The sequence below is a fragment of the Dendrobates tinctorius genome, unplaced genomic scaffold (assembly GCF_039654945.1).
Source record: "Dendrobates tinctorius isolate UK_male_01 unplaced genomic scaffold, ASM3965494v1 ptg000098l, whole genome shotgun sequence".
NCBI lineage: Eukaryota > Metazoa > Chordata > Amphibia > Anura > Dendrobatidae > Dendrobates > Dendrobates tinctorius.
Genome location: NW_027361766.1, coordinates 13880417 through 14024595, shown reverse-complemented (window position 1 = coordinate 14024595; position 144179 = coordinate 13880417). Strand labels below are relative to the sequence as shown.

The 144179-nt window shown below is 44.5% G+C and overlaps 1 long non-coding RNA gene across 10 annotated transcripts; it reads right to left on the bottom strand.

Moving 5' to 3' along the window:
- Positions 1-32750: 32750 nt before the first annotated feature.
- LOC141099184 (uncharacterized) lies at positions 32751-104704 on the bottom strand. 10 transcript variants are annotated; one of them, XR_012234429.1, is made up of 6 exons: positions 104381-104494; positions 81897-81948; positions 79306-79411; positions 61845-62028; positions 35827-35892; positions 32751-33724 (listed from the first exon to the last, which is right to left on the bottom strand). It is a non-coding gene; the product is annotated as an uncharacterized lncRNA (long non-coding RNA). The 10 variants fall into 10 exon arrangements; XR_012234431.1 differs by lacking the exon at positions 104381-104494 and adding an exon at positions 95916-96080; XR_012234433.1 differs by lacking the exon at positions 79306-79411 and having other exon boundaries at positions 104488-104704.
- Between the last annotated feature and the right edge of the window lie 39475 nt (positions 104705-144179).

The window sequence follows — 144179 nt, the reverse complement described above, 5'->3', positions numbered from 1 at the left end:
TTTTAAATTGGTGAACGGACCCTCACCCCTCATATTGAGGTCAACATTCCACTGATGGAAAAGAAATTGTACGTCTTGTAAAAGTTCCACTGGTATCCCCAATTCCAGAGAGGCCTTTTGGCCTTCCTTCACATAGTGTTTTTGCAATCTTAGTTTACATGCATATAAATGGAGGTCTTTGATTGTCTCAAAGACATCAAGATCGGATGTTGTAACAAAAGAAAGTCCTTTGCTCAAGACACACATTTCTCCCTCTGTCAGTGGTCGTTATGAGAGGTTGATCACCTGTGACACTCTGGTGCATTGTGGGAATTCTGTCGGCTTCTGAGGGGGTAATTGAGTTCTAAAAAATCTTTTTGTGGGGATCTCTTATTGGTACTTCTACCACTTCCTCGCCCCCCTATTCCCGTACCTTTTCCCCTGACATGTCTGGACCTGGTGTCTGTGTCAGAAAATTCTGCTTCAGAGGACGAAATGTCCGTTTCCAAGGTCCTAGGGTTAATGCCTACCGATATAGAGTACTCCTTATTATCTCTGAACTCTTGTAAGTCTCTATTATATAGCTTGCGTTTCCGATCCTTCAAATGGAACTGAAATCTCTCTAAGCTATTTTGGAGACTTGTTTCTTTAATGTCATGGTTTGGACAGGGTTCTTGCCCTGCACTTTCAGGGTTAAGTGCATGTGGCTTCTTTCTGGATCTGGGAGGGGTACTTATACTCACTGTCAGCTATACTTTTGCCCTTGGCTTACTTTAAGTGACCCCTGTGTGTATGTGACTCGTGCAGTGTGCATGCTTCTGTGTTTGATATTTTGGCTTCTGACACAGCCTGTCCCCATTGTGCGCTTGCCTGCTGATTTGGTACTGTGTGTCTTTTCTCCTGGTTTCTGACTTTTGCTACGTCTCTGGCTATTCTTCTGTCTACACCCCTGGTACTTCTGCTCAGGGCTGCCACTAGGAATTTCGGGGCCCTATACTGGCATAATTTTCGGGGCCCCCTTGAGATTCCGCCCAGGCTCCACCCAGCCCCGCCTCCACCTCTCGAACTGTCTACAGTCCCTCACCTATCACACATTAACAGTTCCCATCACCAGATCACATATATAACCGGCAGCTTTGCTTTGGCCAAAAGATTTTTTTAAGCCTCCACCATAACAGGGTAGACACTTTTGGCCAGGCCCTACTCTACTGTAACCTATTAAATATTTGTTAAGATATGCAATACAATTTAGGTATATTTTTATTTATTTTTCAATTTTTAAAATGACCAATAATATCACATACAAGGAACAAATACCACTGCACCATGACCAGACCACATATTACCACCACAAAGTGACCAAATAATAGCACATACAAGGGACAAATACCACCGCACCATGCCCATACCACATATTACCACCACATGGTGACTGAATACTACAATACTGATCATTAATAAAAAACATAATACTATCACCATAAGTGGCATTATACACAGGGGATCTTTACTTAGTATGCAGTATCTGTGTACAGGTAATATAGTGATCAATGACATTATACACAGGAGTTCTGTATATAATGTACAGGTAACACAGTGATCACTGGTGACATTATACACAGGACCTCAGTATATAGTATACAGTATATAGTGTCAGTGTATAAGTAACACACTAACTCACCAGTGCTGTCTCTCGGTGAAGTCCTTCATCCTTGCTTGTCATCTTTCATCCAGCACAGATCGCCATTACGTCTTCCAGCCAGAGGCTCGTCTCTGCAGGAAATAACAAAGTTATCTAGAGCTCCGCTTGCAGAACACATTACTTATTTTTTCCCAACTTCTACATTACACCACATGAAGAAGAAAAGGCGACATAGTGTCGCTCTGCACAGTAACAGGACCGCCCCCCCATTTAAAACAGTATACTCAAAAATTAAATACATCAAAGCAGTAATAATATCCCTTAATTAGCCCCTGTGGTAATAATATCCCCCATCCTGACCCCCGTGTGTCTAATTCCTGGCTTCAGCCATATATTCTCCCATCCAACCCTCATGAGTATCCATTCTGTCCCATACGATCTCCCCATCCTGCCCCATCTGTCTCCATCGTTTCCATCCTGCCCCATGATCCTGTGCGATCTGTCTCCAACCCTGCCCCATCTGTCTCCAATCATGCCCCGTATCTCCATTCTGCCTCGTGTCTCCAATCATGCGCCATGTCTCGCATTCTGCCCCATGTCTCACATTCTGCCCCCTCCTGTGTTTTACTGTCACATTCTGCCCCCTCCTGTGTCTCACTGTCACATTCTGCCCCCATGTCCTGCATTCTGCCCCAGCGTCCAGCATTCTGCCCCAGTGTCCAGCATTCTGCCCCCATGTCTTGCATTCTGCCCCAGTGTCCAGCATTTGTCGGACAAATGAGGAATATGGTGTTTTTTATTTTACATTTTTTTAAATAAATGGGTAAAGCAGGGTGGAGTGTTTTATTTCAAACAAAGGACTTTATTCTGCCTGTGTTTTTATTACATTAAGACTAAGGGGCTAGCAATGGGGGCGTCTTACAGACACCTACCCATTACTAACCTGTGGGTTTAATGTCAGTTGACAATGCAAAGCTGACTTCAACCCAACTATTATAACCCCACTTACCACCGCATCAGGGCAAGTTGGAAGAGCGAAGTTAAGCACCAGAATTAATGCACCTAATGGATGCGTCATTTCTGCAGCAGCTGGGAGCTAATGTTCTTAGTCTGGGAGGGGGCCAATATTAATGGCCCTTTCCTAGGCTATAATTATCAGCTTTGAGCTGTCTGTTTAGCCTTTGCTAGTTATTGAATATATGGAGGACCCCATGTCCTGTTTTTGGGAGGTATCCCCTATAATAACCAGTAAAGGCTAAGGAAACAGCTGTGAGCTGATATTAATAGTCAGGGAACCTTTATTGATGTTGAACAGTTCCCGGAATATTAACATCAGCCCCAGCCTTCGGCTTTTCTTCAGCTGGTTATGAAAATTACGGCCGACCCAAGGCTGTTTTTTCATTTATTTTTATATTTTTCAATAAATACATTGTACAGTAAAATACACATGCACTGACTACACTATATCACACTGATATCATTACTGTAATGCACAGGTGCCAGCTAACTTTCTACTCTCATAAGAGTCGCTGATGAGAGTAGTATTACTCTCATCAGCCAATGCCTGACTAGTGGTAACCTTTATTACTGCATGCCACAGCTGCTGGACTGACTTACACGCTGTCATCTACTTTACAGCATGGGAACCACAGTGCTGTGATCTGCGGTAACTTGTTATTTTACCGCAGGTCAGAGACGCTGTTTCTCATGCTGTCACACAGATGACAGTGTGGGAAATGCCAGATGTTCTGGCTTCCCATTTATTTGAATGGTGTCTGAGTTAGGGCACTGTTCTGGTACCCGAACCAATTTTTTAAAAAAAAGTTTAGACGAACCTGCAGGATCAGAACATCTACGGGTTCGACCATTACTAATAGTAATTACATCTGGCTTCAACATTCTATCATAGGCAAAAGTTAATGAAGACTCCATCATTTGGGAATTAATCAATATGCTAAGATGCTAAGCAAAGGAGCAATACAGTAAGAAAAGGGAGGGAAGATTGAACTATAAGAACTTGAGCAATTAAGAAAAAGAATTAATTCAGGTAACCTCTAACAATAAGGTCTTTCATAATTGAAACATTTCAATTCTAATATAAAGACCAATGAAGTGTGCATGAGTTAATGGACAGAGACATAAATCATTACAGTGCCAGCACAAGATGACTTTTGCAACAGTAAATACAGTGAACATGTTTCTTTTTGATGTGCTACAATGACTTTCAGAAAATTCTAAAAATTGCCTTTGAAATGTCTATCTCACAAACATCGATTGCTTCACAAACTGGATCAGAACAAAAAAATTCAGAGAATAATATATGTGATTGAAGACAGATTTTTCTAACATAATTAAATATATATATATATATATACAGTATATACAGTGGGGAAAAAAAGTATTTAGTCAGTCAGCAATAGTGCAAGTTCCACCACTTAAAAAGATGAGAGGCGTCTGTAATTTACATCATAGGTAGACCTCAACTATGGGAGACAAACTGAGAAAAAAAAATCCAGAAAATCACATTGTCTGTTTTTTTTTCATTTTATTTGCATATTATGGTGGAAAATAAGTATTTGGTCAGAAACAAAATTTCATCTCAATACTTTGTCCCGATGTGACTGCTTTACATGGCTCTGGTGATACACTGATAGGAGCTAATCGCTCCCACAGTGTATCACTGAGAGTTCACCAGAGTTTGTGCTCTCATTTATGGCACTACCGCTGTGTGAGAATTTTGTCATGCAGTGGTGCTACAAGTGAAAGCATGAACTCCGGTGACCTCTGACGGCGGCGCAGTGATGCACTGCAGGAGGATCATCTCCTGTTAGTGCATCACAGGAGCCATTTAGAGCAGTCACATCTCCTAATGTGACTGTTCTACAAGTGAGATCGTCATGGGACACTCATTATTAAAGGTAAGTATATGTTTGTTTATTTTTTTATTTTTGATGTAGGAGATCGAGGGCGTCGGGGATTAGGTGTTTGGTGAGCATGAATGTGTTTTTTTGTTTTACAGTTGAACACATTCGCCGGATGATGGGACAATGTCACGATGACCTGTCCTGTGTGATGCGACCTGCAGGCTTGTAACTGAAAATACATGACGCGGCATGTGATACTGTCCTGTGTGACATGGCCAGCAGCCGGTACTACTACAACAAGACACGGGGAAAGGGGAAACAGTTACAACAGTGGGCCCTGCGATAGGGAAAGGGGACGTGGAGACCTCCTGCACTGCCCTGAGTCAGTATCCCTAACGCTCCTAACGTTCCCTATGCTGGTTCCGCACCGGGCGCCAATCAGGAACACACCCTACACCTATCCCTTGCTAAGGAGCTGGGTGGCGAAGGCACTGGCCCCACCACTCTACTAATACACACTAAGGAAAAACACAAACAGGGAAACACCACTTAACTTTACTCTGTTGCACTTGCTCCTGGCAACAGAGTCCACCACCAGAATGCAGCTCTCCTCCTGAATAGTTGCCACCAAGCTCTGTCAGAGCGACAAGGAAATCCCCTCTGACTCCTTCCACACCAGGGCTAAGACAGTGCTGCAACGAACGCTCTCCAGCTCCTTTCTCCACCAAGGATGGTTGAAATGAACACTATCACCAACACTGATTGCAACACCTGTGACTCATTTATAGCAGAGCCAGAGCAATCACACCTGCATTATAATCATGTGCACTAACTAAAGAAACCAGAGTGCAATGATGCTCACCACCACCGGGGGGCAAATTTAGAACAAAAGACACCAAAGTGCAATAATCCTAATGGCCACCAGGGGAAAAAACCAAACTTAAGCACAGCTTAAGAAAAAAAAGGATACCTGTGCTTTTTATCAGTCCTGATCCACATGGATCATGACAGACTGCTACTGTTCCATCATCGGCTCATGCTGTCACTGTTATATGTGACAGCAGACATAGCCGGATGGGAGTAGAAGTCACATCAGACGATGCCTAGCTACACACACAGACACCCGTAGACAGACACATGCACAGACATCTGCAGACAGACTAACACACAGACACCTGCAGACAAACACAGACACCCGCAGACAGACAATCGCAGGCAGACACACACACAAACACCCACAGACAGACTCAGACACGTGCAGACAAACACCCACAGACAGACACGCATATATTCTCTGCTCAGTGCTCACACATGTACTCTCCGCTCACACACTCTTCCTCCTTCTTTTCTGCAGTGTTTTTGGCACGAAAATCCGCAGCTTATCATCAGCTAATCTGCTGACCTTTTTGCACCTGCAGTTTAGGCCTGTTTCACACTTCCGTTTTTGACCATCAGTCAAAATCCGCCGGTTTTTGAAAAAAAACGGATCCTCCATTTTTTTTGGCGGATCCGTTTTTTTCCCCATTGAGTTGCATTACCGGCGGATCTTGACGGATGGCCATCCGTTGGATCCGTTTTTTTGCGGATCCGCCAAATTTTTTGCATCCGCCGACATGCCTGGATGGACCCTGCAACGTTTTTTTTGCTGCAGGATCCGCATTTTACAGTGCGTATGCCCGGAGAAAGGAAGTCAGCCGGAAATTTAACCCTGAAATCCTTTCTGGCTCTCCTCTTCCCGGGCAGTGGCTCCTTTAAAATTCTTCATTCGGCGGATCCGTCAAAAAAACGGTCCGGTGGCATCCATTCACATCAGTTATCAGTGGATCCGCTTTCCGCCATTTTGGCGGATTTTAACTGACCCAAAAAATGGAAGTGTGAAACAGGCCTTAGCTGCGGATTTGATAGGCTCAATGTAAGTCAATAGGTGCAGAAATGCTGCAGATCCACAAAAAGAATTGACATGCTGCGGAAAATAAAATGCTGCGAATCAGTGTGGAATTTTCCACTGCATGTGCACACCAATTCTGGATTCTCTTTGATTAACATTGCTTGAGCTACCCTTTGCAGATTTGGTGCAAGTCCAAGTGGAAAAAACGCTGTGGGTCCGCAACAAAATCCACAGCGTGTACACATAGCCTTATAATGGTAATCTACCCAAAGCTACTCAATATTTTAAGATGTCCAGATAAAACTAAAAAATTTAAAAAACTGAAAAAATAAAAAACTGAAACTTCTTCATGTTCAGGGCCACTGTGGCAGTTTTAGGTACACAAGAAGATTGTTATAATGACAGGTTGTCTTTAATTTAGAGTTCGTAGGTATATTTTGTGCAATGTGCAAATTTAAATGGAGTACGGTAATTAAAAACTCAAAATGTGTGGGAATCTTTCTATTACAGATGATTCAATCAATCTGTAAATAATCAATTTTCAGTCTAATTTCCTGGAATTTGCAAGTCTCCACAAATTTGAACAGTTTGCTTTTTGAATTGCACAGATCAGCCCACTCAAATACATTTTCAAATCCACTTTACATACTGCTGAAGAGACACATAGTGGGCTAATGATGTCAGGTGCAGTGAGTCATGCTTTGCCATAATGTATTGCAGCTATCAAGTCACATGGTCTAGAGCAACAGATCAAGGCGGACTATCACAGCCAGTATAAAGGACGGCGGTTGGTAAAGCATTGCCATTTTATATTTTTATAGGGTAGTGATAGGAGGTCAGAGAACACAGCTCATTCGCATTCGGAGAGAAAAGGGCCCAAATTCTATTGTGCTGTACTTCTGCACTAGTGTTGAATCACAATGAAAATATGAGTGATAGTGAGTAGAGATAATAATAATAATAATAATAATAATAATAATAATAATAATAATAATAGTAATAATAATAATAATAATAATAATAATAATAATAATAATAATTTTATTTCTATAGCACCAACATATTTTACAGCATGTTACATTTCAGAGATGAGTGAAATTGTTTGGAAAACATTTGCCAATCTCAAATTCGGCATAAACATAGCACATTCGGATTTGTGTTCACTTTCACAAGCATTTTTACTCAAAGTCGGCAAACTTCGGTCCCAGCTAGGTAAATCCCCACATTTCTACTGTACTATCACTTTTGTTATTTCTTTGGCTAGGATAGTAGTGTTGTATGATGAGTGAGGGGGGATGGGGAGACGTGTTTGATGAGAAGAGGAGATGTGGAGAGGTTAGAAGAACATGTGGAGAGGAGAGAGGATCAGCACACGCTTTTTTTTCCCCTCAGCTTTATGTGTGTGGATTCTGGCAGTCAATCAGGGTGCAGAAACCATCCACGTCATGACACAAGATTTTCTGTGATTGGCTGCCAAAGTCACATGTCCCTGGCCATATAAATAGCGGCCATCTTGTTTTGCTGACGCCATTGTCTCAGTGTCACAGCACAGAGAGGTTGCTCCTGCGCTAGTGCTGCTGCTGAAAGCGAACTTGTCAGTTAAATAGATAGGATCCTGTCCTGTGTGAAATCAATTTTCCAGCATTGAACTAGATTGTGAAAAAACTGTGTGGCAGTCTCCGGAGGCCACATTTGCTATTCCAAATCATCTATGATAAAACTGTGTTTCAGTGGCAAATGAGAAGGCCAGAATTCCACTTAAAAATCGTTAGGGCTAATATTGGGGTGCAACCACAAGGCCCAAAAGCAAGGTCTTGGTGGAAGGGGGAATAGGCTTAATGTTCAACATGTACATGTGTTAGCTGTTAATGTTTATGAAAGCTCAACTGAACAAACACTGTCTCATCCTATCCAAAGACAACTGGCAACATCTGTTACTAAACAGGCTAGTCGACTCCCTTTCTTTGGCAGCCACACAGCGGTACGCCTTATAGATGAGGCTCAGAAAGATCATGTGCTACAATGGATGGCAAGCACTGCATCAAGTGGCCTCTCCTCCTCTTTCTTCACCTTAACATCACACACAGTACAATCCTCAGAGGTGGCAAAATAATCACTTTTGTTTCCTCCCGTTTCAAAAATTTTCAAACCCCCAACTGACTGTGGGTAACCAGAGATGGACTATTCTGCAGAGCTGTTCACACATTCTATTCCATGGACATCAGAGGCCTACTCCAAAGAATCACGGAATCCAGCAGAGGAAAGCATCTGCACCAATGCCCAAAATTTTCTCATGTTGGATTTGGGACCGGACGAAGTAGGGTCAGAGCAGAATCCAGACCCTCGTCACCAGATGTTAAACACCCAGGGTGGAGGTGATCCTGATGAGACTCAGTTAACAGAGACACACACAGACTGTACTGTGATGTCAGGGCAGGAGGAAGAGGAGGGTGACTCTCAGGGTGTGGAGCATGAGAACAGAGAGGTTGACGATGAGTTTTTAGATCCCATTTGGTGTGAACCCAGAGGTACACAGCTGAGTAGCTCAGCAGAAGAGGTGGAGGAGGAGGAAGATGAGGAGGTTATGTTGAGTCTTCCCTTTCAGATGAAGTGATGCAACAATGACAAGCACTGTATCCTCAGCCAAAACTCTGGCCCTGGACAGCACCAGTTACGAGTGTGCAGATTGCAGAGGTGGCAAGGGTTTCCTAGCCTGGGCCTTTTTTGAGACCACAAAGGATTATCCAACACATGTTATTTGCAAAAGAAAACTCAGTAGAGGCAACAATTGCAATAATTTGACAACTACATGCATGAAACAGCACATGCGCCATTAACATGCCTTAGAGTGGGAATTTCACTGCACTAAAATGCAGACTAGCGGGCTTCACCAACCACCAGCCGTCCCATCAAACCCATCTGCTGTTTCCTCCTCTGTCACCATGCCAAGTTTTCTCACACAGGTCTCCAGCCACAGAAACTACTCTTGTTTACCCCCTACAGTCGAGGTGAGTGAGAGCACATCAGCTGTTACAGAAGTGGACATGAGTGCTGCTTTTATGTCACTTAGTATAACACATGTTTCTCAATCCATCATAACATATCTACCTTCACGTCAATCACAGTCCAGCAGTTTGTCCTGTTCTCTGTACTCTACCCTCTCACAGCACAGCAGCCAGCCCTCGATCCCTCAGTTGTGGCCACATAAAAAAGTTTCCTCCTACACATGCCAAAGCTGAGAGCTTTAACTCCGCCATTTCCAATCTGTTGGCCACAGAAATGCAGCCTTTCTGCCTTGTGGACACAGACGGCTTTAGAAAGTTGATGGCTGTGACAGTCCCACAGTACCAGTGAACATTGGCCATTACTTCTCAAAGAAAGCTGTGCCTGTGCTACACCAGCATATCACTGATAACATCATCCACTACCTGAAAAAATCTGACTGCCAGAGTGCATTACACCACAGACACCTCGACGAGCAAATATGGGCAGGGGCATTACATCTCAGTGACTGTGCATTGGGTGATTCTAGTGGCTGTGGGGGCGGGCGGTCAAGGGGCTGTTCCACCAGTCTTTGAATCCCCAAGGCTTCCGTGAAAAATCTCTGTGTCTAACAGTTCCTCCACTGCTTCTGTCTCCTCCACTTCCTGTAGGACCTCCACCTGTGCCATCAACCTCTCCATTAATAGAACATGCATTCCAACAGTGCACATAGAATTCCCCCCACCTCTGTACTGTGCAGCCATGGCTCACCACAATCAGACAGTGTTCAAATTAATATGCCTTGGGGATCGCAGTCTCACAGCCCAAGAGTTGTGGACAGCTTTCCAGGCCAAGTTAGAGCAATGGCTGTCTCCACTGAACCTGGAGCTAGGGAGGGCCGTGTGCGATAACGGTGCAAATTTGGTGGTGGCTCTATGTCAGGGCAACCTCACACATGTGCTTTGCTTGGCTCACAACCACAACTTGGTGGTACAGCAATTTTTCCACCACTGTCCCAGTCTGGATGCACTGCTGCAGAAAGCACAGTCGCTGTGTGTTCACTTCCAACGATTATGCCTAGCAGGTCATCGACTTGCATCGACGCAAAGGTCTTTCAGCCTATCAGTTAACCATTTGCTTTCCAATGTTCCAACACAGTGAAATTCCAACATATCCTTTAATGAACCATTAAAAGGACATAACACACAAAAACATTACAAAAAAGTGCTCAAGTGAGCCAGTGTTCAATAAAAAAATCGTTTGGTCTCACCATTGGTATTAGATATAGCATTCCAGCATCAGAGCGTATCCTGCTGGAGAGACGATCCACTCATGGGGAGTCAAGACATGGGAAAAAACAGTATTAGTGTAAAGTATTTCCCTACACTCCCTGTCGTGCCCCAGCGTTACTCCTGTCCTAACAAGGACAGGCCCCAAGTGAATCCTGTAGTGGACACCCCCACTGATAAGGGGGAAAATGGACACAAGCTCCCTACGTGCTTCTACCCCAGTGGTGGGGATTCATCAGGGGAGTCAAATAGATATAAAGCAGTAGGAAAGGATATATAGAATTAGTGTTATCCGTCAAGTCCACAGGTCCTGCAGTGGCGAGGTGCCTAACAAACTATTGTGACTGTCCCTGTCACTACCAAGTGGAGTCTTGGTAGTGACAGGGACAGTCACACTAGTTTGCTAGGCACCTCGCCACTGCAGGGCCTGTGGACTTAACGCATAACACTAATTCTATATATCCTTTCCTAATGCTTTTTATTTGACTCCCCTAATGAATCCCCACTAGAGATGACCGACTTTGCCTTTTTTCGGGTCGAGTCGGGTTTCATGAAACCCGACTTTTGCAAAAGTCGGGTCGAACGCAATCGGCCGATTATCGTGAAAAGTCGAAGGCCGACTGAAACACGAAACCCAATGCAAGTCAATGGGGAAGAAAAGTCGGCAGTGAGTGGAGGACAGGAAACACACCTACAGTGCCCATTTTAATGCCAAAAACATCAATTCTTATTACTTAAGCTTGTCAACCTTAATTTACTTTATAATAATAGTTAGGCATTGAAAACTGTGGGTTATTTGGCTAAAGTTGTGGGGAGGTAGGGCTGGCTCCAGATTTTCGTGGGCCCAGGACCAAAGAGTGTCACTGGGCTCCTTTAACACATGCCACAATTCATGATCCTCTGTATCAACTGCAGAGAAATAGCGGTATAGTACAATGAAAAATACTTCACTTCTTACATCACATGACTGATATCCATTTTAAATTCTCCAATAGCTCCAAAAACGGACAGTATATTACTCCATACAGTATTATGGCCACCGCATAGTGCGCCATACAGAGTAATGAGGCCCGTATATTTCTTCATACAGAATCATTGGTCCCATATAATGTTCGATACAGTATATGATGAGTTCCACATAATGCTACAGTATATGTTGGTCCCCATGGATGAAGCTCCACTGTCTTATGGGCCCAAATAATGCTCCATATAAAATGGGCCCCATTTCTAATGCTCCAGTGTATAATGGGCCCTGTAAATACAGCTCCAGTGTCTGATGTCCCCCATTTGGAAAGCTCCAGCATATGATGGGCCTCACGGATGATGCTCTAGTGTACGATTGGTCCAAATAATGCTCCATATATAATCTGCACCATTTACAATGCTCCAGTGTATAATGGGCCCTGTAAATGCTGCTCCAGTGTCTGATGTCCACCTTTAGAATGCTCCAGTGTATGGTGGGTCCCATATATCATTCTCCAGAGTATAGTGCTCCCCAAAAATTGCTCCCAACCTTTAAAACAATAAATAAGTCTCCTCGCTAGGGAATCCCTGTACTCTGGACTCCTCGTCATCCCCATCTTCCATCTCTCTGCACTTTGACTGCTTAGGCAGAGGCTGAACAGACATGATGTCATCGCACTCTCTGACCAGAATGTCACTGTCAGGAAACACAGAAGATGTCACGGTGGTGGAACAGGGAGAGGTAAGTATTTCAACTTTTCAAGTGCTGTGATCCTGAGCAAGCAGGGGGGGCCCACTCGTTGGCGACGGCACTGGCACAGGGCCCCTCATAGTACGGCGGTAGACACTTTTGTGTACTATGAGGGGCCCTGTGCCAGTGCCATCGCCCATGAGTATGCCCCCCACCTACTCAAGGAACCTGCACTTTCATCTGCACCTTCCTCTTTGTCATTGTGTAAGGTGGTATAGTATGCGGGAAGGGGAACCTGAGTTTCATCAGGGTCAGATTCTGGCTGTGTAGACTGCGAGGGGAATGTAGTGGTCTGGGTCAAAGTACCAGCAGAATCATCTAGCAGTGGCTGGGCATCAGTGCACTTGTGGTGCCCACAGGAGTACAGTGGCATTACCTTCCTCCTAGGAAGTGTGATGTCATGGTTGGGAGCATCGAAGGATCTCTCTAGCAGTTAAACCAACACACAACACAGTTCCCACTCCAAGCCAGCAGGGAGAGCTCTGAACCTGACTGCTGAGGAGCTGCTCTCTGTGGTCGGGAGGAGGGAAGTTAGGGCAGTCTGTGAAGGGAAGGGGAAGTGTGTGGACGTGAGATGGGGAGCTGGAGGATGAGCAGAGTTAAGGCTCACTCCTAGCTGGAGCACATGGTATGGATTGCGGTCTCCGAGTTTGTAGGGACACTGACGGTCCTGCAGCAGAAACCGGAGGAAGTAGCAGCTGTAAATGCTCTGTTCCCAACTAAGGCTCGGAGGCCCCAGCAGCGACGTGTGTGAGCCAGAAGGAAAAGGCTACGGCTGCCTGCCATATGAGAAAGTTCCAAAAGAGAGTCAACAGGGGGAACTTCAGTGAACTCAGTACTGCGAGTACCTCAGATAAGCGCTAGAACAGAGGCCACACTACCTATCTGCAGAGAGAGAATTCCAAATTTGCTTCCAGGCTGACCAACTCTGTCTCCATCTGTACTCTGGGTCCTGGACGGCACTTACCAAGTACAGGTAAAGGAACTGCACGACTATGTCTGTCATCTTTCTCCTGCGCCTGGCGCATGACTCTGCTACATACTGCACTGCGCACCATCTACCAACTCTTTCATCTGCCCTGCGACTATGGCCCTACCTGTGCAGGGCTTCTTCATCTTAGCTGCACCACAACATCTGTCCCAGAGAAGCGACACTGCAGCGCTGGTCAATCTGATCAGAAACCACAGGTGGCGTCATGTATCATTCACCTATAAACGTTATTCACCCCTTTGCATGGACGCCCAGAGCCACGGACCGGGTCACCACCACCGTGACACATCCCTCTGAGACACCGGCCCGGTACCGGTTAACCCCACTGCCCTGGCTGCCGACCCGCACTCCATATCAGATTCATCTTGGACTGGGGAATTCACGATTTGACTTAATAACCCTGGCATGGTATGTGAGAAAGAGCTACATGGACTAATGTGAAGTGTGGCCTGCTGCATCATTCACTTTTGGTGGGGGTGAAGGACACAAGGAAAGGGGTTCTTCCTGACCAGGAGCCAGCACTTGACGACACAGTGCTTGCATTTTTTGAAACTTCAGAAGAGTAGGGCATATTAGCTGGAGTCTGTTTCGGCAATGTAAGCCAAAACCAGTTCCTGATGCTCCGGCTTTAAAAGCGGTTAACCTACTCCCAGAAAAGATAGCCTTCCAGGCCTTCCAGAGCCAGACCTTGACACAGGCTCAACTCCTCCTGCCTTAGCTGCTGTTGTGCTTTTGCCACTACCAGCAGATGCACCACCACCATCAGTACCAGCTGGCCCCCCAACGCCCATGTCCGCAGCCTCTTCCACCATACTTCCAAATTTTGGCGAAAATGTACCCAAAATAACCTCAGATATAAGGTACTGAATCAGAAGCGTACAGCTGTATACAATCAAAGGATAATTGTAAATCTCCGTATATATTTCATGAGTCACACAGAGACACTCACTGGCTCAGTATGGATTAGACAAGAATATAAAAAGTAGAAGAAGGGTACAGTATCATCAGATAGCAGGTATATGTAGTATAGTTTAAACATTCTAAATGTCCGTATATATTTCAGGAGGCAGACACAGACGCTCTCAGGCTCAGTATGGATTACAACACAATTTAATAAGCCGTAAAACAGTAATGGATCTGAAGCGTACAGCTTTATACAGTGTAGGGGTCATTGTCAATCTCAGTATTTATTTCCAGAGTCAGAAACAGACTCTCACTTTGTCAGTTTGGATTAGACCAGAATATAAAAAGTAGTAAATGGGTAATGTATCACAAGCGTAGAGCTGTATACAGTGTTGGGGTAATTTTTAAATCTACATATAAATTGCAGGAGTAACCCACAGACTCTAACACGCTCAGGATGGATCACACCACAATATAAAAAGAAAATCCGCAAGAAATAATCACACATGGGGGCCAATGTTCCAGGTGTCAATGATACACTTAGAGTGGTGGGTGGAGGAGGACTTTCTGGCAGAAAGGGTACAGTATCACCAGATACCAGGTATATATAGCATAGTTTAAACATTAAAAATGTACGTCTATATATCAGGAGTAGTGTTGAGTCACCCCGCTAGTGTTCGAGTTCGGTTCGGTTCGTCGAACAGGAGGCAAGTTCGTCGAATGTTCGTCGAACGTTCAACGAACACCGTCGAACCCCATTGAAAACAATGGCAGGCAAACACATACAAACACATAGAAAATACATACAAAACACCTTAAAAGGTGTCCCAAAGCAGACAAAATGCTCAGAAGACACAAATAACATATGAAAAAGGGCAACTACATGTAGAAAAGAGGTGGAGGAGTAAAAGGAGGAGGAGACACAGATATAGGCATGTCATGCCCTTATAAAGTCAAGAAAGGCTTGGAATAAAAATCTAGAATAAAAAAAAATTCTAAAATTCTAAAATCAAAGACGATCACATACCGTCGGACTTCCCACCATAAATTATGCCAACTGCCGATCGGGCGGCGTTATTCCCTTGACCCACCGAACAGCGTCCATGAAGGCAAAGTGGTTTCTGGGGGCAGTATGGTTGCAAAGCTGAACCCTAAAGGAATGTCCATAAGGGAACCACCAGGAGTGGAGCCTGTGGCTTAATTGGACTCCACACGGGCAACCTCAACCATGCCAGCCACGGGAAGGATGGACAGATTGCAAGCTTTCTCGATTCTATGGGTGGTGGTGCATGGCCGTTTTTAGTTGTGCTAGCAATTTGTCAGCTTAATTCCGTTAACGAACGAGACTCCGGCATGCCCCCGCGGTCCGCTTACTAGAGGGACACGCAAGGTTCTGGCACGCGATATCGAGCAATAACAGGTCTGTCATGCCCTTACATGTCCGGGGCTGCACACGCGCTACACTGAAAGGACCAGCGTGTGTCGCTTTCAGGTGCGGATAATCCGCTGAACCCCGTTAGTGATGGGGATCTGGGATTCCAATTATTCCCCGCGAACGAGGATTTCCCAGTAAGTGCAGGTCAACCGGAATTCTGGAATTAGGCCTAACCGGCATTCCAGAAAGAATGTGAAAAAATTAAGTGTCCAAACCACAGGTGCTGTAGCTTGCTTAACAGCTGGGCTCCTCTGCTGAGTAGCACACAGTTCTTACATAAACAGGTGGCATAGCTTGGTTCACGGGTGGGTAACTCTGCTGAGTAGCAGACAGTGCTTACATAAACAGGCGGCATAGCTAGGTTCACGGGTGGGCTCCTCTGCTGAGCAGTAGACACAGGTACTAGGCCCAAAGTATTCACAGGACTAAATGGAGTTAAAAAATGGTTCTTACATAAACAGGCGGCAAAGCTTGGTTCACGGGTGGGCTCCTCTGCTGAGTAGCAGACAGTGCTACAAGGCCCAAAAGGATTTTCTGGACAAGATGCGGTAAAAAAATATTAGAAACACACACGGTGTAGCTCCTTGACAGGTGTAATACACCGCACGCTACCAGACACCGCTATTATGCCATGAAACTGTCTTTTAACATTGAAAACCATTATTAATGTGAAAATAAAGTTACGCTTTAGGTGAACGAACCATTCTCGAACGGAACCTCGAACAGCCGAATTTTAAGCAAAGTGTTCGAGTTCGACGAATGGCTCGAACAAAACAGCTCGAATTTGAACTTGGCGAACAGTTCGACTCGAACACCGCTCATCTCTAATCAGGAGCCAGACTCAGACGGTCTCAGGCCCAGTATGGATTCGACAAGATTGTAGAAAGTTGACAAAGGGTACACTATCACCACATAACAGGTATATATAGCATAGTTTAAACATTAAAAATCTCTGTGTATATTTCCAGAGTCCAACAAAGACACTCACAGCCTCAGTATGGATTAGACAAGAATCTAAAAAGTAGAAAAAGGGTTATGTATTCGAAGCGTACACCAGTATACACTGTTGGGGTATTTTTCAAACTTCATATATATTTCAGTCTCAGTAAGACAGTCAAGACTCTCTGCAAGAGGAAACGAGATGGATAAAAATACAGACGGAAAGTCGAGTGATTGCAGAAATTTTGGAACTAATCACGGGAAAAACTCCCGGGAGGATTCTCAGAGGCAATGCTGACCCTCAATTACTTTGTCTGTGGAGACAGCGAAAACAGTTCTTTGTGAAGAAAGGGTTGCTGTATCGCAGTAACGTGGATCCCATCACCGTTACTCATCTCCATCAAATTGTGATCACAGGGAGAGATGTAGACATTGTCCTAACTGCCTATCATGATCTGTCAGGTAACTTTGGAGTGCAAAAGACAGAAGCCACAGGCTGTAGGCGATTTTATTGGATTGGCATGAGAGGACACATTTAAAAATGTGGGCAGGAATGTCACACATCTGTGAGTAGGAAAACTGTGATAGCTGATGATAAACCACCACTGCATCTCATTGTGAGTCGACGTCCATAACAAATGAAAGCCATTGATCATCTGAAGATAGAGCCCAGACGGACAGGGCATAGCTACATCTTAACCATCATCTATCAGTTAACCAAATTTGTAGAGGCAGTCCCAGTGAAGGATTTAACAGCCCAGACTACACAGCGGTGGAGCAGGGAGAGGTAAGTATTGCAAGTGCTGGGGCCCTGAGCAAGCAGGGGGGCCCACTCGTGGCGGCGGTACTGGCATAGGGCCTCTCATAGTACGCTGGTGTGTCTGACGGTGGGTGTGCACCCGCACCGTCAAAGACACTTGATTGTACTATGAGGGACCCTGTGCCAGTGCCGTCGCCCAAGAGTCAGCCCACCCACCTGTCCAGGGAAACGGCACTCGCACGGGTGCGTGCGCCAGGTGGTGACCCCGGCCCTGGGGGGGAGGCAGCCCAGTTAGGGAGGTTGAAAAAATGGCATATGTTGATGTTGGACATTCAGCAGCTGCAAATAAAGGAATTGGAGAAGTCCGAGGAAGAGGAGGACAAAAGCGAGCCATTTTCTGGCAACCTATGTGTTATCAGGGGAAGGTGGGACGAAATCCTTTGAAACCCATGCATGGTTCATTTTAATGAGGGTTAGATCATCAACATTTTGGGTCGGCAGACGGGTCCTTTTTTTCTGTCAGGATTGATACAGCAGCACTGACGAATCTTTCGGATAGCACACTAGCAGCAGGGCAAGCGAGCTCCTGTAAGGCATATTGTGCCAATTCAGGCCAGGTGTCCAGTTTACAGGCCCAATAGTCAAAGGGGAATGACCGATGAGGGAGAACATCGATATGGGAGGAGAAGTAGTTTTTAACCATAGTTGACAACTGCTGTCTCCTGTCACTTTCAATCGATGCAGTATTACCAGTCGTGTGAGCGGTACTTGAAAAATCAGTCCACAACATGGTCATGAAACCCCTGTCTCCAACGCCACTTTGGATGTGTGCACCACGAACACCTCTTCCATGTTGCCCCCTACGGCTCGTGGGAGAACCATCACCGCTGCTGTGTGCTGGGAATGCCTCAAACAAACAGTTTACAAGAGTTGCTTGTTTGTTAGCCAATATTAGCTCTAGGTTCTCCTGTGGCATGATGTTTTGGAATTTGCCTTTATAGCGTGGATCCAGGATGCTGGCCATCCAGTAGTCGTAATCTTTCATCAATTTGGCAATGCAGGGGTCCCTTTTTAGGATCTGCAAGGCATAATCACACATGTGGGCCAATGTTCCAGGTGTCAATGATGCACGGCGAGTGCTGGGTGGAGGAGCACTTTCTGGCAAATCCACATCCCTCCCGTCACACACAAACCCTGTAACTGAATTTGCCACGCCAACATTTTCTCTTGCCCCCTGAGAAGCATCCTCCTCCCCTAAGTAATCATCACCATCATCCTCCTCCTCCTCTTCCTCTTCTTCCTCCACCTCGTCCAGGAGAGTTCCCTGAGCAGACAATGGCTGACTGTCATCAAGGCTTCCCTCCTCCTCTTCCTCTTCCTCCTCGGCTGCCGACGCCTGCTCCTTAATGTGCGTCAAAGTTTGCATGAGCAGACGCATAAGTGGGATGCTCATGCTTATGATGGCGTCGTCTGTGCTTACCAGCCATATGCATTCCTCAAAACACTGAAGGACTTTACAGAGGTCTTTCAGCTTCGACCACTGCACACCCGATTGCTACATGTCTGCACCTTGTTGCAACGTCGATAATTAGGCGGTGCTTGGGAAGGTGGAGCAATCGCTGCAGCTTCTGCATATGACTGGAGTGTACGGGTGACCGGCGCATGTTCAAGCACAGTCTTCGCACCTTATGGAGCAGGGCTGTTAACTCTGGATAATTATTGAGGAAGCACTGCACCACCAGGTTCAAGGTGTGAGCCAGGCAAGGTATGTGTCTGAGTTTTGAAAGGGCTATGGCTGCCACAAAATTCCGTCCGTTATCACTAACAACCTTGCCTGCCTCAAGATGTAGACTTCCCAGCCATGACTCAGTTTGTCACTGCAAGTAGTTGGCCAGTACCTCCGCGACGTGTCTGTTGTCGCCCAAACACATCATCTTCAACACAGCCTGCTGACGCTTGCCACTAGCTGTTCGATAGTGGGACACCTCATGTGCAACACTGGCAGCTGTGGATGGAGTGCTCGTGCGACTGCACTCTGTGGACAAACTTTCGCTTCTGGAGGAGGGTCGAACGCCTACAGCCAACTGTTTCCTATACCATGGGCTAGGCAGCACTGTCCTACCGCCGCTGTCCCCTGTGGACCCTGTATCCACCACATTAACCCAGTGCACAGTGATGGACACGTAACGGCCCTGGCCATGCCTACTGGACCATGCATCTGTTGTGAGGTGCACCTTTCCACTCACTGATTGCTTGAGTGCATGGACAATGCGGTCTTTCACATGCAGGCGGAGGGCTGGGATGGCTTTTCGAGAAAGAAGTGCCGACTTGGGTAGGTCATAGCGTGGTACTGCATAGGCCATGAGCTCGCGGAAAGCTTCACTTTCAACCAATCGGTAGGGCATCATCTCTAACGAGATTAGTTTGGCAATGTGGGCGTTCAAACACAGTGAACGCTGATGAGAGGATGAGTACTTTCTTGTCCTACTCAGTGTCTCTGGTATGGTGAGCTTGACTTGAGCGCTGCATATGGTGGAACTAGGGGTGGACATGGCGGACTGAGAGAGGGTTGGTGATGGTGATGGTGTTGGTGGTCTTGCTGATGGCCTAGATTCAGTCTTTCGTAGCAATAACATTTGATTTCGGAATAAATTCTTGGACTTCTGTGCGCTAACAGATAAAATCACTAATCCAGTATTTTGGAGAAAGATTAATCCATTTATTTCCCAACGCGTTTTGAAATGTATACCATTTCTTCTTCAGGGAATGACATATATGATCAGACAGAACAGTCACGGATTATATAGAACAGAAGTTCAAAAAAAGATTCAAAAAACGGCGCCAAAAGGTCACATGTCATCTGATACAAATGTCAGAGTTCAAAATGTCATAGTTAAATTAGTGTATTAGTTAAATTTAAAATCATTAAAAACATATTGCTTTTATTATTTCATAGATAAAAGAAAGAAAAGAAAAAGAGAATTGGAAGATAAAAAAGAACAAAAAAGAACAAGGAGGGGAAGACCCGTGTAAAACGAACTCCTGACATCAAGAGATAAAGAAATAGGCACAGTGTCAGACCACTGAGCCAGGCTTGGTTATATCTAACTCGAAAAGAAAAAGAAAAAGGCTCCAAAAATTGTATTTTTGTATATATAAACGAATTTTAATTAAAAATGATCTTTCTGACAGTAAGATTCTTTCTTTTTATTAAAATTGTGTGTAAAAAATGTATATAAGAAATTTAAAATATAAAAAATGTATATGAGAGATATATAATTAAAACATCAGTACGATTAATTCAAAATCACCTGAGAGGGGAGGGATAATTTCATTCATAAATCCTTGGAGTGTTTGTAACAAAATGAACAGTTACAGAGAGCTCTCACTGCATTCAAAAAACAGGATCGCCTCCTGTGCTGTCTTAGAATAAAGATCAATCAGTAGATCGATCACACAAGGGGGAGACCTCAATTTCATCCGTGAATCCTCACGGTGTTTTATAGGGAAAAGAGCAGAGACACCGACTATGAAGAAATCATATAGCAGTAAATGAAGAGACCAGGATCGCATACCGCGATGTCCCAGTGCAAAAGGAGGAATTTGGAAGAAAAAGAGACTGTATGCCACCAATATAAAGAAATGGCATTATTTTCCTATTAAAATATATAATTATATGAGAGAAACATATGACAAATATAACATTACAGAAAAAAGTCACATAGATTCATTGATGACCTTTTCTTCATTTGGGACAATTCTGACAATAATGTTAATAATTTTATTCATGATATTAATAACAATAACTGGGGTTTATCATTTTCCGCAGTTTATGATCAGAATAGTATCAATTTTTTAGATATAACCATTTTTATTAGGGAAAATGCTATTTCAACAAAAACCTTTTTTAAAAATGTGGACATTAATAGTTATATTCCTTTTAATAGTGGACATTATGGCAAATGGCTAAGAAATATCCCAGAGAATCAGTTTAGGAGAATCAGAAAAAATTGTTCTAACTTTGAAGACTTTAAGGACCAAGCAAATATTCTAAAAAATAGGTTCATGGACAAAAAATACCCCAATAAACTAATTAATAGCGCCTATAATAGGTGTGTCAATATATCACAAGACACTCTTATTAATGGAGATAAAATAGCCAAACTAGATAATAAAAAATTTATGACTAATTTTACCACTCAATATTGTGCAGAACATATGAGAATACGCAAAATTTTATATGATAACTGGTATATACTTTTAAGCGATCCCATTTTACAAAAATTTTTACCTAATAATCCAGGAATAACCTTTAGAAGGGCACCAACCATTAAGGGATTGGTGGCCCCTAGTCGACAAAAAACTATATCTGCATTCCCTATTCATGCCACCTTAAAAGGGATTTATAAGTGTGGCAAGAAAAATTGTCTCTGTTGTAAGATTATTACACACAAAGAATAAACTATAAAATCATCTATCACTAATGAAATCTTTCCTATAAAAAACTACCTGAATTGCACTACGGATTTTGTAATATATCTAATTGAATGTGGATGTAAAAAACAATACGTTGGAAGGACAACCCAACCCCTACATCTAAGGGTTAATTCACATAGATACAATATTAAGAGGGGTTTCTTACAACACGGTCTGTCAAGACATTTTACTATTAAACATAATAAGGACCCGAGTGGACTAAAAATTAGTCCAATTGAACATATTCCTGCTGATAATCCTGACAGAATAGGACAATTGAATAGAAAAGAAGTATTTTGGATCTACAGGCTAAATACACTCAAGCCGTATGGATTAAACGAAATTACTGAGGTCTTTCTTTAAAATTTGATAATTTTAATGAATTTCATCTTTTTTAATTTTTAATTATGCAACCACATATTAATCCTAATGATTTTTATAATATTTTATATAATTAACCCCCTTTTTTGTATGCGACTTTCTATTTCTGTAGTGTTTTTTCATATGTGACTTTTTTCTGTAATGTTATATTTGTCATATGTTTCTCTCATATAATTATATATTTTAATAGGAAAATAATGCCATTTCTTTATATTGGTGGCATACAGTCTCTTTTTCTTCCTTCTTCCAAATTCCTCCTTTTGCACTGGGACATCGCGGTATGTGATCCTGGTCTCTTCATTTACTGCTATATGATTTCTTCATAGTCGGTGTCTCTGCTCTTTTCCCTATAAAACACCGTGAGGATTCACAGATGAAATTGAGGTCTCCCCCTTGTGTAATCGATCTACTGATTGATCTTTATTCTAAGACAGCACAGGAGGCGATCCTGTTTTTTGAATGCAGTGAGAGCTCTCTGTAACTGTTCATTTTGTTACAAACACTCCAAGGATTTATGAATGAAATTATCCCTCCCCTCTCAGGTGATTTTGAATTAATCGTACTGATTTTTTAATTATATATCTCTCATATACATTTTTTATATTTTAAATTTCTTATATACATTTTTTACACACAATTTTAATAAAAAGAAAGAATCTTACTGTCAGAAAGATCATTTTTAATTAAAATTCGTTTATATATACAAAAATACAATTTTTGGAGCCTTTTTCTTTTTCTTTTCGAGTTAGATATAACCAAGCCTGGCTCAGTGGTCTGACACTGTGCCTATTTCTTTATCTCTTGATGTCAGGAGTTCGTTTTACACGGGTCTTCCCCTCCTTGTTCTTTTTTGTTCTTTTTTATCTTCCAATTCTCTTTTTCTTTTCTTTCTTTTATCTATGAAATAATAAAAGCAATATGTTTTTAATGATTTTAAATTTAACTAATACACTAATTTAACTATGACATTTTGAACTCTGACATTTGTATCAGATGACATGTGACCTTTTGGCGCCGTTTTTTGAATCTTTTTTTGAACTTCTGTTCTATATAATCCGTGACTGTTCTGTCTGATCATATATGTCATCCCCTGAAGAAGAAATGGTATACATTTCGAAACGCGTTGGGAAATAAATGGATTAATCTTTCTCCAAAATACTGGATTAGTGATTTTATCTGTTAGCGCACAGAAGTCCAAGAATTTATTCCGAAATCAGATGTTGAAGCGGCCACAGAGTTGACCTTTGGACGTGCAGCAAGCAGATTACTGATCCTACATGCCTTAATCTCTCCTAAAAAGGGTGAGTAAAATTTAATTTACTTTTTCTACAATAACCCGGATAAGACCCTATTGCGCTTTTTCTGTTCCTTCAGCTATATCACGTAGCAATAACATTGTGATTCCCTGACTGCCTTGGCCTTGCGACGACACCTCAACATTTGCTGCTGGTGGTGTGCTAACCGGTGGGCTTTCAGTGGGGGAAGCGATGTAGAGTTGCTGACTACGTTTATTCGGAGCAGGTGCACATGTGGTGCGTGAGGTTTGGTAGTTCATCCAGGATTGCAAGTGCATGGTGGTTAAATGTCTAAGCATGCAACTGGTATTCAAATTTCTCAGATTTTTCCCTCGGCTAAAGGTCTTTGCGCACTTCTTACAGATAACCTTTGACTGATCATTAGGATTTTGTTCAAAAAAGTGCCACACTGCACTCTTCCTACTATGGAAAACACTTTGAGGCCTTGCACGCTGTGCTAATTTGACCGTCTGTCCAAGCTGTCCTGCAACTCTTTTGGATTTTGTATCATGTTTTTGGACTGCTGCGGGCCGGCCAGATAACAGCTGTTGCGATGTCGATGCCTGCTGCGGATCCTCCTCCTCCTCTTCTGAGCTATTGGCAGCGGCACCCTCTTCCTCCAATGGATGCCAATCTGGGTCAACAACTGGGTCATCCATCACCTCCTCTTCAATTTCATGTGCACCTTCCTCTGTGTCACCATATAAGGTGGTATAGTATGCGGGAAGGGGCACCTGAGTTTCATCAGGGTCAGATTCTGGCTCAGTACACTGCGAGGACAATGTAGTGCTCTGAGTGAATGTACCAGCAGAAAAATCTAGCAGTGGCTGTGCATCAGTGCACTCCATGTCAGATTCATCTTGGACTGGGGAATTCACGATTTGACATGATAACCCAGGCATGGTATGTGAAAAGAGCTCCATGGAGTAATGTGTAGTGTGGCCTGCCGCATCCTTCACTTTTGATAGGGGTGAAGGACACAAGGAAAGGTGTTGTTCCTGACCAGAAGCCTCCACTGACGACTCAGTGCTTTTATTTTTTGAAACTTCAGAAGAGGATGCGATAGAGCTTGAGGCTGTGTCAGCAATGTAAGCCAAAACTTGTTCCTGAAGCTCCGGCTTTAAAAGCGCTTTACCTACTCCCAGAAAAGGGAGCCTTCGAGGCCTTGTGGAGCCAGACGATGACACAGGCTCAACACCTCCTGCCTTAGGTGCTATTGTGCTTTTGCCACTACCAGCAGATGTACCACCACCACCATCAGTACCAGCTGGCAACCCCCGCCCACTTCCATGGCCTCTTCCACCATACTTCCTCATTTTTGGGAAAATGTACCCAAAATACCACCAGCTATATGGTACTGTAAAGCAAGGCACAAGGTGTATATAGTATTGGGGAGAATTTGAATCTCCCTAGAGATTTTAGGAGGCTGAACAATTATCTCAGGCCCACTATAGATTACACCTCAATATAACAGGCTGAAATAGGCTAGCGTATGACACGGTACATGGTGTATATAGTATTGGGGAGAATTTGAATCTCCCTAGAGATTTTAGGAGGCTGAACAATTATCTCAGGCCCACTATAGATTACACCTCAATTTAATAGGCTGAAATAGGCTGGCGTATGACAATGTACAAGGTGTATATAGTATTGGGGAGAATTTGAATATTCCTAGAGATTTTAGGAGGCTGACAATGATGCTCTCAGTCCAAGTATGGCAGCAGGCAGCCTAATAAGCAGGACTGCTGCACGCAAAAGTGTGGAAAAATGAACGCTTGGTAACTGTGCAGAAAAGAGGAAGAAAAGTATTTTTGCTTTTAAAAAAGCAGTTTGCACAGCAGTGTGCAAACAGCAATGCAGCTATCAGGGAGCCTTATAAGGCAGCCTAATAACCAACAGAACTGATGCACAAAAATATGTCCTCCCCTGTCCCTGTACACAAACAGTTGTGTTGTACAGTGAAAATCGCTACCAGCAGAAGCAGTTTTTTCTTCTTCTTCCCTGCCTAACACTCTCCCTTATTCAGAATCAGCAGCAGCTACCTCTCCCTGTGCTAAGATCGGCTGACGTAAGATGGCGGTCGGCGTGCATGCCCTTTTATAGCCCCTGTGACGCCACGCAAGCCAATCACTTGCATGCCCTTCTCAAAGATGGTGGTGACCGCTGCCCATGTTATCGCGTTGCCCACAGTGTGCGTCCTCCATCATTGGCTGAAAAAGGGCGCTGGAAGCATCATTTGAAGCACGACTTTGGCGCTCTAGTCACCGAACTCACGCTATGGTCGGGTTTCGTTTCATGAAACCCGACTTTAGCGAAAGTCGGCTACTTATGAATTTGACCGACCCGTTTCGCTCATCTCTTATCCCCACCATTGGGGAAGAAACGCGTAGAGAGCTTTTCTCCATTTTTCCCCTTATCAAGTGCGGGTCTCCACTACAGGATACACTTGGGGCTAGTCCTTGTTAGGACAGGAGTAATGCTGGGGCACGACAGGGAGTGTAGGGGAATACTTTACACTAACACTGTTTTTCCCATGTCTTGGCTCCCCATGAGTGGATCGTCTCTCCAGCAGGATACGCTCTGATGCTGGAATGCTATATCTAATACCAATGGTGAGACCAAACCATTTTTTATTGAGCACTGGTTCACATGAGCACTTTTTTGTAATGTTTTTGTGTTTTATGTCCTTTTAATGGTTCATTAAAGGTTATGCTTTAATTTACTTTATGTGGGATACTCTCCAGGCTGTGTGCAACATTTAACCCCTGAGGGGTTTTTTGGAATAGTGTTAAAAAGCTCACACTATAGCTGAGTGCGCAGTGAAATTCCACTCTGCACATGTTGCAGTGACTGTGGCAACAGTGATGAGCCCTGATGCTGTAAGTTCTTTTGCATAGCCTGAGCCAAAAGAGTCTGGATGTGGGACAAATAATGCTTGCGGAGTGGGCACAGATGAAGGACCTCTCCACCCTTTTGCACAGTTTTGAAATTGCTACTAAGATGGTTAGCGCTGATGATGCCATCATCATCATCAGCATCGCTATGCCAGTCAGCTACATGCTGGAGCACACTTTGAATAGTTTGCATAAGGAGATGGTGGACCCAGACGAAGAAGTGAATGTAGAGGAGGATGCAGAAGAGATAACAATATCTGAAATTTCTGGACTGTCGTCGCACAGGCAGGTGACATGGGTGTCATACAGTGATTGAGGGGGGCTCATGGCACCAGTCAAACTGTTAGTAAAGGTGTGGTAGCCAAGGAACAAATGGAGGAGGATGATGTGGTTTTCCCCAAGACAGCAATGAGGCACACAGTGTGCATCCCAATTCTAGGCATCCAACCCCGGGAACATCAAGGTGTCATCGCAAAAACATTAGCAGCAACAGTGTAAGTGGCATAAGAAATTTCTGTAAGTCATTTCACACATTGTTTAGACGAGCCAGTGCACCAGCAGAACAGAGTACAAGTATGACACCTTGTGAACGCTTGGAGAAGATGGTGTAGGAGTATCTGGAGTTCAATATAAATTCCATCGGGGGATTGGAACCTTTTGCATTTTAGTCTTCAAAAATGGAAGAGTGATCTAAGCTTGCCTGTCACTCCTTGGGGGCTTCAGCACTGCTGGTGATGTCCTGACAAACAGCGCATCCAGCTGTCACCTGAAAAGTGTAGACCACCTAACATTCACCAAAATGCCAAAATGAACACGTCATGGGTCTCCAATGAGTTTTGCACCCCATTTGCAAACTGCGCAGACTAGGCCATGGTGTCGTTTTTAGTGTCATGCATTGATCTCAGATTATTGCAGTTTGTGCCATCTTTGTGGTGTCTTCTATGCCTGCTGTTGCTAATGCTGCTGATGCTACAAACAATTTTTCAAAATGTGGAGACTCCAAGTTGGGTCTCCATCTGGTGGGTTGCCTGTAGTAGAAGGCGTGTCAGAGGCCTATTATATTGTCTCTACTCTGTGGAAATTGATGCCACTTTTGTGGTGTGTGACAATTATTTTTTGAAATGTGGAGACTCCAAGTTGGGTCTCCATCTGGTGGTTTGCCTGTGGTGGAAAGCTGGAAGGTATGTCAAAGGCCTATTATAATATATCTACACTGTGGAAATTGATGCCACTTTAGTGGTGTCTGACAATTATTTTTTTATTTTTTGAAATGTGGAGGCTCCAAGTCTCCATCTGATGGGTTGCCTGTGTAAGCAGGGATCCCAGAAAGACAGGACTGTACTTACTTTCAATCACCTGCCTGTGTTACTTTCCTTACATTTTTCCACCAATATTACTGTATGAAACTGATGTTTGTGCCAGACCCTGATTTCTCAGGCAAGGGACATGGCTGACTGCTTCTGTGTCATTATAAAAGGTTCTACTGTGGGTCAATTGATCAGTCAACTACCTATTTTGCTTTCCTTACATTTTTCCACTAATAGTACTGTATGAAACTGAGGTTTGTGCCATCTGAGTGTGGTTGGAATGAAAAAGAAATTGGGGGTGTTGCATGAGGTATCAGGTCTCCCAGCTGAGAAGGCTTAGACCACTTTCTTAACCACCAGGGTAAATTGACGCCACTTTTCATGGTGTCTGCGCATAATTTTAACTGTTTGGGAAGCTTTTTGTCACCTCTTAAGGTGTTGTGTATGTTTGACTTGGCCTCCCATTGAATTTAATAGGGTTCGGGTACATTCGTCAAACTGTTCAGTAAAAATGTTCATCAAACATCATGACAAATGGTATCCGTGACTCATGTGAGCTTCTAATGATGACCCAATACCAACCCGCTCTCCCAACACTTACCTCCTGTATCTTAGCTTCTTAACTGTTCCGGTGAGTACCTAAAATGGTTACCCTACTAAAATGGCCACCCCCTTTAATATGGCCCCCATACCCCCACCATAAACTCTGCCTATACCCATGACTCAACTCCTCCTCTCCTCATCCCACATTAATTAACCCCATAAGCACTCTCTATCTCATGCCAGTTCCCTGTATTCCCACGTCACCTCGTCATGTCGGCCTCCCTTGAGGGCCTTGGCTCAGTACGGCCTTTCTGGACATTTGGTGAACTGAATCAAACCCTGAAAAGTTTGCTCATATCAAGTTAGTAGATCAGTGGTTACCAGGGTATTCAGAGATCAGCGGTTCACAGTGGAGCACAGTTAGGTGCAGAACATGTATGACAGAGTTAAGGTACTGTCACACTAAGCGATATCGCTAGCAATATCGCTATAACTTGTGACGTTATAGCGATATTGCTAGCGATATCGCTGTGTCTGATACTCACCTACAACCCGCTCCCCCGCTGGTTAACCTACAACCCGCTCCCCCGCTGGTTTTCGCTGATCGCGCGAGAACAAGCTGGACTGTTTCTCGTCGTCAGCTTCCTGCGGCGCTTCCTGCTGTGACGATGAGTGACGCGTGGAGCCGAGTGGGAGGATGCAGGATCACCTGGTGTGACAGGTAAGTAGCGACCGCCATCCCCAGCGATGTCGCTAGTGAGATCTGACTGTGTGGCAGCTCACTAGCGACCACTTAGCGATGTACCAGCGATCCTGACCGTGTCATATCGCTGGTCGGGATCGCTGGTACATTGCTAAGTGTGACAGTACCTTTAGATTGCATCTCCAGATTCACTAAGTAGATTATAGGTATTTTTCTTGTCTCTTTCTCCATCTCTCCTTTTCAATTTCCAGTACTGATATCTACACTGATTTACTTGAAACAAATCAAGCTAAAAAACATTTGGCAAAAGCAGTAAATTCCAATTTCAAAAGATCCACTCATCTCTACTATTCAGGGCTCTCGCACATTAGCCAGATTGACGAGAAGCTAGAAAAAAGGATGACTTTTCATAGTAGTTTAATATACTAATACAGTTGCAGATTGTTTGTAATACTTATACATAAACAACGATGTTTGCAAGTGTGATTTACCAAATTAATTTGCACAAATTATCAGCCCATTTTTGATAGAGTAGAATTAAAACTGCTAAAAATTAGGACTTAACAAAGTATTTCACTTTGAGCCATGGGCAACTAGCCAGAAAAGCATAACTCTAGTTTTCTAAGAACAAGATATTTAATGTTCTATAGCTTGGGGCATAAGAAGAGAATAGAGACTGCATGTGTTTGTCCTACCACAGAGTCTAAGATGATTACGTAGGACAGAGGGGAGGAAAAGGACATATAACAGATTATCTGTCTCATGTTCACAATCATGCCTTGTTTAAAAGAAAATTATCCCCTCTAGCAAGACACATGAACCAGAATGCATTAATGTTTGTTGGCAGAGCATAAGTAGACTTGAGCCAAAAACTGTGAGTGTTTGCCTAAAAGGTCATTTTATTATAATTGTGTCTTATCATGCATCTTCCAGAAAGGCCCTTTGCCCCACTGGTGCTGCGTGCTACATCTCTCAGCTTATTAAATATTTGTAGCCATGATTTTAACTAGTAAATGTATATCTGATCTTAGCAATTATTCTATACATATAATTATAGTATTTATGTATATTTCTCCTGTCTTACAACTTCATTTTCACTAGTATTAGTAGCAGTATTATCAGATCTACTACAGTACTAGTCTTCATACAGTGTATAGGGTAAATCGCAGTATGAAAAATTATATTCTAAAACTCTTGATATATCAGTTACATCTTGCATTTACAGTTGTGGCCAAAAGTATTGACACCCCTGTAATTCTGACAGATAATACTCAGTTTCTTCCTGAAAATGATTGCAAACACAAATACTTTGGTATTATTATCTTCATTTAATTTGTCTTAAATGAAAAAACACAAAAGAGAATGAAGCAAAAAGCAAAACATTGATCATAGAATCATAGAATCATAGAATCGTAGAGTTGGAAGGGACCTCCTGGGCCATCTGGTCCAACCCCCTGCTCAAATCAGGATTCGCTAATTCATCCCAGTCAGATGTCTGTCCAGCCTCTGTTTGAAGACATCCATTGAAGGAGAACTCACCACTTCTCGTGGCAGCCTGTTCCACTCATTGATCACTCTGTCAAAAAGTTTTTTCTAATATCTAATCTGTGTCTCCTCCCATTCAGTTTCATCCCATTGCTTCTAGTCTTTCCTTGTGCAAATGAGAATAAAGTTGATCCTTCTACAATGTGACAGCCCTTTAGATATTTGTAGACAGCTATTAAGTCTCCTCTCAGTCTTCTCTTTTGCAAACTAAACAATCCCAAATCCTGCAACCTTTCCTCATAAGACAGGGTTTGCAGACCGGTCACCATTCTGGTTGCTCTTTTCTGAACTTGCTCCAGTTTGTTGATGTCTTTTTTAAAATGTGGTGCCCAAAACTGGACACAATATTCCAGATGAGGTCCGACCAAAGAGGAGTAGAGGGAAATAATGACTTCACGTGATCTAGACTGTATGCTTCTGTTAATACATCCTAGAATTGCATCATTTCACACAAAACTCCAAAAATGGGCCAGACAAAAGAATTGGCACCCTCAGCCTAATACTTGGTTGCACAACCTTTAGCCAAAATAACTGCGACCAACTGCTTCCGGAAACCATCAATGAGTTTCTTACAATGCTCTGCTGGAATTTTAGACCATTCTTCTTTGGCAAACTGCTCCAGGTCCCTGATATTTGAAGGGTGCCTTCTCCAAACTGCCATTTTTAGATCTCTCCACAGGTGTTCTATGGGATTCAGGTCTGGACTCATTGCTGGCCACCTTAGAAGTATCCAGTGCTTTCTCTCAAACCATTTTCTAGTGCTTTTTGAAGTGTGTTTTGGGTCATTGTCCTGCTGGAAGACCTATGACCTCTGAGGGAGACCCAGCATTCTCACACTGGGCCCTACATTATGCTGCAAAATTTGTTGGTAGTCTTCAGACTTCATAATGCCATGCACACAGTCAAGCAGTCCAGTACCAGATTCAGCAAAGCAACCCCAAAACATCAGGGAACCTCTGGCATGTTTGACTGTAGGGACCGTGTTCTTTTCTTTGAATGCCTCTTTTTTCCTCCTGTAAACTCTATGTTGATGCCTTTGCCCAAAAAGCTCTACTTTTGTCTCATCTGACCAGAGAACATTCTTCCAAAACGTTTTAGGCTTTTTCAGGTAAGTTTTGGCAAACTCCAGCCTGGCTTTTTTATGTCTCGGGGTAAGAAGTGGGGTCTTCCTGGGTCTCCTACCATACAGTCACTTTTCATTCAGAAGCCGACGGATAGTACGGGTTGACACTGTCGTACCTTCGGACTGCAGGGCAGCTTGAACTTGTTTGGATGTTAGTCGAGGTTCTTTAGCCAACATCCGCACAATCTTGCGTTGAAATCTCTTGTCAATTTTTCTTTTCTGTCCACATCTAGGGAGGTTAGCCACAGTGCCATGGGCTTTAAACTTCTTGATGACACTGCACACGGTAGACACAGGTCATTCAGGTCTTTGGAGATGGACTTGTAGCCTTGAGATTGCTCATGCTTCCTCACAATTTGGTTTCTCAAGTCCTCAGACAGTTCTTTGGTCTTCTTTCTTTTCTCCATGCTCAATGTGGTACACACAAGGACACAGGACAGAGGTTGAGTCAACTTTAATCCATGTCAACTGGCTGCAAGTATAATTTAGTTATTGCCAACACCTGTTAGGTGCCACAGGTAAGATACAGGTGCTTTCAATTACACAAATTAGAGAAGCATCACATGATTTTACGAACAGTGCCAATACTTTTGTCCACCCTCTTTTTTATGTTTGGTGTGGAATTACATCCAGTTTGGCTTTAGGACAATTCTTTTTGTGTTTTTTCATTTAAGAAAAATTAAATGAAGATAATAATACCAAAGAATTTGTGTTTGCAATAATTTTCAGGAAGAAACTGAGTATTATCTGACAGAATTGCAGGGGTGTCAATACTTTTGGCCACAATTGTATGTGCTTAAGTGTAGTTATTATAGATGGGAAAAAATGCAATAATGTAGGTTAATAAACTTTAACACATACTTGCACTTTCAAGTAACTTTTCAAAATTAGCTGTCATTTATGTTTAAATGAGGAATAACACTATCTCTGGCCATTACATGACTTGTGTCACACTTTTTTTTCATCAGTTTAATCTATACAACTTCTATCTTTATTTTTCAGGTATGAAAATATCTTGAAAAACCAACTGAGAATGGTGAAAGAAAATCCTGGTTGAAGCCGTGAATGTGAAATAAATATGAAAAGGATAAAATTGCTAGATAAAAATAGCCTTTATTAATAGAATCGCACAACAGAAGATATAAAATGAGTGCATAAAAAGGCAATTTAATACCGCTATAATAAATTGAGCAGATGTTTATACATTTATTTATTTATATCTGACCATGAAGAAAATAATAAAATAAATGGACCAAATAACGATGTGCTCTTTAATCGCATAAACCCAAATACCTAGGCCCAGTTTAAATTCTTATGTAATTTACCCAAGAGAAATTTTTTTGAAAAAATATATATAAAGTGCAAATTTGTGCCAAAGTAATTGCTGCAAAAATGTGCAAAATTGCAAATTGTGCAAAAGTACAAAATAAAACTCGGTGCTGCAGATAAGCAAACTCAGCTCAGCAGATACACAAACTGCAGCAGTGTAAAGAAAGTCCAAAAAAGATATATATGTGCAATGTGTAGTTCCGTGCACTTAAGATGTGCTAAAAAACCCCTGAACATGTGGACTAGAGGTTTAAAATATACAAGAAGAAAGTTGGAAATTAACTATTAATACTAAAACGAGCATATGTAGGGAATGGCGATGTAATATATAGTACTTAGAGTGCACATACATGAGGAGAATTGGAAATTAACTATTAATACTAAAATGGGCATATAAAGGGAATAACCATATGCAACAATATATGTATAAAAATTCTATACACATATATATATATGTATACAAAAAATATCCATAGATGAGTAAATAATACAATTATTGCACGAAAGGCACAAAAGATCAATTTAGTGCACAACAAGTTATATGTGAGCAATTATATATTATATAAGACATATACAAATATAAAAAACATGTTGAAGCTATGAAGGATATATATGGAAATATTATTTATTCAAAGGAGAATGGATCATCTTCTTCACCTTCAAAACCATATAAATTACGCTTTACATATGTGGAATGAAGATCCATGTATGTTCATGAAGATCAACAAGAATACGATAAGAGCTGGAAAAATAAAATAAACAAGTTTAAAATATACACTAAAATTGTAAAAAAGGGATAAAAGAAAGACTCTCATTGAGATCCAATGGGGACACAGAACGTAAAGTCCAAATCTATTGGGTCTCTAGTGGGCAAGTTTTTTACTGATATTGCCTCCCCTAATATTACTGCGTATCCGTATCCTATCGATTCCAGCTACCTTGAGCAATGTGGAATCGCAATTGTGATACAATTTGAAATGTTTGGGCAGTGTCTTAAGGGAGGAAATATCTTCAACATCTTGGGCTGCCTTAATGCCTAATACGTGCTCACGAACCATCACCTTGAGCTGGCGGGTGGTGAGACCCACATAGATGAGGGAACATGGGCACATGGCGTAATATATTACCGCAGTAGAGGAACAAGTAATATTGTCCTTGATCTGAAAATTGCAGGATTTATCAGAGTTGGTAAATTAACTGGTTTTGACGATATTAGGGCACGCTACACAAGATCCACAGGGTTTAGAACCTGTGGTTGGTGTTGATTGTAAAGAAAAAATGGAAGTTTTAACTGGTTCCCGTATGTAGTGACTTTTAACCAGTCTGTCGCCAAGGTTAGTTGACCGCCTAAACGTAATATTGGGATGGTCTCCAATGTACTTAGAAAGAATTGGATCTGATGTCAAGATTGGCCAGAATTTATTTAAATAAAATCTAACACACTCATGTTGGCCGCTGAATTGTGTTATAAAATGGACAACATCAACAGATTTAGATATATTCTTATCATAAAGTGCATTGTGACGTGACGTATGTTTGGCTCTATTAAAGGCTCTTTTAATCGAGCGCTGACTGTATCCTCGTTCAAGGAACCTATCCCTTAAAGAGACAGACTGCTTCAAAAAGTCAACTTCTGTGGAACATATACGTCTAAGACGTAAAAATTGCCCAATAGGGATTGAGCAAATCAAGGCTTGAGGGTGGGAAGATGATGCGTGGAGTAGGGAGTTCACTGCAGTTTGTTTCCTATAAAGGTCTGTTTGAAGGCATTCCTCAGAATCTCTCTTTACTCGCACATCCAGAAATTCGATGACCTCACCATGATGGTGATAGGTAAAGTGCATATTGATTGAGTTTGAATTTAAATTAGTAATAAATTCCGATAAGGCATCAACAGAATCTTGCCAAATAAAAAATACGTCATCTATATAACGTGTCCAAAATGGGACACGTTCCATGTGCTCAAAATCACCAGAAAAGAAGAGGTCCCTCTCCCATAGACCCAGGAGGCACCCAGGGCTGTTCCCTGGGTCTGCAGGAAGAAGGACCCCCTAAAAACAAAAAAATTATGTGTCAGTGCAAATTCTAATAAATGAATAAAAAAGATGATGAAAGCTCTGGAATAAGAGGAATGTTCTAAAAAATAATTTACTGCTGTGATGCCGTCAGAATGTCTAACATTAGTATAGAGAGACTCCACATCACAAGTGACTAACATGGAGTCTCTCTCAATATGCATGCCATCAATTTTTCTAAGGAAGTCACCAGTGTCTCTGGTGTGCGAGGGAAGAGATGTGACAAATGGCTGTAAAATAAAATCAATATATTTATTTACATTTTCAAGGAAGCTGCCTTTACCAGAAATGATTGGTCTACCAGGTGGTACTTCTGCATTTTTATGTATTTTAGGTAGCAGATATAGGGTGGGAATGGTGGGCTCTTGAATTTGAAGAGACAAAAAGAGTTCGTCTGTAATTATACCTTCGTCTCTTGCCTCACGTAAGAGTATTTTGAGTTCCAGATTATATTTAGACAACGGCTTGAAGGTCAATTTTTTATAACAATCTGGATTATTTAGCTGAAGATATGCTTCAGATTCATACATAGATTTAGGCCACACCACCACATTCCCACCCTTATGTGCTGGTTTAAATACAATATCTTGAAGGCCAGATAATCTCTTCAGGCTCATGCTTTCCTCATGACTTAAATTGTTCTCATTTGAATTCGGGGGGATGTTCTCCAACTCCTTGCTGACTGTTTTGACAAATGTGCCAATACTGGAACATGAGGATAGATGGGGAAATTTGGTCGAAGATTTTTTGATTATCTTAGGGACCTCACCTTCAATGGCGTCAGTGTGTTCTCTTGCCAATTGTTCTAGGTCGGCTAACACCTCCTGTTCCGCCTCTGTTGGGAAAGATAAAAATGTCTTCTCATCATGGAAAATACGCTTAAATAATAACTTTCTAGCGAACAGGTGTAAATCTTTAATCTCTGTAAAATGATAAAAAATTAGCAGTTGGGCAGAACATTAAGCCTCTACTCAAGATAATACTCTCCATAGATGAAAAAACATGTTCACTTTAGGTTAATTACCTTTAGTTGATTAGAATTTGATTCATGAGAAAAAGTTCTCTTGTTAGGAAGAAAGCGTAAATTTCTTTTCCTCTTTGAGGTGATCATGGAGGATACAGAGGTGGAAAAGGAGGCAATGGAAACATCACTAGATGGATTAGAAGCAACTGAAGCAGAACTTTCCTTAATAGGGTTATCAGTAGTGTTGAGCATTCCGATACCGCAAATATCGGGTATCGGCCGATATTCGCGGTATCGGAATTCCTATACCGAGTACCAATATTTTTACAATATCGAACACCGGAATCGGAAGTTCCCATAATGCTATCAGCGAGTTGTGTTAGCCAAGTTAACTAATGGCATGGCTGTGCTTGGCTGCTGAAATGATGTCATCATGATGCGTAGTCTGTGCGGGCCTGCCGGGGGTCTGTGCGGGCCTGCCGGGAGTCTGTGCGGGCCTGCCGGGGGTCTGTGTGGGCTGTTCCCGGGGGTCTGTGCGGGCCTGCCGGGGGTCTGTGCGGGCCTGCCAGGGGGTCTCAACGGGCCTGCCAGGGGTCTGTGCGGGCCTGCTGGGGGTTGTGTGTGTGTGCAGGCATCGTCCGATGGAACTACAAGTCCCATTGGGCTATGCCTGCTACAATGACAGTGATTGACACATTAGCCAATGATGGGACAGTAGTAGTCCCATCATCCGGCTAATGTGTTGAATGTAAAAAAAAAACAAACCATGCATACTACATACATACATACTACATACTACGTACATACTACATTCACACAACATACATACATACTACATAATACATACATACTACATATATACTACATTCATACAACATACATACATACTACATACTACATACATACAACATATATACTACATTCATACAACATACATACGTACTACATACATACTACATATATACTACATTCATACAGCATACATACATACTACATATATATTACATTCATACAACATACATATATGCATACTACATACATACTACATATATACTACATTCATACAGCATACATGCATGCTACATAATACATACATACTACATATATACTACATTCATACATACTACATACTACATACATACTACATATATACTGCATTCATACAATATACATACATACTACATACATACTACATATATACTACATTCATACTAAATACATACATACTACATACTAAATACATACTACATATATACTACATTCATACAACATTCATACATACTACACACATACTACATATATACTACATTCATACAGCATACATACATACATACTACATAATACATACATACTGCATTCATACAACATACATACATACATACTACATACTACATACATACTACATATATACTGCATTCATACAATATACATACATACTACATACATACTACATTCATACTAAATACATACATACTACATACTAAATACATACTACATTCATACAACATACATACATACATACTACACACATACTACATATATACTACATTCATACAACATACATACATACTAAATACTACATGCTACATACATACAACATACATACATACTATATGCTACATACAACATGCTACATACATACAACATACATACAACATACATACTGCATACATACTACATACAATACATTCATGCATTCATACAATACATACATATAGACATACAGTACATATAACATAGAGTACATACTCACCATCACTTGTCACTTTGATCCCTGAAGCCAGTGTCATCTCACTGTAAATAATATTAAAATAACAAACAACCAATATACTCCCTTATCCGCAGAAATCCACGAGTGTCCCACGATGATCTCCTGCAGTGCATCACTGAGAGGTTACTATAGTTCACTGGTCTCACTTCATGGCACAAGCAGCGTGGGAACTTTCTCACACAGCAATGCCAAAAGTGAGATTAGGGACTATTTTTTACAGTGGTGGAGGAATACAGTGCGGAAGGATACCTACCTCTCGTCATTGTATTCCTGGAGCCCCTAGAGAGCAATCACATCCGCTGATGTTGCTGTTCTCCACGGGAGATCGTCGTGGGACACTCGTGGATTTCTGCAGATCAGGGAGTATATTGCTTGTTTGTTATTTTAATACTTTTTACAGATGACACTGGCTTCGGGGATCAAAGTGACAAGTGATGTTGAGTATGTACTCTATGTTATATGTACTGTATGTCTATATGTATGTATTGTTTGAATGTATGATTGTATTCTATGTAGTATGTATGTAGTATGCATGTTGTATGTCTGTAGCATGTTTTATGCATGTTGCATGTCTGTAGTATGTATGTAGTATGTACTTTGTATGTATGTATGTTGTATGAATGTAGTATGTATGTATGTTGTATGAATGTAGTATATATGTAGTATGTATGCAGTGTGTATGTTTTATGAATGTAGTATATATGTATATATGTAGTATGTATGTATTATGTAGTATGTATGTATGTATGTTGTATGAATGTAGTATATATGTAGTATGTATGTAGTATGTATGTATATTGTATGAATGTAGTATATATGTAGTATGTATGTATTATGTAGTTTGTATGTATGTTGTATGAATGTAGTATTTATGTAGTATGTATGTATTATGTATGTATGTTGTATGAATGTAGTGTATATGAAGTATGTATGTAGTATGTGGTATGTATGTGTGTTGTATGAATGTAGTATATATGTAGCAGGCATGTAGTATGTGTGTATGTATGTATGTATGTTGTATGAATGTAGTATATATGAAGTATGTATGTCGTATGTATGTATGATGTATGTATGATGTATGTATGTAGTATGTATGGTTTTTTTTTTTTTGCATTCAATACATTAGCCGGATGATGGGACTACTACTGTCCCATCATTGGCTAATGTGTCAATCACTGTCATTGTAGCAGGCATAGCCTGATGGGACTTGTAGTCCCATCGGACAATGCCTGCACACACACACACACAACCCCCGGCAGGCCCGCACAGACCCCCGGCAGCCCGCACAGAACCCCGGCAGGCCCGCACAGACCCCCAGAAGCCCGCACAGACCTCCAGCAGGCCCGTATAAGCCCCCGGCAGGCTCGCACAGACCCCTGGCAACCCACACAGACCCCGCCCGCACACACAGACAAGCACAGTGTCCGCCCACGCACCGCCCACACTCTTCCCCCCTCCCGAACTGGATGTGCAAGTAAAGAACAGGTTTTTTTTAATTCCGATATTTGTGCCCCATTGACTTGCATGGGTTTCCGGTATCGGAATCGGCGATACCGATACTTTTTGGGTATCAGTCCGTTCCAATCCGATCCGATACTTCACGATGTCGGATGGTATCGCTCAACACTAGTTATCAGTAGTCTATCTCTTCCACCGGTAAATTTTTCTGGCAGATAAATCATTTTGATCTCTTATCAACTTATTGGTGTGCTTACGTTGAATATCTTTGACCAATGATTCCAAATCCTTAACAAGGGATTCATTTAAATGGTTAAACTGTTCCACAGATAAATTAGCCTTTGCCTTGCTAAACAAATAATCCAATTCTTTATCGATATTATTAATAAATTTGGCATTGAGACCAATCAAAAGCTCCATGAGTTTCCATGAAGCTTCATTACAAACTTTCTCCCAAATGGTCACAAACTCATCATCTTCAACTATGAAAGAAGGAGTCACCCGAACCCTCAAGCCTCTTGGTATAAGATGTTTCTGAACATAATTTTCTAGGAATGCTCTAGTCCACCAAATACAGGTACGTTTAAATAATAATTTTTTAATGGATTTTGAGAAAGAGTCTAAGGACAAACCAACAGTGCTTAGAGTTGTTGTACTCATGTTGCCAAACACATTATTCACTTGACCCTGCCAGGATAACTCTCTGGTCTTAAAATCCATCTCAGAAAGTAGATAAGCCTGTGCAGAACACAGAAAATACAAAATTAACTGGGAGAGCTCACTTTAAATAAAACAATTAGACTCAATGAGTCAATATAATATTCATCTATGTGAAAAGATGTGCCCTCTCCCAGATAGTTAGATGGCAGACCATCCGGTACACAATGAAAAACCAACTGAGAATGGTGAAAGAAAAACCTGGTAGAAGCCGTGAATGTGAAATAAATGTGAAAAGGATAAAATTGCTAGATAAAACTAGCCTTTATTAATAGAACGGCACAACAGCAGAAGATATAAAATGAGTGCATAAAAAGGCAATTTAATACCGCTATAATAAACTGAGCAGATGTTTATAAATGTATTTATTTATATCTGACTATGAGCAAAATAATAAAATAAATGGACCAAATATGCTCTTATATCGTATATACCCAAACACCTAGGCCCAGTTTAAATTCTTATGTAATTTACCCAAGAGAAATTTTTTTGAAAAAATATATATAAAGTGCAAATTTGTGCCAAAGTAATTGCTGCAAAAATGTGCAAAATTGCAAATTGTGCAAAAGTACAAAATAAAACTCGGTGCTGCAGATAAGCAAACTCAGTGCTGCAGATACACAAACTGCTGCAGTGTAAAGTAAGTCCAAAAAAGATATATATGTGCAATGTGTAGTTCCGTGCACTTAAGATGTGCTAAAAAACCGCTGAACATGTGGACTAGAGGTTTAAAACATAAGGTTAATAGTAAGGCCGTAATACCTGTAAGGATGGGTAACGCGGGGTGCCTGTTGAAGCGCCCCGACACGCGTTTCGGAAGATTACCTTCGTCAGGGGGATGGTAGCAGCTCTATCGGCAGGTTATTTATAGCCCATTTTTTATAGCCCTTTTTTCATCAGTTTAGTCTATGCAACTTCTATCTTTATTTTTCGGGTATGAAAACATCTTGGTATAGTCAAGTTGTTATAACAGGAAATCCTGTTCTCATTTCTCTATGTAGCACACAGACAGATGCAACATAGTAGGCATAATACAGTAACGCTGAAACATTTTACAGTGGCTCTAGTACTAGGGTAAGATAAAACAGTTTCGAAAAAGATGCAACAGCATATAGGTGATTCATCAAAGCTTTTACAGCAAGGTATATGTTCATTTTGTTTCTATCTTAGGTTTTGTCTGTTTAATGTCCAGTGTGAACTTTTTCCTTCACATTGCATGTGTTTTCAAATAATTGTATTGTTTTTTTAGAAATAAACAGGGTAGGGAAAGGAAGGTAGGGAAAGGAAGGGAGGGAAGGGAGTGGGGAATAAACAACCTTGCACAGGTACGGAAATTTTTTTTAAAAAACTAGAGAACCCACAAATAGGCATAGAATAAAATATTTCGACTAACAACATAAAAGAAAAAAAAATGACAATCCTTATTATGGGGTAACATTCTTGGAAGGAGATACAGCATCCCAGTACTAAAGTGCCTAGGTTTAAACTTCAAAATATAGTGCCTCTTGTTAAGTCTATTTGATATGAAATTTGTTGTTCTGGTCTTCCATTTTTTTGAGCATTTGTGAATGTGATTGTTGTTATTCGCAAATCTGCGTTCTAAATCACTGTGTTGGCCTATCTTGTCAAGTATGTCTGAAAACTTGGGAACCTCTGCTTTCTTCCACCATTGTGCTAACATGGTCTTGGTCACTAAGAGGATGTGTATGATAATGTGTCTTACCGAATCATCAAATTGTTCCATGTCTAATGAAAGAAGTGCTCTTTCGGGTATAATTGTGAAGTCCTTAGCAGTGAGTTTAATGTGCTGTGTGACTTGAAGCCAGAGGTTTTTGATTTTTGAACAACCCCAGAAAATATGGTAGAGGTTCCCTTGGTGTCCACAATCTCTCCAGCACAAGGAAGATAGCTCTGTGTTAAAATGCGATAACCTCGTCGGGGTATAGTACCACCTATTTAACAATTTGAAATAACTCTCATGAAGACCCATTGATATGTTGGAATTGTAAGTGTTTTTGATGGCATCGTTCCAGTTCTCGAGACGGATATCAGCACCAAAATCGGACTCCCATCTCTTCATGTATATGTTTTTGTGGCTCGTTAGGTCTTTGACGACAGATCTATACAAATTACGCAGATGTAGGGAAGGTGACCTGACGGACGGACGGACTAGTCAGAGTGAAGAAAGATAGGTTTGCACAGTGTAGGTAGGAGTCAGTGATTACAGTGGGGAAACAACTAGGAAAGTGTAGTGGACGTGCAGTACCTTGGGATGACCATTAGATGGCAGGGTGGAGTGTGAGCAAAGGACTTTACAGCAGCTTAGGGCTTTAGAAACCGTTGGTCATGGGGGGTGTGGTGACAGTTAGAGTGACTGTTTCGAGGAACCGGGAGAGTTATAAATACTGAGGGAGGGTTCCAGAAGATTCCAGTCCCCAGGGGGAGCTCAGGTGACAGGAGTAGTGTTGAGCATTCCGATACCGCAAGTATCGGGTATCGGCCGATATTAGCGGTATCGGAATTCCGATACGGACTTCCGATACTTTTGTCATATCGGATTCCGGAATCGGAAGTTCCCATCATGCTATGAGCCTGCTTGCTTTGATTAAGCCAATGGGAATCCTCCGAAGTGTGGGCACATCCTGTTAGGCATGTAGGCATGTTAACTATTGGCATGGCTGTGATTGGCTGCCGAAATGATGTCATGATGCACTATAAAAGCCACCGCAGCCGCCATTTCTGGTCACTCTGCTGTGAATTCAGTTAGGGACAGGCTGCTGTAGAAGACTGTGAGGGACAGTTAGAAATAGCGATTCCACCAAACATCTAGTGCTTTACCCAGGCTACATAAACCACCACTGTAGCCTTCTTTGCCCTAGCAGCAGTGTTCACAGCTGTCTGCAAGGGCTGTGTGAGTGCAGCTCACGCTGTGGAGTGGGTCCTGCAGCCACGTCAGGCTGTAGGCCACCCAGTGTGATCACTGCTGCCTCATACATCTTTTATTTTTTGAGCTGCATTTTTTACATAATTTCAATCTAGTGTGCTTCCATCCGTATCCATATACGTTGGTTGCAAACACTAGTAGTAGACAGCGGAGCCTTTCTGCAGCCTTTCAGTGCTAGTCTCCACTTTGCTGCACTGTTCACGGCTGTCTGAGAGGTCTCTGACTGTGTGTGAGTGCAGCTCACGCTGAGTAGTGTGTCCTGCAGCTACGTCTGGCTGTAGGACGCTCAGCGTGCGTCAGTGCCTCACACATATTTTTATTTGAGTGCAGCTCATTTTTTCTTCTATTAGTGTGCATCCATCCGTCTCCATCTACGGTGGTTGCAAACACTATATAGGAGTACACAGCGGAGCCTTTCTGCAGCCTGTCAGTGCCAGTGCCCACTTAGCTGCACTGTTGACGGCTGTCTGAGAGGTCTCTGACTGTGTGTGAGTGCAGCTCACGCTGAGTAGAGTGTCCTGCAGCTACGTCTGGTTGTAGGACGCTCAACGTGCGTCACTGCCTCACACATATTTGTCTTTGAGTGCAGCTCATTTTTTCTTCTCCTATTAGTGTGCATCCATCCGTATCCATCAACATTGGTTGGTTGCAAACACTATATAGGAGTAGATAGAGGAGCCTTTTTTTCTGGCTTGTGCCCTGCCGGCGCAGCCAGATTAGTATTACCCAATTTTTTTGGAGCCTCATCTTTTGCATTGTAGGTTACCTGCCTGCATTGTAATAGCTCCAAAAAGTTGGTGATACTATCAGTTTCAATTCTTTGTTCACATACTTTGAGTTTGTTTCCAACAAAGAAACCACAAAAAAAGTTCACCAAACACTACATTTGGAACTTGTGTAGGCCACATCAGCTCCTATTAAAGTGTAGTCCACACACACACACTTCATAAAATTAGTGTTTCTTGTACCTGTAACCAGCTGTTCAGGAATAAGCACACTAAGGCCCCCCTTTGTACTTTTCTGCCTATCTTAAGCAGTCTTGCAAGATGAAGAAGGCAGGGAGTAAGGCGCGTGGGCGTGGGCGTGGAGTTTCAGCAGGGAGAGGACGTGGGGATTCTGCAGGGAGAGGACGTGGGGATTCTACAGGTAGAGGACGTGGGGATTCTGGGCCTGCTGCGGGCACCAGTGGATCAGCATCCCCCAGTTTTAGCAGGCAACAGTCCTTTATGCACAGCTTTGTAGGACCTCAACGTACCCCACTGCTGCGGGAGGAACAAATTGAAGCCGTTGTCGGATGGATGGCAGCTAACGCATCGACTTCAATTACTTCCGCATCCTCTCAGGGTCAGAGCACCGAAGAGCAACCATCTGTCTCTTCACCACCTGCCAAAGTGCCCAGGCAGTCAGAGAGACATGGACAGGAGCCATCACAGTCTCTACTTCTGTTCTCGGAATCTGTTGGCTTGGAAAGAGGGGGCCAGCCAAGCAGCATTCCTGAATGTGAAGAAGAGGGAGTATGCAGTGATGCGCAACTTCTTTGTCCCTCTGAATCTGAAGAGGCGAGTGGGCCAGTGCGTATGGTCAGCACACCTCAGTACGCATCAGATGATGACGAGACTCAGTTGCCACTTTCTGGTGCGTACGGTGCTGGCGAGACAACCCCGGAGAAGCAGCTGTTTGAAGAGGGGAGGGAAGATGATGAGGTCCTTGACCCATCATGGTGTGAGGAACAGGAAGGTGGTGGGAGCAGCTCGGAGGAAGAGATTCCCCTACCGGCCAAAACAGGAGGCAGAGGGAGGGGGAAGACTTGGTTGCCTGTACCCTCCACTTCAGCACCCGTTAGGAGCATTCCTCATTCCAAAGGCAAACCGGGCGCTCCCAAGAGTTGCAGTGCGTGGTCCTTTTTTGACACAGTTGCAGATGACATTTGCTTTGTCAAATGCAAGCTGTGTCATCAGAGAGTCAAAAGAGGGAGAAATGTCAGCAACCTCAATACCACAAATATGTGGAAACATGTGCGCACCAAGCACGAGTTGGAGTTGCAGAGACACCCTGAAGACGTAGGCCAACGTACAGCACCACCTACCACCTCTTCAGTTCGTGTTGGGGCCTCTTCCTCCAGCTCACACACTGCTGGTTCGGCTTCCTCACAGGATCACCAAGGAAGAACCTCTGTCACTGTTGTCCGGAGACCCTGTCAGATTACACCCATAGCAGCACGTTCCCATCCATCACAGCCATCGGTAGCACAGGCATGGGATAAAAGGCGCCCTTACTCGGCAAACCATCCCCGAGCACAGTCTCTGAATGCTGGCATTGCCAAACTTCTGGCAGTTGAAATGCTGTCATTCAGGCTGGTGGACACTGACACCTTCCAGGACTTAATGGCATTGGCAGTCCCCCAATACAACGTGCCCAGCCGCTTTTATTTCAGCAGGCGAGCCGTCCCTGCCCTGCAGAAACATGTTGAGGGCAAAATAAAACATGAGCTACTAAACGCCATTAGTAGCAAGGTCCACCTGACCACCAATGCGTGGACCAGTAACCATGGACAGGGACGATACCTTTCTCTCACTGCCCACTGGGTCAATGTTGTGGAGCCGGGTACGGATCTGGAGAGTGGCGCTGTACGTGTTCTTCCAATGCCACGGATTGCAGGACTCCAGTCTGTACACATAGACTCCTCCTCCTACTCAAGTTCCTCAGAAACAGCAGAGCAGGAGCCTGTTACGACCGATATGAGCACAGCCGTGGCCAAACGTCAACAGGCTGTACTCAAATTAATTTCTTTGGGGAATCGAAGCCACACAGCGCAGGAGCTCTGGAATGCTATCAAGCTGGAGAGCGATGTGTGGTTTGGGCCAGCGAATCTCCAGCCGGGCTTGGTAGTGTGTGACAATGGCCGAAATCTGGTGGCAGCTCTTGGCCTAGGCAACCTCACACACATCCCATGTCTGGCACATGTTCTTAACTTGGTCGTGCAGAGCTTTCTGAGGGACTATCCGGATCTTGATGCACTGTTGCACAAGGTCCGCATAGAGTGCGCTCACTTGCGACGTTCCAGCACGGCAAGATCGCGCCTCGCTGCTCTGCAGCGACGATTTGGCCTTCCGGAACATCGCATCATATGTGACCTACCCACCCGGTGGAATTCAACGTTACATATGTTGGAGCGGTTGTGTGAGCAGCAGGCAGCAGTCATGGAGTACCAGCTGCATCAGGCGCAAACAAGTCGCACTGTGCGCCGTTCACACTTCAGCACCATTGAGTGGGCCTCTATGAAGGACATCTGCCTCGTTTTGCGTGCCTTCGATGAATCCACGCGGATGGCGAGTGCAGATGATGCACTAGTCAGCATGACTGTCCCCCTTATCTGCCTGCTTCAACAAACACTGCAAGCACTAAGGGATGAGGTTTCGGAAGAGGTGGAGGATGAGGAGTCCCAAATGCCATCTGCTTCTGGACAGTCTGCGCTACGTGTTTCCTCACAAAGGCCTAGGCAGGGGACACTTTGTGAGGAGGATGAGGAGGAGTCGATGGAGGAGGAAGACATCTCTCCAGAGGAGGGAGGTACACAAACCTCTACTCAGTATGTACAGCGAGTGTGGGGTGATGCAGAGCAGGCCGAGGTCACGCCTCAAACAGGGGACAGCGGTTCTTTGGCAGTTGGGAGTCTGCAGCACATGGTTGATTTCATGCTGCAGTGCCTGAGAAACGACCGCCGCATCGCCCACATTCTCGTCTCGGCTGATTATTGGGTGTACACCCTCCTAGATCCTCGCTACCGGGACAGCGTACAAAGGCTCATACCAACGTTGAACCGGGAGCGTAAAATGCGGGAGTACGAAGAGTCACTGGTGCAGTCCATAATGTTTTCCATTCCACCCGACAGCATTGTTGCTAGTGCTTTAAAAAGCAGCTCTGTGCGTCGAGGCAGTGGAGGAAACTCTGCACAAAGAGGGAGCAGAGGCAGCGCCGCAGCACAAGGCAAGACCACTATGGCCCAAATGTGGCAAAGTTTTGTGTGTCCACCACAATTGTCTACACCATCAGCGACGCCTCGAGTCAGCAGGAGGCAACGCTTCCGTCAGATGGTGTCAGACTACATGTCTTGCCCTGTCGCTGTACTCCCAGATGGCTCTTCCCCCTTCAAGTTTTGGGTCTCTAAGCTGGATACATGGCCAGAGCTTAGCCAGTATGCATTGGAGGTGCTGGCTTGCCCTGCTGCCAGTGTATTATCGGAACGTGTCTTTAGTGCCGCAGGTGGTGTACTAACAGACCGTCGCACGCGACTATCTTCCGATAATGTTGACCGGCTGACTTTTCTGAAAATGAACAAGGCCTGGATCTCCAAAGACTTTGCCATTCCTCTTACAGACTAAATTAGTGGTTGGCAACTGTATCCAGGTCTGCTGGTGTGTTCATTTTTCTACCACCTGAACTATAATCCCTGTGCTTCAACACAGCCAGTTGTCGCTCAGATGTGTCGTCTGCACAGAGAAACACACTAGCTCCTGTGTTAGTGGGGTTCAGTAATGCCAGCTGATCCCCTGCTGTGTGGACGGCAAAGTCACCAGCTCCATCAACATTCAAACCACTACTGATTTTTAACCGTGCCCAACTTAGGTCTCTGGCTCCACTGTCTCTACTATTTCCCCTGACCTCCAACCCCGCCATCTACATCTCTGAAGTGGCGTCAGCACAATCTACACTTGTTCCTGTGTTCCTGTGGCTCAGTCCCATCAGTTTATCCCCTGATGTGTGTCCGGCAAGGTCTCCTGCTCTGTCCACATTCCCATAACCAGTAGTGGGAATGAGGACAGAGCTGGCGAACTTGCCGGACAAACATCAGGGGATCAACTGACGGGACTGAGCACCAGTAACACAGGAACAAGTGTAGATTGTGCTGACGCCACTTCAGAGATGTAGCTGGCGGGGTTGGAGGCCAGGGTAAATAGCAGAGACAGTGGAGCCAGAGGCCTAAGTGGAGCATGGTTAGAATCAGTAGTAGTCCACAACCTCCATAAAAACCGCTGCCCATTGGACTCTGCATGCGGCATGCGTAATCCTGGGCTCCAACAGTGTCAGTTGGTGTTCAGAAGTGTCGTCTCCACAGAGCCAAACACATTCGTTCGAGTGTTAGTGGGTTTCAGCACTGCCAGCTGTTCCCCTGCTGTGGAGATGGCAAGTCTCCTGCTGCCTTCACCTGCCAAAAACAACAGGCCCCAGCCTGCTCCTCGCCTAATCCTGGGCTCCAACAGCGTCAGTTGGTGTTCAGAAGTGTCGTCTCCACAGAGCCAAACACATTCGTTCAAGTGTTAGTGGGGTTCAGCACTGCCAGCTGTTCCCCTGCTGTGGAGATGGCAAGTCTCCTGCTGCCTTCACCTGCCAAAATCCAGTAGGCCCCAGCCTGCTCCACGCCTAATCCTGGGCTCCAACAGTGTCAGTTGGTGTTCAGAAGTGTCGTCTCCACAGAGCCAAACACATTCGTTCGAGTGTTAGTGGGTTTCAGCACTGCCAGCTGTTCCCCTGCTGTGGAGATGGCAAGTCTCCTGCTGCCTTCACCTGCCAAAAACAACAGGCCCCAGCCTGCTCCTCGCCTAATCCTGGGCTCCAACAGCGTCAGTTGGTGTTCAGAAGTGTCGTCTCCACAGAGCCAAACACATTTGTTCAAGTGTTAGTGGGGTTCAGCACTGCCAGCTGTTCCCCTGCTGTGGAGATGGCAAGTCTCCTGCTGCCTTCACCTGCCAAAATCCAGTAGGCTCCAGCCTGCTCCTCGCCTAATCCTGGGCTCCAACAGCGTCAGTTGGTGTTCAGAAGTGTCGTCTCCACAGAGCCAAACACATTCGTTCAAGTGTTAGTGGGTTTCAGCACTGCCAGCTGTTCCCCTGCTGTGGAGATGGCAAGTCTCCTGCTGCCTTCACCTGCCAAAATCCAGTAGGCCCCAGCCTGCTCCTCGCCTAATCCTGGGCTCCAACAGCGTCAGTTGGTGTTCAGAAGTGTCGTCTCCACAGAGCCAAACACATTCGTTAGAGTGTTAGTGGGTTTCAGCACTGCCAGCTGTTCCCCTGCTGTGGAGATGGCAAGTCTCCTGCTGCCTTCACCTGCCAAAATCCAGTAGGCCCCAGCCTGCTCCACGCCTAATCCTGGGCTCCAACAGCGTCAGTTGGTGTTCAGAAGTGTCGTCTCCACAGAGCCAAACACATTCGTTCAAGTGTTAGTGGGGTTCAGCACTGCCAGCTGTTCCCCTGCTGTGGAGATGGCAAGTCTCCTGCTGCCTTCACCTGCCAAAAACAACAGGCCCCAGCCTGCTCCTCGCCTAATCCTGGGCTCCAACAGCGTCAGTTGGTGTTCAGAAGTGTCGTCTCCACAGAGCCAAACACATTCGTTCAAGTGTTAGTGGGGTTCAGCACTGCCAGCTGTTCCCCTGCTGTGGAGATGGCAAGTCTCCTGCTGCCTTCACCTGCCAAAAACAACAGGCCCCAGCCTGCTCCTCGCCTAATCCTGGGCTCCAACAGCGTCAGTTGGTGTTCAGAAGTGTCGTCTCCACAGAGCCAAACACATTTGTTCAAGTGTTAGTGGGGTTCAGCACTGCCAGCTGTTCCCCTGCTGTGGAGATGGCAAGTCTCCTGCTGCCTTCACCTGCCAAAATCCAGTAGGCCCCAGCCTGCTCCTCGCCTAATCCTGGGCTCCAACAGCGTCAGTTGGTGTTCAGAAGTGTCGTCTCCACAGAGCCAAACACATTCGTTCAAGTGTTAGTGGGGTTCAGCACTGCCAGCTGTTCCCCTGCTGTGGAGATGGCAAGTCTCCTGCTGCCTTCACCTGCCAAAAACAACAGGCCCCAGCCTGCTCCTCGCCTAATCCTGGGCTCCAACAGCGTCAGTTGGTGTTCAGAAGTGTCGTCTCCACAGAGCCAAACACATTCGTTCAAGTGTTAGTGGGGTTCAGCACTGCCAGCTGTTCCCCTGCTGTGGAGATGGCAAGTCTCCTGCTGCCTTCACCTGCCAAAATCCAGTAGGCCCCAGCCTGCTCCTCGCCTAATCCTGGGCTCCAACAGCGTCAGTTGGTGTTCAGAAGTGTCGTCTCCACAGAGCCAAACACATTCGTTAGAGTGTTAGTGGGTTTCAGCACTGCCAGCTGTTCCCCTGCTGTGGAGATGGCAAGTCTCCTGCTGCCTTCACCTGCCAAAATCCAGTAGGCCCCAGCCTGCTCCACGCCTAATCCTGGGCTCCAACAGCGTCAGTTGGTGTTCAGAAGTGTCGTCTCCACAGAGCCAAACACATTCGTTCGAGTGTTAGTGGGTTTCAGCACTGCCAGCTGTTCCCCTGCTGTGGAGATGGCAAGTCTCCTGCTGCCTTCACCTGCCAAAAACAACAGGCCCCAGCCTGCTCCTCGCCTAATCCTGGGCTCCAACAGCGTCAGTTGGTGTTCAGAAGTGTCGTCTCCACAGAGCCAAACACATTCGTTCAAGTGTTAGTGGGGTTCAGCACTGCCAGCTGTTCCCCTGCTGTGGAGATGGCAAGTCTCCTGCTGCCTTCACCTGCCAAAATCCAGTAGGCCCCAGCCTGCTCCTCGCCTAATCCTGGGCTCCAACAGCGTCAGTTGGTGTTCAGAAGTGTCGTCTCCACAGAGCCAAACACATTCGTTCGAGTGTTAGTGGGTTTCAGCACTGCCAGCTGTTCCCCTGATGTGGAGATGGCAAGTCTCCTGCTGCCTTCACCTGCCAAAATCCAGTAGGCCCCAGCCTGCTCGTCGCCTAATCCTGGGCTCCAACAGCGTCAGTTGGTGTTCAGAAGTGTCGTCTCCACAGAGCCAAACACATTCGTTCAAGTGTTAGTGGGGTTCAGCAATGCCAGCTGTTCCCCTGCTGTGGAGATGGCAGTCTCTCCTGCTGTCTCCGCATTCCAAAGACAGTAGGCCTCTGCCTACACCCTCCTATTTCCTGGGCTTCAACTCAGCCAGGTGTAGCTCGGAAGTGCCGTCCACATGGAAAGAGATACTTGCTCCCTTGTCTCAGTGGGGTTCAGTAACGTCAGCTGATCCCCTGCTGTGTGGATGGCAGTCTCTCCTGCTGTCACCTCATTCAAAATACAGTAGGCCTCTGCCTACACCCTCCTATTTCCTGGGCTTCAACACAGCCAGTTGTAGTTCGGAAGTGCCGTCCACACGGAAAGAGATACTTGCTCCCGTGTCTCAGTGGGGTTCAGTAACGTCAGCTGATCCCCTGCTGTGTGGATGGCAGTCTCTCCTGCTGTCACCTCATTCAAAATACAGTAGGCCTCTGCCTACACCCTCCAATTTCCTGGGCTTCAACACAGCCAGTTGTAGTTCGGAAGTGCCGTCCACACGGAAAGAGATACTTGCTCCCGTGTCTCAGTGGGGTTCAGTAACGTCAGCTGATCCCCTGCTGTGTGGATGGCAGTCTCTCCTGCTGTCACCTCATTCAAAATACAGTAGGCCTCTGCCTACACCCTCCTATTTCCTGGGCTTCAACACAGCCAGTTGTAGTTCGGAAGTGCCGTCCACACGGAAAGAGATACTTGCTCCCGTGTCTCAGTGGGGTTCAGTAACGTCAGCTGATCCCCTGCTGTGTGGATGGCAGTCTATCCTGCTGTCACCTCATTCAAAATACAGTAGGCCTCTGCCTACACCCTCCTATTTCCTGGGCTTCAACACAGCCAGTTGTAGTTCGGAAGTGCCGTCCACACGGAAAGAGATACTTGCTCCCGTGTCTCAGTGGGGTTCAGTAACATCAGCTGATCCCCTGCTGTGTGGATGGCAGTCTCTCCTGCTGTCACCTCATTCAAAATACAGTAGGCCTCTGCCTACACCCTCCAATTTCCTGGGCTTCAACACAGCCAGTTGTAGTTCGGAAGTGCCGTCCACACGGAAAGAGATACTTGCTCCCGTGTCTCAGTGGGGTTCATTAACGTCAGCTGATCCCCTGCTGTGTGGATGGCAGTCTCTCCTGCTGTCACCTCATTCAAAATACAGTAGGCCTCTGCCTACACCCTCCAATTTCCTGGGCTTCAACACAGCCAGTTGTAGTTCGGAAGTGCCGTCCACACGGAAAGAGATACTTGCTCCCGTGTCTCAGTGGGGTTCAGTAACGTCAGCTGATCCCCTGCTGTGTGGATGGCAGTCTCTCCTGCTGTCACCTCGTTCAAAATACAGTAGGCCTCTGCCTACACCCTCCAATTTCCTGGGCTTCAACACAGCCAGTTGTAGTTCGGAAGTGCCGTCCACACGGAAAGAGATACTTGCTCCCGTGTCTCAGTGGGGTTCAGTAACGTCAGCTGATCCCCTGCTGTGTGGATGGCAGTCTCTCCTGCTGTCACCTCATTCAAAATACCGTAGGCCTCTGCCTACACCCTCCAATATCCTGGGCTTCAACACAGGCAGTTGTAGTTCGGAAGTGCCGTCCACACGAAAAGAGACACTTGCTCCCGTGTCTCAGTGGGGTTCAGTAACGTCAGCTGATCCCCTGCTGTGTAGATGGCAAAGTCTCCTGCTGCCTACACAGTCGTACCACTACTGATTTTTAACCGTGCTCCAATTAGGCCTGTGGCTCCACTGTCTCTCGTATTTCCCCTGTCCTCCAACCCTGCCAGTTACAGCTCCGAAGTGGCGTCTGCACAATCCACACTTGTTCCTGTGTTACAGGTGTTCAGTCCGGTCAGTTAATCCCCTGATGTGTGTCCGGCAATGTCGCCTGCTCTGTCCACATTCCCATTATGGGAATGTGGACAGAGCAGGCGACATTGCCGGACACACATCAGGGGATTAACTGACCGGACTGAACACCTGTAACACAGGAACAAGTGTGGATTGTGCAGACGCCACTTCGGAGCTGTAACTGGCGGGGTTGGAGGACAGGGGAAATACGAAAATCAGTGAAGCCACAGGCCTAAGTGGAGCTTGGTTAAAATTAGTAGTCTACAACCGATCTTAACATTTCTTCAATGCAGCCTCAGCCTGCTCCGTGCTTGTCCCTGGGCTTCAACACAGCCAGTTGTTGCTCGGAAGTGCCGTCTTCACAGAGTAAAACACTAGCTCCTGTGTTTGTGGGGTTCAGTAACGTCAGCTGTTCCCCTGCTGTTTTGATGGCAATCTGTCCTGCTGCCTCCCAATTGACAGCACATCAGGCCTCAGCCTGCTAAGTGCTTGTCCTGGGCTCCAACATCGCCAGTTGCTGCTCATAACTGACTTTGGCACGGGTACTCCCTCCTGCCCAGCTTGGTTCCAGCCCTGCTTGCTGTTTCCGGGAAGTGTCAATGTCAGTTTGCCACCCCAAGTTGCCATGTCGTGTTGCGGTTGGGTTAGCCGAGGCTAGGGTGCCAGCAGTTTAGGTGCTTCCTATGTGGACTGCGGGTTCTGGTAAGAAAGGCTTGTTCCATAGTGCCAGTAGGACAAGCACCCCCTGTAGGACTGTGTGATTCGGTAACTGCGGCCAGCTTGCGGCATGCCAACTTTGCTTTTCAGGGGTAACTTCTGATACCCCTCCGGGTTCCAGCACCGTCAGCTGGTTCTCGTCAGAGCCTTTGGCCTAGGTGCCTCCATCTCGGTATCCGAGTTCCGGCAACGTCTGCTGGTCCTTGGTAGTGCTTTGTAGCACAGGTACCTCCTGCTTAGTAACCGGGTTCCAGCACCGTCAGCTGGTCCTCGGTTGTGCCATTGGCTCTTATTCCTTCTGCTGCCACTCCGGGTGCCAGCACTGTCAGCTGGTCCTCGCTATTTCCATTTGCTCTTGCAGCTTATGCTACCCCTCCGGGTTCCAGCACCGTCAGCTGGTTCTCGTCAGAGCCTTTGGCCTAGGTGCCTCCATCTCGGTATCCGAGTTCCGGCAACGTCTGCTGGTCCTTGGTAGTGCTTTGTAGCACAGGTACCTCCTGCTTAGTAACCGGGTTCCAGCACCGTCAGCTGGTCCTCGGTTGTGCCATTGGCTCTTATTCCTTCTGCTGCCCCTCCGGTTGCCAGCACTGTCAGCTGGTCCTCGCTATTTCCATTTGCTCTTGCAGCTTATGCTACACCTCCGGGTTCCAGCACCATCAGCTGGTTCTCGTCAGAGCCTTTGGCCTAGGTGCCTCCATCTCGGTATCCGAGTTCCGGCAACGTCTGCTGGTCCTTGGTAGTGCTTTGTAGCACAGGTACCTCCTGCTTAGTAACCGGGTTCCAGCACCGTCAGCTGGTCCTCGGTAGTGCCATTGGCTCTTGTTCCTTCTGCTGCCCCTCCGGGTGCCAGTACCGTCACCTGGTTCAAGAGGACAAAGAACAGGAAGACAACCACCAAGATGCAGAACAACAAGAGAGAGAAGACAAAGAAGCATAAAAAAAACAAAGCAGAAGAACATTAAGCATAAGACTAATACTCTGAGCAAATGATATTATCTTATTTATAAGCAGAAGAAGACTAAGCAGTGTATGGGGGTGAGTCCGTTCCTCCTCGTGGTGCCCCTGGAAAAGGCCTGCTGCTGCAGGCCAAACTGAACGCGGACAAATCCTGTTGTAAATCTTTTGTGACAGGCAGAACGGAAGGTGTAAACTTCTAACTTTTCTAGATAACAACTACAGGAATGCCTGACACAAACAAGAATATGATGAAGAAGAATAGGAAGAAGATGAAGAAGTTGAATATGTAGAATAATAATTGTTGAATAAGAAGAATATGAAGAATGTAAGAAAAGGAAGAAGAAGAAGAAGAATGTAAAAAAAGGAAGTAGAAGAATTTAAAAAAGGAAGAAGAAGAAGAATGTAAAAAAAGGAATAAGAAGAAGAATGTAAAAAAAGGAAGAAGAAGAAGAATGTAAAAAAAGGAAGTAGAAGAATGTAAAAAAAGGAAGAAGAAGAAGAAGAATGTAAAAAAGGAATAAGAAGAAGAAGAAGAAGAAGGTAAAAAAGGGAAGAAGAATAAGAAAGAAGAAGAAAGAAGAAGAAGACATACATGTCTGGCAAAATATAAATGAGGCTAACATAGTCAATATCTTTGTAACTCCTAACGTCTTTAAAAAAAAAGTTTAATTCCTGCTATTCCTTTTGATTGGGCTAAAACTCTATGGCTTTAATGTCTCCTCCACCTCCCACAATACATTCTACATTATTCTTAGTTGTTTTTCTTCATGTAGAATTAACCTACAAGGAAAGAAAGGGTTTTTTTTAATTCCGATATTTTGGCCCCATTGACTTGCATTGGTTCCCGGTATCGGAATCGGCGATACCGATATTTTTTTTTTAAGATCGGCCGATCCATTCCGATCCGATATTTTCAAGTATCGGCTGGTATCGCTCAACTCTAGACAGGAGGACTGTGACAGTCTTTGCGCTTTGAGGAGAATCTTACCAGGGGGACTGAGGAGAGAGAACGTCAGGGGGGTGGTCCTGACAGGAAGATACCGCAGAAGAGACGAGGCAGTGAGTGATATATACCGTATTTGACATGACGACTGACCAGTGAAAGCGCTGTTGGTTATTGGGCCTAGGGCGGCCACAGTGGCGGACCTGTCAGGAGCGTCAAACACTGAAGGAGGGACGGTACGCATATGTATGTCCCTATTGTAAAAGTACGGTGTGTAAACGGCTCTAGAAACGGAGGGCCGACAAGTGAAGAAACGTGCGGTGTGCTGCGGAGGCCGTCAGGCGGACGGCAAGTAAAGAAATAAACTTGGACCTGTTGCACCCAGTACCTGCCTCCATCTTGTCTCTGTGTCATCTCTGCGCGGTAGTGAAAGAGGGACCACCCCCCCCCAGCTCGGCCCACCACCGACCCTACATTTGGCGTAGTCGGCAGGATCGCCGCCGCTAATACCCCATCTTCTGCGGCAGACCTGCCTCAAAGAATGGAAAAGGACTTGGACTACTCTGTTTGGATTACAATTACCTGTGGATTACAAATGACCTACCTGTGGAATACAAATGGGAAGCGCTGTGGCGGATCTGTGTGGCCAGTAGAGGATCCGGGGCGGTACCAGAGACAGTGCAGTATGGCGGCGTTCCTTCAACGCAGAGGCGAGGTCCGGGTGTTCGCAGTAGTTCAGAATGGACTGGGACCCCCTCCAACGTACCCCCGTGGACAGCAGTATGTGCCCGGAGGCCGACGTTTCCATACATTGGACCCTGACAGGTGGGTGGAGAGGCCTGCCAAATCCCCACCCCACAGAGGGAGTGACACCGAAGAAAAGCCTGGGAGCGACTGTTTGGCGCCATTTGATTGCTGCCCACCGGACGGTATGAGACGCTGCGGAAGTCGGGGTATTGGCCGCCTAGAATGGCAGTGGCGGCAGGAGAACGAACTGAGACAGAAGACGTCATCTTCGGGTCCATGGGCAAGAAGAGAAATCTGTGCGGAGCCCGTGCGGAACCAGAAGGAGCGTCCGCCATTGATACCGGCAGAGAGTCTCCCCGCGGAGCCCCTGAGCCTGGAAGCTGGGCCCGCTGTGCAGCGAGTTGGAGAGCGGAGGCTGCAGGGTGAGCCGTGCGGTGGTGTGACGGAGGCCGTGGCGCCGGGGAAGGTGAGAGTTCCCCCGGCCCTGCCGGCGGCTTCACAAGCGGCCCCTATCATTTTGCCACAACACGCAGTCTCCAGTGTACCAGAAGGCCCGGCTGCGGAGGGCCCTATGCTATACGTAGAATTGAGCAAGGCCCTAGCTTCCGTTCCCGAATCTCCCCGCCCGGAGTCACCAGGGCGGAGCTTATTTATAGAAGGCGCGGTTGCGCTCCCTCGGCCGGTGTCAGCCTCATCACCCGAACCGGCCGTTACTCCGGCTTTGCTGGGAGTTGTGGATGCGGCCTACCCTGTGGCCGTGGTGAAGCCGGTATTGGAACCGGCTGGGGTCTGTTTATCGGGCCCTGTGGACCAGCCCTCCGGAGTCACGGCTGCTCCCATCCGCTACCCGGCCCCAGCGGCTGCTGGGCCACAGATATCATCAGCCGCCTCTACCCCACGCCCTTTCTCGGCAAGGTCCCGCCCACCGGACTCTGGGACTGGCGCGGTACCCTCCGTTTGGGTTGCAGAGGTGGTAAAACAAAAGAAGGTTCGAGAGCAGGAGGTATGGAGTCTGCTTCATGCAAAAGGGGAGGCTGGCATGGCGGTGGAAAGATCCCGGGGGCGGCTGGTGTACACCAATGTGGCCCGGGGGTATGGCTTCATACGTGATCAGACTGGTCAGAAGGTATACGTGAACGTAGCCTCCATACGCCACGGCCGTGCCCTGGAAATAGGGGACTTTGTCTCTTATTATAAAGAATACTGCCCCCGCGGGTATTATGCGGTGGCGGTACTGGCGGTACCTGAGGAACGCGAACCCCCGTAAAGAGGACTGTATTGGACACTCCCTTCACCCCAGGAGTTCCACGGCTGTGGGCCCCTTGCTACGGCCATTAGGAGATGGCCTGGACTGTCAGAGTTTGAAAGAACAGTTCTAGTTTTTTTTTTAAAAAAAAATGTTTTATGTGATTAAGCTGTTTTTTTTTAGAATGTTCCTCTTACAGGATGTTATTTTACTGATTTGGAAATTTGACAGAACGGGGATACGAAGACAAGAGGGAGTGTTCATGTCCAAGGAAGGGGGAGGGAAAAGGAGTACTGGCGATGTTTATTGTTGAACGTTGAGTTTTAAAGCAAAAGAAAATGAAAAAAAAAAAAAAAAAAATTATAAAAATGGGGTACTTGTGCTATTATAAAGTTGTATGATGTATAATATGCAAAGTAAAATGCAACAGGTCCGGGTTAAGGGAAGGTCTGCGGGACCAACGGAAAGTGTGAGATCCGGTAGGGATCTAAGAGCTGAGGTCTGGGAGACCGGGACGCCGACCATGACATGTAATTGAAAGAAGGAAAATGAGTGGGAAGACGTGAGAAAGACAGCCGTCCTAGGTCAGGTCCCCAACACCACGGACACCCCTAAAGAAGGAAAGGCGGGCGCCGGCAATGATCTGGTAGGTGAGTGGCCTCGATCATGGCGTACCGGATAGTGAAAAGTAACAGTAGGGGAGAGTAGGGGAAAGATACACGCCGTAGAGAGAATACGGGTGTACCTTGCCCAATTTGAAAGACGTTGTCATGTGGCGTGCGTGCTGGTGAGTAGCAGTAGGCTGCTCAGAGCATAGTGCTCCCAGTATGGTTCGGCCCCCGCAGATAGTGGGTTTGGCTCAACTTCTGGTCCGACAACAGAATGTAGGTGTAGATTCAGAACGACGAAGGCAGGGATGACGATTGTCGAGGACGACAATGGACAAAGGAAGGGAGAGTGTAGGGAAGGTGACCTGACGGACGGACGGACTAGTCAGAGTGAAGAAAGATAGGTTTGCACAGTGTAGGTAGGAGTCAGTGATTACAGTGGGGAAACAACTAGGAAAGTGTAGTGGACGTGCAGTACCTTGGGATGACCATTAGATGGCAGGGTGGAGTGTGAGCAAAGGACTTTACAGCAGCTTAGGGCTTTAGAAACCGTTGGTCATGGGGGGCGTGGTGACAGTTAGAGTGACTGTTTCGAGGAACCGGGAGAGCTATAAATTCTGAGGGAGGGTTCCAGAAGATTCCAGTCCCCAGGGGGAGCTCAGGTGACAGGAGGACTGTGACAGTCTTTGCGCTCTGAGGAGAATCTTACCAGGGGGACTGAGGAGAGAGAACGTCAGGGGGGTGGTCCTGACAGGAAGATACCGCAGAAGAGACGAGGCAGTGAGTGCTATATACCGTATTTGACACGACGACTGACCAGTGAAAGCGCTGTTGGTTATTGGGCCTAGGGCGGCCACAGTGGCGGACCTGTCAGGAGCGTCAAACACTGAAGGAGGGACGGTACGCATATGTACGTCCCTATTGTAAAAGTACGGTGTGTAAACGGCTCTAGAAACGGAGGGCCGACAAGTGAAGAAACGTGCGGTGTGCTGCGGAGGCCGTCAGGCGGACGGCAAGTAAAGAAATAAACTTGGACCTGTTGCACCCAGTACCTGCCTCCATCTTGTCTCTGTGTCATCTCTGCGCGGTAGTGAAAGAGGGACCACCCCCCCCCAGCTCGGCCCACCACCGACCCTACACAGACTCCAGAGGTTTTTATTTTTAAGGTTGCACAACAGTGAAGTTAGCATTTCATAATTCAAAGTCTTCCCTTTTATGAATTTCCAAATTCTGTCTTTCAACATGGTGTAAAAGACTAGCTCAGATGACGGTAAATTATATTTAACCCTGATCTCACCGAATTTCAGGAACTCCACTCCACTAAAAACATCCCCCACCCTTTTAATTCCAGATTTCCCCCAAACCTCCAGTATCGGGAGATCATCCATCAGTGCCAATGAAGAAAGAGGCAACTTTAAGATTTGCTCTGCTTTTTTGATATTTGTAGTCGGCTTAATGAGATCCCTCCAGGCTGAGATTATCGGCCGGAGTATAGGATGAGATGAGTTCGCACTGGTCTTTTGCAGAAGGAAGTTAAAGAAAAGCTTTTGCAATTAACCTATATCACTAGCATCTCTCTCCAAGCCATACCAAGCTGGATGCATCATGTTTTCAGTAAACCAGTGCCAGCTCTGTTTAATGAACGAGGCCTGATAATAAGCGTATATGTTGGGCAGTCCTGCGCCCCCATGTTTTTTATTTTTGTACATCAAGTCTGCAGATATTCTTGCTTTTTTACCTTTCCAAATAAATAGTCGGATGAGCTCTTGAGCTTTATCAATGGTTTGGCGCAGAAAGCTAACTGGTAAAGTCTTAAATATGTATAAAATTTTGGGAAGGATAAAAGTTTTGACTGCCAGAATCTTCCCAAAGATGGAAGTCTCTAGCTGAGCCAAAAAGGATAGATCGCCTGTAATAGTCTTTATAATGCTGTCTAAATTGGCCCTAACTGTGGCTTGGATTGACCCAGCTATTCTAATCCCTAGATAGACAATCTCTTTCTCCTCCCAAATGAACTGGGTTTGGGCCTTTATTTTGTTAATTTCAGATTGTTTCATGTTTAGAGTTATAAATTTTGATTTGTTTGGGTCTATCTTAAAATAAGATGCTCTAGAGAATTTTTCTAGTTCAACTGAAAGGGCTTTAATGGAGTTTGCAGGATCCAGTAGCGTGAGGAATAGATCATCTGCGAATAATCCAATTTTAAAATTTTGTGATGGCAGTTCAAAGTCTTTAATATCATTGTTTATTCTTATTTTTTCGGCTAGGGGCTCTATGGCAAGCACAAATAGAAGGGGGGACAGGGGGCACCCCTGTCTCGTGCCATTGGTAATGTCGAACGGGTCGGAGAGGAAATTGTTTGCATAAATCCTGGCACTAGGACCCGAGTACAAGGCGAAGACTGTTGATAGAAACTTCTCGTCAAAGCCAAATCTAGCGAGAGTTGCTTTTAAGTAAAGCCAGTTTAGCCTATCAAACGCCTTCTCGGCGTCCAGTGCCAGAAAAGCAGTTTGGGTTCTCAGGTTGTTCGCTAAATTTATCAGATACAACACCCTTCTAGTTCCGTCTGAGGCCTGGCGGCCCCTGTGTAAAGCCTATTTGATCATCCGCCAACAGACGTGGAAGGATGTTTTTTAATCGGTTTGCAATGATCTTTGAGTAGATTTTAATATCGCTATTTATGAGCAATATTGGCCTATAGCTCTGTATCCTCTCGGGGGCCCCCCTCCTTTGGAATCATGATAATTGTTGCCTCTAACATCTCCTTTGGGAAGGAACCCCGAGAGGACGCCAGATCAAAGACGGAAGCTAGCTGTGGAGCCAGAACTTTTGAAAAGGATTTATAGTAGTCTCCAGAGAAGCCATCCGGCCCTGGTGATTTTTGGGACTGCAGTTTCTTGATAACGTCAACAATTTCTCTCTTTGTAAAGGGGCTATTGACATAATTCAAGTCCAGCTCATCGACTCTTGGTAGATCGATACTCTGTAGAAAAGAATCTACAAAATTCGAGTTAACCACCAGTGTTTGGGGGTCATCTTTCAGGTTATAGAGATTTTTAAAGAATTCTGCAAACGAGTTGACAATGTCCCTAGGGTGAGTTTTGGGGTCACCCGAGGGAGATACTTTTTAATTTTCTCATCATAAACCTGGTAGGCTTGTTAAGAGACGCATATGATTTGTACCTAGATGCTTTGATGACTGCATCATATTCCTGGTAGATTTCAGATCTCAAACTCTGTCTAAGTCTCAAAATCTCAGCCTGGACGGTCTGGGAAGGAACTTTTAAGTTTGTTTGTTTTTTCTCTAGATCATTAATTTGGGCCTGTAGGTTTGTAATATTTTCCCTATTTCTCTTCTTATGTTTAGAAAGAATTTGCATAAGACACCCCCTCAGGACCGCTTTATGGGTGTTCCAGACCGTGAACTGATCTACTTCACCAGGTACGTTTTCCTTGAAGTAGTTTAAGAGAGTATTTTCTATCTCTTGTTTGTACTCTGGTATATATAGCAAAGCTGAGTTAATCTTCCAGCGGAATGGTTTGTCAGGGGGAGGACCCACAAGGAAGTCAATGAGAACCGGGGTACGATCCGAGATGGACTTCTGCATGAAGCGAATGTCCTTAATTTTGGACAGAGTGAATATGTTAGTAAGTAGAAGATCTATTCTGGAAGCTGTCTTATGTACATCTGAAAAGTGGGAATACTCACGTGACGATGTATTCAAGCAGCGGAAAGCGTCATAAAGCTCATTTTGAATTAACCAGTTTTTTAAAGCTGGGACCTTGTGGCGAACTAAAGAGGATGAATCAATGCTGCTATCTGGGACAATATTAACGTCGCCCAATAAGATGAGTTCGCCTGTTTTAACTTTGTCGATTTTTTTGATAAGTTTGTTCAAGAAACGAATGTGTCCCTTGTTGGGTGCATATACATTCACTATTGTGCATGGCCTTTCATGGAGTAAGCATATGAGTATATGAAACCTGCCCAAGGAGTCTGGTATTTCTTTGATGAGCTGAAAAGGAATGGTGCCACCTACCAATGTGATGACCCCAGCCTTTTTCTTTGTGGAGAGTGACTTGTACATGTGTGGGAAGTTCTTGTGCTGGAAGACCGAGTGTCGATCGGAAGCCAGTTTAACCTCCTGAAGGCATACCAATTCGGCCCGGGTTTGGTTGATCTCCTTCCATACCGCATACCTCTTATTCGGACTATTGAGCCCCCTAACATTGTACGATAAAATTTTCATCATTAGAATGCAATATCAAAACAAGAAAGGGAAACAAATAAAACAATGAAATACAGAAAAAAAAAATTAAGAACTTGAGAGTTCTCCTGGAGGACTCCAAACTAGTTGGTGTCTCACCTTAGATCGGGGGAAAAACGAGAAAAAAATTAAGTGGCAAGTTCCCACAGTGACAACGATAAACTGTAATTACGGGTACTAATATTCATGTTCAGGAAAAGGAAATAATAGTGACCCCCAAATAAATTCAAACATATGACAAAGATCAATCCTAATCCCTATCTCTAAAGAATGGCTTATCCATCAGGAATTTAAGAAACCTCTGACCCTCGTGTGGAGTATAGATGGGGTAGTGTTTATCTTTATACCAGACTAAAAGCTTAGTAGGGAAACCCCATCTATATGACACTCTAAGTTCCCTAAGTTTAGAGGTCAGATCTCTGAAGGAGCTTCTTGCGTCCATAGTCTCTTTGGAAAAGTCATGGAAAATCTTAAGATCCTTATAAGGCTCAGGGGGTGAACCTCTCTCTCGCAAAGATTTTAAAACCTTCTCCTTGGTTTCAAAGAAATGGACCCTGAGGACAGTGTCCCTGGGCTTTTCCTGTGGGACCCCTTTGGGACATGGGAGGCGGTGTATACAATCGATATTGACTTCTAATTCTGTCAATTTTGGCGATAATTTTTTAAACAAATTTTTGGTGTAATCAGAGAGATCTGCCTGGGAGACCGACTCAGGGATACCTCGCATCTTTAAGTTATTTCTCCTGCTTCGGTCTTCCAGATCCGTCAATTTGTTTTTAAGGGAAATAACCTCCTTTTTGAGGAGTGAATTCTCCTTTGAGAGGTAAACTATATCCCTCTCCGCCTGTACCATCTTTACCTCATACTTCTCAACCTTTTGGCTAAGATTTCTGCAAGTTTCCTGTAGGGCCTTGGCCTGAGTCTCAAACCCTATTTTTAGGGCATCACTGAAGGACTGGAAAAGATCCGCCATGAATCCTTCAGTGGCTTGTTTGTTGGACCCCTTGTATTCCCCCAGGTTAATGGATGGAGGAGGAACCTCAAACGAAGGGAATGGACCTCCATTATCCCTCCTAGGCTTCTGCCTTTCAGGGCTTGTGTTTGGAGTATAGTCAGCTGAGACACTGTCGGAGTCCTCAGATGAGAGACTCCCAGTGTTTCCCTGATCGCCTGGTCCCTTCCTTTTGTTTGATTTGGAAGTGTCCATTTCCTCCGTAAGAGTCTCAATTGGAGGGGGGGTTTAATGTTGCCTCCTAAATTTTTATTTTTTTGTGGCGTTTCAGGTTGTGTTTTAGATAGGGTTTTGGTCAATGAGCTATTAGTACCTGATCCCCCTTTTGCAACTTTGACAGATGCAGGGTTCTGAGATTTTTTTAGATAAGGCATTTTTGGCTCGTCTCCTTTCAGGGGTGACCTAGATTTTATTGGGCTTAACAAATTAGAGATATCGTTGTATGATTTAGAGTGTGCCCCAAAATTGTGCCTCGTGACCCTGTGTGGGCTATTGGAAGCTCTGCCCCTACCTGACTGCATCTTGGTTTGCCACAAACCTTTCCCAGACATCAAATCTATGACTCCTTTAAATTATTCAAACAAGTTAAGAAAAATGGTCAAAAAGCAAGTTTTCCAAAGGAGTTAACTGAGAGACCCTTAGTGATAGCGAGTAAAGTCACACAATTCTGCAGTATCAATATCAGCAGCCCACTGTATCTCTGATCCTCAGTTGAAATAAAGGTAATCTTCTGATATAATTCACTGGTCAGATGGATACCAGGCAACAGGACCACCAGCCATGAACTGCAGACTGTTATATTGTATGCCTGCGCCGCTCATAAGCTGAAAGCAGCCAGTGAACAATCCCTTGGGATGCTATATGGGGATAAAGAGTGCCTCCCAGATGCTTGTGTACTTTCCCCAGTACCCCTGTGGTTAAGTCTCTGCTGTGTTGTACAGTTCGTGGGAGTATCTGTGCCTGTCACAGGGGAGACCGCTGACTGAACGCTGCAGGGCCTGTAACGTCAGGTCTGCTCAGTGCTGACAGGCTGGAAGCTGGGAGCGGTCGGAGCTACTTCCCATTGAAGTCTATTGTGGCTGTGAGCACTAATCAGCAGCCGGATCTAGTGGCCCAATCTCGGATGTGCCTCACCTCTGCTGTCTTCAGAGGCTCCCCCTGTGCTTGTCGCCCCCTGTCCGGTCCTCAATGTGGCTGTGGAACGCTGTTCTTAGCCGTTCTGATGTCTGTTCAATGGGTCCAGTGGTATCCCTCCGCCTCTCTGCTCTGTGACAAGAAAGTAGTCCCCGCCGGTGTCCTCTGCTTATTTCCTTGGTGTGTCAGTCCAGAAAGGGTCCAGATCAGCTCCTCTGCCACCGCTCTCCTCACCCTGGCCGTGAAACTTCTTGATTTCGGCGGCACTCAGTCAGAAATCCAGAGGGGAGATTGTACATAGTTCCGTATCCCTCCGCCGCAGCAGTGCCATTATCCTCTACACCCCACAGGCAAAAAACATTGCAGTCAGTTAGAATCAAGTTGTGCCTTACCGGGAGGATTCCAAATAAAGTCCTTATTGACCTTATTACTGGCGATGAGCCTCCAGATCAGTCCTGGCTTATATACAGCCCACAGTAGCACTCCAGTCACTCCAGGAAGGCAGATGGTGGGAGGGTGATGCCCCTCTGTTTCTCCTACACCACTACTGTCCCAAACTTTTAAAAGTTCATATCTTCGGTCTCCTTTGGACCGGGGTCCTAGTTTTAGGCTCAGAATGTGCACCAGAGTTTCAGGAATAGAATAGGGTCCAGTATGGGTTTTTTTTGTTAACCCTTTGCATGCTTTTTTGTTGCTTTAGTGTGTGACTGTGGGAGCTTAGAACTCTTGCCTCCTACATGTTCACAGCCCAGGCCACGCCCCCCTTCACATTGCATGTGTAACATTCTATGCTCCAGTTCATTTCTTTTGGTTTTGCTTTAGGTTCTTGCACTCATGCACGTCAGGGTATGGCCTCCCTTTCTTTAACTTGGACATTCGTTTTTATAGTTTCCCTTTGGTATGGGAATACAAACTTGGATCCCGGTCCTGCTCGGCACTTATTCACATTGAGGTTATTTTTTCACACGTTAAGGTTTTAATACTAGAGTTTAAGACCGTCCTAAGCACATCTTGTAGCTGGTGGGATGGCTTTTACTCTTTTCTTTTTATCAAAATGTTTTTTGAGTACCCTATGTTGTGTATATGCACTATTGCTTTTTACTTATTTATATCAGCGTTTATGTTCATTTTATCTTTATCTTAGATTTTGTCTGTTTAATGACATTCTTATACACAATGCATATACAGCTCTGGCAAAAATTAAGAGACCACTTTCAAATGTTCAGTTTGTCTGATTTTTCTCTTTGTAGGTATATTTTTGAGTAAAATGTAAAATGTTCTTTTAGTCTATAAACTTCTGAAAACAGGTCTCTGAATTTCCAAGCAAAAAATTTGGTATTTTTTTTCTGACAAAGAAAAATGGTCAAAATTAAAAAAAAAATAATGCAAACTAACAAGTTCATGATCATTTATAAACAACAATACTAATATTTTAGCTCAGGAAGAGTTCTGAAATCAATATTTTGTGGAATAGCCATGATTTTTAAAAACAGCTTTCATGTGTCTTGGCATGCTTTCCACCAGTCTTTCACACTGCTTTTGGTGCAAAAATTTAAGCAGTTCTTCTTTGTTTGATGGCTTGTGACTATCCATTATCCTCTTGATTACATTCCAAAGGTTTTCAATGGGGTTTAGGTATGGAGCATGGGCTGTCCATGACATGGTTTTGATGTGGTGGTCTCATAGTTTTCCAGAGCTGTATACCAACTTATATTCCAGTTAAATTCCTTCGGTTTTGCCTAAGTTGCTAAAAAGCTACAACAGCATAGAGACAATTCATCAAAGCTTTTACACCAAAAACCAGGTAGAAAATTGTTTGGAAAGTCACAACATTTTTGCACAAACTATTGCGCTAAAATTTAGCAACTTTTGGCTTTTTGAAGCAGCTCCGCTAAAATAGGCAGAACTGGGAAAGAACAGGGGCAGGAGAAAGTGTGGCTATGCCTGCCCATCAAATTCTCAAAAACGTCATATTTTATGTGAATATTGCTAATTCAGTCCTCTACTGCAGTAGAATTTCTGGCAAAGGGCACACAGTTTCATGACACTGATGATGTGCTGAAATCATTAAGTGACGTGCACTTCTTAATGAATTTGGCACATCAAACTTGCATATACCAGTATTGTCTGGCTCATATCTATTTCTTTGCTTTTGTCTCACTGTACTCTTTATTCCTACTCTACCACCTTCATAAACTTCAAAGAGTTCTGTAACCTGATACTTAAGTGAGATGGCAGTCTGTCTTGACTAGTACAAGATGAATTTGAGCTTTTTTTCAGAGGAATACTGAACCATAAAGCTATAAATACAGTACAGGGTTTGAGGGATCAGCTCTGAGGTTCACACACGGGACTTAGTTCGTTGATTCAAAACAAAAAGGTGGTTTACTAAAAGTTGAAAAACGGTCAGGGTTTACAAAAGTAAGACAGCCTCTTCCAGGTAAACAAAAAATATAATAGAAAAAAATGACAAGGAAACTTCACACAAGGCCATATCAAAAAATATGTGTTCTTTATTAAAGAGATATATAGAACATTAAAAACCAGGCAGGCACCACAGTTGCAGGAGCACACAAAGGTGGGTGACCAGGGAATTAATTCTAACAAGAAAAAATAAATTGCGCTACAAAATTGTGAATATATATATATGTACATATGTCCAACAATTAGTTCCATGCCACCATGCACCGTAAAATGAAGCACTCTCCAGCAATTGGCCTAACAGAGGTCACAAATCAGAAAAATCAAAAAATCACCTGCTGTCTGCACTATGGGGCACATAAATACATATTAATAATGAATAAATAGCAAAGTGGTTATACTCAAATCTAAAAAGAAACAGTGACTGGCTGTAGGTTTAGCGGTGTCATCCAGATATCTGACTGCCCTTTCAGCGCTGTCCTCAACTCTTCAGCATAATGTGATTTGTCACCTATGCAGATTAGCTTTAGCACAGCCTGTTATCGCTTGGCTGCGGCAGTGCTGCAGTGCTTCCAGCTTCAGACTGATGTGTTCATTTCAGAGATGGAGGCTGAAGAAGAGGAGGAGGAGTAGGTGCAGGTGCTGTAGACTGTGAGGGCAATCCTGATTGATGTAGGGCCCGCAATCCTCCAAGTTGGGAGGATGTGTTCCATCCCAAGATCGACTGGATCCCAACTTCCATTATATTAACACAGTGTGCCGTCATTGAGATGTACCGTCCTTGCCCACAGGCACTTGTCCACGTGTCCGTGGTGAGGTGGACTTTCCCAGTAACAGTATTGTTGAGGTCACGGATAATTTTGTGGGACCCATGCTGGTGTAATGCCGGTACAGGACAACGGGAGAAATAGTGACGACTGGGGACAGAGTACCTTGGGACGGCCACCGCCATCAGGTTGCTTAAAGCGTCCATCTCTCCGAGACTAAAAGGCAACATTTCGAGGGCAAGCAGACGAGAAATGTGCAAATTAAGCACTGTGGCCTGTGGGGCATTGGCTGCGTATTTGCTTGCGTTCCAATGACTGGGGTATAGACAACTGAAGGCTGGGCTGGGACAAGAACATGGATGGGCTTGATGATGGTGCTGGTTGACTGTGGGCAACAACAATTGCAGGGTCTGAGGCATCTTCACAGGCACGGTGAACTGGGGAATTGGCTTGTACGCAACACAGTGGAAGAAGCAGTGTTGTCACCTGCAGACAGTGTTCCTGGAGCCTGGGGTTCGGCCCACATAGTTGGGTGCTTTGTTGCCATGTGCCTAATCATGCTGGTGGTGGTCAGGCTGGTAGTTTTGCTACCCCTGCTGATGCGGGCATGGCAAGTGCTGCAAATCGGGAAGATCTAAAGGTTGGAATGGCAACTTCCGTCCTGTTGGTGTTACGGGGAATGGATGCACACCTTCTGTCTGTGGCCACCTTACTGCTTCTTCCTGCCTGTTTGGGTGATATGCATCCTTCCCCATGTGTGCTGCTGTCCTCGCTCTGCATGTCCTCCTGCCAGGTTGGGTCAGTCACTATGTCATCCACCACCTCGTCTTCCACATCCACACCCTGCACCTCCTCCTGACTTTCCGGCAATTGTGTCTCATCATCGTCCACCTCTTGTAACCATGGCTGCTCAAAGATTTGTGCATCGCTACATGGAATATCATCTTACCCCGCTTCAAGTGGAGCAGGCGAGAGGCACGAATCTCCAAATGGAAAACTGAACAGCTCTTTGGAGTGTCCGAGTGTGGGATCAGTTGTCTCAGGGCACTTGGCATGATGGGAAGAAGGAAGATCAGGGTGAGTGATATCCGGTCCACAATCATGGCTACTCAGACTTGACCGTGTGGAAGACATGGTGGTGGTGGTGGCTAAGTGACTGGAAGCATTATCCGCTATCCAACCAACAACAGTTTCACACTGCTCTAGCTTCAATAGTGGTGTGGTACGGTCCCCTAGAAACTGGGACAGGAAGGTCGAGCGCGAAGATGTGGGTCTTTGCTGTGGCCCACTTTCAGGCTGGCCACAGCCTCATCCTCTTCATGCACCATCAGCATCACGTCCACTTCCCCATCCTTTGCCCCTTGCCTTGCCCATTTTAAATGGACTACTGAAATATTTGAAAAGCTTGATACAAATTGATTTATTTGGAGAAAAATTATATGTGATCAGTATGCCAGCAAAGGGAAGATTTTTCCACCACAGATACACCAGGCCTCAGCCTCAGATAACAGACTGTTAAGATGCCACGGGCCCTGCACCTCTTGTTGCCAACTGTCAACAGTCAAGCATAAATACCCAGCCAATGCCCCACAGGCCACAGTACTTAATTTGCACATTTCTCTTCTGATAGCACTCAAAATGTTGCCTTTTAGGTTTGTTGAACCGGAAGCTTTCTGCAACCTGATGGCGGCGGCCATTCGAAGATACTTGGTCCCCAGTCGCCACTATTTCTCCTGTTGTGCCATACCGGCATTACACCAGCATGTGTCCCATAACATTACCCGTGCCCTCAACAATGCTGTTACTGGGGAAGTCCACTTAACAATGGACATGTGGACAAGTGCCTGTGGGCAGAGATGGTACATCTCACTGACGGCACACTGGGTTAACATAATGGAAGGCAGGACACAGTCTGACCTTGGGATGGAACACAACCTCCCCTCCTCCCCACACAGAGGATTGCAGGCCCTACGTCAATCAGGGTTGCCCCCATAGTTTACAGCTCCTGCACCTCCTCCTCTTCTTCAGCCTCCATCTCTGAAATAAACACATCAGTCAGAAGCTGGAAACACTGCTAATCTGCATAGGTGACAAACCGGACAATGCAGAAGAGTTGTGGATAGCGCTCAAAGAGCAGTCAGATATTTGTATGACACCACTGACGGAGCTGCCTGTTCTGCAAGTGAAAGTATGCCATCTGTGTGCCCATTTAAGAAAGTCAGCTACAGCTTCAGCCCCCCTTGCCGGGCTTCAGCAGCGTTTGCAGCTTCTGGCTCACTGACTGGTGTGTGATGTCTCCACGCGTTGGAACTCTACACTGCATATGTTGGAAAGGATTTGTGTGCAGACGGGGGCAGTTTTTGACTACCAGCATCAAGAAGGCCGTCGATATTCAGTTCAGACTCCACACATTAAGACCTCAGGAATGGACATGGATGTCAGACATATGTACCATCCTCCAGAACTTTGAGGACTGCACCAAGATGGTGAACGGCGATGATGCAATAATTAGCATCACCATTCCACTTCTCAGCATTCTCAAAACCTCTCTGCTCACAATAAAAGATGATGCATTGCAGGCAGAGCACGAGGACATGGACCAAGGAAACATACAGGATAATTACACTCAGCTCAGCCTCATGTTGTCGCAATGTGGACTGGTAGACAATGAGGAGGAGGAAGAACATGAGGTACTGTCATGCGCTACAGACAGTACTACAAGCACAGCTGTCGTACCCTCTGTTCACTGGGGATGGCCTGAGCACAGGGAGGAGGAGGAGGATGAGGAGGAGGAGTACAGCATGGTCAGTCTTCCTGTTGGTGAGGACACAGAAGTTTTGCCTTTTAGTAGTCTGGCACTCATGGCTCACTTTATGTTGCGCTGCGTTTCCCGTGACCCTCGCCTAATAATAATTTTTGGTGACACTCATTACTGGTTGGTGACACTTCTTGACCCATGCTACAAGGAAAACTTTCAATCTCTTCTTCCAGAGGCAGAGAGGTGTACAAAAATGTTGCTGTACCATATTGCCCTTGTAGCAGAATTACTGAAAAAATTCCCTTGTGAGAATGCTGGCAGCAGACATTAGAGTTTGTTGTACAGCCAAGGAGTCCAAGCAAGAGAGACAGAAGTACAATCCAGCTCAGGCAGGGGAGCAATGGCAAAGTTCTGGGACACTTTTCTCACACCCTCCCATCGTACCACCACAGAGGCAAGGGGTGCTGTCACAAGAAGTGCAATGTTTGGGAAGATGGTGAGGGAGTACCTTGCAGATCGTACAAACATCCTCCGGGATTCCCCTGTGCCTTTCAATTATTGGGTATCCAAGCTGGACACGTGGCATGAACTGGCTCTCTATGCCTTGGAGGTCCTGGCCTGCCCTGCTGCTAGTGTTCTGTCAGAGCAGGTTTTTAGTGCCGCTGTTGGAATTATAACAGATAAGTGCATTCGCCTGTCAACTGACAATGGTGACAGGCTGACTCTTATAAAAATGAACAAGGGCTGGATTGGGCAAGACATCTGTACACCACCGAATGAAAACAGCGAAACATAACCTCAAATACATTGTCTTTTTTGTGGAGGTGTATTCTCATGCACCTCTTCACAACCACACATGTGTATCCGCTTCCTGATTTGGTCTATTTGGTTTCATCCTCCTCCTTATCCTCATCCTCATCATCCACAACCAGTAGAACACCAGGGTGAACATATTCCGTGATGCAAAAGTCACTCAATTTTTGGCAAGGGTGTTTTTATGATGGCCGTTCCTAATTTGAAACCAAAACAAATATTACTCACCCAAAGGGGAAGTGTCATAAAAATGAGATGTACGTACATTCTTTCCTTTTATTCTTATATTTTCCATTTTTCCTATCTGTGGAACATCCTCTTAAGACCTAGTGTATACCGCTCCAATATAAAAATAGTGAAATCCTATTATATTATATTTTTATTTATATCCCTGTCTCTGAGCTGTTTCTAGGGACAAACATATCTCGTTGAACACATTCTGGCTTCATATCTATGAACCTGTGTTCATCCCTCCCTTTTGTTATTTTCTTTCATAGGTGGATTCACATTTTTTATTTATTTGTTTGATTTCAGTATGATTTACTATTATGTCTCCTCATTCTCCACCACTAGATCACCAGAGTTAACGTGTTCTGTGCTGCTACAGGCAGTCCAATTTGTGGCAAGGGTGTCTATGATGCCCATAGTATAGTTGGAAAAAATGTACCCCCCATGGGGAAATGTTTGTCAGCCCATGATCTTCGTGTCTGGGTGTTACAAGTGTAGGAGACCCACTCCTTAACATTGGGCCTAGTTTTTAATGAGGCCTTCATCAATGTCTCCTCATTTTCCGCCACTAGATGACCAGGATTAAAGTGTTCTGTGCTACAGGCAGTCCAATTTTTGGAAAGGATGTCTATGATGCCCATAGTATATTTTTAAAAAATGTAACCCCCATGGGGAAATGTTTGTCAGCCCATGCACTGCATATATGGACATTAAAAGTCTAGGAGACCTTCTCCTTTACATTAGGCCTAGTATTTAATAAGACCTTCATCAATGTCTCCTCATTCTCCGCCACTAGATCACCAGGGTGAATGTATTCTGTGATGCAAAAGTCACTTAATTTTTGTGCAAGGGTGTTTTTATGATGCCCATTACTACTTTGAAACCAAAACAAATCTTACTCCCCCAGGGGGAACTGTCATAAAACTGAGATGTACCTATATTCTTCCGATTTATTCTTATATTTACCATTTTTCCTATCTGTGGAACATCCTCTTATGACTTAGTGTATTCCTCTCCAATATAAAAAAGTGAAATCCTATTATATAGTATTTTTATTTATTTCCCTGAGTCTGAGCTGTTGCTAGGGAAAAAACATATCTCATGGCAGAACTCAGAAGGGAAGGAGAGCCGTTTGACTTTTTCACTGCAAAATTGGCTGGAATTCAGATCGGACGCCATGTCAGGTTTGGAGAGCTCTTGATGTGCCTAAACAGTGGAAATCCCCCACAAATGACATCATTTTGGAAACTAGACCCCCCAAGGAACTTATCTAGATGTGTGGTGAGCACTTTGAACCCCCAAGTGCTTCACAGAAGTTTATAACTCCCGGACGTGAAAATAAAAAAAATCATATTTTTTCCTCAATCATGATCTTTTAGTCCCCAATTTTTTTATTTTCCCAAGGGTAACAGGAGAAATTGGACCCCAAAAGTTGTTGTCTAATTTGTCCTGAGTACGCTGATATCCCATATGTGGGAGAAAACTACTGTATGGGCACACATCGGGGCTCGGAAGGGAAGTAGGGACGTTTTAGAATGCAGACTTTGATGGAATGGTCTGCGGGTGTCATGTCACGTTTGGAGAGCATCTGATGTGCCTTATCTGTTGAAACACCCACAAGTGACCCCATTTTGGAAAGTAGACCCCCCAAGGAACTTATTTAGATGTGTGGTGAGCACTTTGAACCCCCAAGTGCTTCACAGAAGTTTATAATGTAGAGCCGTGAAAATAAAAAAAATCATATTTTTTCCCACAAAAAATGATATTTTTTCCCCCAATTTTTTTATTTTCCCAAGGGTAACAGGAGAAATTGGACCCCAAAAGTTGTTGTACAATTTTTCCTGAGTAGGCTGATACCCCATATGTGGGGGTAAACCACTGTTTGGGCGCATGGCAGAGCTTGGAAGGGAAGGAGCATCGTTTGACTTTTTCAATGCAGAATTGGCAGGAATTGAGATCAGACGCCATGTTGCATTTGGAGAGCACCTGATGTGCCTAAACAGTGGAAACCCACCAATTCTAACTCCAACCCTAACCCCAACACATCCCTAACCCTAATCTCAGCCCTAACCCTAGCCCTAACTCTAACCCTAGCCCTAGCCCTAACTCTAACCCTAATGGGAAAATGGAAATAAATACTTTTTTTTTAATTTATTATTTTTCCCTATCTAAGGGGGTGATAAAGGGGGGTTTGATTTACTATTTATGTCATGTTTTTATGTTTGGCAGATGTCACGTGCTAAAAGACACTTTTTATTGTAAAAATAGTTTTTGCATCACCACATTTTCAGAGCTATAATTTTTCCGTATTTTGACCCACCGAGTCATCTGAGGTCTTATTTTTTGTGAGACGAGTTGACCTTTTTATTGGTACCATTTTCGGGCATGGGACATTTTTTGATCGCTTTTTATTCTGATTTTTGGGACGCAGAATGAACAAAAAATAGCATTTCATGAATTTCTTTTGGGGGGTACGTTTACACCGTTACGCTTGTGGTAAAATTGATAAAGCGGTTTTATTCTTCGGGTCAGTACGATTACAGCGATACCTCATTTAGGTCTTTTTTTATGCTTTGGCACTTTTATATAATAAAAACAATTTTATATAAAAAATGATTATTTTTGCATCGACAAGATGACATTTTCAGTGGTACCTTGATTATCTATATATGTCTTTTTGATTGCACGTTAGTGCACTTTTTGTTCGGCGTTATAATGATAAAGCATTATTTTTTGCTTTGTTTTTTATTTTTATTTTTAAGGGGTTCACTAAAGGGGTTAACTAGTGGGACAGTTTTATAGGGCGGGTCCTTACGGATGCGGCAATACTAAATATGTGTATTTTTATTTTTTTGTTTTTTTTTATTTCCAAAAAATGAATTTATTAGGGATTATTTTTTTATTATTATTATTTGTTTAGTGATTTTTTTATAAATTATTTTTACACTTTTTTTTTTTACTTTATTACTTTGTCCCAGTAGGGGACATCACTGTCTTGTGTCAGATCGCTGATCTAACACTTCACACAGCGCTGTGTCAGATAAGTGATCTGACAGGTGCTGCAGCAGGCTTCCTCATGCCTGCTCTCTGCAGGCACTGAGGAAACCACCTCCCTGCACGCCCCCAAAGGCCCCTGCGGCCATCTTGGATCCGGGGGCCTGCAGGGAAGGAGATCGTTGGAGCAGCGCAGCACATCGCGCTGCTCTGGTGGTCTCAGGGAAACACGGAGGGAGCCCCCTCCCTGCCAATGCTTCCCTAATCCTCCGGTACACTGCGATCATGTTTGATCGCAGTGTGCCAGGGGTCAACGTGCCAGGGGCGGTTCGTGACCGCCTCTGACACATAGTGCCGGGTGTCAGCTGTGATAAACCAGGGGGCGCCGCTGATCGCGATGACGTACTATCCCATCCCTGGTCATAGGGGCCCGGGTACCATGGATGGGATAGTACAACAGGTGTCAGAAAGGGGCCCGGGTAGCATGGACGGGATAGTACATCAGATGTCAGAAAGGGGTATTATAATATTTTTACAGCTAGCACTGCCAACTGTGTAATCTATAGCACTAGAGGTTTAACAGAATTCAAATGAAGGACTAAACTTAGCATTAGAAATGAGAATGATCAAGGTGAGTTGTCTTCAAGTTGAATTTGGTGAAATTCACTCTTTGATTTGAGGATCTGCTTAAAAAAATATGTAGCATCATTTTAAACATTGCTAAATACTCAGAGAGCAGACTAATGGCATTAGGTTCAGGCTTTACAGTAATGTACTGAAACTATCACATCAAATCGTCTAACTCAGGCAGTCATCTGAGCTATGAAAGCCAGTATAAAACATGTGGACCACTCAAGAAGCATTATGCTTGTTTGTACATTGAATTGACCGTGGAGAGGGCACGACTCAATCTGACTAGGGAGAAGAAAAGGCCTAATCTAATTGTGGTTTATTAATTTCAGTGCACAAGTACATGAAAATTAGACTCCTAGTCTATGAATACTACTCCAAAAATGTAATTTATATAGAGGGAAGTTCTTTCTCTTTCCTCTTCTCTCTTTTTCTCTCACTCTCTCTGACTTTTTCACCTCACTCTATTTTTACAAAGTAGTTTGTGGCCTTTAAATATTTCGATTCATAGCAAATTTATTTGGCACAAATCAAATTTTGGGGGAAAATTTGGTGAATCAGACAAATTTCTTTATAATGTGACACAGCTAAACTTAGCTGTGCTGCCCCTCCCTCATATTTACTTGCAGAGGGTTAGACTGGAAGATCAGAATTGTATCATTGGTATCATTGCATCTCATACACTGAGAAACCTTCAAATCTAAGCTATGGTTGAGTTGTGTTCTTCTTTTCTTTGAGTGTTGCCTGTTTATTATTGGGCAATTTGTTACAGGGGGAAAAAGTACACATCCCCAATGAAAACTGTGATAGCACCCATCTGGAATTAACAAAAATTAGCTCACTAGAGCCAAATACTTTGATTGCTAATATCTCCGCAACCGAGAAGCAAAACAAAAATAATCCTTCTAACTTTGCTCTGAGTCACCAGTACATCCTTTCTCAGTTCATTGAAAATTGAAAGAAACCCAACTTATTTTCACAGAAATACAAAAAAATCCTCAGTTAACTAAATCTTTGTAATGTACAAACAAATAAAACATTTTGCTTTTTTCTCAGTTCTCAATGATTAATCTATTTGATGCTTCTCCAGTAACTAAATGTTTTGGAATTTCATAACAGTTGAATACAGTGCATTCTTTTCTTCATAGTTTATAAACATATTAATTTATTAAATATCTTTGATTGTTGTGCCATTTTCAAGTCACAATTATTAGACAAAGCCTGAGGGTATTAATACTATGAGGCAGATTTATTTAGTCTCCAAAAGTAAACCTTAGATCAGGAAAGCATAAGATTTACCAATGTTACACATCACTCTTAGTGTCAGTGCCAAGCGTTGAGTCATGCATATCTCCAGTTACATACAGGAATTTTTTATAATCCTTTTGTATACCCATTGTAAAAATTATAGAACTAGCATTACTTATCTATTAGAGGTCCAGAATTGCCTCTCTATTGTAGCCACGGATACATCTGTCACCTCATGATTACAGCACAGTTGTAATTTCACCACTGGAGTTTGTAGTTGAGAGACAGTGCTTGACTGATGGTAGATGAGTAAAACATTATTCTTTTTAGCTGTTTGCACATTCACATTCAGTGCACAGATAAATGGATACCTGGCAGCACTGTGAAAGGCGAATAGACATCAGGAGATACAGTACATCAGGCCTACAGCTCTGGCAAAAATTAAGAGACCACCACATCAAAACCCTGTCATGGTCAGCTCATTTTCCTGAACCCCATTGAAAACCTCTAGAATGTAATCAAGAGGATGATGGATAGTCACAAGCCATCAAACAAAGAAGAACTGCTTAAATTTTTGCGCCAGAAGCATTGTCAAACACTGTTGGCAAGCATGCCAAGACGCATGAAAGCTGTTTTTAAAAATCATGGTTATTCCACAAAATATTGATTTCTGAACTCTTCCTGAGTTAAAACATTAGTATTGTTGTTGTTTCTAAATGATTATGAACTTGTTTAATTTGCATTATTTGAGGTCTGAAAGCACTGTGTTTTTTTAATTTTGACCATTTCTTCTTTTCAGAAAAAAAAAAGATTTATTGCTTTGAAATTTGGAGACATGTTGTCAGAAGTTTATAGACTTAAAGAACAATTTACATTTTACTCAAAAATAAACCTATAAAGAGAAATATCAGACAAACTGAACATTTTTGCCAGAGCTGTAGTATGGCTGCTCATCATTGAGCTCCAAAACTGCAAAGGTGCAGCACTTTAGGTACTCCATCAAATGTATTGTAGACATGGTCGGGTATGACACATTCACCCACCCCTTTTTGACCAAAAAGGAGTGGATCTGCAATACCCCACTGCAGGCACTTTCACAGTTAACAATGCTATTTTGGAACACATCTGATCACAACCGACCATTGCATGCAATGGAAAAAGTAGATCGGCATGGGTGCCAGATGTGCAACCCCATTGATGCAATATTAATGGATAGGCAACAGCCATAAAAGTATCAACGCAATTAAAATAAACTCACATTCTGTTCAACCAGCAAGCTGTGATCCTGGTAAACAGTTTAAGTCCAGACTCAATAATAAGATTAAGCAATAATTGAATGAGTTTGTGAGATCTTTATGAGGTTTCATGATGATGATGATGATGAATTTTGCAGTCAATATAGTGAAAGCAACCAGGTAGGGAAGGAGTGTCTCTGCACTTTTTTCATAGTGCTTGGCCAAAACTCAAATGCTTGGTGCCTTTCTTGTTTGATACTCTTTATGGTCTCTTCATGTGTAATTTCTGCATTCAGTGACGACCCACCTAAGTTGTGAAGCTGAGAGAGTGGATGTACCACCAAACAAGTATCAAACTCAGACTCAGTTAGTGATGTTGGGTCTGAATAGAGTTTAGCATAAAAGCCCACCAGTTTAGTTTGAATCTGGATTGGAGGTAAATTAACCTGGTGAAGTTTCTAGTGGCTAATAGTAATTGTTAGCTAATTTTTAATACTTTTTTTGTATCCACGTCACTATCTTCTCCACAGCATGGGTTAGAACTGCATCCAGTTGTACTCTAGAATTTGTAATAACAATGTGAAGAAAGCATGAGGATGACTTGGGTTATTTTAGTTACAAAAGACTACCTGTAACTCCACTTTCATGCCAAGGTTATTATAGTTCCACATATAATCATGTAATCTTTCTTGACATCATCAACTATAGTCTCACCTAACTGCAGTGTGCTGCTGAAGATGTTCCATTAACACAGATGATCAGAATGGGGACACTCAACAGATCATTTGGTCAGGCACAGTCTATTTTTGAATACTTTGTTTTGTGCATCTAATGACCTCTGTGGATTTTGAAGAAGGCATTTGGACACTAACAGACAGGCTTGATCAGAAACCATGATGAAGGGGGACTGAAATCCTGGTAAATAGATTAAATCTCGGAAGAGTTTCTTAGGCTAGGTTCACATTGCGTTTGTGGGCAGCGTTTAACGCATACGTTATATAGTGGCATTAACGCTATGCAACGGATGCGTTAACGCACCCATAGACTGCAATAGACGAGCGCATCGCCAACGCATGTCATAATCATCATGCGTTCACGATGTGCCGTCATTCTGTGATGGACCCTCGGACACAGTCTGCAGTGTTCGGGGGTCCGTCACCACTAGCACAGACAGGGAAGCTGCGCTAGCATGATCGCTAAACGCGATCACAATATGACAGTAGCGTTAATGCAGTCCGTCAACTATATGCGTTGAACGGACTGCATTAACACAATGTGAACCTGGCCTTAGTCTTGCATGACTCAATGTCCAAAGTCTGACATCATAAGCTATCAAGAATCCAGTATTACCAAAGGCACTGACATTTATAGCTAAATATTTCTATGGTTTAATGGGCACCCACATCAGTACCACAGAAGACTACTTTTTATTGTTGAAGAAAAAAAGTGCTGCAGCCGCATATGTACGTATGTGCTTATTGTCTCCAGCCTATTAACAGACTGAAAGCCTGCTGCTAACTGCAGCAAAATCTGTTGGGTTAGACAAGTCATTGCAATGGGCCCCAGATACTGCCAGATCATGTGGAATTTGACTTACAGTTTCACGGATGATAGCTTTAACAACCAGAAATTGGACATACAGTGATGACAAATTCTCTGCAGTAGGTAAAAATAAAAAAAAGAGAGAGACCATACCCATCGATAATCGCAAACATGGCCAAACCATGAAATACAATGCACATTGTTAAAATAAATACAATATGATATACTTTGCACTGACGAGAGCCAATAGCTCGAAACACCGTGTCTCCAAATTGAGATTCTGATTTGGCTTTTATTCTAAGTCATATTACAAGACTTGTTAAAGGGTTGATTGTGACTTGTAGGATCGCTACTACCCACAGGTGGCGCTATAGAGTTCAAGTCCTCGTTTTCTCTGAAGAGGCAATTTGCATACAATATGACGAGAAACCTGTCAGTAGGATAGACAGACCTGCTAATTTTGATGCTGTCTTTATTGAGGTGTTCATCTTGTAAATCATCTAGCATATCATAGGCCTCCATGTACATACAGCAAAAATTGTGACATTTTTTGGTAACTGTAAAGAAACATAAAAAAAGATTTTCTGATCATTGGAACTCTTTACACCCCTTCCAGCTGTACCCATTAAAGGGGTATTTGCAAGTTATTTAATTGCTTTAATCAGTTATACAGTGTGATATTAAACAAGTTTTTACTTGTCTTGTGTTTTCCATCTACTTTTATTCTACTGCGAACTTTCATAGTGTACAGCTGGTTTCCATGGAGAGCAGCCACTTGTGCCTGCCCAGACCCTTGCCAAGAGTATGCAGTAATTACATTTCGAATAATTAACCCCTAACATCTCAGTCAGATGTCTCCAGCCTACTGAATTTGATGGTTCTCGGCTCTTGCAGTCCAGAGCCAAGTGCTTCTTAAAATCTCCTGATATCTCTATCACAAATGTGTGTTAGTTTTAAATAAAAAAGTGAAAGTGTTTTTTCCTTCAAATAAAGGACTTTATTCTGGCTGTGTGTTTATATGAAATATAACTATAGGATTAGCAATAGAGAGGTGTATTATAGACGCCTCTCAATTACTAAGCCCTGGGCTTTATGTCACCGGACAACACAAGGCGACATCAACCCCACAAATATGAACCCCACTTGCCACAGCTACAGGGAAAGTTGGAAGAGCTGGGCAAAGCACCAGACTTGGTGCATCTAATAGATCCGTCTTTTCTGAGAGAGCTGCAGGCTGCTATTTATAGGCTGGGGGTGCCAATATCCATGGCCCATTACCAGCCTGAAAATGCCAGCACCAGGTATCTGCTTTAGCTTGACTGGTTGTCAAAAACGGAGGTGACCCCATAATTTTTTTAAGTTTTTCATTAAACAATGTTTAAAAAGTGCCCGCTATTCTTCCTAAAACTGACAGCTGAGGGTTGCAGCCCAAAGCTGACAGGTTTGCCTGGCTGGTAATCAAAAATACAGGGGAACCCATGCCATTTTTTTTATTTTATAGATTTATAGTGCAGGTGCCAGCTGATTAATAGTCCCATCAGCCGTTGCCTGCTCTTGTTGTTATTATCAGCAGCAGGTGTAGGTTGATGGGAGTAGAAGTTGATGTGGGATCAGGCTACCATCTGACAGCATGGGAGCCGCGGCTCTCTGACTAGCAGTAATAATATTACTGCTGATCAGAGTCAGTGTTTGCCGTGCTGTTATGCACATGTTTGTCTGGGTTCGGGTTTGGATACTGTTCTAGTAACAAAACCGTACTTTTTTTAACTGTTTGTCCAATCTGCCACTCCATTCAGGGGTTCACCTAATACCAGTGCTAGGCAGCTGCTTTGAAGAAGCTATTGCTGATTAGAGGAGGCAGGGTTTTGATAAAGCTGTGAACTTTGAATCACCTGACCTGCCCTAACAAACCATAACCCTAATAGGCTAATTAAGGACTGAAACCTTGGACAAAGGAATCTGAGCACACAAGTGGGTGCCCAAACTTTTTCATTGGCCCATTTTCCTTTTTGTAATTTTTAAAATTCAAAAGATGAAAAAATATATATGTGGCAGTGCCAAGTGACCGCAGCGTCAGAAAGAAGGAATATGAGAAGCTGGAGAAATACCAGGGCCTCAAAGGAGAACTGGAGAAGATGTGGAAGGTGAAGGCAGCAGTGATTCCAGTAGTGATAGGAGCACTTGGAGTAGTGACCTCTAAGTTGGGAAAATGGCTATAACAGATCCCAGGAACAACATCTGAACTCTGTCCAGAAAAGTACAATGCTGGGAACAACTAAGAACCTGAGCAGAACCCTCAAACTCCCAGCCCTCTGGTAGGACCCTAGAATGAGAAAGGACAAAAAAAGACCACCCCTGTTGGTCTTTGGGGGTGGTTTTTTTTGCTCTTTCTCATTCTCGGGTCCTCTATTTTGTTTTTTAAATTTTTCTGTACCTCTCCGTATTAGTAAAATGTCAGACACCTGGCTACTATTTTGCTGAATTCATGCAGAGCTAATTACAACAAAATTGGTAGTCTGAGAAAAAAGAATTTTTGTAACAATTGAGTAGCATTCAATTCCACTTAAATAAATTCGCCCATCTGTAACTAAGATACAGGGACTAACTAATTCAGAAAAAGAGTCAAAAGAACTTTTGCATAGCAAGCATAGCATAGCAAGCATAGCAAGCCGAAAGCAGTGAAAGTTCAAATAGTCACTGCCCATGAAGAGTTAGGAGAAATTGGAAGCTTTCAATTTTGGTTGGAAGTTTGATTATAAGGCATTTAAGAAGTTTTATATACATAGTTCACTGACTTTTCATGTCCTAATAAAGATATTAGGCTCAATTCAGCAAAGTATTTTTGCCAGTCTTCTTGTGTAAAACAATTGCCAGTTTTGGCCGGCATCCTCAAAGTGGGCGGTTGTAAGATGCTCCTAATTCATTAAGAGACACATCTTACTTTAATGGAGTCTTTATTATGACTGGCATGAAAACTCCAGTCTTAATGAATCGGAGCCCATTGTGATCTGAAAAAGAAAAAATAAATTCAAATTGCTTCACCTTAAATTCTTTGGGTCAATTTGCATGTGGATTGCAGATGGGAGTCATCAGTCTGTAACCAAAAATGGATCAGTTTAGAACATAGTCATACTAATGGAATTTGCAAATTTCCCCAGCGTAAGATTAATACAGATACACACAGATTGTGTTCCATGCCTTGTGCTTTCTTTTGTTTGTGTTACTGTTTATTAATAATCCTTGATTAAAAATGTGTCGGAAACCCAATATTTTGAATGCAAAGTTTATTTACACGTTCATTGATCTCTAATGGTCTCTGGTCAAAAATGACTCAAATTCAAAGTATTTAAATGTGGTAATAATTGTGGAGAAACATTTAGAGCCTATCCCTGTTTGCTAAATTCTCTTTGTAGAGATATCTTTACTTTATCCAAAAACTTACAGATGTCCAGTACTCTTAGTAAAATCTAGAAACTTTACTCAAGACAAATAATAAGGAGATGAAAAACATCTTGTCTGCACGTTTTTATATATGTCATCCCTTAGTCAGAGCTGGGATTAACTAAACACTAGCTTCCCTGATAGTCACCAGGTGCAAAGGCATGACTCAGGGGTCATTAAAAATGTAAATATTAATACTATGTATCATTAGATAAAATGCTATACAGTGTGAATAACATTGTGTGTGTATATATATATATATACTGCTCAAAAATTATATGTATTATATATATATATATATATTGCTCAAAAAAATAAAGGGAACACATACTAATACATTGTGTTAGAATCATAGAATCATAGAATCGTAGAGTTGGAAGGGACCTCCTGGGCCATCTGGTCCAACCCCCTGCTCAAAGCAGGATTCGCTAAATCATCCCAGTCAGATGTCTGTCCAGGATCTGTTTGAAGACTTCCATTGAAGGAGAACTCACCACTTCTCGTGGCAGCCTGTTCCACTCATTGATCACTCTAACTGTCAAAAAGTTTTTTCTAATATCTAATCTGTGTCTCCTCCCATTCAGTTTCATCCCATTGCTTCTAGTATTTCCTTGTGCAAATGAGAATAAAGTTGATCCTTCTACAGTGTGACAGCCCTTTAGATATTTATAGACAGCTATTAAGTCTCCTCTCAGTCTTCTCTTTTGCAAACTAAACATTCCCAAATCCTGCAACCTTTCCTCATAAGACAGGTTTGCAGACCGGTCACCATTCTGGTCGCTCTTTTCTGAACTTGCTCCAGTTTGTTGATGTCTTTTTTAAAACGTGGTGCCCAAAACTGGACACAATATTCCAGATGAGGTCTGACCAAAGAGGAGTAGAGGGAAATAATGACTTCACGTGATCTAGACTGTATGCTTCTGTTAATACATCCTAGAATTGCATTTGCCTTTTTTGCTGCTGCATCACACTGTTGACTCATTCAGTCTGTGATCTATTAGTATACCCAAGTCTTTTTCACATGTGCTGTCACTTAGCCCTATTCCTCCCATTCTGTATATGCTTTTTTCATTTTTATTGCCCAGATGTAGTACTTTGCATTTCTCCCTGTTAAAAACCATTCTGTTAGTTGCTGCCCACTTCTCCAGTTTATTTATATCTTTTTGAATCCTCTCTCTCTCTCTTCTCTAGTATTAGCTATCCCTCCTAGCTTTGTGTCATCAGCAAATTTAATCAGTTTACCCTCAATTCGTTCATCTAAATCGTTGATAAAGATGTTGAACAATACAGGGCCAAGGACAGAGCCCTGTGGTACCCCACTTGAGACATTCTTCCAACTGGATGTGCAGCCATTTACGACCACTCTTTGGGTCCGATCACTAAGCCAGTTATGAATCCACCTAACAGTTGCCTTGTCCATTCCATACTTAGTCATTTTTGCAATAAGGATTGTATGAGAGACTTTGTCAAATGCTTTGCTGAAGTCAAGATATACTATATCTACAGCATTTCCTTGATCCACCCAATCAGTGATTCCGTCATAGAAGGAAATTAAGTTAGTCTGACATGACTTATTAGTTACAAACCCATGCTGACTCTGTTTAATCACTTCATTCTTATCCAGGTACTGACATACATGTTGTTTAATAATTTCTTCAAAGATCTTTCCTGGTATAGAAGTCAGACTCACCGGCCTATAGTTGCCTGGGTCCACCTTCTTCCCCTTTTTGAAGATAGGAACAACATTTGCTCTTCTCCAGTCTTCTGGGACTTCTCCTGTTCTCCAAGAATTTTCAAAGATTATGGAGAGGGGTTCAAAAATTTCGTCTGCTATCTCCTTCAGTACTCTGGGGTGTAATTCATCTGGACCTGGAGACTTGAATTCATTTAGGTTAGCTAAGTGTTTCCTCACTATCTTTCTGTTTATAGATATCCTGGATTCTTCTATTCCCTTAATAGGACAGTGAAGAACAGTTGATGTTACATTTCCTTTGTCAGAGAAAACAGATGCAAAATAGGAATTTAAAAGTTCAGCCTTCTCAGCATCCTGTCTTACCATTTCATCATTTTCATTCTGTAAAAATCCTATAGCATCTTTGACTTTTCTTTTACTTTTGACATATCCCCAAAATCCTTTATTATTGCTTTTGACATTTCTTGCAAGCCTCAATTCATTTTCAGCTTTAGGTAATCTGATCTGTGCCCTGCAGGTTCTGCAGACAGCATTATATTCTTCTTTAGATATGCCTCCCTCTTTCCATTTTATAAACATTTTTTTCTTCCTTTTTAGCATGTGCTTAAGTTCTGTGTTCATCCATCCTGGTTTCCTTAAATGCTTCCTATTCTTCCCTCTTTTCGGAATTGTTAACAACTGTGCTTTGAGAATTTCATTTTTCAAGATTTCCCATCCTTCCTGGACATTTTTGTCTTTAAGGATATCCAGCCATTGGATCCCTCCAATTCTCTTTCTGAATCCCTTAAAATCTGCCTTTCTGAAATCTAACCTTGACGTCTGAGTCTTCACAGGTCTTCCTCCTCTAGTTATGCAAAATTCTAAAATAGCATGGTCGCTACCTCCTAGGGTCCCAGCCACTTTTACCTCCTCAACCATTTCCTCCCTGTTTATAAGGATTAGATCCAAGGTAGCAGTTCCTCTTGTTTTCTCCCCTACCTTTTGGAAGATAAAGTTGTCAGCAAGAGAGGATAAGAATTTCCTTGACCTGTTAGTTTTGCCTGAGAGAGATTCCCAACAAATGTCTGGATAGTTCAAATCTCCCATGACAACTATGTCATATTTTTTGGAGAACTTGGCCATTTGATGCATAAAGAGTTCATCCATATCTTCAGCTTGCACAGGCGGCCTGTAGTAAATGCCTACAATGGTTTCCTTTCCATTGTTCTGTCCTTGTATTCTTACCCAAACAGTTTCCACAGAACTCCCAGTCTCTGAAGCCTCAATCTCTGTGCAGATATACGCGTTTCTAACATACAATGCGACACCTCCTCCTCGTTTATCAAGTCTGTTTCTTGCAAATAAGTTGTATCCTTCTAGTCTTGTATTCCAATCATGTGTATTTTCCCACCAAGTTTCAGTGATTCCAATGACATCATACTTCTTTTCCTGTGTTAGTAGTTCCAATTCTCCTTGTTTGTTGCCCATGCTTTGTGCATTAGTATAGAAACATTTTAGTTTGTGATAGGTTTCTCTTTCTCCAATATTTTTATTAATTAGATTCTTTTGTCTTTGTTCTTCCTTTCCACTTCTAATAGCAGAGTTCTCAATAGCATTTGTCAAGTGTATGGCTTTTTCTGGTCTTTTGCTTCCCTTCCCATGTTGTTCTAGTTTAAAGCTCTTCTTACAAGTGTAGCAAGGTGACTTCCAAATACATGCTTTCCAGTCTTCGTAAGGTGCACCCCATCTCTAGCAAGTAGTCCATCGTATAAGTAATTCACTCCGTGATCCAGAAATCCAAATCGTTGCTGACGGCACCATCGACGTAGCCAGTTGTTCACCTGCAGAATCTTATTCCACCTCCTTGTTCCATGGCCATCCACTGGGAGGATGGAAGAGAAGACCACCTGCGCTCCCAGTTCTTTCACTTTCTTGCCTAAGTCTTCAAAGTCTCTGCAGATGGTTTCCAGGTCATTTCTTGCGGTGTCATTTGTCCCCACATGTAGTAGCAGGAATGGGTATTCATCTGTAGGTCTGAAGAGTCCTGATATCCTGTCAGACACATCTTTAATTCTTGCACCTGGAAGACAGCACATTTCTCTTGAAGTTATATCCGGTCTGCAGATAGCGGCCTCTGTTCCTCTCAACAGGGAATCCCCCATGACCACCATTCTCCGTTTCTTCTTCACAACATTTTTCTTGTTGTTTAAGTGCTTCCTTTATTTTTTGTGGGGAAAATAATTATTTGATAAACCCCCCATTTTGCAAGTTTTCCATCCTACAGAGAATGGAGATGACTGTAATTTTTAATGTAGGTACACTTCAACTGTGAGAGACATAATTAAGAAAAAAAAAAAAAGCCAGAAAATCACCTTGTATGATGATTATTAAATACTTAAATTGCATTTTACTGCATGAAATAAGAATGTGATCACATATCAACGAGAAAGAATTGTGGCTCTCATAATAATAATAATAATAATAATACATTTTATTTCTATAGCGCCGACATATTCCGCAGCAGTTTACATTTCAGAATAGACCTATTAGTTTTTATTTAAGAAGCCCTTTTACTCTGCACTCTACCTGTGTTTATTTCACCTGTTTGAACTCATTATCTGCATAAAAGACACCTGCCTAAACAATCACATTCCAATCTTTCATCTATGGCTCTCATGGAAATTTGGTTGATATAGATTTATATCCCTGTGTGTGCTGCAGCCTGTCCTAATTAGACAGAGTCTTATTGAGTGCTCAACAGGAAAGAAGACACCCTACACATGTTGTTAGCAGCATCTCTTTCCAGCAGGACTCTGCTGGTTTATTGAATATACATGGTTTTATCAGGTCGTACAGATAGGAGTGGTTACTCATAAACATAAAGGCTGAACTTCTAATCTAATTGTTCAGTTTAAATACATGAACATATATGGGTGTCCAACATGGGGTTACTTAGACATCAAATGATTTACTGTCCCTAATCTTGCAATGTCAGCAAGACTCCAATATCGGCTTGGAACATCTGTTGTTACTTCCTCTTCTCTATGTCTGGGAGAAATGTCACAAGACAATGCTATCATGAGATAACATCAGCTCCCCAGACTGGCTCATGGGGTGTAGCAGGTCATTTCCAACAACTGGTTACAAAGTTCAAGCTGTGAATATGAGTATATGGAGTATATAAGAGTATATGAGTATATAGCATATAGCCTATAGCAGGCAAGTGAGATCTAGATGAAATACATATACATATATATTTCTATAACATGGCCAAGACCAAAGAGCTGTCTAAGGACACCAGGAAAAAAATTGCAGATCTGCACATGCCTGGGATGGACTACAGAACAATAAACAAGCAGCTTGGTGAGAAGGCAACAATTGTTGGCACAATTTTTAGAAAATGGAAGAAACACAAGATAACAGTCAATCTTCCTCGATCTGGGGCTCCATGCAAGATCCCGCCTTGTAAGGACAATTCTGACCTAAACCAAATAGAAAATCTAAAAATCTTTGGAGGGTGCTGAAACTCAGTGTTGCCCAGCGACAGCCCACAAACCAGAAAGATCTGGAGAAGAACTGTATGGAGGAGTCTGCCAAAATCCCTGCTGCAATGTGTGCAAATATGGTCAAGAACTACAGGAAACTTCTGGCCTCTGTAATTGCAACAAAAGTTTCTGTGCTAAATATTAGGTTCTGTTTTTCTATTGTGTCAAATACTCATTTCATGCACTAAAATGCAAATTAATTATGTAAATATCATACAATGTGATTATCTGATTTTGTTTAAGACTCTGTCTCTCTCACAGTTGAAACGTTCTTGTGCTAAATATTACTGACCTCTCCATTGTTTGTAGGTGGGAAAACTTGCAAAATTGTTAGTGTACCACATACATACATACTGTAATGGGTATCCCTATAGTCTCAACACAGGCAACAATATACACTTATATTTTCAAGAAATGAAATGTATTAAAAAGATTTATTCAATCAGAATATTAAATAACTTATATGTGTTTTCAACTATGCAAGCTTATATCTGGTAACCAGCTTTTTCAATCTTTGCTCTGAATCAACTCCTGTGTTTCTCTACTCCATTCAATGTCAGCAATCAGTTAATCCTGAATGCTATATATGTGTTTTCAACTATGCAAGCTTATATCTGGTATATAGTTACTTCAACTTACTCTGCTTGTCCCCTTATGTTGTGAGGTCAAGAAACTTTTCAAAGTGCTTTATGATCCATGTAATGCTGGACATCTGTTTATATGACTGCAACATTTATTGGGTCCTGCTGTCTCAATTTAGTTTGATTGATTAACGAGAAGAGAGAGCAAAAAAAAAAGAGATCTAAGCCTTAGCCTCCTATATATTCAGACATAGCTTGGGGGAGCATTTATGCAGGGGGCATTTATGCACATGTAATCGAAGTACATGTATCAAAGTATGAGGCAGTTATAACATGGCAGTTAGACAGGGCAGGAGATAGGTAAGACATTTATATACATCTACTCCCTGTACATTCGAAGTGCAACAAATATATACCATATGCATTTGTGTAATTTATATCCTGGCCTCTGCATTCACAGACATCCACCACCCTGGCATTAACTCTCTATACTCCATCCATATCAGCCCCTCACTCCTTTCCTCTCCTATGCATAGCACTCACGCTCTGTTCACATTGCTAAATTGCACAGATCCAGTCAGTCCCACCATTCAACATAAAAGTCGCTCTCACAAATCACTTAACCATCTGCTCACTCTTTTTATGCTCCTTCTCCTAGTCGCAGGAGACACTGCTCCCAACCCTGGTCCCCCATGTTACAGAAAGTCAAACCCCCCAACTGCTACACTCAGAAACCCCTCTAATCTTATTAATATGCCCTGCATGCCACCTGTCTCTCTTAATTGTGCACTTTGGAATTCTCACTCAGTGTGTAACAAACTCTCCTTCATTCATGACTTTTTCCTTTCTAATTCTCTTAACCTTCTGGCTCTTACTGAAACCTGGATCCAGCAGTCAGACACTACCGCTGCTGCTCTTTCATACGGGGGACTACACTTCTCTCATACCTCAAGATCAGACAATAGAGCAGGTGGAGGCGTTGGTCTGCTCCTATCACCAAAATGTACCTTTCAGGTAATCCCTCAACTACCCTCACTAGTCTTCCCTTCATTTGAGGTCCATGCCATCAGACTCTACACCCCTTCTCCATACGAGTGGAGGTGGTGTATTGTCCTCCCGCCCCTTGTCATCAGTTCCTGGATCATTTTGCCACTTGACTTCCACATTTTCTCTCCTGTGACATCCCTACCCTCTTCATGGGAGATTTCAACATCCCCATTGCTCTTCCCCTTTCCCCATCTGCTACTCACCTTTTATCTCTAACCTCCTCGTTTGGCCTTTCACAGCTTACTAATTCTCCAACGCATGAAGACGGAAATTCCCTCGACTTGGTCTTCTCTCGGCTTTGTGCAGTGGATGATTTTGCAAACTCCCCTCTCCCGCTCTCTGACCATAATCTTCTTTCATTCTCTATCAAGAACTGCCAGGCTGCACCCCCACTGTCCATACTTATAGAAACATACAGGCCATTAACACCCAGAAACTTATGAAGAACTTGCAGTCATCATTGGCCCCTATCTACGCTGCGCCAATTCTTTAGAATGCACTTCCCAGGTCAATACGACTAGTCCCCAATCCCCACAATTTTAAGTATGCCCTGAAAATGCATTTATTCAGACTGGCCTACCGCCTCAACACATTAACCTAATCTATCCCTTGGTGGCACAGCCAAAAGTTTTACCATAACCAGGTTCCCCACATCATGTTCCCACATGCTTTATACATCCATTAGTCCTCTGTGTCTGTACTGTTACACACTTAACATTATGGCTGGTCCAATCAGGGCAATTGTTACCACCCACCTCTCGTGTCTCCCTTTTTCCTCATAGATTGTAAGCTTGCGAGTAGGGCCCTCATTAGTCTTGGTATCTGATATGATCTATGTGATTATTGTTATGCTGTAATTTCTATTGTTTGTACAAAACCCCTCTGAAATGAAAAGTGCTGCGGAATATGTCGGCGCTATAGAAATAAAATTATTATTATTATTATTATTATTTAACTTCTTCAATTTGATATCCAGCATTTGTAATGCAAAGTTTGATTTGCTTTGCAAAATTCAGATGAACTCAATTTTATAAATCCACATTACCATCAATTTTTAGCATATTCATTCTTTATGCATTTAATTGTGTGCTACATCTTTGATTTTCATTGAGTACACCTTTTCCTTTAGCATACCCAGAAAAAGAAGTCAACGTGGCTAAAGCCATATTTATTCCGTGGAGGTAAAAAAAAAATTACAGTTAAGAATTCCTTTGTGTCCAGACTTTAGGGACACCATATACAATGCCTTGCAAAAGTATTCATCCCCCCTGGAACTTTTCAACCTTTTTCCACATATCATGCTTCAAACATAAATATACCAAATGTAAATTTTTGTTGAAGAATCAACAACAAGTGGGACACAATTGTGAAGTTGAAAGAAATTTATTAGTTATTTTAAATTCTTGTGGAATTCAAAAACTGAAAAGTGGGGCATGCAATATTATTCGTCCCCTTTAACTTAAAACTTTGTTGCGCTACCTTTTGCTGCGATTACAGCTGCAAGTCGCTTGGGGTATGTCGCTATCAGTTTTGTACATCGAGAGACTGAAATTCTTGCCCATTCTTTCTTGGCAAACAGCTCTAGCTCAGTGAGATTTGATGGAGATCGTTTGTGAACAGTAGTTTTCAGCTCTTTCCACAGATTCTCGATTGGATTCAGGTCTGGACTTTGACTTGGCCATTCTAACACCTGGATACGTTTATTTGTGAACCATTCCATTGTAGATTTTGCTATATGTTTGGGATCATTGTCTTGTTGGAAGATATATCTCCATCTCAGTCTCGGGTCTTTTGCAGACTCCAACAGGTTTTCTTCAAGAATGGTCCTGTATTTGGCTCCATCCATTTTCCCATTAATTTTAACCATCTTCCCTGTCTCTGCTGAAGAAAAGCAGGCCCAAACCATGATGCTGCCACCACCATGTTTGACAGTGGGGATGGTGTGTTCAGGGTGATGAGCTATGTTGCCTTTACGCCAAACATATCGCTTGGCATTGCTGCCAAAAAGTTCGACTTTGCTTTCATCTGACCAGAGCGCCTTCTTTCACATGTTTGGTGTGTCTCCCAGTTGGCTTGTTGCAAATTTTAAACAATACTTTTTATGGATATCTTTGAGAAAAGGCTTTCTTCTTGCCACTCTTCTATAAAGGCCAGATTTGTGCAGTGTATGACTGATTGTTATCCTATGGCAGACTGTCCCACCTCAGCTGTAGATCTCTGCAGTTCATCCAGAGTAATCATGGGCTCTTGGATGCATCTCTGATCAGTTTTCTCCTTGTTTGAGATGAAAGTTTAGAGGGATGGCCGGGTCTTGGTAGATTTGCAGTGGTATGAAACATTTCAATATGATCGCTTGCACAGTGCTCCTTCGGATGTTTAAAGTTTTGGAAATCATTTTGTATTCAAATCCGGCTTTAAACTTCTCCACAACAGTATCATGGACCTGCCTGTTGTGTTCCTTGGTCTTCATGATGCTCTCTGTGCTTCAAACAGAACCCTGAGACTATCACAGAGCAGGTAAATTTATGCGGCGACTTGATTACACACAGGTGGACTATATTTATCATCATTAGTCATTTAGGACAACATTGGATCATTCAGCGATCCACAATGAACTTCTGGATTGAGTTTGCTGCACTGAAAGTAAAGGGGCCGAATAATATTGCCGGCCCCACTTTTCAGTTTTTGAATTTGCACAAAAAGTTAAAATAACCATTAAATTTTGTTCTGCTTCACAATTGTGTCCCACTTGTTGTTGATTCTTCACCAAAAATTTACATTTGGTATCTTTATGTTTGAAACATGATATGTGGGAAAAGGTTGAAAAGTTCCAGGGGGCTGAATACTTTTACAAGGCACTGTATACCCTAATATTTAAAGGGGTTAGTCTTTACTCAGATAACCCTATGTTTTCCCAATCCCTATGGTTTCCCCAGTAAAAATAATAATTTATACTCAACTCTGGAGCCGATGCCGTTCCAGTGGTGTTGGCAATATGTCTCTTGGGAATCGCGTGACATTGTTATGCTATGCAATCATTACAGCCATTCAAGGCTGGGTTCACTCTCCTATAGTGGCAATTGATGTGAGAGCTGTGGCTGCTCTCTCACTTATTCCGGATGTCTTGATTTGTCCGAAGAAGGGAAGAGTGAAACCATTAAAATAGCGCTGGTACTGGAAGTGAGTATAAGTGTTATTATTTTACTTGAGGGAACCATATGGATTCAAAAGGGGTTGTTTGAGTAGTGGACAAGATCTTTAAATAAATTAATTATTGTTTAACCCCTTCACCCTTGGGCCATTATCCATTTTTTTATATATTCTTTTTCGCTCCCATTCTTCACAGAGCAATAACTTTTTAAATTTTCCTTAAATATGTGAGGGCTAGTTTTTTGCAAGAGGAGTTGTACTTTTGAACAATACCATTGATGTTACCATATAATGTACTGGAAAACAAGAAAAAAAATTGTTTTTTGTTTGTTTTTTTAACGATGTTTATTAAATGCTAAAACTGACCTGCCGTTATCATTTTTTGTATGTCGAGATGATGTTTTTATTGATACCATTTTTGAGTAGATTCAATGTTTTGATTGCCTGTTATTGCATTTTATTGCAATGTTGCAGTGTCCAAAAAAAATGTAATTCTAGCATTTTTAATTTTTTCTTGTTATGCTGTTTACCAACTGGAATATGTTTTTTTATATTTTGATAGATCGGGTGTTTCTGAACTCGGCGAGTCCAAATATTTGCATTTTTTCATTATAGTTTTTTTTAGAATGGGGAAAAAGGGGGTTGATTTGAACTTTCTTTTTTTATATTTTAAAAAACTTTTTTTCTACTTTATACTTGCTTCAATCGTCTCCATAGGAGAGTTTAAGCTGAGATCTTCTGATCATTTGTGCTACACATATCAGGGCTACAAACCTGTTATGTGTAGCAGAATTGAACATCTGCTATGAGCGCCGCCCTTCAGTCAGGTGACAGTAGCACTGATGGGTGGAGCTAGTGATGTGTTTCCTGCGCGATCATGTTAAATTTAACATGTTACCAGCCATTGGTGGATCAAGATTACACCTGCAGCTGTAAGAGGCACATGTTAGCTGATGAAAACATCTGTCGTGCTGAAAAAGACGCAGGCTCAGCGCCAGAGCCCACCTTAAAGGGGAAGACATAACATATAATGTAATAATGCGCCATCTGTCTTGAAGGGTTGAAAGTTTATGCTTTTGATATGTCTTAAATCCAGCATCATTCAAGCTCTCAAAGCTAACATCCTTCAATCTCTGCTTCAATCTCTGCAGCACTTACCTTTAATAACTAATTCTATACATTACAGACTCTGTCTGTATGTGGGGGAGACCGGGCAAAAACTGAGAAGAAGGATGAATTCTCATCGCCACACAATAAGAGAAAAAAAAATGGATCTAACTGTGGCAAAACATTTTTGTATGCTTTATCACAGCACCATGGACATGAAATTACTGGTATTGAAAGGTAACTTCACATCTCAGAGAGACAGAAAATTCTGGGAGTACAAACTCATGATGACCTTTGACACTCTCAATGCAGGAATGAATGTATTGCATGGATTTATGTCTTTTTACATCAATTAAGGAATTTGCTCCTAAGACCTTGTGGGGGCATCACAACACATTACCAGACCCCAATCAGAGGACAACTTTCACTCCTTATCTATGAACTGGTCCAATATTTATGGCCATAACTGTCTATCACTCCCCCATAATGATAGTTCTGCTTCATGTCACTTGTCTTATCGATTGCATTTTTTCTGTGCTGTGTTGTGCATAAATATGTGATTCTTCAGATTTTGTATGAGTCTTTGCCTGATGAAGAGATCAGAGTAGTCTCGAAAGCTTGCAATGTGTTACCATCTTTTCAGCTAGCCATTAAAAGGTATCAACCAATGAGGACTCTCAATTCTGAATATTTTTCTATCTACTGGCTAACAACGTACAAAGATATACATCTTTCCTGTACCTCATATGAGTACATTCATAACATACAGGATCTAAAGAAAGTAAATAGAGTAAATAAATAAATAAACCCACAGTCAAAATAAGCTATGGCAAAGTGCAAGTGCAAGTTAAGACAGTATATATCTCTGTCATTGTTTCAGCCCCCAGAAGAGGCGCAGTGAATCAGCATCCGAGTGACATTTACCTACAGGACTCCCTATACTGACTTACATTTTTGTAAGTATGACAGTCTTTCAGACTTTATTACCACAATGATCATACTTTCAACTGACTCATAGATAAAGCAAGGGAGACACAAAGCGCAATAGGGTCTTATCCGATTATAAGTTAGCACTTTTTACATAGGAAGTTGCTCACCTGGTATTAGATAGTCAAAGCACATGTAGGAGAGGCTGCCGCAGATCCACAGGTCGGACAACGACCCGACAATACAGACACTACAAAAAAGGATGTGGATTCCAGTCCGAGCTGCCCAAATAATGATTATTTGGGCAGCGCGAACTGGAATCCACATCCTTTTTTGCAGTGTTTCAAATGACTCAGTCATACTTATCTGACCCCACAAAACATTTAGCTATTGGCTGAAACACTGGCAGAGATACTCTGTTAACTTGCACTTGTCCTTTGCTGTTTCTTACTGTGATTGTGGGTTTATTTTTTTATTCAATTTATTTTCTATAGATCCTGTATGGTACGTGTGTAATCATATGATGCATTACCTTTTCATTACAAATGTTAATGTTATTTTTAAAATTCGAATGTCTAAATAAAAAGGTGATTTTTTAAATGATTTATTCTGGCATTTATCCCTTCTTACCCTGTGACTAGGTACCGAGGGAGTGTCTATCTAATAATAAGGCTGTGCTTGCATTACAGAGCTCATAAAAGGATTAACACACCTAGGAGATCTAGAGTTATCCACGTTTTCAACACAATTAGAGACTTTTCAGGAAAGTTATTTGTGGCAAATTTATTCTACACATATAAAATCTATGGGTAAAATTGGGTGAAGTCTGCAAATTCAAATGGTCTGTTCAGGGTTTGGTCTTTGAGTACCAAGCTGACATTTTTATTAAGACTAATTAAGTCAATATAAAATGCTTTGCTTCCTTATTCTTAAGGCCCCGTTACACATAACGATGTCCCAGCGATCCCACCAACTATCCGACATGACGGGCCCTCCAGCGATCAGGACCAGCGAAGTTGGACGCTGGTTTCTATTGTAAACATCGGGTATCTAAGAGCCGTGCGGCTCCTGGATACCCGCTGCTTACATTAGAAACCAGCGTCCAGCGTCGCTGATCACTGGTCTGTCGCTGCCACACGCAGCGATGTGTGCTGGCCAGCGGGAGACCAGCGATCGAAAAACGGCCCAGGCCGATCGAACACAATCAGCGATAACCGGCAGGGGGGCCGGTCGCTGATCCCCATCACACACAGCGATCTCGCTGGCGAGATCACTGTGGCATCACAAAATCAGCGATCTTGCTAGCAAGATCGCTGTGTGTGACGGGGCCTTTACAGTTTCTTAAGGATATGAAGAGACAAACCTCAATGAATTCTAGCATTTCAATATTTTTCTGTTAGGCTTTTTAATTTAATATTTTAACAAATCAGACTTTTACACACATAGCTACAGCAAATATATGTATTTTTTATATCACAACTTTATTTTTAAGTGGGGAAAAATATGGATGATTTTAATTTTTATGATTTTTTCTTATTTTTAAACTTTTTTTTAAACTTTTTTCTTTTTAATCCCCTTAAGGACATTGTACCTGTAATCAAAGCATGGTAGTATTTAATGAAAATATTGGTCTCCTGTGGAGCTCAATTTACATCTGATTTTCACAGGAGGACAGATATTACAGCAATGGGTTACTTCTGCAGACCTTGTAATCCATAGAAACCCATCAGTCCCTCATGATCACTGGGCGAAGAAGCGACAGATCTGTGTCAAAAAATGCAATATAGTTGCGTTACTCAGGCTGTTCTAAGTGCGGCTCTTCTAAAATGTAAATGTTGCGGAGTACTGGAGGTTTTTCAGTTTTTTATCTCATGTGTAATAAATAAACTATAAAGGCCCTTTTACATTTAGCGTTGCACCAGTGATCCGACCAGCGATATGATGCGGTCAGGATCGCTGGTGCATCGCTAAATGATTGCTAGTGAGCTTCCACACAGGAAAATCTCACAGCGATGCAGCAGCGATACAGCGGACGATACTCACCTTTCACACACAGCGATCCTGACGTCCTCCCGCCCGCCTCCACGCGTCGCTCGTCTGCGCCAGCAGGAAGCCCAGCAGGAAGCGGACGACGAGAAATGGAGCCGGACATTCTCACACGATCAGCAATGGACAGCGGGTCGGAGGTAAGTATCACACATAGCGATATCGCTATAACGTCACAAAATCGGTGACGTTTCAGTGATGTTGCTAGCGACATCGCTATGTGTAAAACCCCCTTAAAGGGAAGGTGCCACAATTTTATATAATTTTCAAAAAAAGAGTAAGTAACAAAACATGTTGTTAAAGCAAATGCTGTACTAACGAGGATTTATGGTTTGTTTGTAATAATGTTTTAATGTAGCTGTAGGGAAGGTGACCTGACGGACGGACGGACTAGTCTGAAGAAGAAGGAAAGGGATGCACAGTGTAGGTAGGTGTCAGTTATTACAGTGGGGAAACAGCTAGGAAAGTGTAGTGGACGTGCAGTACCTTGGGATGACCATTAGATGGCAGGGTGGAGTGTGAGCAAAGGACTTTACAGCAGCTTAGGGCTTTAGAAACCGTTGGTCATGGGGGGCGTGGTGACAGTTAGTGACAGTTTCAAGGAACCGGGGAAGTTATAAATACTGAGGGAGGGTTCCAGAAGGTTCCAGTCCCCAGGGGGAGCCCAGGTGACAGGAGGACTACGCCAGTCTGTGTGCCCTGAGGAGAATCCGACCAAGGGGACTGAGGAGAGGAAACGTCAGGGGGGTGGTCCTGACAGGGAAGGACCGCAGCAGAGACAAGGCTCTGGGTGGAAGATACCGTATGTGTAACGACGAGACTGATTAGTAAAGTGCTGTTGGTGTACGGGCCTAAGGCGGCCACAGTAACCGAGCTGTCAGGATTGTCACAGTGTGAGACGGGACGTTACGTATAAATACGTCCCTAGTGTGACATACGGTGTTGAAGCGGCCCTGGACACGGAGGGCAGAGAGAGAGATATCGCGGTGTACCGCGAGGACCGTCAGTCGGACGGTGAGCAATAAACTTGGACCTGTTGCACCCAGAATCTGCCTCATCGTGTCTCTGTTATCATCTCTGCGCGGTAAGAAGTGGGACCACCCCCTCCCCCCCCCAGCTCGGCACCCCACCACCGACACTACATTTGGCGTAGTCGGCAGGATCGCCGCCGCTAATACGCTATCTTCTGCGGCAGGCCTGCAACTGAAGGACTGAGGAAAACTTGGACTGCTCTATTTCGGATTATAAACACCTGTGGACTAAAAATTACTGACCTGTGGATTACAAATTGGGACGCTGTGTCGGATCTGTGTTGCTTGCAGAGGATCCAAGGCAGTAGCTGATTCTGCCCAAGATGGCGGTATTACTTCAGCGCAGAGGAGAGGTCCGGGTGTTTGCAGTTGTTCAGAATGGACTGGGACCCCCTCCAACGTACCCCAAAAGGAAGCAATATATGCCCGGAGACCGACGTTTCCATATATTGGACCCTGGCAGATGGATGGAAAGGTCTGCCAACGCCCCACCCAGCAGGAGGAGTGGCACAGAAGAAAAACAAACTTGGCTGCGGCTGTCTGACGCCATTCGAGTGCTGCCCAACGGACGGTATGAGATGCTGCGGGTGTCGGGGCATCGGCCGCCTAGAGTGGCAATGGCGGCGAGAGATGGAGCTGCATCAGAAGTCATCTTCAGATTTACGGGCAGGCAGCGGGATGCTGAGCCGGGGAGCGGAGCCTGAGGGGAGTCAGCGAGAACGGCTGCCACCAATACCAGCAGAGGACTTCTCAGCGGAGCCCCCGAGTCCGGAGGGAAGGCCCGCAGGACAGTGGAGCAAGGAACGGAGGCTGCGGGGGAAACTGCGTGATGATGAAACGGAGGCCGCAGCGCCGGGGAAGGTGAGAGTACCCCCGGCCCTACCAGTGCCTCCGCAAGCGGCCCCCACCATTCTGCTGCAGCACGCGGCCCCCTGCGCACCGGAAGGCCTAGTTACCACGGGCCCCTTGGTGTATGCAGAGCTGAGCGAGGTCCCCGCTCATGTCCCCGAACTACCCCGCCCGGAGTCACCAGTGCAGAGCTCACCTAAAGAAGATGCTGCTGCGCTTTTCCTGCTAATAGCAGCTGCGTCGTTGAAACCGGCCGTTACTCCGGCTCCATTGGAAGTAGTGGATGCGGCCTGTCCTGAGGCCGCGGTTATGCCGCTGCTGAAGTCGACTGTGGCCGACTTAGTGGGCCTTGTGATTCCAGCCTCCAAGGACCCGGTTGTCCCCATTTGCCACCTGGCCCCAGCGGCTGTTGAGCCGCAAAAATCATCGGCTGCCTCTGATCCACGTCCTTCCTCGGTTAAGTCCCGCCCACCGGACTCCAGGGCTCATGCCGGACCCTCTGTTTGGGTCGCAGGAGTTATAGAGAAGAAGAGGGCCAGGGGGCAGGAAGTCTGGAACCTGCTCCATGAGAGGGGAGAGGCTGGCATGGCTGCTGCACGACCCCCGGGACGGCTCGTTTATACTATCTTGCAGAAAGGGACACTTCTTGCATCCTGGGAGCTCCACGGTTGTGGGGTCCCATACTACTGACCACCGGAAGGAGGATTGAACTGTCAGGAGTTCGTTGCACCGTTGTGCAGGTCAAAAGGACAGTTCGCGGTCAGCTTTTTAAAAAAAAAAGAAATGTTTATCTGTGATTTTTATGTCTGTTTTTCTATGTTCCTCTTACAGGATAGTTTGTGTTTACTTTTTAGACTGACAGAGCGCGGGATACTTAGAAGAGAGGGAGTGTCCATGTCCAAGGAAGGGAGGAGGAAAGGAGACATGCAATGTTATGTTATATTTTGGTTTTAAAAGCAAGAAAAAAAAAATTATAAAAATGGGTACTTGTGCTATTATAAAGTTGTATGATGTATAATATGCAAAGTAAAATGCAACAGGTCCGGGTAAGGGAAGGTCTGCGGGACCAAAGGAAAGTGTGAGATCCGGTAGGGATCTAAGAGTTGAGGAGGTCTGGGAGACCGGGACGCCGACCATGACATGTAATTGAAAGAAGGAAAATGAATGGGAAGATGTGAGAAAGACAGCCGTCCTAGGTCAGGTCCCCGACGCCACGGACACCCCTGAAGAAGGAAAGGCGGGCGCCGGCAATGATCTGGTAGGTGAGTGGCCTCGATCATGGCGTACCGGATAGTGAAAGGTAACAGTAGGGGAGAGTAGGGGAAAGATACACGCCGTAGAGAGAATACGGGTGTACCTTGCCCAATTTGAAAGACGTTGTCATGTGGCGTGCGCGCTGGTGAGTAGCAGTAGGCTGCTCAGAGCATAGTGCTCCCAGTATAGTTCGGCCCCCGCAGATAGTGGGTTTGGCTCAACTTCTGGTCCGACAACAGAATGTAGGTGTAGATTCAGAACGACGAAGGCAGGGATGACGATTGTCGAGGACGACAATGGACAAAGGAAGGGGGAGTGTAGGGAAGGTGACCTGATGGACGGACGGACTAGTCTGAAGAAGAAGGAAAGGGATGCACAGTGTAGGTAGGTGTCAGTTATTACAGTGGGGAAACAGCTAGGAAAGTGTAGTGGACGTGCAGTACCTTGGGATGACCATTAGATGGCAGGGTGGAGTGTGAGCAAAGGACTTTACAGCAGCTTAGGGCTTTAGAAACCGTTGGTCATGGGGGGCGTGGTGACAGTTAGTGACAGTTTCAAGGAACCGGGGAAGTTATAAATACTGAGGGAGGGTTCCAGAAGGTTCCAGTCCCCAGGGGGAGCCCAGGTGACAGGAGGACTACGCCAGTCTGTGTGCCCTGAGGAGAATCCGACCAAGGGGACTGAGGAGAGGAAACGTCAGGGGGGTGGTCCTGACAGGGAAGGACCGCAGCAGAGACAAGGCTCTGGGTGGAAGATACCATATGTGTAACGACGAGACTGATTAGTAAAGTGCTGTTGGTGTACGGGCCTAAGGCGGCCACAGTAACCGAGCTGTCAGGATTGTCACAGTGTGAGACGGGACGTTACGTATAAATACGTCCCTAGTGTGACATACGGTGTTGAAGCGGCCCTGGACACGGAGGGCAGAGAGAGAGATATCGCGGTGTACCGCGAGGACCGTCAGTCGGACGGTGAGCAATAAACTTGGACCTGTTGCACCCAGAATCTGCCTCATCGTGTCTCTGTTATCATCTCTGCGCGGTAAGAAGTGGGACCACCCCCTCCCCCCCCCAGCTCGGCACCCCACCACCGACACTACATAGCCACTGGGCACTGCCATCTTGATTTGCAGATCTGTGGAGGACTCATACAGTCTGCAAATATGGCCATCCCTGGACATAGGAGACTGCGGTCGGCTCCCGACCCCACCATGCAGCCTCATTAGCAGTGAACTGGGCACGCCCTTGTGGGCTGCACCATTCACTGCTGTAGGTGTGGCTGGGCGCCATTTTACTGTAGCCCAGTGCTATCTGCTGAGCTCCACTTTCTGCGCCGTGCTTCCTGCTCCACTGTCCTCCTGCTCTGTCTCCACCTCCTCACTCACAGCCCCAGTGATCTCCGGTAATCTGACACCTTTGCTTTTATGAGAGCTTTTATGGCTGTCTGAGGAGGACAGTGACATATACAGCCCATAGTCTAGTGTATAACTGGGGGGGCTGGAAGTTTCACCAGTGTGGGCATATCTGTAATACTGTCTCCTGTGATACTGCCTGCTGAGCCGTGTATCTAATCCTCTCTTGTGTGATACTGACTGCTGAACCGTGTATCTAATCCTCTCTTGTGTGATACTGTCTGCTGAACCGTGTATCTAATCCTCTCTTGTGTGATACTGACTGCTGAACCGTGTATCTACTCCTCTCCTGTGTGACACTGACTGCTGAACCGTGTATCTAATCCTCTCCTGTGTGACACTGACTGCTGAGCCGTGTATCTAATCCTCTCCTGTGTGATACTGTCTGCTGAGCCGTGTATCTAATTCTCTGCCGTGTGATGCTACTCTCCTGAAATACTCTGTGCTGCTGTCACCCTGCTGGTTTTATGTGTGATCTACATGGTGGTATTGTGTATGATCTATATGGCGGCATTGTGTGTGAAGTATATGGCGGTATTATTTGTGATCTGCTAAAAGGGGACCCATTCTAGGGTGGTTCTGGCGGAGCACCTGCACATGGGTCAGGGGTAATAGGTGCAGTCAGGGGAGGGCTGGGGAGGCAGGTGAAGAGAGGGGTCTCATTTTTATCGTTACTGTATGGCTCCATTCCCCCCAGCCTGCTTCCCAGCGTCACCCCGGACTGTGCCTGTCGCCTCGCTTTCACACATCGCCAGGACAGAATCTGAGGAGGGGAATGGGGTCTTTGCATGCAAAGTCTGGATCAGAACAGGCCATCAATCAGCAGAAATGTTTCCTGGATTTCTGTGCTGCCGTCTCCCTGCTCCTCCCCATATATCTCCCTCTGTGCCCCCCGTAGACCAGCGCACTGCTCTTCTGAAATAGTCTGTGCTGCTGTCACTCTGCTCCCTCTACCATATATTTCTCTGTGTGCCCCCCATAGACCAGCACACTGCTCTCCTGAAATACTCTGTGCTGCTGTCACCCTGCTCCCTCCACCATATATCTCTCTCTGTGCCCCCATAGACCAGCACACTGCTCTCCTGAAATACTCTGTGCTGCTGTCACCCTACTCCTCCCCATATATCTCCCTCTGTGCCCCCTATAGAGCAGCACACTGCTCTCCTGAAATACTCTGTGCTGCTGTCACCCTGCTCCCAGAATCCTTGCTGCCTGCCATCCTCGGTGACCAAAGACCCCATTCCTCTCCTCAGATCCTGTCCTGGCGATGTGTGAAAGCGAGGCGACAGGGGCCTGATATATGGAGGAAGGAGCAGGGTGACAGCAGCACAGAGTATTTCAGGAGAGCAGTGTGCTGGTCTATGGGGGGGGCACCCTGTTCGGTGCCAGGGATTGTACATAGAACGCTGTGTTTTATACACATGGATGGACCGTCTTTTTGTCTGCTCCACAGAAATCCAGGAAACATTTCTGCTGATTGATGGCCTGTTCTGATCCAGACTTTACATGAAAAGACAGTCAGTATAACTTTGCAGGCCCCATCAAAATGGCTGCTCACTGTGTTCCTAGATGTCATCCTCTCTTTTCCCTTAGCAAGCACCCAGTAGGGGAGGAGAGGAGTGACACCACACCCATGTCAGCAGACTCCGCCCATACAGTGTCCATTTTAGGGCATGATCATATATCAAAATCAAACATCATGGACACTGTACGCCCATAATTACTGCAGGACAGTAATGTGAGCTAGTTGTACACTAGGTTTTTGTGCCAAATTTCAGTATCTGCTCCCCCTAGTGTTAACAAGTGGAAATGCCAAACTTTTTAAAATTATTTTTCATATTTTACAAAATTAAAAACAAATGATAATATTTTTTAAGAAAATGTAAACATTAATTCTTTACATTTTTTCAATTGCTGAAAAAATTTTTTTGGGATGGCACCTTCCCTTTAAGATTCATTGATTCATTAATTGTAGCACACATTATTTGATTTACCATATTTAGCCACCTGCACATTATACCAGCTACAATATGTTGGCAGTACTTCATGTGCCTTAAAAACTTGTATTAGAAGACATTTGTTAGATACCTTCAGTCTCATTACATTTTTCTCAAACCCTTCCATACGATTTTATTTCTCTAAAAATTCAAGTAAATTAGTAATTGAATGAGTAATTGAATGAGTAATTAGTAATTAGATCCATCAGAGGTGGTGAACTGTAATGAAAACTTCTAAACATAAAATCGCTGGATGTTTGTTTTCTAAACTTGCCGCGCTAATAGTTTGAATAATAGGCATGTAATAATTGCAAATTATTAAATGCTGTGCTATTGTAAGAGTGGTGGACTGCACTGTCACGTTCATACCCCTGAAGACAATTGCGAAGTTCTGTGTATTATAATGTGAATAGTGCTATGCAGTACATATATTTTGACTTGTGAAGTGTGAACTGTTTATAGTGGTCTTAGAAGTAGCAAAGCCACTAAAGAAGACTCAAAGTCTCCAAAAAATCAATTTAAACAGCAGACAAAATGGCAGCAACACTTAGGCTGTGTGCACACACTGCGGATTAGGTGCGGATTCATCCGCGCGGATTTTGTAAAATCCGCAGGTGAAACCGCAGGTTAAAAGACCTGCGGTTTTACCTGCGGATTGCTCTGCGGTTTTGCCCTGCGGTTTTGCCCTGCGGTTTTTCATCTCCTCAATGGAGGAGATGGCAAACCGCAGGGGAATCCGCAGAAAGAATTGACATGTCAATTCTTTCTGCGGATTGAAAACCGCAGATAATCCGCGCGGAAAATTCCGCACCGTCTGCATTGCGGTTTTTGATTCCCATAGGGAATCATTGTACTGTACACCACAGCAGAAACTGCTGCGGGTCCGCAGCGGCCAAAACCGCTGCGGAACCACAGCAAAATCCGCAGCGTGTGCACACAGCCTGACCTGCCCAGATCTTGGAACAAATGCACTACAGGGTGCAGCCAGACCATAAAGCAAGATGTTAGCAACAAAGGTGCAAAATACCAGATTAACAGCCACTCTCCACCTACCCATTCCTGGAGGGGATGACTGCCCAGTATACAAATGCACAATAAAAGCCCGCATAGGGCGTTGTTCACACAAAGGTACTGCATAGTGTCTGGTTCACAGCCTATTAATCACGCCCCTACTTTTTGATTTGGCAGGCTGGCCAGCACACTCTCAATGACTCCCAGTGTGAACACCCCTCATGCGAGACCAGACATGTTTGGGTTTGGCTGCACCCCGAAAAACATAGTGCAAAAAAATACAAAAATAGTGAGGTATTAGCTGATATTTTGGCCAAAATACGTGAGCTCGTAACCCGCGCCAAGGGTCCCCACGCTTACGAGTTCCTACACAAAACTAGTTAGCAAAGCCACTAAAGAAGACTCAAGGTCTCCAAAAATTAATTTAAACAGCAGACAAAATGGCATCAACACTTACCTGCCCAGATCTTGAAACAAATGCACTGCAGGGTGCAGCCAGCCCATAAAGCAAGATGTTAGCAACACAGGTGCAAAATACCAGATTAACAGTCAATCTCCACCTACCCATTCCTGGAGGGGTGACTGCCCAGTATACAAATGCACAATAAAGGCCCGCATAGGGTTTTGTCCACACAAAGGTACTGCATAGTGTCTGGTTCACAGCCTATTAGTCACGCCCCTACTTTTCGATTAGGCAGGCTGGCCAGCACACTCTCAATGCATCACAGTGTGAACACTGCTCATGCGAGACCAGACATGTTTGGGCTTGGCTGCACCCCAAATAATATAGTGCAAAAAAATACAAAAATAGTGAGGTATTAATTGATATTTTGGCCAAAATACGTGAGCTCGTAACCTGCGCTAAGGGTCCCCATGCTTACGGGTCTCTATACTAAACTAAATAGCAAAGCCACTAAAGAAGACTCAAAGTCTCCAAAAATTCAAATTAATTTCAATTGTTCCAAGATCTGGGCAGGTAAGTGTTGCTGCCTTTTTGTTTGCTGTTTAAATTGTTTTTTTTGGAAGTACTTAATGTGATATGGTAATGTATAGAGTGTGATAAACATTGTTTGCATAATAGTGAATGTAAAGAATATGATAAGTCATATAATAGGCTAGGTTTTAGTACATAAGGTAGTAACCATAGGATGAGATAGACTTTGGTAAGCAGTATAAATGTAATAATTTTATTGTATGTAAATGCCAAATAGTCAGGCATTTATGCTCTTCTTATTAGAGATCAATAGTATCTCAGATGCGTTTTATTTAAATTCACTTGTAACTGTGACAAAGGACTAGAATAGCCTGAAAAGCATAACATAGTACTACTCTACTTTTGGTCTGATTATGTTGGTTGATTTTCAATAACAAAATAAAATCTGATTATTTTATTATTTGATGCTGGCTTATCTGCTACTTTGGTGTTTTCAAGGAAGTTCCTTACTCCAAAAGCATAATGTGGAGATGCAGCATCTTGGTGGAAGAGTAGTTTTATACAAATAGCTCTTTTTGTGAGTTGCAGCGTTCCCCAAGTCAAGCAACATTTTTAAGTAATTGCTATTTTCCACTGTTATTGTGTGCCAGTGTATAGAATTTCATCGTTTTAGCTGTTCATCTATTTTGGGTCTCTTGGCATGTTTAAAAAGTAAACACTCATATGTTGGTCCATTACAAGCACATTTGTTTCAGTTTGTCCTAAAATGCTTCAGCACTATAATTAAAGAGATAGTATCTATATATTGATGTAAGTGAAACAGGAACCAATTTGCCACTTGGCTGACTTGCATATGTGATTTTTCTACATAAAACTCCTGCAGACTGTAAAATATGGTTACAAATTAGCACAGATCTTGGAATGATTTGACTGCTCATACCTCAAAAAAAGTTATTTAAAAGTTAGGTACAACATCAACATGATGTGTCACAATTAGTGTTGAGCGATACCTTCCGATATCGGGAAATATCGGATTGGATTGGATCGGACCGATACCCCAAAAATATCGGATATCGCCGATTCCGATACCGGAAACCAATGAAAGTCAATGGGACACAAATATCGGAATGAAAATAAACCCTTACTTTCCTTGTAGGTTAATTCTACATGAAGGAAAACAACTAAGAATAATGTAGAATGTATTGGGGGAGGTGGAGGAGACATTAAAGGCATAGAGGTTTAGCCCAATCAAATGGAATAGCAGGAATTAATTTTTTTAAGACGTTCGGAGTTACAAAGATATTGACGATGTTAAGCTTTTTTATATTTTGTCAGATATTTATGTTTCACTACTTCCATGCTCTTCACCTTTTTTACTTCTCCCACACTTTCTCCTTCATCATCCTCTTCAGGGTCATCTTCTTGGTCTTCTTCGGGGTGGTCTTCAGGGTCGTCGTCTCCAGGGTCGTCGTTATCGGGGTCGTTGTCTTTTTCAGGGTGGTCTTCAGGGTCGTCGTCTTTAAGGCCGTCATCAGGAAGATCCAGAGTGATTACCAAAAACCATTTCAAAAAGCTTGAACTTGGAAATGTAGCAGAAGGTACAAGAAGGCTGAGGAACTGCTGAGAACCAGCTGACGGTACTGGAACCTGGATGGGTAGCCGAAGGTACAAGAGCCAATGGAACTACTGAGGACCAGCTGATGGTACTGGAACCCGGTTACTAATTAGGAGATACCTGTGCCAGAAAGCACTACCAAGGACCAGCAGACGTTGGTGGAACTCAGATACCGAGAAGAAGGCACCTAAGCCAAAGGCTCTGCCTGGAACCAGCTGACATTACTGGAACCCAGGGGGACATATTCAAGATTGACTTCCAAACAACCAGCTAATGGTACTGGAACTCAGATAGGCAGCAGAAGGTACACATGAAAAAAAAAGTTGCAAGGCCGCGAGCCGGCCGGAGTTACCGAAACCCACAGTCCTACAGGGGGAGCTTGTCCTATTGGCATTAAGGACTCAGCCTTCATTGCCAGTTCCTGGAGCCCACATAGGAAGCACCTAAACTGCAGGCACCATAGAGTCACCTAACCCGACCGCAACACGACAGTACAACGTATTGGAGGCAAAGTGACGTTGACACTACCCAGAAACAGCTGGCATGCTGGAACCAGGCTGGGCAGAAGGGAGTACCCATGCCAAAGACACTTCTGAGCAGCAACTGGCGGTGTTGGAGCCCAGGGATTACAGTAGAAACAGAGTGTAGCCAGAGGTCTAATTGGAGCAAGTTTAATATCTGTAGTACTGTGAATGTGGACAGAGCAGGCAAAATTGTCGGACACACAGCAGGGGATCAGCTGACGTTACTGAACCCCAATAACACTGGAGCATGTGTTGACTGTGCAGACGGAACTTCTGAGCAGCAACTGGCGGTGTTGGAGCCCAGGGATTACAGTCCAGGTGGTAGAAATATGAACACAAGAGGAGACGTGGATACTGTTGCCAACCTATTATTTATTCTGGAAGAGGACTGGCAAATTCCTGCGAGATCCAGGACTTGTCCATTTTCAGAAAAGTAAGCCTGTCAACGTTATCGGAGGATAGTCGAATGCGACGGTCTGTTAGTACACCTCCTGCGGCACTAAAGACGTGTTCCGATAATACACTAGCAGCAGGGCAAGCCAGCTCCTCCAATGCATACTGGCTAAGCTCTGGCCATGTATCCAGCTTTGAGACCCAAAACTTGAAAGGGGAAGATCCGTGTGGGAGAACACTGAGAGGGCAAGACATGTAGTCTGTCACCATCTGACGGAAACGTTGCCTCCTGCTGACTGGATCCGTCTGTGATGGTGTAGACATTTGTGGCAGGGACACAAAACTTTGCCACATTTGAGCCATACTGGTCTTGCCTTGTGCTGAGGCGCTGCTTCTGCTCCCTCTTTGCGCAGAGCTTCCTCCACTGCCTTGACGCACTGAGCTGCTTTGTAAAGCACTAGCAGCACTGCTCTCGGGTGGAATGGAGAACATGATGGAATGCACAAGTGTGTCTTGGTACTCCTGCATTTTACACTCCCGGTTCAACGGTGTTATGAGGCTTTGTAAGTACTCCCTGTAGCGAGGATCTAGGAGGGTGTACACCCAATAATCAGCCGTGTTGAGAATGTGGGCCATGTGGCGGTCGTTTCTCAGGCACTGCAGCATGAAATCAACCATGTGCTGCAGACTGCCAACTGACCAAGAAACGCTGTCCCCTGCTTGAGGCATCATCTCCTCCTGCTCTGCATCACCCCACCCTCGCTCTACATACTGACTACTAGAGCATTGTGTACCTCCCTCCTCTGGTCAAATGTCTTCCTCCTCCATTAACTCCTCCTCATCCTCCTCGCAAAGTGTCCCCTGCCTAGGCCTTTGTGAGGAACCACGTTGCGCAGACTGTCTAGAAGCATATGGCATTTGTGACTCCTCATCCTCCACCACTTCCACAACCTCCTCCCTTAGTGCTTGCAGTGTTTTTTCAAGCAGACAGATAAGGGGGATAGTCATGCTGTAGTAGTAGTGCATCATCTGCACTTGCCATCAGCGTGGAAGGCACCCAAAACGTGGCAGATGTCCTTCACAGAGGCCCACTCAGTGGTGGTGAAGTGTGAACGGCACGCAGTGTGACTTGTTTGCGCCTGATGCAGCTGGTACTCCATTACTGCTGCCTGTTGCTCACACAACCTCTCCAACATATGTAACGTTGAATTCCTCCTGGTGGGTAGGTCACATATGATGCGATGTTCCGGAAGGCGGAATCGGCGCTGCAGAGCAGCAATGCACGATCTTGCCATGCTGGAACGCCACAAGTGAGCACACTCTATGCGGACCTTGTGCAGCAGTGCATCAAGATCCGGATAGTCCCTCAAAAAACTCTGCACGACCAAGTTGAGCACATGTGCCAGACATGGGATGTGAGTGAGGTTGCCTAGGCCCAGAGCTGCCACCAGATTTCGGCCATTGTCACACACTACCATGCCTGGATGGAGATTCGCTGGCACAAACCACACGTCGCTCTCCTGCTTGATGGCATTCCAGAGCTCCTGCGCTGTGTGGCTTCGATTCCCCAAAGAAATTAATTTCAATACGGTCTGTTGACGTTTGGCCACGGCTGTGCTCATATCGGTAGTAACAGGTAAGCGTTCACGGGTCCATGTGGTGGTAGACTGTGACGGCTCCTGCAGCACTGATTCAAAGGACCTGGAGTATGAGGAGGAGTCAATGTGTACAAACTGGATTCCTGCAATCCTTGGAGTTGGCAGAACACGTACAGCGCCACTCTCAAGATCTGTACCCGGGTCCACAACATTTACCCAATGGGCAGTGAGGGAAAGATATTGTCCCTGTCCATGGTTACTGGTCCACGCATCGGTGGTCAGGTGGACCTTGCTACTGACGGCGTTTAGAAGCGCATGTCTAATTTTTCCCTCCACATGCTTTTGCAGGGCAGGGACGGCTTGCCTGCTGAAATAAAAGCTGGGCACGTTGTATTGTGGGACTGCCAATGCCATGAAGTTACGGAAGGTGTCAGTCTCCACCTGCCTGAATAAGAGCATTTCAAGGGACAGTAGTTTTGCAATGCCAGCATTCAGAGCCTGTGCTCGGGGTAGTTCGCCTTTTCGCCCATGCCTGTGCTGCTGATGGCTGTAGACTGGCATGGGAGTGTGAGGATGACAGGAAACATGGTGCTGTGGGTGGAATGACACGGTGTCTCTGTACAACACTGCCAGAGGTTCTTCCATGGCAATCCTGTGAGGAAGCCGAACCAGCTGTGTGTGAGCTGGAGGAAGAGGCTACAACACGAGCTGAAGAGGTGGTAGGTGGCGCTGTAGGTTGGCCTAGGTCTTCAGTGTGTCTTTGTAACTCCACCACGTGCTTCTTCCGCACATGTTTCCACATATTTGTGGTATTGAGGTTGCTGACACTTTTCCCTCTTTTCACTTTCTGATTACACAGCTTGCATTTGACAAAGCAAATGTCATCTGCAACTGTGCCAAAAAAGGACCAGGCACTGCAAGTCTTGGGAGCGCGCGTTTTGGGTTTTGGGAGAGGCATGCTCCTAATGGGTGCCGAAGTGGAGGCTACAGTCTGCCCCCTCCCTCTCCCTCCTTTTTTGGCTGTTCGGGGAATCTCTTCCTCAGAGCTGCTCCCACCACCTTCCTGTACCTCACACCATGATGGGTCAAGGACCTCATCATCTACACTACCCTCTTCAAACGACTGCTTCTCCTGGGTAGTCTCGACAGCACAGTATGCACCAGAAAGTGGCACTTGAGTCTCATCATCAGATGCGTACTGAGGTGTGCTGACCATAGGCACTGGCCCACCCGCCTCTTCAGATTCAGAGAGACAAAGCTGTTGTGCATCACTGCATACTACCTCTTCTTCAAATTCACGAATGCTGCTTGGCTGGCCCCCTCTTTCCAAGCCAACAGATTCAGAGAACAGAAGTAGAGATGGCTCCTGTCCAGGGCTCTCTAACTGCCTGGGCAATTCGGCAGGTGGTGAAGAGAAAGATGGGTGCTCTTCAGTGCTCTGGACCTGAGAAGATGTGGAAGTTATTGAAGTCGATGCGTTAGCTGCCATCCATCCGACAACGACTTCAATTTGTTCGTCCCGCAGCAGTGTGGTACGGCGAGCTCCTTAAAAGCTGCACATAAAGGACTGTTCCCTGGGAAAACTGGGGGATGCTGAGTCACTGGTGCCCGCAGCAGGCACAGAATCCCCACGAACTCTCCCTGCAGAAACTCCACGCCCACGACCACGTGCCTTACTCCCTGCCTTCTTCATCTTGGTAGACTGATAAAGATAGGCAGAAAAATACTAAGGGCTTAGTGTGCTTATTCCTGAACAGCTGCTAACAGGTACAAGAAACACTAGTTTTATAAAGTGTGGACTAGACTTTAATATGAGCTAATGTTGCCTACACAACTGTAAAGTGGAGTGTTTGGTGAACTTTATTAACTTTTCTTTTCACAAAAAGACACTGGATGTGCCCAAAGATGTAAAACCGATAGTATCACAAACTTTTTGCAGCTATTACAATGCAGGAAGGTAACCTACAATGCAATAGATGAGGCTCCAAAAAATAGGCTAATACTAATCTCGCTGGGGCTGCAGGGCACAAGCCAGCAGAAAGGCTCCTCTATCTACTCCTATTTAGTGTTTGCAAGCAATCTAGCTGGATACGGATGGAACCACACTAATAGGAGAAATCAGGAAAAATGAGCAGCGCTAATGCAAAAAAGGACAATGTATGAGGCAGTGACGCACGCTGAGTCAACTATAACCGGAGGTGGCTGCAGAACACACTACAGCATGAGCAGCACTCACACACAGAGACCTCGCAGACAGCCGTGAACAGCGCAGCAAGGCAAAAGAAAGCTACAGCAGTTGATAAAGTAGCCTGGGTAAAGCACAATATAGCAAATCGCTTGGTCACACTGTCCCTCAGAACAGCAGCGTCCTATCCCTAACTGAATTCACAGCAGAGTGTACCGAAAATGGCGGCGGCAGCTTTTATAGTGCATCATCACTTCATTTCAGCAGGCAATCACAGCCATGCCAGTAGTTACATGCCTGACATGCTTTAACAGGATGTGCCCACACTTCTTAGGATCCTCATTGGCTGAATAAAATCAAACTGGCTCATTGCATTATGGGAACTTACGATTCAGGTATTCGATATACTAAAAGTATCGGAACTCAGTATCGGAATTCCGATACTGCGAATATCGGCCGATACCCGATATTGCAGTATCGGAATGCTCAACACTAGTCACAATACTGTACAATCTATATACTGTATATAAATCAGAAGGCCAGATTTCCACATAAAAATTGTTAGGCCTAATATAGTGCTACAACCATGAGGCCCAATTAGCTACTCCAAATGGTTTGTGATAAAACTTTGCTTCAGTGGCAAATCAGAAGGCCAGATTTCCACTTAAAAATCATTAGGCATAACAGTGTTGCTCAGGTACACTATCTAAGAAAATAAATAGTGATTTTTCATTTAGTGACAGGTAACTGACAGGTGTGTGCCTAAGGGCACACACATGAGTGGAAAAAAGAGAGGTTGTATTGGAAGGGGGAAGAGTCTTAGGTGTTAATATTAATTAAAGCTCAATTGAACAAACACCATCTCATCCTATCCAAAGACCACTGATATTTTTCCGCGGCATGTGCACACCAATTCTCAATTTCCCATTGACTAACATTGGTGGTGCACTACACTGCAGATTTGATGCAATTCCGCACGTCCAAAAGCGCACATAGCCTTAAGGTGCTGTTACTGCTGTACATCACAGATGTTTTAATTCACAGTCACACACTGTGTGGTGATGATGAGATGCTATAAGGGTATGTGCACATGCTGCGGAATGCTCTGCGGATTTGGCTGCGCGGATTTTGTAAAATCCGCAGGTAAATCTGCAGGTCAAAAGACCTGCGATTTTACCTGCGGATTAGCCTGCGGTTTTGCCCTGCGGTTTATCATCTCTACAATGGAGGAGATGGTAAACCGCAGCGGAATCCGCAGAAAGAATTGACATGTCAATTCTTTCTGCGGTTTAGAAACTGCAGCAAATCCGCGCGGATAAATCCGTACCGTCTGCACTGCGGTTTATGATATCCATAGGATATTATGGTACTGTACACTACAGCAGAAACTGCTGCGGATCCGCAGCGGCCAAATCCGCATCGGATGCTAACAGAATCCGCAGCGTGTGGATACACCCTAACAGTTTAGCGCATATCATTAGAATATTAGATTTTTATTCTCAGACTATTGCTCTCACCTTCAATATGATACATTAGCACTGAACTAGCACACTGCAGTCCCATTAGGCCCTTATCCTGTACGCTCTGAGAGCTAATGGAGTATTACCAACATCAGGTGAAAAATTTCATGTCAATAGAACGATTAGATATATAATTACTTTGAAAATTGGTGAAATGTTTACTACTTATTGTACCAGCTGCATGTCAAAGGAGCGACTTTTTGCATGACCTCTAGTATTTTTTGAAAGATTGAAACGGAAATTTAAAAGCAAAACAATTTAAAAATTGCACAAAATCTATTTATTGCTAAACAATAACTATAAATTATATTGTTTTTTATCCTGATATTAAATTAGAGGTGTGCAATCCAATAATCAGGATTTTGGACTAGTGGCAACATTACTACTCCGTAGCCACCAGACTGGATGCTAGGCGTCGGGATTCTCGCACTGCATGGGATAGATCCCAAGCATTATCTAGTACTGTGGTCTCTCATTCAGGTCTGGCCGCTGCTGTTGCAGCGCAGCAGAGACATCAGTCCCAGCGTCTTGCTCAGGCTCGTGGTATATATTTGATTACTGCTGACTCTCCAGCCAAGTCTATGGTAACCAGTGAAATACAGGTGCAGCCTTGCACTCTGGAGTCTAAGTCCAGAGATAACCTTACTGAACATGTCCGTGATGTGGCATCTTCTTATTGGTGGTCGGATGTTAGCTGCTCTGGTGATGTGGCAGCTCCAGATGGCCCGTGGGCGATGCCTCGACTGACTAGGCATGAGTGTTTGGGGTGGAGCCTAGCATATAAAAGGCTCTCAGTGGCGCACACGGGCGTGCTAGTGTCATTTATATTTGGTGTGTGTGCACAGTTGCTTGTGTTGTTTTATGCTCAGTGTGTGTACACGTTGGCAGGCAGGTTGCACACTTATGCGGCTTCGTACCCATGGCTCAGCCCCTGAGTCTTTAGTCTGCTACATGCTTAGGGTACCGGTCAGGCACAGGTTCAGTAGTATCAGGACTGGAGTAACTTGCCGCTTGGCTTAGAATCTGTTTCTTTCCTGTGTGCAGAAAGCACAGTTCAGTTACAGAGTAAGCACAACCGTTATGCTATACTTCTCTATGAAGGCAACAGGGTATTGCAGCTAGCGCCATAAGAGTTCTTTCTTTCGGCTCAGCATCTGCTTCATTCATGTGTGTGGTTTGCACAGGTTAGTTGCAGAGCTAGCTCGATCCACGTTCTAACTTTCCTGTGACATTAACAGGGCATGGTACTTAGCATACTCAGCGCTGTACCACTCTGTGAAGTAGCAGAACTTGGTAGGCAGTGTTCTGATCCCACTGTTTGGCGTTAACATAGTGTGTGTAAGGTGAACGCTTGCTGCTTTATTCCGTCATCTTCCACACTAGCAGCAGGTTACATGTCTACACGGTGGACCCCGGGTTGCGATTATTTTATATTTTATTTAGTGCAATCCACCAACCCCAACACTGGAGCTCTGTAAACTGCTTTCTACCTGCTGGAATCCCTAGTGCTGGGGATGATTTCACATAGAAGTCTGTTTTCAGGCCTTCTGTCCGGCTGAAAAGAAATCCAGAGAAAGCCAATAGATCAGAGTCCTGTGAACCAATTCACTCATCTCTTTTTCAATATAGGATGTATAAAATTACTTAACAAGCAAATACAGTACAATACAAATGACCACAAGCTTGCTGAACTTAGTCTCCTGAATCGCATTAGTAATGAAATTGAATGAAATCATATGTATTAAGCAGAATGACATATTTTTGTTCCCTTTCATATAAAGGTTCTTTGCTTTGTTAATCTCACAAATAGAATGTACATTTTTAATGAAGAAAATAGATGATTATATGTATAATATTTTACCCACTGGTATAAAGTTTGCTGCCTTCATGTTAAATATAGCTTATTCTTCTCCAAGAATAAGGATAACCTGTTATTACAAGCTAGATTTTAAGTTTGACCTTTTTTGTCAATCTCTGGCAGTTGATATCATGAAGTTATGGCTTCGTATGGATTTTTAATTTTAAATTCAGAACGATGGAACAATGGGGTTACATTTTACTGGATTAATCCTGTATAGGTCTAGAGAGATAATGTCTGGTGACAATAGGTGCATAAAACATTACTTTGAAAAGTGTGAATTTAAAACAGATGTGAACTGAGTCCACTTACATTGGCTAATAAAATGGCTAAGAAAGCAATTTCGGATACATTACCAGTCTTGAAAGGAGCTTCTATTACAGATGTAAATGGCTGCTTATGGATCAGTCCTGCTGTTCCCTTAACCAGGTGACGCCAATAAATTATCTTCAAAGAGCATTTCTATTGTGTTTTAAAAGGAATTATTTTGTATCTATCTGTATTATAAAAAGTAAACATACAAATAAGCAAAGTTTAAGAGCAATGCTTGAGGAAACATCCGAGATGTTTCTTGGAATGAAGGACGGTAAACTAAAGGTTTTTGGCATATTTTTTGAATTTTAAATTTGTTCTGTCACAGAATAAAAGAGACCTAGCTCTGGTGTCATCAAGTAAAGTTCACTTCCTAAAAGTCAATGTCTGACAAGCTTTGCAACATGGCCAGCGATATCAGCGAAGCAACACACCCAACCACACAACTATTTTGGAGCCCTGGCCACTCATCAGTACACATCAGATTTCAATTTGCTTTTGCTAGGTGTGTATATGGTCGTGTTGACTACCTATCGTTTAAAAAAAAACGTATGGCATTTAGCTATATCCCAGAATGAGAGAAAACTATCTCACAAGTACCACATTGGATAGACCGCTATCCAAAAAAATCATTGTTTAACCATATATTGAGATTTGCCACATGACCAGGATTCTATGCTAAGCCAGACACTCCTCTTCAGACAGCTTTCCCAAGGTGCTTATTCTTTTTCTTTTTTTCTGTGAGAGAGAAAATTGTAATTTCTCTTTTTTTCTATGGAGTAATTCAATAGGGCAGTTCCAGAAAAGCTCTGTGCCCAGGCGCATTATCTTTAGGTAACAAACTATGATTTACTCATCTTCCCAGAGTCCAGCACAGAGTCATCATGTGTGCCACAGTCTCACATTAAAAGCACCACTGAAGCCAAACAATGGACTCTGCAGCTTGAGCCATCTACTGAACTGGCTGCACTGCTGTCAACATGATATAAGAGCTGAAGACATTTTCCTGTACTAACATTATATATAAACATATTTTATTGTGACATTGGTTGGCCTGTAAGACTGACAATGCACATCATAGAGCTCAACATCATCTGTCAGGGGAGACTTGTGGAGCCATCATACAATTGACGGCTGGTCAATTCCACAGGAAAACATAGGGTTAACATGAGTTTACTGCAGGGGTATTAATGTTTATTCGGTTTATCTGTATTCTATATACTGTAGAGGTAGCTACATGTTTATACAGTGCTTGGCAGATATCTAACCTTAAAAATATAACACTTTTATACTCACTCATAAAATGAGTACCATATGTCCTCCGTAAGTGTCTGCCATATTCTCTAAGTACCATGCAACTAAATACTCCCATAAGTACTTCAACATGATTTCTGCACATAATGCACCCTCATGCCCACTCCCACATACTTTAACAGACATTTACATTATCAGCCAAATGCTCAGATACAAAGTAATTATGACATACACAAAAAATGCAAAGTAACAGCCAGTTATACCCATAAAAAACTACATGTTTATACAGTGCAACCCTACCCTGTCCTATTTATCCCCTCTCACCGGGAATTCCCCTTCTGGGTTCCTATCTCCCCGCCCCCCATGACTAAGCATTTCTCAAGCCATAAGCTGATGTTAAGTCCTAAGCTACTCCCCCCTGCCATCTTGTGGTCTCCAAGAATCCAGCAGGATCACCAGCAAGGCAGAAGGGCGTCGGCTGCCTTATATCCAGTCCTCAATTCCAGCCAACCAGTAATCATCTAGCTGCCCAGGTGTTTGGTAATCAGCCTCACTACCTTCCTTCACCAGAGGAGGGAGTTCATCAGACCTCAACAGTGAAGGAAAAATGAACTCACAACAGTACCTCCCCCTTGAGGAGGGGTCACCGAACCCTCATCCATGCCACCAGGGCGATCCGGGTGAGCCCGATGAAAGGCACGCACCAATCTTTCGGCATGAATATCAGAGGCAGAGACCCAGGAATTATCCTCCTGACCATAACCCTTCCACTTAACCAAATACTGGAGTCTCCGTCTAGCCACACGGGAATCCAGTATCTTCTCTACCTCATATTCCATGTTACCTTCAACCAGTACAGGGTCAGGAGGTGCCACCACAGGAACTACTGGTTCAACAAACCTCTTCAACAAGGACTTATGAAACACATTATGAATTTAAAATGTGACAGGAAGAGCCAACCGAAAAGAGACCGGATTAATAATCTCCAAAATCTTGTAAGGTCCAATAAATCTAGGCTTAAACTTAGGAGAAGCCACCTTCATAGCGATATTTTTTGATGACAACCAAACCATATCACCCACCTTAAACTGGGGACCAACGGTCCTACGCCGGTTGGAAAACCACTGGGCCTTTTCCTGGGAGAGAGACAACTTATCCACTACTTGGTCCCAGATCTGGTGCATTCTCTCCACTACAGTGTCAACACCTGGGCAGGCAGAAGGCTCCACCTGCCCTGAAGAAAATCGAGGGTGAAACCCAAAGTTACAAAAATAAGGTGACATAAAAGTGGCAGAACTAGCTCTATTATTTAAAGCAAATTCGGCCAAGGGCAAAAATGAAACCCAATCATCCTGATCTGCAGAAATAAAACATCTCAAAGACGACTCCAAAGTCTGGTTTGTTCTCTCCGTCTGCCCATTGGTCTGAGGGTGAAATGCAGAGGAGAAGGACAACTGAATTCCCAGCTTGGAACAGAAAGTCCTCCAAAATCTAGACACAAACTGAACTCCTCTGTCAGATACAATGTTCTCAGGAATCCCGTGCAAGCGAACCACCTGTTGCAAAAACAAGGGCACCAACTCAGAGGAAGATGGCAACTTAGGGAGTGGTACAAGATGGACCATCTTAGAGAATCTATCACAAATCACCCAAATAACAGTCATTCTCTGAGAGACAGGCATATCAGAGATAAAATCCATTGAAATATGGGTCCATGGCCTCCTGGGCATCGGCAAAGGCATCAACAAGCCACTAGAGCGAGAACAAGGATTAGACCGGGAGCAAGTCCCACAGGACTGCACAAAATTCCTGACATCATGAGACAAGGCGGGCCACCAAAAAGACCAACTCACCAGATCTCTAGTACCAAAAATACCTGGATGACCAGCCAATGCAGAGCAATGAACTTCAGACATCACTCTCTTCCTCCACTGGTCAGGAACATACAACTTTCCACTGGGACAACGCTCAGGTTTGTCCTCCTGAAACTCTTCCAGAGCACGTCTCAAATCGGGCGAGATGGCAGAAAGAACTACCCCCTCGCCTAAGATGGTAGCAGGCTTAGTCACAACAGGAGAATCAGCAAGGAAACTCCTAGAGAGGGCGTCTGCCTTGACATTCTTAGTGCCCGGAAGAAAAGAGACCACAAAATCAAAACGTGTGAAAAACAAGGCCCACCTAGTCTGTCTAGGATTCAAGCGCTTGGCCGACTCCAGGTAAATCAAATTCTTGTGGTCAGTAAGGACCACGACTTGGTGTTTGGCTCCCTCCAACCAATGTCTCCACTCCTCAAATGCCCATTTCATGGCCAACAGTTCCCGATTCCCCACATCATAGTTACGTTCGGATGGGGAGAACTTTCGGGAAAAGAAAGCACAAGGATTCATTTTAGATGTCACAGGATCCTTTTGGGACAACACCGCTCCTGCACCAATCTCAGAAGCGTCCACCTCCACCTGAAATGGGAGTGAGACATCAGGTTGCCGCAAAACCGGAGCAGAAGTCAATTTTCGCTTCAGCTCCTGAAAGGAAGAAACAGCCTCCGGAGACCAATTCAGCACATCAGCACCCTTCCTAGTCAAATCAGTCAATGGCTTGGCAATACCAGAAAAATTAGATATAAATTTCCGATAAAATTTAGCAAAACCTAAAAACTTCTGGAGGGCCTTCAAAGAAGTGGGCTGAACCCAATCATAAATGGCCTGTACCTTGGCCGGGTCCATTTCAATAGTTGACGGAGACAAAATAAATCCCAAAAATGAAATCCTCTGTACCCCAAAAAGGCATTTCGATCCCTTGACATACAGGGAATTCTCCCTCAAAATCCGGAACACAGTCCGAACATGTTCCACATGAGAGTCCCAATTCTTGGAGAAGATCAAAATATCATCCAGATAGATAATCAAAAATTTATCCACAAAGTCTCGGAATATATCGTTCATGAAGCACTGGAAGACAGAAGGGGCATTAGTGAGCCCAAAAGGCATCACCAGGTACTCAAAATGTCCCTCCGGAGTATTAAACGCCGTCTTCCATTCATCCCCATGCTTAATGCGAATAAGATTATACGCCCCCCTGAGGTCAAGCTTGGTAAACCAGCAAGCACCTTTAACTCTGGAGAATAGATCAGAAATCAGGGTTAATGGATACTGATATTTAACAGTAATTTTGTTGAGGGCACGATAGTCAATACAAGGCCTTAATGAACCATCCCTTTTAGCCACGAAAAAAAACCCAGCACCTAAGGGTGAAGAGGATGGTCTAATATGATCCTTCTCCAATGACACCTTAATATAGGATCGCATAGCCTCGTGCTCAGGTACAGATAAATTGAAAAGCCGACCCTTGGGGAATTTACACCCCAGGCTCAGCTCGATTGCACAGTCATAACTCCTATGAGGAGGCAAAGATGCAGACTCGTTCTCACTAAATACATCATAAAAGTCAGCCAAATAGTCAGGAACATCATGCGACTGGGGAGAGGTGGAGAAAACAGGAGCATTACTAAGGGCACACCGACAACCCCAACTCACCACAGACAAAGATTTCCAATCCAGAACTGGATTATGGATTTGCAACCAGGGAAACCCCAGAACAATGGCATCATGCAAATTATGCAACACCAAAAATCTGCAATTTTCTTGATCGTCTGGGGCGACCCGCATTACCACCTGGGTCCAAAACTGAGGTTTATTCTTCACCAAAGGAGTAGCATCAATACCCCTCAAAGGGATAGGCGTCCGCAGAGGTGTCATAGGAAATCCACAACGTTTAGCAAAATCCAAGTCCATCAGGTTCAGAGCTGCTCCCGAATCCACAAAAGCCTTGGCGGAAAATGTGGACAGGGAGCAGATCAGAGTAATTGCCAGAAGAAACTTAGGTTGAACACCACCCACAGAAAATGTGTGTGCACAACGTTTCTCTCATTTAGGGCAGACAGAAATAATATGCGAGGCATCTCCACAAAAAAACACAGCTTATTACACCTTCTGAACTCCTGACGTTGCGCCCTAGACAAAACTCTATCACATTGCATAGGTTCAGACATTTGTTCAACAGGTGGCAACATCTCTCGTGTAGTTTTGCGTTCACGTAAACGCCGATCCACCTGAATGGCTAATGACATAGAATCGTCAAGACCAGAGGGAACAGGAAATTCCACTATAGTATCCTTTACAGTTTCTGACAAATCCTTCCGAAAGAGGGCTGCCAAGGCACCATCATTGCAGGTAGTAAGTACCGCCCACTTTCGTAATTTTTGACAGTACAACTCTGCCGAATCCCGACCCTGGCTTAATGCCAACAGGGTCTTTTCAGCCTGATCAATAGCATTAGGTTCATCATACAACAACCCCAAGGCTTGAAAAAATGCATTCACATTATTCAGAATAGGATCATCAAGTTTCAAAGAAAACGCCAAATCCTGGGGATCGCCGCGCAGCAAAGAGATGACAATTTTAACCTGCTGCGCTGAGTTCCCCGACGAGCTAGGCTTCAAGTCAAAAAATAATTTACAATTATTCTTGAAATTCAAGAATTTAGACCGATCCCCAAAAAACACATCAGGAGTAGGAATCTTTGGTTCAGCAGCATGTGAATGAGCAAGATAGGTGGAAATTCCACGCACTTCAGCAGCGAGCTGTTCCACACGATCAGACAATTGCTTCATCTCCATTGAGAGAAAAATTCCCCCTACGGCCTCAGAGTTATAGAGGAAAAAATGTGCACAAAAAAAAAAATTCTGACACACTTTTTTTTTTTTTTTTAACAATTCTCTCCTGCTATTGAGTACCCTAGGATCTGCAGTATGGCTGGTGATTCTGTTATGATGAGTCACCGAAGGAGGAAAAAACAAAATACTAGCTAAGTCCAGAAAAACCTGAGAGGTTGGCAGCTATCGGATTGCAGACCCCTGAACCTAACAACAACAACTAGCAGTAGCCGTAGGGGGTTCCTACAGTGCCCTAGACCCTTCGATCACAGCCGGAGAACTACATAGCCTAAAGACAGAAAGGGGAAAAACTAAACTGCCCCAGAGCAGACCCCAAAGCAATAGGCAGCCCCCAACATATAATGACAGTGAAGCAAGATGAAAACACTAACACAGATAGAAAGATAGGTTGAGCAAATGATGGGGCCCAAGCTAACTAAAATAGGACAGGATAGGAAAGCTGCTGTCTGCCATCCGCAAAAACCCTATCCAAAATGTGCCAACCGACTGATAGGAAAAACAGGCCCTGAAGTCGATAGGCTTCAAAAGACTAAATCAGCACTCAGGTATATTCTGAAGACAGAGCAAAAGATCAACAGATCAGAGACAAAAATGGAATTCAGCTCACCCCCGGCCGGGGATGGCAGAACTCCCAAAAAACAAGGCAAAACAAAAACAAAACTGAAGTGTACAAAGCAGAGCAGAAAAACTTAGCTTTGAGATGCAGGAATCAGACTGGTCTCCAAGAATCCAGCAGGATCACCAGCAAGGCAAAAGGGTGTCGGCTGCCTTATGTCCAGTCCTCAATTCCAGCCACCCAGTAATCATCTAGCTGCCCAGGTGTTTGGTAATCAGCCTCACTACCTTCCTTCACCAGAGGAGGGAGTTCATCAGACCTCAACGGTGAAGGAAAAATGAACTCACAACACGCCTTGTACCTTGTCATACACCAGTCAATTTCAGCCTGTTAAACTAAGGTGTAATCTATAGTGGGCCTGAGATAATTGTTCAGCCTCCTAAAATCTCTAGGAAGATTCAAATTCTCCCCAATACCATATACACCTTGAAACTTGTCATACACCAGCCAATTTCAGCCTGCTAAATTGATGTGTAATATATAGTGGGCCTGAGATAATAGTTCAGCCTCCTAAAATCTCTAGGGAGATTCAAATTCTCCCCCATACTATATACACCTTGTACCTTGTCATACACCAGCCTATTTCAGCCTGTTAAATTGAGGTGTAATCTATAGTGGGCCTGAGATAATTGTTCAGCCTCCTAAAATCTCTAGGGAGATTCAAATTCTCCCCAATACTATATACACTTTGTACCTTGTCATACACCAGCCTATTTCAGCCTGTGAAATTGAGGTGTAATCTATAGTGGGCCTGAGATAATAGTTTAGCCTCCTAAAATCTCTAGGGAGATTCAAATTCTCCCCCATACTATATACACCTTGTACCTTGTTTTACAGTACCATATAGCTGGTGGTATTTTGCGTACATTTTCCCAAAAATGAGGAAGTATGGTGGAAGAGACCGTGGACGTGGACGAGGGTTGCCAGCTGGTACTGATGGTGGTGGTGGTGGTGCATCTGCTGGTAGTGGCAAAAGCACAATAGCACCTAAGGCAGGAGGTGTTGAGCTTGCGTCATCATCTGGCTCCACAAGGCCTCGAAGGCTCCCTTTTCTGGGAGTAGGTAAACCGCTTTGAAAGCCGGAGCTTCAGGAACAAGCTTTGGCTTACATTGCCGACACAGCCTCCAGCTCTATCGCCTCCTTTTCTCAAGTTTCAAAAAATAAAAGCGCTGAGTCATCAGTGGAGGCTCCTGGTCAGGAACAACACCTTTCCTTGTGTCCTTCACTACTACCAAAAGTGAAGGATGCGGCAGGCCACACTACAGATTACTCCATGGAGCTCTTTTCACATACCATGCCTGGGTTATCAAGTCAAATCGTGAGTTCCCCAGTCCAAGATGAATCTGACATGGAGTGCACTGATGCACAGCCACTGCTAGATTTTTCTGCTGGTACATTCACTCAGAGCACTACATTGTCCTCGCAGTGTACTGAGCCAGAATCTGACCCTGATGAAACTCAGGTGCCCCTTCCCGCATACTATACCACCTTACACGGTGACACAGAGGAAGGTGCACATGAAATTGAAGAGGAGGTGATGGATGACCCAATTGTTGACCCAGATTGGCATCCATTGGGGGAAGAGGGTGCCGCTGCCAATAGCCCAGAAGAGGAGGAGGAGGATCCGCAGCAGGCATCAACATCGCAACAGCTGTTATCTGGCAGGCCCGTAGCAGTCCAAAAACGGGTTACAAAAACCAATAGAGTTGCAGGAAAGTTTGGCGAGATGGTCAAATTAGAACAGGGTGCAAGCCCTGGAATTTTATACCATAGTAGGAAGAGTGCAGTTTAACAAAATCCTTATGATCAGGCAAAGGTTATCTGTAAGAAGTCGCAAAGACCTTTAGCCGGGGGAAAAATCTGAGAAATTTGAATACCAGTTGCATGCTTAGACATTTAACCACCATGCACTTGCAAGCGTGGATGGACTACCAAACTTCTCGTACCACATGTGCACCTGCTCCGAATGAAGGTAGTCAGCAACGCTACATCGCTTCCCCCACTGTAAGCCCACCGGTTAGCACACAACCAGCAGCAAATGTTGAGGTGTCGTCGCAAGGACAAAGCAGTCAGGGAATCACAATGTTATTGCTACGAAAGGCTGAATCTAGGCCATCAGCAAGACCACCAACATGATCACCATCACCAACCCTCTCTCAGTCCGCCATGTCCACCGCTAGTTCCAGCATATGCAGCTCTCAAGTCCAGCTCACCCTACCAGAGACTCTGAGTAGGACAAGAAAGTTCTCATCCTCTCATCCGTGTACACTGTGTTTGAACGCCCACATTGCCAAACTAATCTCGTTAGAGATGATGCCCTACCGGTTGGTTGAAAGCGAAGCTTTCCGCTAGCTCATGGCCTACGCAGTACCACGCTATGACCTACTCAGTCGGCACTTCTTTTCTCGAAAAGCCATCCCAGCCCTCCACCTGCATGTGAAAGACCGCATTGTCCATGCACTCAAGCAATCAGTGAGTGGAAAGGTGCACCACACAACAGATGCATGGTCCAGTAGGCATGGCCATGGCCGTTACGTGTCCATCACTGCGCACTGGGTTAATATGGTGGATGCAGGGTCCACAGGGGACAGCAGCGGTGGGACAGTGCTGTGCCCACGGTATAGGAAACAGTTGGCTGTAGGCGTTCAACCCTCCTCCTCCTCCAGAAGCGAAAGCTCTCCACAGAGCACAGTCGCATGAGCACTCCATCCGCAGCTGCCAATGTTGCACACGAGGTGTCCCACTATCGAACAGCTAGTGGTAAGCGTCAGCAGGCTGTGTTGAAGATGATGTGTTTGGGTGACAACAGACACACCGCAGAGGTACTGGCCGACTACTTGCAGCGACAAACTGAGTCATGGCTGGGCAGTCTACATCTTGAGGCAGGCAAGGTAGTTAGTGATAACGGCCGGAATTTTGTGGCAGTCATAGCCCTTTCAAAACTCCGACACATACCTTGCCTGGCTCAAACCTTGAACCTGGTGGTGCAGTGCTTCCTCAATAATTATCCAGAGTTAACAGCCCTGCTCCATAAGGTGCGAAGACTGTGCTCGCACATCTGCCGGTCGCCCGTACACTCCAGTCATATGCAGAAGCTGCAGCGATTGCTCCACCTTCCCAAGCACCGCCTAATTATCAACGTTGCAACAAGGTGCAACAAGGTGGAACTCCACCCTGCACATGGTTGAGAGGCTGTGTGAACAGAGGCAGGCTGTAATGCATTTCTGGGAGGATACACGGGCAGGCAGTTTGAGGGCAGACATGGAGTTGTCTGGTGTGCAGTGGTCGAAGCTGAAAGACCTCTGAAAAGTCTTTCAGTGTTTTGAGGAATGCACATGACTGGTAAGCGCAGACGACGCCATCATAAGCATGAGCATCCCTGTCATGAACTCATTTTCTGCTCCACCAGTTGAGAGTTCCCCTTCCGTTCTCCCTCTGGTGGTGACAGGAGGTAGTGCGGTTGGTTTAAGTGGTAATGATCTGCCACCTGATGAGGAAGATAACGATTGGATCTCTGGAGTATCAGACTTGATATAAGACAGCCGACGCCCTATCCGGGTGCTGTGATTCAGTCTGCTTCTCAGGTCCTGGACTTCAGCTCTCTTCCAGTCTTCTCAAGTTAAGTTTGTTTTTTGCAATTGTTCACACTTACGCTTGTTGCTCAATTCAGTTTGTTGTGTAATCAGCCTGCCCCTGCTGGGGCTATGCTGAAATTCCACTCCTATTAATCAGTATTTGCCAATCTGCTTTTTGTCCCTTATTAGATTGGCCTCTTTTTTGCTCTGTCTCAGAATATTTCAGAGTGCTGATATAGGTTTAGAAGTCTAGTGACTTCAGGGTTAATTTTGCTATCAGAAGTGTTGGACAATATTTTTGTAGGTTGTTTTTTGGCAGATTGCAGACAGTGTCTTTCCTTTTCTGTCCTTTCTAGTTAGTTTGGGCCATATCGTTTGCTCAGCCTATTTTCCTGCCTGTGTTTGTGCCTTCATCTTGTTTCACCATCAATACATGTGGGGGGCTGTCTTTCCTTTGGGGTCTGCTCTGGGGCAGTTAGTTTTCCTCTTTTCCTGCTTTAGGCTTATGTAGTTTTCCGGTTGTGACGAGGCGTCTAGGACCAATGTAGGAACGCTACACGACTGCTGCTAGTTGTGCGGTTAAGATCAAGGATCTGCAATCTGCATAGTTACAAACTTCTCTGGTTTTCTGAGACTTAGCTTGTTGTCTTGTTTTTCCTCCTCGGTTTCCAGTTCATAACACATCCCACTTATGCGTCTGCACATGCAAACTTTGACGCACATTAAGGAGCAGGCGTCTGCAGCCCAGGAGGAAGAGGAAGAGGAGGAGGGAATAGCGAAGCTTTCCGCTAGCTCATGGCCTACGCAGTACCACGCTATGACCTACTCAGTCGGCACTTCTTTTCTCGAAAAGCCATCCCAGCCCTCCACCTGCATGTGAAAGACCGCATTGTCCATGCACTCAAGCAATCAGTGAGTGGAAAGGTGCACCACACAACAGATGCATGGTCCAGTAGGCATGGCCATGGCCGTTACGTGTCCATCACTGCGCACTGGGTTAATATGGTGGATGCAGGGTCCACAGGGGACAGCAGCGGTGGGACAGTGCTGTGCCCACGGTATAGGAAACAGTTGGCTGTAGGCGTTCAACCCTCCTCCTCCTCCAGAAGCGAAAGCTCTCCACAGAGCACAGTCGCATGAGCACTCCATCCGCAGCTGCCAATGTTGCACACGAGGTGTCCCACTATCGAACAGCTAGTGGTAAGCGTCAGCAGGCTGTGTTGAAGATGATGTGTTTGGGTGACAACAGACACACCGCAGAGGTACTGGCCGACTACTTGCAGCGACAAACTGAGTCATGGCTGGGCAGTCTACATCTTGAGGCAGGCAAGGTAGTTAGTGATAACGGCCGGAATTTTGTGGCAGTCATAGCCCTTTCAAAACTCCGACACATACCTTGCCTGGCTCAAACCTTGAACCTGGTGGTGCAGTGCTTCCTCAATAATTATCCAGAGTTAACAGCCCTGCTCCATAAGGTGTGAAGACTGTGCTCGCACATCCGCCGGTCGCCCGTACACTCCAGTCATATGCAGAAGCTGCAGCGATTGCTCCACCTTCCCAAGCACCGCCTAATTATCAACGTTGCAACAAGGTGCAACAAGGTGGAACTCCACCCTGCACATGGTTGAGAGGCTGTGTGAACAGAGGCAGGCTGTAATGCATTTCTGGGAGGATACACGGGCAGGCAGTTTGAGGGCAGACATGGAGTTGTCTGGTGTGCAGTGGTCGAAGCTGAAAGACCTCTGAAAAGTCTTTCAGTGTTTTGAGGAATGCACATGACTGGTAAGCGCAGACGACGCCATCATAAGCATGAGCATCCCTGTCATGAACTCATTTTCTGCTCCACCAGTTGAGAGTTCCCCTTCCGTTCTCCCTCTGGTGGTGACAGGAGGTAGTGCGGTTGGTTTAAGTGGTAATGATCTGCCACCTGATGAGGAAGATAACGATTGGATCTCTGGAGTATCAGACTGGATATAAGACAGCCGACGCCCTATCCGGGTGCTGTGATTCAGTCTGCTTCTCAGGTCCTGGACTTCAGCTCTCTTCCAGTCTTCTCAAGTTAAGTTTGTTTTTTGCAATTGTTCACACTTACGCTTGTTGCTCAATTCAGTTTGTTGTGTAATCAGCCTGCCCCTGCTGGGGCTATGCTGAAATTCCACTCCTATTAATCAGTATTTGCCAATCTGCTTTTTGTCCCTTATTAGATTGGCCTCTTTTTTGCTCTGTCTCAGAATATTTCAGAGTGCTGATATAGGTTTAGAAGTCTAGTGACTTCAGGGTTAATTTTGCTATCAGAAGTGTTGGACAATATTTTTGTAGGTTGTTTTTTGGCAGATTGCAGACAGTGTCTTTCCTTTTCTGTCCTTTCTAGTTAGTTTGGGCCATATCGTTTGCTCAGCCTATTTTCCTGCCTGTGTTTGTGCCTTCATCTTGTTTCACCATCAATACATGTGGGGGGCTGTCTTTCCTTTGGGGTCTGCTCTGGGGCAGTTAGTTTTCCTCTTTTCCTGCTTTAGGCTTATGTAGTTTTCCGGTTGTGACGAGGCGTCTAGGACCAATGTAGGAACGCTACACGACTGCTGCTAGTTGTGCGGTTAAGATCAAGGATCTGCAATCTGCATAGTTACAAACTTCTCTGGTTTTCTGAGACTTAGCTTGTTGTCTTGTTTTTCCTCCTCGGTTTCCAGTTCATAACACATCCCACTTATGCGTCTGCACATGCAAACTTTGACGCACATTAAGGAGCAGGCGTCTGCAGCCCAGGAGGAAGAGGAAGAGGAGGAGGGAAGCCTTGATGACAGTCAGCCATTGTCTGCTCAGGGAACTCTACTGGACGAGGTGGAGGAAGAAGTGGAAGAGGAGGAGGAGGATGATGGGGATGATTATTTAGGGAAGGAGGATGCTTCTCAGGGGGCAAGAGAATATGTTGGCGTGGCAAGGTCAGGTACAGGGTTTGTGCATGACTGGAGGGATGTGGATTTGCCAGAAAGTGCTCCTCCACCCAGCACTCGCAGTGCATCATTGACACTTGGAACATTGGCCCACATGTGTGATTATGCCTTGCAGATCCTATAAAGGGACCCCCGCATTGCCAAAATGATGAACGATAACGACTACAGGTTGGCCAGCATCCTGGATCCACGCTATAAAAGGCAAATTCCAAAACATCATACCACAGGAGAACCTAGAGCTAATATTGGCTAACAAACAAGCAACTCTGGTAAACCGTTTGTTTGACGCATTCCCAGCACACAACAGTGGTGATGGTTCTCCCACGAGCCATAGGGGGCAACATGGAAGAGGTGTTCGTGGTGCATACATCCGAAGTGGCGTTGGAGACAGGGGTTTCATGACCATGTTGTGGACTGATTTTTCAAGTACCGCTCACACGACTGGTAATACTGCATCGATTGAAAGTGACAGGAGACAGCAGTTGTCAACTATGGTTACAAATTACTTCTCCTCCCATATCGATGTTCTCCCTCACAGGTCATTCCCCTTTTGTCTATTGGGCTTGTAAACTGGACACCTGGCCTTAATTGGCACAATATGCCTTACAGGAGCTTGCTTGCCCTGCTGCTAGTATGCTATCCAAAAAAGTCTTCAGTTCTGCTGGATCAATCCTGACAGAAAAAAGGACCAGTCTGTCGACCGAAAATGTTGAATATCTAACCTTCATTAAAATGAACCATGCATGGGTATCAAAGGATTTTGTCCCACCTTCCCCTGCTGACACATAGGTTGCCAGAAAAATGTCTCGCTTTTGTCCTCCTCTTCCTCGGACTCCTCCAATTCCTCCATTTGCAGCTGCTGAATGTCCAACATCAACATATGCCATTTTTTCAACCTCCCTAACTGGGCTGCCTCCCCCTAGGGCCGGGGTCACCACCTGGCGCATGCACCCGTATGAGTGCCGTTGCCCTGGACAGGTGGGTGGGCCCACTCTTGGGCGACGGCACTGGCACAGGGTCCCTCATAGTACAATCAAGTGTCTCTGACGGTGGGGGTGCACACCCGCCGTCAGACACACCGGCGTACTATGAGGGGCCCTGTGCCAGTACCGCCGCCCATGAGTGGGCCCCCCCTGCTTGCTCAGGATCACAGCTCTTGCAAAGTTGAAATACTTACCTCTCCCTGCTCCACCACCGTTACGTCTTTCGCGTTTCCTGATAGTGACATTCTGGTCAGACAGCACGATGACATCACGTCTGTACGCCCTCTGCCTAAACAGTCCAAGTGCATAGAGATGGAAGATTGGTACAATGAGGAGTACAGAGTACAGGAATTCCCTAGCGAGGAGACTTATTTAATTGTTTTAAAGGTTGGGAGCAATTTTTGGGGGGCACTATACTCTGGAGTATGATATATGGGGCCCACCATACACTGGAGCATTTGAAAGGTGGACATCAGACACTGGAGCAGCATTTATAGGGCCCATTATACACTGGAGCATTAGAAATGGGGCCCATTATATATGGAGCATTATTTGGGCCCATAAGACAGTGGAGCTTCATCCATGGGGACCATCATATACTGTAGCATTATGTGGAGCTCATCATATACTGTATCGAACATTATATGGGACCAATGATTCTGTATGGAGAAATATATGGGCCTCATTACTCTGTATGGCGCACTATGCCGTGGCCATAATACTGTATGAAATAATATACTGTCCATTTTTGGAGCTATTGGAGAATTTAAAATGGATATCAGTCATGTGATGTAAGAAGTGAAGTATTTGTCATTGTACTATACCGCTATTTCTCTGCCGTATCAGAGGATCATGAATTGTGGCATGTGTTAAAGGAGCCCAGTGACACTCTTTGGCCCTGGGCCCACGAAAATCTGGAGCCAGCCCTACCCCCCCACAACTTTAGCCAAATAACCCCCAGTTTTCAATGCCTAACTATTATTATAAAGTAAATTAAGGTTGACAAGCTTAAGTAATAAGAATTGATGTTTTTGGCATTAAAATGGGCACTGTAGGTGTGTTTCCTGTCCTCCACTCACTGCCGACTTTTCTTCCCCATTGACTTGCATTGGGTTTCGTGTTTCATTCGGCCTTCGACCTTTCACGATAATCGGCCGATTGCCTTCGACTCGACTTTTGCGAAAGTTGGGTGGTCCGAACCCGACTCGACCCAAAAAAAGGGAAAGTCGCTCATTTCTAATAATCATTATATCTATATATATAAAGCTGAGTGTAGAGCCCTGCCCATTCCGCATAGCCACATTCACTATAATATCCCACATCATTCCGTCAGCCAGAGCCACCGGACTACTACCCCTAATATCCCACATCATCTCATCAGCCAGAGCCACCGGACAACTACCACTAATATCCCACATCATCCCATCAGCCAGAGCTACCGGACTATTACCCATAATATCCCACATCGTCCCATCAGCCAGAGCCATCGGACTACTACCACTAATATCCCACATCATCCCATCAGCCAGAGCTAGCGGACTACTACCCATAATATCCCACATCATCCCGTCAGCCAGAGCCACCGGACTACTACCCATAATATCCCACATCATCCCATCAGCCAGAGCCACCAAACAACTACCACTAATGTGCCACATCATCCCATCAGCCAGAGCCACCAGACAACTACCACTAATATCCCACATCATCCCGTCAGCCTGGAGTCAGAGGTGGAACGGTCCTAACTTCCATACTGGGGATCCCTTTAAGAGAGGCTTGGCGTCAGAACCAGAGCGCTGAGTGGATTTGCCCTGACTTCCATACCAATGATCCCTTTAATAGCAGCCTGAGGTGAGAATCAGAGCGCTGAGGGATTTACCCTAACTTCCATACCGGAGATCCCTTTAAGAGAGGCCTGGGGTCAGTACCAAAGCGCAGAGTGGATTTTCCCTCACTTCCGTACCAAGGATCCCTTTAAGAGGGGACTTGGGTCAAACCAGAGCGCTTTTGTGGATTTGCCCTAACTTCCATACCGGGGATCCCTTTAAGAGAGCCTGGGGTCAGTAACAGAGCATTTGAAGGCAATTGCCCTGACTTCCATACTGGGGATCCCTTTAAGAGAGGCCTGGGGTCAGAATTAAAGCACTGGATGGATTTGCCCTGACTTCCATACCGGAGATCCCTTTAAGAAAGGCCTTGTGTCAGTACCAAAGCGCAGAGTGGATTTGCCCTAAGTTCCATACCAATGATCCCTTTAAGAGACCCTGGGGTCAGTACCAAAGCACAATGGATGGGATTTGCTCTGACTTCCATACCAATGATCCCTTTAAGAGGAAAGATGTTCCTATGGGATGGAGGATGTGTGATGGGGATATAGGCACGGGAGGGGGGATTCATTTCTGTCATGTGATCTCTGCTCCTTTCAGGGGGGCAGACAATGGCTGGGAGCTTATATTCCCAGGGATGCCATATTTCTCCCACCATGTCAGTGTCTGCTGAGGTGTTATCAAGTGGAAAAACTGTTGGTCATAGCAACCAATCACAGCTCAGCTACTTTTAACCAGCTCTGGTGAAATGATAGATGCTTAGTGATTGTTTGCAAGGAAAACTGTTGCTCATAGCAACCAATCACAGCTCAGCTTCCTTTGAACAGCTCTGGTGAAATGAAAGATGCTTCGTGATTGGTTGGTATTACACACACACATTCATTTTTATATAGAGAGATTAGCAATGCTCCTGAATAGAGTTGAGCGACTTTTGGTTTTTTAGGGTCGCGTTTCGTTTCGTGAAACCCGACTTTTCCAAAAGTCGGGTCGAGCAAGATCGTCCGATTATAGGGAAAAGTCGGGGTCGTCCCGAAACACGAAACCCAATGTAAGTCAATGGGGAATAAAAGTCGGCAGTGAGAGGAGGACAGGAAACACACCTACAGTGCCCATTTGAAAGCCAAAAGCATCATTTCTTCTTACTTAAGCTTGTCAACCTTAATTAACTTCATAATACAAGTTACGCACTGAAAAATGGGGGTTATCTGGCTAAAGTTGTGGGGGGGGAGGGCTGGCTACAGGTTTTCATGTGCCCTGGGCGAAAGAGCGCCCCTTTAACACATACCACAACTCATCATGCTCCGATACGGCAGAGAAATAGTGGTATTGTACAATGAAAAATACCTCACTTTTTACATCTCATGACGAGGCCCATCTATTTCTCCATACAGAATCATTGGTCCCATATAATGTTTGAAACAGTATATGATGAGCTCCACATAATGCTACAGTATATGTTGGTCCCCATGGATGAAGCTCCACTGTCTTATGGGCCCAAATAATGCTCCAAACATAATGGGCCCCATTTCTAATGCTCTAGTGTATAATGGGCCCTATAAATGCTGCTCCAGTGTCTGATGTCCACCTTTGGAATGTTCCAGTGTATGGTGGGCCCCATCTATCATTCTCCAGAGTATAGTGCTCCCCAAAAATTGCTGTCCCAACATTGAAAACAATCAAATAAGTCTCCTCGCTAGGGAATCCCTGTACTTGTCTGGACTCCTCGTCGTCCCCATCTTCCATCTCACTGCACAGTTTTTCAACTTTGCAAGTGCTGTGATCCTGGGCAAGCAGGGGGGGCCCACTCGTTGGCGACGGCACTGGCACAGGGCCCCTGATAGTACGGTGGTGTGTCTGATGGCGGGTGGGCCGAACCTGCACTTTCATCTGCAGCTTCCTCTTTGTCACCGAGTAAGATGGAACTGTATATGGGAAGGGTAACCTGAGTTTCATCAGGGTCAGATTCAGGTTGTGTAGCGTGCGAGGGGAATGTAGTGGTCTGGGTCAATGTACCAGCAGATTCATCGAGCAGTGGCTGGGCATCAGTGCACTTGTGTCGCCCCCAGGAGTACGGTCGCCACAGTGGCATTACCTTCTTCCTAGGGAGTGTGATGTCATGCTTGGGAGCAACGAAGGATCTCTCTAGCAGGTTAACTGATTGGGCGGCGTTATTCCCACGAGTCATGACCCTCCAAACAGCGTTCATGAAGGCAAAGTGTTTGTTTTACGTGGGCAGTATGGTTGCAAAGCTGAACCTTAAAGGAATGTCCAGAAGGGCACCACCAGGAGTGGAGCCTACGGTTAAAGTCGACTCCACCTGGGAAACCTCAACCATGCCAGCTACAGAACAGATGCACACATTGCAAGCTTAATTCCGTTAACGAACGAGACTCCGTCATGCCCCGCGGTCCGAGTCCGGCTTACTAGAGGGACACGTGAGGCTCTGGCACATGAGATTGGCCAATAACTGGTGTGTCATGCCCTTACATGTCCGTGGCTGCATGTGCGCTACACTGAAAAGGCCAGCGTTTGTCGCTTACAGGTGCAGATAACCCGCTGAACAACGTTAGTGATGGGGATCACTGATTACAATTATTACCCGCGAACAATGATTTCCAAATAAGTGTAGGTCAACCGCAGTTCCGGAATTAGGCCTAACCGTTATTCCTGAAAAAATGAAAAACTTACGTGTGCAAACCACAGGTGCTGTAGCTTGCTTAACAGCTCGCCAGCCGTTCTCACGCCCAGTATGGATTACACGTGATTGCACAAAGGTGAGAAAGGGTACCGTATCCCCAGATAACATGTATGGATAGCGTACACATTCAAAATATATGTCTATACATCAGGAGGCAGGCTCAGACGGTGTTAGGCCCAGTATGGATTGCACGTGATTGCACAAAGGTTAGAAAGGGTACCGTTTCCCCGGATAACATGTATGGATAGCATACACATTCAAAATATATGTCTCAGGAGGCAGGCTCAGACGGTGTTAGGCCCAGTATGGATTGCACGTGATTGCACAAAGGTTAGAAAGGGTACCGTATCCCCAGATAACATGTATGGATAGCGTACACATTCAAAATATATGTCTCAGGAGGCAGGCTCAGACGGTGTTAGGCCCAGTATGGATTGCACGTGATTGCACAAAGGTTAGAAAGGGTACCGTATCCCCGGATAACATGTATGGATAGCGTACACATTCAAAATATATGTCTCAGGAGGCAGGCTCAGACGGTGTTAGGCCCAGTATGGATTGCACGTGATTGCACAAAGGTTAGAAAGGGTACCGTATCCCCGGATAACATGTATGGATAGAGTACACATTCAAAATATATGTCTCAGGAGGCAGGCTCAGACGGTGTTAGGCCCAGTATGGATTGCACGTGATTGCACAAAGGTTAGAAAGGGTACCGCATCCCCGGATAACATGTATGGATAGCGTACACATTCAAAATATATGTCTCAGGAGGCAGGCTCAGACGGTGTTAGGCCCAGTATGGATTGCACGTGATTGCACAAAGGTTAGAAAGGGTACCGTTTCCCCGGATAACATGTATGGATAGCGTACACATTCAAAATATATGTCTCAGGAGGCAGGCTCAGACGGTGTTAGGCCCAGTATGGATTGCACGTGATTGCACAAAGGTTAGAAAGGGTACCGTTTCCCCGGATAACATGTATGGATAGCGTACACATTCAAAATATATGTCTATACATCAGGAGGCAGGCTCAGACGGTGTCAGGCACAGTATGGATTTGACGGCCCAGACTACACAGCGGAGGAGCAGGGAGAGGTAAAGATTGCAAATGCTGGGGCCCTGCCCAAGCAAGGGGGGCCCACTCGTGGGCGTCGGTACTGGCACTGGGCCCCTCATAGTATGGCGGTGTGTCTGACGGCGGGTGTGCACCACCACCGTCAGAGACACTTGATTGCACTATGAAGGACCCTGTACCAGTGCCCGCACCCAAGAGTCGGCCTACCCACCTGTCCAGGGCAACGGCACTCGCACGGTGTCGTGAGCTAGGTGGTGACCCCGGCCATGGGGGGGGGGAGGCAGCACAGTTAGGGAGTTTTAGAAAGTGGCATATGTTGATGTTGGACATTCAGCTGATGCAAAAGGTGAAATAGGTCAAGTCCCAGGAAGAGGTGGACCAAAGCAAGCCATTTTTCTGTCACCCTATGTGTCATCAGAGGAAGGTGGGACAAAATCCTTGGAAACCCATGCGTGGTTCATTTTAATGAAGGTTAGATCATCCACATTTTGGGTTGACAGACGGGTCCTTTTTTCTGTCAGGATTGATCCAGCTGCACTGAAGACTCTTTCCGATAGCACACTTGCAGCTGGGCAAGCGAGCTCCTGTAAGGCATATTGTGCCAATTCAGGCCAGGTGTCCAGTTTAGCGGCCCAATAGTCAAAGGGGAATGACCTGTGTGGGAGAACATCGATATGGGAGGAAAAGTAGTTTGTAACCATAGTTGACAACTGCTGTCTCCTGTCACTTTCCATCGATGCAGTATTACCAGTTGTGTGAGCGGTACTTGAAAAATCAGTCCACAACATTGTCATGAAACCCCTGTCTCCAACGCCACTTCTGCTGTGTGCACCACGAACACCTCTGCCAAGCTGCCCCCGGCCCGTACGGCTCGTGTGAGAACCATCACCGCTGCTGTGTCCTGGGAATGCCTCAAGCAACCGATTTACCAGAGTTGCTTGTTTATTAGCCAATATTAGGTCAAGGTTCTCCTGTGGCATGATGTTTTGTAATTTGCCTTTATAGCGTGGATCCAGGATGCTGGCCAACCAGTAGTAGTCATCGTTCATCATTTTGGCAATGCGTGGGTCCCTTTTTAGGATCTGCAAGGCATAATCTGACATGTGGGCCAATGTTCCCGGTGTCAATGATGCACTGCGAGTGCTGGTTGGAGGAGCACTTTCTGGCAAATCCACATCCCTCCAGTCACGCACAAACCCTGTACCAGACCTTGCCACGCCAACATTTTCACTTGCCCCACGAGATGCATCCTCCTCCCCTAAGTAATCATCCCCATCATCCTCCTCCTCTTCTTCCTCCACCTCATCCAGGAGAGGTCCCTGAGCAGACAATGGCTGAATGTCATCAAGGATTCCCTCCTCCTCTTCCTCCTCATCAACATTGGCTGCAGACGCCTGCTCCTTAAGGTGCGTCAAAGTTTGCATGAGCAGACGCATAAGTGGGATGCTCATGTTTAGGATGGCGTCGTCTGCGCTTACCAGCCGTGTGTATTCCTCAAAACATTGAAGGACTTTACAGAGGTCTTTCAGCTTCGACCACTGCACACATGTCAACTCCATGTCTGCTCTCAAAGTGCCTGGCCGTGTATCCTCCCACAAATGCATTATGACCTGCCTCTGCTCGCACAGCCGCTCCACCATGTGCAGGGTGGAGTTCCACCTTGTTGCAATGTCGATAATGAGGCGGTGGTTGGGAAGGTGGAGCAATCGCTGCAGCTTCTGCATACGAACGGAGTGTACAGGCGACCGGCGGATGTGCGCGCACAGTCTTCGCACCTTCTGGAGCAGGGCTGTTAACTCCGGATAATTTTTAAGGAAGCACTGCACCACCAGGTTCAAGGTGTGAGCCAAGCAAGGTATATGGCTGAGTTTTGAAAGGGCTATGGCTGCCACAAAATTACGGCCGTTATCACTAACTACCTTGCCTGCCTCATGATGTACACTGCCCAGCCATGTTTGTCGCTTCAAGTACTCGGCCAGCACCTCGGCGGTGTGTCTGTTGCCCAAACACATCATCTGCAACACAGCCTGCTGACGCTTTCCACTAGCTGCTCGATAGGGGGACACATCGTGTGCAACAGTGGCAGCTGCAGATGGAGTGCTCGTACGACTGCGCTCTGTGGACGAGCTGTCGCTTCTGGAGGAGGAGGAGGAGGGTCGAACGCCTACAGCCAACTGTTTCCTATACCGTGGGCTAGGCAGCACTGTCCCACCACCGCTGTCCCCTGTGGACCCTGCATCCACCACATTAACCCAGTGCGCAGTGATGGACACGTAACGGCCCTGGCCATGCCGACTGGACCATGCATCAGTTGTGAGGTGCACCTTTCCGCTCACTGACTGCTTGAGTGCATGGACAATGCGGTCTTTCACATGATGGTGGAGGGCTGGGATGGCTTTGCGAGAGAAGAAGTGGCGACTGGGTAGGTCATAGCGTGGTACTGCATAGGCCATGAGTTCGCGGAAGGCTGTGCTTTCCACCAACCGAAAGGGCATCATCTCAAACGAGATTAGTTTGGCAATGTGGGCGTTCAAATCCAGTGTACGCGGATGAGAGACTGAGTACTTTCTTGACCTACTCATAGTGTCTGGGAGGGTGAGCTGGACTTGAGAGCTGCATATGGTGGAAGTAGCGGTGGACAGGGCGGACTGAGAGAGGGTTGATGATGGTGATGGAGTTGGTGTTCTTTCTGATGGCCTAGAATCAGTCTTTCGTTGATATAACAGTGGGATTCCCTGACTGCTGTGGCCTTGCAACGACACCTCAACATTTGCTGCTGTGCTAACCGGTGGGCTTACAGTGGGGGAAACAATGTAGCGTTGATGACTACCTTCGTTGTGATCAGTTGCACATGTGGCACTTGAGGTTTGGTGTTGTGTCCACGCTTGCAAGTGCATGCTGGTTAAATGTCTAAGCATGCAACTGGTATTCAAATTTTTCAGATTTTTCCCTCGGCTAAAGGTCTTTGCGCACTTCTTACAGATAACCTTGGCCTGATCATGAGGATTTTGTTCAAAAAAGTGCCACACTGCACTCTTCCTACTTTGGCAGACATTTTGCGGCCTAGCACGCTGTGATCTTTTGACCCTCTGGACAAGCTGTCCAGCAACTCTTTTGATGTTTGGAACCTGTCTTTGGAGTGCTCCGGGCCTGCCAGATAACAGCTGTTGCGATGTCGATGTCTGCTGTGGATGCTCCTCATCTGAGCTATTGGAAGCAGCACCCTCTTCCCCCAATGGATGCCAATCTGGGTCAACAACTGGGTCATCCATCACCTCCTCTTCTATGTCATGTGCACCTTCCTCTGTGTCACCGTGTATGGTGGTATAGTGTGCGGGAAGGGGCACCTGAGTCTCATCAGGGTCAGAATCTGGCTCTGTACACTGCGAGGACAATGTAGTGCTCTGTGTGAATGTACCAGCAGAATCATCCATCAGCGGCTGTGCATCAGTGCACTCCATGTCAGATTCATCTTGGCCTGGGTAATTCACCATTTCACTTGATAATCCAGGCATGGTATGTGAAAACAGCTCCATGGAGTAATCAGTAGTATGGCCTGCGTCATCCTTCAATCTTGGTTGGGGTGAAGGACACAAGGAAAGGTGTGGTTCATGAACATGAGCCTCCAATGACGACTCAGTGCTTTTACTTTTTACAACTGAAGAAGAGGAGGCGATAGAGCTGGAGGCTGAGTCAGCAATGTAAGACAAAACTTTTTCCTGATGCTCTGGCTTTAAAAGCGGTTTGCCAACTCCTAGAAAACTAAGCGTTCGAGGCCTTATGTAGCCAGACGATGACGCAGGCTCAACACCTCCTGCATTCGGTCCTATTTTGCTCTTGCCACTACCATCAGATCCACCACCAACACCATCATTACCAGCTGCCAACCCCCGCCAAATTCCACGGCCTCTTCCACCAGCCTTCCTCATTTTTGGTAGAAATGTAGACAAAATCCAACAAACTATATAGTAATGTAAAACAAGGTACAAGGTGTCTATAGGACAGGGGAGATTTTGAATTTCTGCAGACACTTGTGGACACTGGACACTTTTGGATTGTGTGAGGCCCACTGATATCTGAGCGCTATGTGACAGGCTCGAAGGCACAGCTGTGACCAAAGTGACTAGAGGATAAGGGAGATTTTGAATTTCTGCAGACACTTGTGGACACTGGACACTTTTGGATTGTGTGAGGCCCAATGAATATCTGAGCGCTATGTGACAGGCTCGATGGCACAGCTGTGACCAAAGTGACTAGAGGATAAGGGAGATTTTGAATTTCTGCAGACACTTGTGGACACTGGGCACTTTTGGATTGTGTGAGGCCCAATGAATATCTGAGCGCTATGTGACAGGCTCGATGGCACAGCTGTGACCAAAGTGACTAGAGGATAAGGGAGATTTTGAATTTCTGCAGACACTTGTGGACACTGGGCACTTTTGGATTGTGTGAGGCCCAATGAATATCTGAGCGCTATGTGACAGGCTCGATGGCACAGCTGTGACCAAAGTGACTAGAGGATAAGGGAGATTTTGAATCTCTGCACACACTTTTGGACACTGGACACTTTTGGATTGTGTGAGGCCCAATGAATATCTGAGCGCTATGTGACAGGCTCAATCGCACAGCTGTGACCAAAGTGACTAGAGGATAAGGGAGATTTTGAATCTCTGCACACACTTTTGGACACTGGACACTTTTGGATTGTGTGAGGCCCAATGAATATCTGAGCGCTATGTGACAGGCTCGATGGCACAGCTGTGACCAAAGTGACTAGAGGATAAGGGAGATTTTGAATCTCTGCACACACTTTTGGACACTGGACACTTTTGGATTGTGTGAGGCCCAATGAATATCTGAGCGCTATGTGACAGGCTCAATGGCACAGCTGTGACCAAAGTGACTAGAGGATAAGGGAGATTTTGAATCTCTGCACACACTTTTGGACACTGGACACTTTTGGATTGTGTGAGGCCCAATGAATATCTGAGCGCTATGTGACAGGCTCGATGGCACAGCTGTGACCAAAGTGACTAGAGGATAAGGGAGATTTTGAATCTCTGCACACACTTTTGGACACTGGACACTTTTGGATTGTGTGAGGCCCAATGAATATCTGAGCGCTATGTGACAGGCTCGATGGCACAGCTGTGACCAAAGTGACTAGAGGATAAGGGAGATTTTGAATCTCTGCACACACTTTTGGACACTGGACACTTTTGGATTGTGTGAGGCCCAATGAATATCTGAGCGCTATGTGACAGGCTCGATGGCACAGCTGTGACCAAAGTGACTAGAGGATAAGGGAGATTTTGAATCTCTGCACACACTTTTGGACACTGGACACTTTTGGATTGTGTGAGGCCCAATGAATATCTGAGCGCTATGTGACAGGCTCGATGGCACAGCTGTGACCAAAGTGACTAGAGGATAAGGGAGATTTTGAATCTCTGCACACACTTTTGGACACTGGACACTTTTGGATTGTGTGAGGCCCAATGAATATCTGAGCGCTATGTGACAGGCTCGATGGCACAGCTGTGACCAAAGTGACTAGAGGATAAGGGAGATTTTGAATCTCTGCACACACTTTTGGACACTGGACACTTTTGGATTGTGTGAGGCCCAATGAATATCTGAGCGCTATGTGACAGGCTCGATGGCACAGCTGTGACCAAAGTGACTAGAGGATAAGGGAGATTTTGAATCTCTGCACACACTTTTGGACACTGGACACTTTTGGATTGTGTGAGGCCCAATGAATATCTGAGCGCTATGTGACAGGCTCGATGGCACAGCTGTGACCAAAGTGACTAGAGGATAAGGGAGATTTTGAATCTCTGCACACACTTTTGGACACTGGACACTTTTGGATTGTGTGAGGCCCAATGAATATCTGAGCGCTATGTGACAGACAAAAGTGACTAGAGGATAAGGGAGATTGGATTGCTTTTAAAAAAGCAGTTTGCAGAGCAGTGGGTAAACAGCAATGCCAGCCTGTCAGGAAGCCTTAAAAGGCAGCCCAACAACCAACACCACTGATACACCACAATATAGCCTCCCCTTGCACTGCACACACAGTGACTGGTGTGTTGTGCAGGCCAAATTGCTAGCAGCAGAAGCAGTTTTTTTTTTCTTCTCAGCAGGACAAAAAAAAAAAATTGGGATTGCTTTTAAAATAGCAGTTTGCGGAGCAGTGGGTAAACAGCAATGCAGGAATGTCAGGAAGCCTTAGAAGGCAGCCCAACAACCAACACCACTGATACACCACTATATAGCCTCCCCTTGCACTGCACACACAGTGACTGGTGTGTTGTGCAGGCCAAATCGCTAGCAGCAGAAGCAGTTTTTTTGTCTTCTTCCCTGCCTAACGCTCTCCCTACAGAATCAGCAGCAACCTCTCCCTATACTGAGATCGGCAGAAGTAAGATGGCGGTCGGCGTGCACGCCCTTTTATACCCCCTGTGACTCCCACCAAAGCAAGCCAATCACTTGCATGCCCTTCTGAAAGATGGTGGTGACCCGTGCCTATGTCATCACGTTGCCCACAGTGTCCGTGGATCCTGATTGGCTGAAAAAGAGCGCAAAACAAACTTTTGAAACGCGACTTTGGCGCGCAAGTCGCCGACCTCGTGGCCGACCTCATCCTAGGGTCGGGTTTCGTTTCATGAAACCCGACTTTGCCAAAAGTCGGCGACTTTTGAAATTTTTCGACCCGTTTCGCTCAACTCTACTCCTGAATATAACAGGGATCAGAATGCAGAAAGCGAATGTCACATAGTGGGACTAAGTAAAAAAGTAAAAATGTGAAAAAAGTTGTAATATAATATTTAAAAAATCACAAAATAATACAAAAAATACAAATATATATGGTACCCATAAATAAATGATTTTATGAAAAAAACATAAACAAAAAAGTACACATTTCGGGAATTCCTGCGTCCAGAATGATTCAACCTATAAAACTGTCCCATTAGATAACCCCTTTAGTGAACTCCGTTAAAAAAAAATGCAGGCAAAAAAACCAATGCTTAATCATTATACATGTGAATAAAAGTGTAATAAAACAAGATCAAAAAGACGAATATAAATAAACATGATACCGCTAAAAAATGTCATCTTGTTCCGCAAAAATCAAGCTTTCATTCAGCTCCATCAGCAGATGAGTTAAAAAGTTATAGCTCTCAGAATAAAGCGATGCAAAAATGATTATTTTTTTTGTAAAATAGTTTTTATTGTGTAAAAGCGACAAAACATAAAAAAGGTAAATAAGGTATCGCTGTAATCGCACTGATCCAAAGAATAAAGCTGCCTTATCAATTTTACCAAACACAGAACGACATAAAAACCCCACAAAAACAATTCCTGAATTGTCGGTTTTTGTTCATTCTGCCTCTCAAAAGTTGGAATAGAAAGTGATCAAAAAATGTAATGTGTCTGAATATGGTACCAATAAAAATGTTAAATTGTCCTGCAAAAACTAGCCCTGGACATGACTTTCTGCCAAAACATGGAAAGATTATAGCTTCCAAAATATGGCCTTTTTTGCAATCCTAAGCGTTTTTTAGTGTGTGACAACAGCCAAACATAAAAACCTGATATGCAGTTGTGCTCAAAAGTTTACATACCCCAGCAGAATTTTTGCTTTTTCCAGAGAATATGAATGATAACACCAAAACTTTTTCTCCACTCATGGTTAGTGGTTGTGTGAAGCCATTTATTGTTAAACTGTGTTTTCTCTTATTAAATCATAATGAAAACCCAAAACTTTCAAATGATCCTGATCAAAAGTTTACATACCCCATTTTTTAATTCCGTGTATTGCCCGATGTAACATCAATTACAGCTTGAATTCCTTTGTGGTAGTTGTGGATGAGGTTCTTTATTTTCTCAGATGGTAAAGCTGCCCACTCTTCTTGGCAAAAAGCCTCCAGTTCCTGTAAATTCCTGGGCTGTCTAGCATGAACTGTGTGCTTACGGTCTCCCCAGAGTGGCTCAATGATATTGAGGTCAGGAGACTGAGATGGCCACTCCAGATCCTTCACTTTATTCTGCTGTAGCCAATAACAGGTCGACTTCGCCTTGTTTTTTGGATCATTGTCATGTTGAAATGCCCAAGTACTTCCCATGTGAAGCAGTATTTGCTGATAACATGCTGCATTCATCTTTCATTCAATTTTGACCAAGTTTCTTCTGCCTTTGTAGCTCACACATCCCCAAAATATCAGTGATCGACCTTCGTGTTTTACAGTAGAAATGATGTTCCTTTCATCATAGGCCTTGTTGACCTCTTACCAACAAATGTAATGTTTATGGTTGTGGCCAGAAAGTTAAATTTTGGTCTCATCACTCCAAATTACCTTGTTCCAGAAGTTTTGAGGCTTGTCTCTGTGCTATTTTGGGTATTGTAGGCGAGATACTTTGTGGTATTTGCGCAGTAATGGTTTTCTTCTGGCGACCCGACCATGCAGCCCATTTTTCTTCAAGTGCAGGCTTATTGTGCAACTTGAAACAGCCACACCACTAGTTTTCAGAAAGTCCAGTATTTCAGCTGATTATATTTGTGGGCTTTTCTTTGCGTCCCGGTCAATTTTTCTGGCAGTTTTGGAAAATTTTTGTTGGTCTACCTGACCGTGGTTTTGTTTTTACAGAGCCTCTGATTTTCCATTTGTTAATCACAGTTTGAATGCTGCTGACTGGCATTATCAATTCCTTGCATATCTTTTTTTAGCCTTTTTCTGTTTTATACAGTTCAATTACATTTTCCTGTAGATCCGCTGACAAATCTTTTGCTTTCCCCCTGACTCACAATCCAGAAATGTCAGTGGCTGGATGAAAGATGCAAGGGTTGAAATTATGATTTAAAAAGAGAAAACACAGTAGTTTGACAATAAATGGCTTCACCCAACCAGTAACCATGAGAGGAGAAAACATTTTGGTGTTATCATTCATATTCTCTGAAAAAAGGGCAAAGAAAGCAAAAAATTTTGACAGGGTATGTAAACTTTTTAGCACAACTGGAAATCTGGTATCACTGTAATCGCACCAACCAGAAGAATAAAGTAATCTAATCATTTATACTGCATGAGGACCATCATAAAAAATAAAACAAATTCTTCACCTGCAGTGAGTTGTTCATTCTGCCTCCCATAGATCGTAGTACAGCTTGGCGCACATTTATCCTGTGCTCTACATGGAATGCTTACAGGTAAATCTTTGAAATGCATGATTTAGATAGATCCCCAGATGGAAGATTCCCTATAACGAGGCAGATGGAAGCACTCTGGATGCCGTCTGGCCTATGATCCATTGCTGTCCGTCTTTTTAGGCGTGCATAAAAGTGCCATCGGCCACAGTTTTGTGTACTTCTTAAAAGAAGGACACCACTGAACCAAGGCTAGACAGAGTCCAAAGTAACTCTGCTGCCTCATTATGGATCCCTTGGGGTTTCATCTGAATCACGTCACTCAAAGATTTAGGTGGAAAACCCAATGTAAGTGCTCAGTGTAGAGCGCAGGATAAATGTGATCCCAAATGGTATGCCTGAGCCAGAGGAAGAAGGTCTGTGAGATACCTCCAGAGTGGACAGTCTGAAAACCGTG